The 138,031-nt window shown below is 39.2% G+C and overlaps 6 protein-coding genes and 1 long non-coding RNA gene across 26 annotated transcripts; 1 reads left to right on the top strand and 6 right to left on the bottom strand.

The window, feature by feature from the left end:
• Positions 1 to 7,568: 7,568 nt before the first annotated feature.
• Positions 7,569 to 18,386, bottom strand: LOC118215359 (membrane-spanning 4-domains subfamily A member 4A-like). Of its 5 annotated transcripts, XM_035396089.1 has the most exons (11): positions 17,849 to 18,386; positions 16,550 to 16,774; positions 16,352 to 16,448; positions 15,727 to 15,890; positions 15,408 to 15,518; positions 14,961 to 15,017; positions 10,730 to 10,885; positions 10,123 to 10,236; positions 9,431 to 9,505; positions 8,661 to 8,913; positions 7,569 to 8,204 (listed from the first exon to the last, which is right to left on the bottom strand). In XM_035396089.1, the coding sequence occupies exons 4-10, from the start codon at positions 15,871 to 15,873 to the stop codon at positions 8,695 to 8,697; spliced, it is 879 nt and encodes a 292-aa protein (XP_035251980.1). In that variant the 5' UTR covers positions 15,874 to 15,890; positions 16,352 to 16,448; positions 16,550 to 16,774; positions 17,849 to 18,386; the 3' UTR covers positions 7,569 to 8,204; positions 8,661 to 8,694. The 5 variants fall into 5 exon arrangements, with proteins under 5 accessions (XP_035251980.1, XP_035251972.1, XP_035251955.1 ...); XM_035396081.1 differs by lacking the exon at positions 16,352 to 16,448 and having other exon boundaries at positions 17,849 to 18,385; XM_035396064.1 differs by lacking the exons at positions 16,352 to 16,448; positions 16,550 to 16,774 and having other exon boundaries at positions 17,849 to 18,378.
• Positions 18,387 to 22,763: 4,377 nt separating this feature from the next.
• On the bottom strand, positions 22,764 to 48,763 carry LOC118215379 (membrane-spanning 4-domains subfamily A member 4A-like). Of its 7 annotated transcripts, none has more exons than XM_035396127.1 (8): positions 48,581 to 48,763; positions 46,511 to 46,674; positions 46,195 to 46,305; positions 45,721 to 45,777; positions 25,011 to 25,166; positions 24,668 to 24,781; positions 23,460 to 23,534; positions 22,764 to 22,933 (listed from the first exon to the last, which is right to left on the bottom strand). In XM_035396127.1, the coding sequence occupies exons 1-8, from the start codon at positions 48,675 to 48,677 to the stop codon at positions 22,850 to 22,852; spliced, it is 858 nt and encodes a 285-aa protein (XP_035252018.1). In that variant the 5' UTR covers positions 48,678 to 48,763; the 3' UTR covers positions 22,764 to 22,849. The 7 variants fall into 7 exon arrangements, with proteins under 7 accessions (XP_035252018.1, XP_035252009.1, XP_035252055.1 ...); XM_035396118.1 differs by lacking the exon at positions 25,011 to 25,166 and adding an exon at positions 41,478 to 41,639 and having other exon boundaries at positions 48,581 to 48,751; XM_035396164.1 differs by lacking the exons at positions 45,721 to 45,777; positions 46,195 to 46,305; positions 46,511 to 46,674; positions 48,581 to 48,763 and adding exons at positions 29,190 to 29,246; positions 29,686 to 29,796; positions 30,015 to 30,178; positions 37,518 to 38,045.
• Positions 48,764 to 55,575: 6,812 nt separating this feature from the next.
• On the bottom strand, positions 55,576 to 71,098 carry LOC118215476 (membrane-spanning 4-domains subfamily A member 4A-like). Its single transcript, XM_035396327.1, has 7 exons — positions 70,788 to 71,098; positions 60,835 to 60,908; positions 60,506 to 60,616; positions 60,013 to 60,069; positions 56,850 to 56,972; positions 56,419 to 56,540; positions 55,576 to 55,819 (listed from the first exon to the last, which is right to left on the bottom strand). The coding sequence occupies exons 2-7, from the start codon at positions 60,889 to 60,891 to the stop codon at positions 55,816 to 55,818; spliced, it is 474 nt and encodes a 157-aa protein (XP_035252218.1). The 5' UTR covers positions 60,892 to 60,908; positions 70,788 to 71,098; the 3' UTR covers positions 55,576 to 55,815.
• Positions 71,099 to 71,374: 276 nt separating this feature from the next.
• On the bottom strand, positions 71,375 to 90,834 carry LOC118215436 (membrane-spanning 4-domains subfamily A member 4A-like). Of its 3 annotated transcripts, XM_035396241.1 has the most exons (8): positions 81,620 to 81,775; positions 79,502 to 79,665; positions 79,183 to 79,293; positions 78,713 to 78,769; positions 74,466 to 74,621; positions 74,123 to 74,236; positions 73,444 to 73,521; positions 71,378 to 72,918 (listed from the first exon to the last, which is right to left on the bottom strand). In XM_035396241.1, exons 1-8 carry the CDS (start codon positions 81,714 to 81,716, stop codon positions 72,832 to 72,834), a joined length of 864 nt encoding a protein of 287 aa, XP_035252132.1. In that variant the 5' UTR covers positions 81,717 to 81,775; the 3' UTR covers positions 71,378 to 72,831. The 3 variants fall into 3 exon arrangements, with proteins under 3 accessions (XP_035252142.1, XP_035252132.1, XP_035252150.1); XM_035396251.1 differs by lacking the exon at positions 73,444 to 73,521 and having other exon boundaries at positions 71,375 to 72,918; positions 81,620 to 81,892; XM_035396259.1 differs by lacking the exons at positions 78,713 to 78,769; positions 79,183 to 79,293; positions 79,502 to 79,665; positions 81,620 to 81,775 and adding exons at positions 89,946 to 90,002; positions 90,434 to 90,544; positions 90,763 to 90,834 and having other exon boundaries at positions 71,379 to 72,918.
• Positions 72,377 to 94,998, top strand: LOC118215494. The gene is made up of 2 exons (XR_004762830.1): positions 72,377 to 72,442; positions 94,875 to 94,998. It is a non-coding gene; the product is annotated as an uncharacterized LOC118215494 (long non-coding RNA).
• LOC118215408 (membrane-spanning 4-domains subfamily A member 4A-like) lies at positions 85,311 to 135,990 on the bottom strand. Of its 7 annotated transcripts, none has more exons than XM_035396202.1 (9): positions 135,764 to 135,990; positions 133,672 to 133,835; positions 133,353 to 133,463; positions 132,913 to 132,969; positions 128,659 to 128,820; positions 101,066 to 101,179; positions 100,387 to 100,464; positions 99,768 to 99,859; positions 85,311 to 85,712 (listed from the first exon to the last, which is right to left on the bottom strand). In XM_035396202.1, the coding sequence occupies exons 1-8, from the start codon at positions 135,858 to 135,860 to the stop codon at positions 99,773 to 99,775; spliced, it is 870 nt and encodes a 289-aa protein (XP_035252093.1). In that variant the 5' UTR covers positions 135,861 to 135,990; the 3' UTR covers positions 85,311 to 85,712; positions 99,768 to 99,772. The 7 variants fall into 7 exon arrangements, with proteins under 7 accessions (XP_035252093.1, XP_035252079.1, XP_035252111.1 ...); XM_035396194.1 differs by lacking the exons at positions 85,311 to 85,712; positions 99,768 to 99,859; positions 100,387 to 100,464; positions 101,066 to 101,179 and adding exons at positions 112,572 to 112,633; positions 126,682 to 126,773; positions 127,299 to 127,376; positions 127,979 to 128,092 and having other exon boundaries at positions 135,764 to 135,984; XM_035396188.1 differs by lacking the exon at positions 85,311 to 85,712 and having other exon boundaries at positions 99,461 to 99,859; positions 135,764 to 135,986.
• Positions 112,576 to 124,979, bottom strand: LOC118215481 (membrane-spanning 4-domains subfamily A member 4A-like). 2 transcript variants are annotated; one of them, XM_035396342.1, is made up of 7 exons: positions 124,646 to 124,979; positions 117,686 to 117,759; positions 117,358 to 117,468; positions 116,870 to 116,926; positions 113,743 to 113,874; positions 113,333 to 113,433; positions 112,576 to 112,728 (listed from the first exon to the last, which is right to left on the bottom strand). In XM_035396342.1, the coding sequence occupies exons 2-7, from the start codon at positions 117,740 to 117,742 to the stop codon at positions 112,725 to 112,727; spliced, it is 462 nt and encodes a 153-aa protein (XP_035252233.1). In that variant the 5' UTR covers positions 117,743 to 117,759; positions 124,646 to 124,979; the 3' UTR covers positions 112,576 to 112,724. The 2 variants fall into 2 exon arrangements, with proteins under 2 accessions (XP_035252233.1, XP_035252241.1); XM_035396350.1 differs by lacking the exon at positions 124,646 to 124,979 and adding an exon at positions 121,155 to 121,242 and having other exon boundaries at positions 117,686 to 117,761.
• Positions 135,991 to 138,031: the final 2,041 nt, after the last annotated feature.

Raw genomic sequence — 138,031 nt, 5'->3', positions numbered from 1 at the left:
GTGCCTTTCTTTCAGAGCCTTTCCACAGACAGTCTGGGTATTGCTGCTGCCTGCAGGTCCCTCTCCAAGAGTAGAGCAATGATCTTACCCCCAGTGCCTTTGGATCAACTTTCAGAAACTTTCCCAACGTAGAGGAAACATGTGGGGTAGTGCAGAAAGCTGGTGCAGTAGGACCACTTTGCTGAGGGTACATCGGGGTGACGACCACAAATCCACTCTCTGTTGAGCTGGCCATTTTGCAAATAGTGCCCTCTGTGGGAAGAGGTGGAGATACAGTTTTACATTACACGATTATATTCTTCTTTTTTCTGCCTGATTACATCAGCAATGCTCCTAGACCGCAAATAATATGTCTCCCCATTGGACACTCATGGTATATCAGCTACATTAGCTCATCAGGTAGTGTGTCTGCCTGTGATTTTTTTGTCTGACTGATAGACCAGATTCGAGCCCCCCCAGGACTCATTAAAACCACTCACTCATTGCAGTGCCTTGCTAGGCAAATAAAAACATTTCAAATATTGCTTTAGCATATGTATAATCTCTGTGGGAAACTCATTTCTATTTCTGAAATACAAATAAAATACATAAACACTTTAGACAGTTCCACTTTCGGCATTTTAGTTGAGTTTTACGTTAGCCGCTTTGCTATCGACATGACAGACTGCATAACCTTAGTACTGCAGACAGCTGTGAATTTAATATCCTATAATAATTTAATAATGAAATACACCCACACTTTCGAGAGTTCCGCTATCGGCATTTTGAACAAGTTTAGCGTATATCACTGGTTGCACACTGAGTGCAACACGTTTTATTTGTGACATGAAGTTTAGAAGCAGCCCTCAAACCATGAGCGTAAATTACGGGGGGGGGGGGGGGGGGGGGGGGGGGGGGTTGTAACGGCCAATACAACCCCCCCCCCCCTACCAAATTATCATATCTTCATGATGAATGAAAAAATATTAACTGTTATAAAACATGATAAAGTGTTTGGTTTTCTCGATTCATATAATTACCACATTGGCGTAGGAACCGGGTGGAACGTGACCCCCGCAATATTGAAAACAGTATACATGCGTCCACAACCATGCAACTGTGTTATTGAACTTTAATACATAAATAGCTAGTCTTTAACAAGACAAATAACAAATGCCTTCATAGCCATTATGTCCAGATAATCTTATTTCTTTCCATTCAACTTTTGGCCCTCAACAATAAAATAAAAACAAACAAACAAAAAAAAAAAGTTTAGCTTTTAACACCTTTTACATAACACTGTTTCTTTTCATGGCCATAGATTAAAATATTGAAAAAATCAGTTGCCATAAAAAGTCCACTATTTCACTAGACACTTTTCAGTCCTCCTGATGTGCTCTGGTATACTTTCCTGAAGATCGAGTCTTTCCCACGCCACCATTCTTCCAGTCAAAATACTGAATAAGCAGAGGGAATATTTTCACAGCACCGTGATTGCCCCATCAGCAGAAACACCACAGTAAGGTATGTCTTCTAGTGCTTTTAGGGCAGAATGTGCTATCACGGCGTTAACAATTGCTTTTAATTTAGTACGAGCGCTTGAAAATTTTCGCTCTGTCTCGGAATCAGGGAAAGCCTTTTTTAACAAGGCAGACGTGCAGTCCATTGATCTGTAGCTATTGTGATGCTTCGTGGTGTGGAATGCAACTCCCTCCGCAGCAGTAACAGCATCTTCTGTTTCACCTGGTCTCACAAAAATATTGAGGTTGTGACAGAAAATTTCAGTGCCGTTGACTATAATCGAATATATTCATTTACCGTTCGATTGAACAAATAGGCTACCATTCAAAGTACATTTTATGGGTTTGTGCTGTCCGATTATGCTAGCTACTTCACCTTAACCTTGTACGGCGATCATGGCATTCACCAGAGCAATTAGGGGTTAGGTGTCTTGCGCAGGGACACTTCGACATGCCCAGGGCAGGGGATCGAACTGGCAACCCTCTAACTACTAGACAACCGCTCTTACCTACTGTGCTATGTCGCCCCCATCAATAAAGCCTAACAGCACAGGACCACTTAATTCTAGTCACTTCTATCACCACTGTAATTAACTAAAAAAGGCGACAAACTACCTTTTCTGTGAGAAATGTATTGTCAAGCTCACGCGCACACTGCTGGCGACATTCTAAAGCTGTTTTGCCTTCCCTACTGATAGCATGATAAATAGCTAGCGGTACAATGTCTGAATGTGATGCTCACTTCACTTACAAAACTACCTGGCGATATGGCACTCGGTTGCTAAGCGGGGAATTAACGTGACTCCCCGTGTTGTAGTGTTTTAGCCTTAGCCAATGTTTTATGTGACGTTATGGACTTGTAAAATTACAAGTTTGTTTTAGCTATCAATATCTCTTTAACGTTAGCTCCCCCTCAATATTTAGAACACGTGCATTTGTCCCCCTGAATTTTGTTTTTCTTTAACATAAATAAAGACATTTACACCATAAATTGATGCAGAAAAGGCATAAATTGGCGCATACAAATTCAACAGAATGCAGGAAATGAAGCGTTTGACACTCAAAATGTCCTGGGGGAGGACGCCCAGAACCCCGCTTCAGACTCATGAAAACCTTTCACTCCTGCCTTGCTGCTTCACTCAAAATAACACATCCTACAAATGAAAATGCAAAGGTTTTAATCTCTTCGGGAAACACAATAAATACCCTCACTTTGGACAATTATGCTTTCGCTATTTTGACCAAGTTTTACGTTAGCTACCTTGCTAACTACACAACAGACTGGCTGTATTAGTAGTGCAGACGGCTGTGGAATTAATGAATAGCCTACCAAAATAAGCTTTGCACTTCGTTCCGGTAGGTAACGTTACTGGTCATATCTAAACTGGCACAAGATAATGACTTCCTCACGGCAGTTATGTCACGGGTTCTGGGGTTGTAGTGTTCCACAAAAATAAGACAAAAACGTAATGCACGAAATGTTATTTAGAACGGGAGTAAGTGATTAATTTACACACACGTCGCATATACACTACTTCATCGCGTGCAACATGTCTACAATCTTATTAAGCAAATCCAACTATTTATTTCTTCAGTCTACTTCATAATACTGCGTACAACCACTAGCCAATTGTAGGCTAGCTGTACTGGTATAAAGGGACGTTTGTTACGCCAGCATCATTTATTGACTCAGAAAATCCCAGTTTACATTTAAAACCCCATTGTTCATCGGATATTGAAAGCAAAACCTAAAATGGACCATTCAGACCAAAAAGGGGAGGTGCCTCCCGCGCACTCCATTTATTAATTAAATAGTAATTATAAATGTATATTATGCTCTGGTTATGCCACTTTTACATAGCTAATGTCGGCTACGCTAGGAAGAAAATGTTTTCTTAAGTAGGTATTGCCAGAGATAATACGCACGCCATGGAAGTTGCAGTCATACCTTTCGTCCTCATCAACAAAATCAAACCTTTTAATTACGCCCAGTTGAGTCTTCTTCATCATTATAATAATTTAAAAAAATAATACACACGATAGTGTCCACAAACCAAACGTCAAATTGAAAACAATTTCTCAGGTGTAAGCTTCTTGCTGTTAAAATTACCACAGAAACCTCACAGTAAACAGTTTGGACGCAGCCATAGACCCTCCTCTTCCAGGAAAACTTAGTTTCAGACCACCCTCTTGCATAGTTTCCTGTCTATTGTTGTTCCATGGTATTTTGTGGGAGACCGCAAAGTGTACATGCTGTTCACAAGACTGAGCCCCTCTCAGACAATTCTGGTCACTCTGCCCAGAAAACAACGCAAATCAATAGCCTAATTAAAGAGTAGTTTCACTTATTTGAGTTTCTGGCATTACAGAAAGGTGACAAAAGGAAAACCAACGTATAGTGTCTTTATAAGGTGTTGGGCCACCACAATCCACCAGAACAGCATCAGTGCACTCTTCCATAGATTCTACAAGTCTCTGGAACTCTACTGGAGGGATGGAACATCATTCCTCAAAAAAGATATTCGCTCATTTGATGTTTTGATGATGGTGGTGGAGAGTGCTGTCTAACACGTTGATCCAAAATCTCCCATTGGTGTTCAATTGGGTTGCAATCTGGTGACTGCGAAAGCCATAGCATATGATTCATATCATTTTCATAGCATTATTAGTGACTTCAGTCATTGTTTCTATTGAAACACTAGCCATTCGGGCAGTCTTTGTGCTTTTGATCACAATGGCCCTATTCAATGCTGCATAAGCACCTCTTCTTTCCATTTAATTGTTATCACACACACACACACACACGCAAGCACATTCACTGCCCAATTCGTGAATGGTCACCTCCACAACCACCACTAAGTGCTTATATCTTGATTCCAAATTCAAATACGAAGCCTACATAATCCTTGCCTATTAAATAATAGGTAAATGGCAAGGCAAAATATGAACAACCCCATGTGAGTTTCAGTCAGCAGGTTAACTATCAAATATGAGATGTAGCCACATAAGACGTTGATATTCTTTATTTGAAGAAATATGCCCAAACAACATTATTGGCACTACTAGTTACGCTCATTGTTAACAACCATAGTTTAAAAAGTTGTTAAATAGTTGCTCTTTGTCCTTTCGACAACCAGATGCCACTATCCTGCACTGTGTATAGAAGCTTTGAGTAATGAATCCTTTTTCCATACAGTTCAGAGGAACGGTTCAATGCTCTAGACAGCTTCGCTTTGCCATCACTATATGATGCTATCGAATCAGCATGTACCAAAATCTCTAGGGAATATTTCCTGTTGAATTCATGCCACAAAGAAGTCAAGCTGTTCTGGAGGGAGACGGGGGTCCTACCTAGTGCCAGATAGGTGTATGTAATAAAGCAGCCACTGCATATATGTACGCTGGCACACTTATAGACTACAGCTCACGAATAACAACCAAAGGAAGAGTACATAGTTCAGACAAATCTGAGAAAATTCACACCATCAAAAAATACATGAATAAATAAATGGCTGAACCATTATGTGTTGTAACTAGAAAAACATTGAAATTCTTACTACCTCATGTATATTTTGTATTGCGATTAGATGCCTGATATGACAATACTGATGAGTGTTTGGGTGTGGCATTGAAGTCTTTCCACCAACATTACAAGCAATAAACATAGCAGCAAGAACAGATTACAGACAAATACTCAAAGCCACTGCAAAGGAAATGTAAATTGTATCATTTTTTAATAAAGTTATGAAATTTTTCAAGGTACAGCACTCAGCTAAACCTACCTAATATTTATTTTTGTAGGTAGGTGCTATGAGCTTAAATATACACTCATATAAAATATCATGAATAGGTTCATAAAAACTACAAGCCAGTGAGCATTCAATGAAGTTGCACACATACTGACACATTCAAGATGTAAACTGTTCCATCCTTTACTAAACATAGCTTGCAAGAGATAAATATTACAAAGTTATTTCCTCCAAAATTATTTTTTCAGTCAATGCATAATTAATATTAATCAACTGGAAGTATTCAAACAGCATTTATCTGTTTATTTATTTATTATTCTAAATACCAAGGATGTGCAAATAGTCTGGGTTAAAGATGAAATTAAATCAAATCAAAACTGCTTCATTTATTTTGCTTTAAAATTAAATTAACTTCAATATTTGACTGATTTCCATTGTTCCCATTCAGTGAAACTCCCAATTCACTGGGCTTTAATAAAAGGCAGAGGAAAAGAAACAAAAAAACAGCAGAATACTTTCCAGCTAAGAACTGGGTCAGGAGATTACTCACCCCCCGGAAGTACCGGAAGACTCCTAACTGAGAAATGATAATGGCAAAGTTCTAGCCAATACTGGCAACATTTGACATTGAGAGAGCAGTGACAACATATTGCATTTGTCACGAGCATTCGTTTCAAGCATAAGTAACTTTCATTTTTATGGGTGGACACATAACCAAATAAATGCCTGATTTGTACATATAACTTTTAAAGAGTTTCCATTTAATTGATGCCAATGCTGATTGCAAACATACGTATGAATGAATTCAATTCACACAGCTTTTTCGTGGTAGGAGTGCTTTCTACCCCACTTTGATTGCTAGTTCCATTTTAACTTTCGTTTGATGGGCCAGATTTGCTTGTGACACATAAACCAATCTATTCATTGACAATTTCAAAGACAGAGAGACCTCATTGACTCCCCCAGATCATTAAAAAACATATGAAAAGTTCAGTCAGCGTACATAAGCATTTTGGGAACTATGTATTACCTAAAAAGTATAAATGCTTTTACTTCTTTTTATTGAGAGTATTTCCCCACTCCAGTAATTTGCTCCACTCCAAGTCCTAAACTGAGCAGTTTGCATGGATTAATCAGAAAACAATCCGAAATGAAAAACTGTGTACATTGACACTATTATTGACACGTCAAAAAAGGGAACACCCAATAAATAACTTGCACATTTGAGCTGGAAACGGCTCAAACAACTCCTCATCAGGATATTGACCGGACCGCCACTAAATACTAGAAAATAAATATGGTAACCCTCCCCCCCCCATTTATTAATTAAATAGTAATTATAAATATATATTATGCACTGGTTATGTCACTTTTACACCGCTAATGCCAGCTACACTATGATTCTTTTTTACAAGACAAAATGTAGAAAAACAGTTTTTTGACACGTTGCAACTAATATTATAAAAGCTATAAAAGCTACCATTTGCCTGGAGGCGTTGTGTAGTCCAAATAAACGAATACCACAGAATGTAAAAATTATAACATTTAGGAATACAAAAAAGGCGACAAATTTGGAATTCAGACTGCCGTTGGGAAGAAAATGTTTTCTAAAGTAGATACTTTCAGAGATAATATGCGCACCATGAAAGCTGCAGTCATACCTTTCGCCCTCATCAATAAAATCAAACCTTTTAATTATGCTCATTTGAGTCTTCTTCGTGATTATAATACAAAATCAACTTCTCAAAATAATACACACAATAGTTTCCACAAACCAAACGTCAAACTGAAAACAATGTGCAAGGAGTAAGCTTACCTTTCACAAACGAGCCTAGAAATGTTTCAGGTGTAAGCTTCTCACTGCTAAAATGAGCACAGAAACCACACAGTAAACGTTGTGGACGTAGCCATAGACCCTCCTCTTCCAGCAAAACTTAGTTTCAGACCACCATGATTTCCTGTCTATTGTCAGTCACATGGTATGTTGTGGGAGACCACAAAGTGTGCATGCTGATCAAGACTGTGCCCCTCTTAGACAAATCAGGTCACTCTGTCCAGAAAACAATGCGAGTGAATAGCCTAATTAGAGAGTAATTTCACTCACACACACACACAAACACACACACATTCACTACCCAATTCATGAAGCACTGTCAACCCCACAACCACCACTAAGCAATAGTATCTTGATTCCGAATTAAAATACAAAGCCTGCATAATCCTTGCCTGTTAAATAAGAGGCAAATGGCAAGGCAAAATATGAACAACCCCATGTGAGTTTCAGTCAGCAAGTGAACTATCAAATATGAGATGTAGCCACTTAAGACGTTGATATTCTTTATTTGAGCAGATGGAGATGATGAACTCCAGGTTGGAGAAAACCAACAACAGGGAAACAGAACAGATCAGCAGCAGTCAATCACTCACTCCTACATTTACATTCTGCAGACTTGGACTTTTGCATAATAAACACTTAAGACTTGTTAAAATATTTTCAGTATGATTGTCAGTAGCTAAATCTTTATTTCATTTATGGAGCCCATGTGATCAAGAATGCGTTCAATTACAAGTTAGAAGGGTTCTCTCCTAATGACATCAGCTGAGTCATAGTCATATAACACATTAACATTACATTACATTAGAGGCATTTAGCAGACGCTCTTATCCAGAGCGACTTACACAAGTTTTTACATAGCATTTTTTTTACATTGTATCCATTTATACAGCTGGATATATACTGAAGCAATGCAGGTTAAGTACCTTGCTCAAGGGTACAACGGCAGTGTCCTTACCCGGGAATTGAACCTGCGACCTTTCGGTTACAAGCACAGGCATATGAATTGTCACTGCCAGAGCAGGAATATCTCATTTCAACAACAAAGTCCAGGGAGAACAGGATTATCGCAAGGCCAGCAGTTATGCTGCTGATGATATTCATTCCAAGTGCTCCTCTCACCTGCAAAAAAGGCCAGGATGTCATATAATGCACATATATCATTTTAAACAGACGGGTGACAAATTAAAGGAAAAACCACAATAAAGTGTCTAAGTAAGGTGTTGGGCCACCATGAGCCGCCAGAGCAGCTTTAATGCGCCTTAGCATAGATTCTACGTTTAGCATAGCGAAGTCTCTGGAACTCCACTGGAGGGACAGAACACCATTCTTCCAATAGAAATTCCCTCATTTAGTGTTTTGATGATAGTGGTGGAGAGTGCTGTCTAACACATCGGTCCAAAATCTCCCATAGGTGTTTAATTAGTCTTGTGTTCCTGTAATATGCCACGATGCATTTCCCCTATATAACAAAACAGTTATAATTTAGAAATACAAACACTGAAATTTATTCAGTTGTGTCCTATTTCAAGAAAATCGTTTTTCAATTTGTGATTTCATAATCACTACTTCATGTACCTGCTCCAAGTGTTCCTGCCCAAGTCCTGGTTTCCTAGTGTTTTTGTATTTTCTGGATTTTCTTTGTTTCTGCGTTCTGTAGTTTTCCTTCGTTGTTGAAGGTCGCCCTGCGAGGCTCTTTGTTCCCTTTTGTTCCCTTTTGTTTCCCCCTTGTTAGTAAAGTCTTGTTCTCCTTCCATTTTGGACTTCTGCAATTTTTTTGGCTCTGCTCTTGGGTCCGAACCCCTTCGCACAACCTGACAGAAATTGTCATCTTTAGAAAGAAAAAAGAGAAGGAAAGAAAAAGGTTAATAAAGAAAAATCACTTTACACTAATGCCAGCAGGAAGTGTTTCTGCACGACAGCAGTTTGAGTTCAACAGTGGAGAGGACATACCTGACTGTTACAGTACATTGTACATTCAGTCTGTATTTTGTATTTAGTCTTGAGTCTGCATATGTTTTTTTATGTAGCATGACTGTTAACTTGGGTTCCCATCCAACAAGGGACCAGAAAATGAAATCAACCATCTTGCTGCCAACCTTTAACTTTGCTGTAACTTTAGCATAATTTTATACTGAAACACCATCTCTGTATTTTTCAAGCATCACCATTATATGCACATCTAGATATTATGTGAAATGCTTGGGGAAAACATCCAGAGGAAGAGCAGTAGAATAGTCTTAAACCAAGGATAAAACAAGATAAAAACTGAAAAGGCCAATCACCCAAGCACAAGGGTGAGATCCATTATCTGTAGTATACAGGTAATGAGATAACAGAGTTATTACCTCATAAGTATTTGGTGCTGTGCTGAGATTTTCTGATGCAACTTGATTGCTTGTGGGTGCCATATATAAAACTTGCTATAATAATAAAAAAAAACATGAAAAACTTTCATCAACAAATTTTCATCATATATAGAGTACTTAAGCAGCTGCAAAAGAAGTGTGATGCTCTCTATTTAGATAAAGCTCACAGTAGCAATGTCATACACTTCAGAATTAAGCTACAGGTAGTTGATGCATGGACATCACAATCCAGGAGTATGTGCTCCCAACCACTGTTGCCCTTTATTGATAATATCTTTCTCAGAGTTTGATGTGACATCACTTTAGACACGCTTACTCATGAAACACCTGCAAGTAGAGCTGTCATCATCACTGTAGCTCCTGCCAAACATACCCCAACAAACACCCCTCTTTCATAATCACTGAAGTCCTGTCTACTGGCCTGCCGAGCATTTTTGTACATGATCCTGAAACTGCTGGGATGTTAACTGTTTTATTAACTCAAGGCATACGTGGAAATAATATGGAGACACCTGCTTTCAATATATGTTGTGATTGCCATTTATCCATGTTTTTAGCCACTAACTGTATTTTCATTCTTGCAGTTGTAATGGTTATCTGGACCCATCATTCAACAGACCGATGCAGCACTCTGCTAAACAAGGCAGCCCAGATTGTAATGTAGATCTCACCTCTGTGGAGCAGTCACACACTGCTCTGCAGGCGAATGCTGACACACAGATGGAGATGATGAACTCCAGGATGGAGAAAACCAGCAGCACTCCTGTCATCCACTGTGACGCGGTCTGTGAAAAAAAAAATCGAGAACAGATCAGTGGCAGACAATCATTCATTCCTACATTTAGCTATTAGCATTTTGCATAATAAACACTTAAGATGTGTTAAAATATTTTCAGTAAGACTGTCAGGACCTACATCTTTATTTGTTTCACTGGGGACGACATAGCTCAGGAGGTAAGAGCGTTTGTCTGGCAGTCGGAGGGTTACCGGTTCGATCCCCCGCCCTGGGCGTGTCTGAGTGTCACTGTTGGTGTGAGAGTGTGTGTGTGTGTGTGTGTGAATGAGAGGCATCAATTGCAAAGCGCTTTGGATAAAAGCGCTATATAAATGTAGTCCATTTACTTACAGAGCCCATGTGGTCACCAGTGAGTTTAGCTACAAGTCATAAAGATTCCCTCCTAGTCTGAGTCATAATGATATATTACATTAGCTTGTTGGAAGTCCAGACTATTTAGATACGCATACTTGGATCATGCTTAAAAAAAGTGACTATTTTACCGTATGATGAACCCTTCGACAATTGTAGTAGGGATATGACTTCTCACTATCAGAGCAGTCATAACTCATCATAATACCAAAGTCCAGAGAGAAAATGATTATTGCAATGCCAGCAGTGATGGTGCTGATGATGTTCATCCCAAGTGCTCCTCTCACCTGAAAAAAAAATGTTGGAATTTAATATAATGCTCATTAAGTATATAGTATATATAATGATTGATTTACACACTATATAACAAAAATATCAGGACACCCCTTGGTTTGTCATGGTTTGGGCTAGGCCCCTTAGTTCCAATGAAGGCAAATCTTAATGCTACAGCATAAAATCACATTCTGGGGGGGAAGCACAGATGATTCTGTGCTTCCCCACCAGTTTGGGGAAGGCCCTTTCCTATTTCCGCATGAAAATGCCTCCAAGCACACTGCGATGTCCATATGTAAAAATGGTTGTTGAGAATGGTGTGGAAGAACTTGACTGGCCTGCACAGAGCCCTGACATTAACCCCCTGTGAGCCAGGCCTAAGTGCCCGACCTCACTAATGCTCTTCTGGCTGAATGGAAGCAAATGCCTGCAGCAATGCTTCAACATCTAGTACAAAGATGGGGGGTTATAACTTGAGAGGAAAGTTTAATCTAAAAAAACATTGTGTTCGTGCTACTCTGAAGAGTATGTGTATTTCGAATTGGGGGTGAATTTGCGGAATGGTTTAGATATTGAACTCAAGCAAAGTATAAATATAAACCAGTTCAAGAAGATGTACAAAAAATATTTTTGAAAGGTACAGGGAGGAGGAATGAGGAAGGGGCCTTGTTTCTCTCAGGACTGAGATGCTCGTTGTTGATGATGTTGTTGTTTTTTTTTTTTCTATGTGATTGTTGGGACATGCTGGATGGGCACCTGCACAATGATTATGTATGTGTAAATTTGATAAACATTAAGGTAATTATTTAAGTTGTATATGATGAACTTGAAGGTAATTATTTATGTGTATATATGATAAACATGTTCACCATTTAAGTTATAGAAAAGGGGTAGGATCTTAAAAGTGTATACTTCTACCTACTACTTTTCAGACATGTAATATTTATTTATTTTGTTTATTGTTTATTTATTATGGAGAATTGGCTTTACATGTTACTGTTCATTTTATTGGTCATTCTTTTTTTGTGTGTTTGTTTTCTTATTTATTATTTGTTACATGTTCAAAATAAAAAGAAGAGTGGAGATTGTTATAACAGCAAAGGGTGGACACCAACTGCATATTAATTCCCATAATTTTGAATTAAATGTTGGATGTTGGCGTCCACATACTCTTGACCATGTAATGTGTGTATACATATATCTCATAAAAAACACGTTTTCAACGTACAAAAATGCCAAGTTACTCACACATACAAGACATAAACCATCTATAACTCATTCATTCAGACTGCCAAAAGTGACTTGAGGAAGAATTGAGGAAATATTGGGTAGCATTGCTTTGGAATACATCGTATTTCATTTCGGTGAGGCAAGATAGCCTATATTGTTTGTAGTACTGTAACTTGGCGTCATTTTGATATCAATACTTTTAATGGCAAGCGTGGGTTTTGGCAGTCTGAATGAATGAGTTATAGACGGTGTATGTCTTGTATGTGTGAGTAACTTGCCATTTTGGTACGTTGAAAACGTGTTTTTTATGAGATATCATTTCTTTTTGCAAAGCGTTTTATTATGAGAGTGAGAAATGCGAAGTGACCCTGTAAGAAACGGTTGTGGATTATGGCTATCCTTGTGTGAATGTGTACAGTCTGATGAGCGTGTACCGTTTAGGAGTTTTGGTGTGCAATATATGTAAAACAGTGGCTGTGACAAAGGGTGCGGTGGCGTAAGTGTAAACGCATCGGAAACGCAGGTGAAATATGGCCAGTGTATGTACTCACGGATTTGACGGCCATCCAACAAGCCTTGATTGACAAAAGAATCAGCAAGCCCTTAGAATTAGAGCTCCTTAGGTCACAACTTGTGTACCCTTCTGTCCCGCTCCGTTGTCTGTTATTTCGTGGAGATGTGCTTTTAGTGTTTGTAAGGTTTATAAGGCATTTTGATGGGCTTATCTGCAGATAGGAATCCTCTTCGCTGTTTTGCTAAGCTAGAACGGAAAACTTGATTGTGGAGAATAGGAGCAGACGCATATGTCCCAGCAGGCTTTGCATATGAGAAAATAACAGCAGTGTGAGATAAATTAGGATTAGGAGAAATTATGAAATTGCATAATTGAAACAATATGTTTTTAGCAGAATGGGCATGTAGGTGAAGGTTGACATGATCACAGACTATAGTGCGAAGTAAATGAAGTGACCATGAGCGAGCTTAGTTTCCTTATCGAACGGTATATATAACAGTCTGTATAAAGTATTAGTTGTTAAAGCGGAGGGTTAAGTAACGTGTGAAGTCTATTGCACTGATGTGCTTTTCTCATGTTCAGTAGTAGTTATAATTATGAGTAAGTCATGATTTTAAATGTAATGTTTTAATGGGGAGTTGTAGAACGTACATATGTTGTAATTGTTTGTATGTGGCTAGATAGAGAACAAGGCGAGGTAACATGAATGTAGAAACGTGGCATTCGCTGATAAGAAGGTTTTGTATGGTAGCCAAGTGAAGAAATTATCTGCCTGAGGGCAAGGCGGGATTCAATCCTTGAACCGGAGGTTTACCAGTCTGTGACTTTGTTAATGCAGCGCCATGACATAGCTATGCAATGCGTGAAATATCATTAGCAAACCGGTCTGTGATTTTAAAGAAGAACACAGGCCAGTAAGCACAGAAGAGCTCCCGTTGAATCCATATGGCATTGCAATATTGTAGCTGGTTAATAACTGAATGTGCAAACGGTACCTCATGATGCAGTGTATACGTTCGGTGAACGGCGGGTAGATATGGTGCAAAAGCAATAACTGAGAAGTAGTTAGACAATTATTAGTGAGGGTAAAAGCAGGTTGAAGAAACATGTTCCTAGCTGGGCTTGAACCTAGGACCCCATGTTCCCAAGACTGTAACCTTGCCCACTAGGCCACAGGCAGACTAGCTGTTTAAACTGGAAATGTTTCAGAGTAAAAAGGTATGGGTATTTTTGATTGGGTTGAGTAGGTGAAGATTTGGTTGGTGTCGGTAAAATGTCCAACGGAGAGACATGTTGTTAGTGGGATAGGCAGCAGGAAAAATAAGCATGAGAAGAAGAAGAAGGAGAGAACACAAAATCCCCTTAGTTTGGGGCTTTATTGTGTGGACATGTGAAGTTGTTTATGAAATCTGTCTGTCTGTCTGAAATGGGGTCAGAATGTACAGAATTTAATGTTTTTAAGGGCTGAGTGTCTGTGGCTGTTGTGGTTATTTCTGTGGGGAACCCTGAAAAGTGCCAAACTCTCGGTGCTGTATAGGTATGGGGCATGCCCCCGCCAAAGCGTAACTTGGCAGGATGGCATACCTGCCATCCAAATAAATACAGAATGTGTACTTCAGAGAACTTCTGCTGGAAAACATTAGGGAAACTGACTACAGTTGAAAAGCTGTCATCATGAGAAACTGATGTAATTGGCCAAATTTGAATGACCATATTCTCTTCAGATTGTAAGATGAAAACACAGGGCCAAGTTACATAAAATAACTAGGAAACATTGGGTAGTATTGCTTTGGATTAGGGTTTGTTTAATTTGTGCAAGGTAAGATAGGCAGTATTGTTTGTTGTAACTTGGCCTCATTTTGATATCAGTACTTTTAATGGCAGGCCTAGATTTGTTTTAATTAATGACTTATAGACAGTGCTTTGTATGCCTGAGTAACCTGCCATTTTTGTACATTGAAAATATGTTTTTGTTGAGATTCTGGTTCACCTTGCACAGCAAGAGGACTAAACAAACAGGGCTCAAATTCCCGTTCATATAAATACACATGAAATGTAATGTCAACATCAAATATGAAAGTTTCTCGTCTGAAACAACACACACCCACACCCATAAGATGTCACAACTGGAAGTTTAGAATTGTTTTCCAGTGAGGTTGGTGTGACTGCTCTTAGGATTGATGTGTTTGAGGACATCTTGTGTATATAACATCACAGCATGTTCCATGACCACTTCCCAAAATAAATATTTACAGTCAGGCGGCTCTGGAAATGATAAATCAGGGCTAATGAAATCTGTCAGTAAATATCTGAATGGTCACATCCAGTCAGTGATCAGAACTCACCCGGCATTTGTTCAGTTTGTCGTTCGCAGCCATAGTCAGAGCTCCTGCGGACATGTACTGAGAGGAGATCAAAAAAAGGGAAATGAACTCACTTGAGTTGTGTCCTCAGTCCTCAAATTCACCCACTGCTTTAGTAAGCATATATGAAAAAGAAATATTCCGCAGAGAAGGACACTACTAACAGCGAAATAATACATTATTTGCATGTTTTAGAATGCATTTTAAGCCAGTAACAGGATAAAACTGGCAATCAATCCAGGCATAAAGTGTAAAATCGCACCTAAATCAAGCTGAGATCGAATTGTCACCTGATCAATGAACACCTGGGACTGAAGCACAATCATCTAATAGAGGATCAGTGTTTTGTCCACATTGTTTATACCTAATAACCCAATTCAGTTCAGCAAAGATTTTTTAAGCAGGACGATTGGTAATGAAAGAACTTACAATAAGCGCTCCCCAGAAAACAATCCCAGAGTAAAAACCAATGCTGTCAGCAATGACGGACATTACGATGCCAAATATTATGATCAGATCTCCAATCATTATTTGCACTGTCTGTAAAAGACAAAAAACAACAAAAATGTTACCAGCTTGTGTCTGCGTTTAGACAATTGCAAGGCACTGAATTTTACAGCAGTGTGTCCTAATGTCAGTGTCTTTCTTATAGAGCTTTTCCACAGACAGTCTGGGTATTGCTGCTGCTTGCAGGTCCCTCTCCAGAGGGAGAGAATGGCTAAATGCAAGAATAGAGCAATGATCTTACCCCCAGTGCCTTTGGATGTCCTTTCAGAAACTTTCCCAACGCAGAGGAAACATGTGAGGTAGTGCAGAAAGCTGGTGCAGTAGGACCACTTTGCTGAGGGTACACCTGGGTGACGACCACAAATCCACTAGCTGCTGAGCTGGCCATTTTACAAGTAGTGCCCTCTGTGGGAAGAGGTGGATAAAGGAAGTGGAGGTATAGTTTTACATTACATGATCATCACCAAGTTTGATTTCACAAGTAATATTTACATTTGGTAATTAAAAATTGTGGTCTGTCCATTTCTCTACACATCACTGTAAATGAGGTTATACCATTTCAAAAATGTACTAAGACAAATCTAATCTTCTACTCTAATCTTCTAATCTATCTACTCTTAGTCTGACGATAAATTATCAAGGGCAGAATTGAATATTTATAATAATAATAATAATAATAATAATAATAATAATAATAATAATACCTCTAATTTATATAGCACTTTTTTGAGTACTCAATGTTAACTCATTTAGTATAGCCACATGTATTCTTGCTTGAAACCAAAACTTTGCTCTGACTTGACTGCAGAGTTGATTTTATAGACTAACAATAATTATCCAAGAAATCTGATGAAATTTTTTTTTACTTTGAAACTGGAGTGGCTACCAGAAGAGGCTTAATCTATAACCATAGCAGTGCTGCAGGAAGTGGTGTTGCTGGGCCAGCAGGGGGCAATCTTCCCTCTGCTTGAATAAACCACAATGCTCCAGTGAAGTGATGGGGACACTATGCTGTAGGAGATGCTGTCTTTTTGATGAGATGAAAAACTGATGTCCTGACTCACCGTGGTCAATAAAGATCCCATGATACTTGTAAATTGCCTAAATTCTCGACTTGCCATCTAATAATTCCCTGATATAATTGGTTAAAAATTGTTATCTCCCTCTCAACCTTGGCTAATGTGTGGTGAGCGTTCTGGCGCACAATGGCTGCCGTGCGTCATGCAGGTGGGTGTTACACATTGGTGGTGGTTGAGTTCCCCCTCATCATTGTAAAGCACTTGGAGTGTCTGAAAAAGCGCAATATAAATGCAATGATTCATTCAATCATAACACTTTCAAGGTAAAAAATCCTGCATAGTGTTCCTTTAACACAGGGGTGTCAAACGGAATCCCAAGGGAGCAGCAATGTCTGCGGGTTTTTGAGTTTTCCTTTCAACCAGACCGCCAATCAAGGCCTTGAGAACCACGGTGTGTAGCCAACCAATGACTTGTGCCGAGAACACCCCAAAAACTAGCAGACACTGCGGCCCTCCAGGACTGGAGTTTTACACCTGTTAACAACATAGGAGATGTATTTAAGAACTATAAGATGAATTACATTTTACCCGCGCTTACCAGCAGGGAAAGCCTACCACTGACTCCAGTGGAAGGGAGTCGAAAGTAGAAATGTATTATGAACAATTCATAGTTTAATATGGCCGTCATTTAAGGGTGATTTAGCCGTGCCATTCGTTAAGTATTTTTCGAGTAAGAAGATAGGCAATTTTACATGTTTACATGCTACTTCAAGGTGTTGTTAGCTATTATGTAAAAGAAATATAATGTATTTCAGAGCGAATTTCTTTGGCAGTCGCTGGCTGGATTAACATTAATTGGAAATGTTTATTACGCTCTGGTGGTTATGCCACTTTCACATAGCTGGCTAAACCAAGGATATTTTTACAAGACAACATTATTCAAAACCGTCTTTTGACACATCTTACACCTCTCCTTATAACAGCTACCATTTCCCTAGGTGTTGTGGTGTCCAAATAAACGAATAACACAAAACGTTATACATCTACACAAATAACACGACAAAATCTTAACAGTTAGGCCAACAAAAAATGAATTGTTCGGAAGCAAGACTGCCGCTGGGGACAAAATGTTATGAAACACTGTCAGGGATAATGCGCATACCAAGTGGCAGTCATGGATTTCGTCTTCGTTAACAAAAGCCAACCTTACAATTACGCCCCATTACTTTAAGTGTTCATCACCGTTATAATGCAGAAACACCTTCTCAAAAATATACGCAATAGTGTAGCCTACATGAACCAAGCCTCAAATTGAAAACGATGTTTAAGGAGTAAGCTTCTTACCGTTCAAATGAGCCCAGAAAATTTTAATGAGCAAGCTTCTTACTGTTAAAATCACCCCAGGAACTACGCAGTAAATATCCAACGTGAACGCAACCATAGACCACCGAACTGTTCATTGCCTGGGACCATAGCCATACCCTCCTCTTCCAGGAAAGCGTAGCTCCAGACAGATCACCCCCATAGTGTAAGATTACTTCCTGTGGGAGACTAAGAAATATACAAACTGTTCGCACACAGCAGAGACATATGCATATCAAAGAAATCGACTCGCTCTGTCCAGAAAAAGACGCACATGAGTAATTAAACAGATATTTCACTTTCGGGGTTTCTAGTATTATTTCATTTTTACGGTGTTTTAGCTATATATGGCCCCAAACAGTTCTGTTTTGTGATAAAGGCTATTTAATCTACTTTATTTTAGATAAATGAATTACGACCTGTCGACATTACAGTGGTAGGTATTGCTACGGCATTCAGAGGTTCATGTCATCGAACGGGAAATTAAAGTAATTCCAAAGCAGCTGGTACAGCGACGGCAATGCCTCCGGGTGCACGCAAAATTTTTGAAGGGACACAATCTCACACAAGCAAAATGCGGGTGGTTTATGTGCATATTACAAATATATCTTTTTCCGTAATTTGTTTCTACTTTGTTCCTAAGAGTGACAGTATTACACTTCCAGCAGTAATAACAGGCCTACATGGTCAAGTGGGGAGGAGGGGGTGGTTGGTGGGGTGGCTGGAGTGATTGTGGACAAAGAGTGACAATAAATCTGTTTCAGTGGGAACGGAACATTCCCACAAACATAAAAACACTTTAAGCAAGAGTCAGTCCAAGGTGCTAGCCTGGCTGATGCACAGACCAACGTGGTACACTGCAAGTCAACACATCAGCAAAGCTATTAGGGTGCCTCTATGGTAGAAAACACACACTTCGTTTTTTGCCACAAGTGTCTTGTGACCTTTTTTGCCCAAATGCCACACCCACACGAGTGTTGATCAGATCAAATTCCGATCTGGTGTGACCTTAGGGAAAAAATGAAACATGATATTTGTACCATAGGGGTGTTACACCGAAATCTGTGACCGCAGAGGCCGCTGTTGCACATTTTCTGCATGGGTGCTGTCGAGAGTTTTGTGAATATATCTTTAAAGTAAAAATATTAAAATACATTTATGTTTTTTAACAGTTTAGTTTTGTGTGTTTTCTGTCACGTATTCTGATGACAGCCATCAGAAATGGTGACCTCTGTGTTGCTGGCTCTCTGCTGATCCCAGACATGAATACCTTTGTGCAAATGAATGTGAGAGGATGACACATCACCTGAAAACATTTTGTTTGGTGTTTGACTCATTTATTGTGAAGGTACAGTGGGGTCACATATTCTGACGACTGCACACGGGTACCCAATGTGCTGGTTCATCAATTAGTGTTTATTTTTATGTTTCCTTACAGTAAAATCTGTAAAACTGTTATTTAAATAGTATATGTGCTAGTCTTGTTTAACAGTGAAAAAACAAGTTAATGTAGGCCTATTTTACAGGAGTTTTAAGATTAGGTAATGCAAATGTCACACTGTGCATGCAGGCACAAATAAACACATTTTTAGAAACAGTTAATAGTTAATTTCATAAAATGTAGTAATAATAAAAATAAAACAGTTGTTTCTAAAACATTTTTTTAACTTAATTATTTACTTTCTACTGACAGATACCATGCCTGGGGTGGTTAGTATGATCCACCGGCACCAACGTTGCCTCTTTCTCCATAGGAAGCAATAACAACCAGCGATTACAGGCACTGGACAGGGAGCGATGGCTTAGGTGTTTAGGAGTAGCTTACGCCGTCTACGTACACACTCTTCTTCATGCCTGTTCTCGACAGCACACATGCAGAAATGTGCAACAGCGGCCTCTGCGGTCACAGATCACGGTGGGTCACAGATTGTTTGGTTGCACAAGAGACCATAACTTTTTATCATCGGAAGGGGCATCCTAATGAGGTACTTGCATGCTTACTTTTTGCCCTAGAAGTGCCCCTCCGGTTCCCCTATGGTTGAGAAAATATGCTTAGCCCCTAAGTTCCTTGCGACCTTAGTGCAAAAATAATGCATGGAAATGTCCTATTAGGATGCCCCTTTGCATGTAAAACTGAAGGTCTCAGGCGCTACTGGGGTGCTCCTATGGTAAAAAAAAATAACATACTTAATTTTTTCCGTGATGTCACACCAGAGGGGCACTTGAGCTGATCAAATGCCAGTCTGGTGTGACATTAGGGCAAAAATAAAACATAGAAGTGTCGATTTAGGGCACGGATCTACCGTGGATAAATAAAGGTTTTAAAAAAAGGGGGGCACTCAGATCAAAAAGGGCAAGGGCAGTCGCCCCCCCTGAACACCACCCATCTTTTGACACACGTTGCACCTCATATTATAAAAGCTACCATTTGCCTCGAGGCGTTCTGTTGTCAACATAAACAGATACCACAGTTGAAATCATAACATACAAGGCGTACAAAAAGGAGAAAAAATTTGAATTCAGCCTGAAGAAAATGTTTTCTAAAATAGATATTGTCAGGGATAATACTCACGCCATGAAAGTTGAAGTCATAGCTTTCTTCTTCATCAACAAAATCAAACATGTAAATTATGCTCCGTTACTTTGAGTGTTCTTCATCATTATAATACAAAAACAACTCATCCATTATTATGATAAAGTTGAGACCAAAGGTTTACATACACCTAGGCTAAAAATATCCAAACTCAATTTTTTACAACTCCGCACATTTCATGTTACCATACTTTTCTTTTGGCAAGTCAGGGCATCTACTTGGTTCACATCAGAAGTAATTTTAGAACAATTGATTAGAGACAGATTCATTTCAGCTTTAATTCACGATATCAGAATTCCAGTGGGTCAAAAGTTGACATACACTTTGTTACTATTTGGTGACATTGCCTTTTAATTACTTAACTTGAATCAAACACTTGGGGTAGCCTTCCACAAGATTCTCACAAGCCTCACCCTTTTCTCCTCCATACATAGCGCTGATCATTATGGCCAAACTGTTCATAAAATCATAAAAATGTGTGGTGTACACCAAAAGAACGGCACAGGCCTGAATGCTTGACCCCGACCGTGAGGGGGTCCATTGGCTCTATAATGCTGTGGGGGGCATTATCCTGCCATGGGTTGAGTCCACTAATCAATACAAAGTTATTCTGATTAATCACCTTTATCCTATGATAAAACATTCCTATCCTGATGGGAATGGTCTCTTCCAAAATGACAGTGCCCCCATCAACAGGGCACGAAGGTTCACTGGATGGTTTGATGAGTGTGTAAATGTTGTGAATAATATGCTATGGCCTTCGCAGTCACCAGATCTCAACCCAGTTGAACGCCTATGGGAGGTTTTGGACCGACGTGTTAGACAGCGCTCTTCACCACCATCATCTAAACACCAAATGAGGATTTATCTTTTGGAAGAATGGTGTTCCATCCCTCCATTACAGTTTCAGAGACTTGTAGAATCCAAGGCACATTAAAGCTGTTCTAGTGGCTAGTGGAGGCCCAACACTAAATTTACTGAGACACTTTATGTTGGTATTTCCTTTAATTTGTCATCTATCTGTATACAACATATACATATGTTGGAATTATTTTCTATGACGCATGCAACCTAAGACCCCTGTACCAAAGGAAAGAACCTTTATGATATACGTAGTGGAAATTATACTGTATTCATACATGGGGCACCAACCGTTCTTGGATAGACTATTTTGAGTCAAATTCTCATGTTCTGACAACATCAAAACAGACACGGGTTTAATAAAAATTATTTATTAAACAAACATACAAACACAGAGCATACATAGACTAATCGAACCAGGGAGAGCGATGCTAAATATGGGAAGGTTGGAGGGTTGGTGTGTGTGTGTGTGTGTGTGTGCGCGTACGTGTGCATGTGCGCATGTGTCTCTTTTGTCTCTGGACAAAAGATGAAGGGCAAACTGTGTTAGCCGCGTTTGTGTAAAGTAGTGGGACCAGCGTGTCTGATAACCTTACCTACATAAAAGTATTGCATCGCTCCCGGTAGCGCCGAAGAGGGAAGTGTGGATTCAGCTCTTTAGCGATACAGTACATGCAACCAAGCAAGTTATTCATCCACTTCCCACTACCGACTATACTAAGAGTGTGGATCATTAATTAAGGAGTTAGCAGAAGGAGAGGGAGAGAGAGGGAAACCACACGTTTGGCAGTACTTATCACCAGGGCAAATAACGTGAAAGGACAAATGGAACTAAAAAAGAAAGAAGCATCGCACACTCTACTTACTCCAATGCAGATTTTTATCTCCAACATTTCGGCAGCAAGCTGGGTCAGGGCTGACAAAGGCAGCTTGCTGCCGAAACATTGGAAATAAAAAATCTGCATTGGAGTAAACAGAGTGTGTGACTCTTCTTTCTTTTTAAGTTTCACTTGCATGTCCTTCTGGTCTGCACCTCACTAAATCAAGGTGTGTGTTTTCTTTTTCACTTTTGAAACGACAAATGGAAACACACCACATCCCATTAGTCGCAATAAATTCCTTTTAAATTGCAGCCCGTGGGTAAAAAAAACCGGAGAGGTCATTTGGAGCGACTTGAATAACAAAAAGCACATTTTAAAATTTTTACATTTTTTTTCTAGGTACAGTGTGTCCTTTATACTTCAATACAAATTGATTTTTATTCCATGGCTACAGAACAAATGCAACGAAAATACATATTAGCCATCCTAACTGTAAGGAGGCCCTGCTTTATATAATTGGTAATATACATAACAAGATATTTTGTAAAAAGAAATGTATAATGGAAAGTTTTGAAAGGTGATAAAGACAAAGTAGCTAATCTATGTCTGTTATTTATATGTAAAATCCGAATATTATTTATTGTCTTGAAGGTCTTGTAGGATTGAAAGAGAGACAAACATCTATACAAACATGCCCACTGATCTCTTTCAAGGAAGTTCATCATATATAGGAGGCATCTCTGTTTGCATGCTGCCCATCGCAGTTTGGTCCAAAATGGGTGAAATTGTCATCTTTAGAAAGGAAAAAGCGAAGGAAAGAAAAAGGTTAATAAAGAAATATCACTTTACACTAATGCCAGCAGGAAGTGTTTCTGCACGACAGCAGTTTGAGTTCAGCAGTGGAGAGGACATACCTGACTGATACAGTACATTGTACATTCAGTCTGTATTTAGTATTTAGTCTTGAGTCTGTATATTTTTTTAAATGTAGGTTGACTGTTAACTTAGGTTTCCATCCAACAAGAGACCAGAAAATGAAATCAACCATCTTGCTGCCAACCTTTAACTTTGCTGTAACTTTAGCATAATTTTATACTGAAACACTATCTCTGTATTTTTCAAGCATCACCATTATATGCACATCAGCACATCTAGATATTATGTGAAATGCTTGGGGAAAACACCCAGAGGAAGAGCAGTAGAATAGTCTTAAACCGAGGATAAAACAAGATAAAAACTGAAAAGGCCAATCACCCAAACATGAGTTGTGAGATCCATTATCTGTAGTATACAGGTAGTGAGATAACAGGATTATTACCTGATAAGTATTTGGTGTTGAGATGAGATTTTCTGATGTGACTTGACTGTTTGTGGCTGGTATATATACCACTTGCTATAATAAAAATGAAAAAACATTGATTTTCTGTCATGGTTCTGTGTTTCTGTCTCTGTTTTTCCCTGTTGGGCCGCCAGATGGCGGCACTTCTGTTTTGTGTGCTGCTCGTTCCCCTGTTGGTTAATTGTTTTATTGTTTTCAATTATTTTATTATTGTCTCGTTATTCAATCATCGTCCCCACCTGCCTCTCGTTTTCCCTTCCCTCTGGTTTGATTGTTCTTTGAGTTCACCTGTGTCTTGTTACCACTGTCTATTTAAGTTCTTTGTCCCCTTGATTCGGGTGCTGGTTCCTTGTGTTTGTTTCCAATTTGTGCTTGTTCCTGACCTGTATGTATCTTCTTGCGTTTCTTTTATGTGTTTGCCTGTGTGTTCCGCATGCCTGTACCCTGCCTGCCTGTGTTTTTTTGATCTTAAGAATTTTTTTGAGTTTGTTGTTTTTCCCTTCGTAGCCTTATCTGTTCCCTGTTTGTTTGCCTTATTTTGTTGGAGTAAAGTCCTTGTTTGTATCTATCCTTTTGAGTTTCGTGTGTGTTTTCACTCTGCACCTGGGTCCTAACCCCCCTGAACCGTGACATTTTCATCAATAAATTTTCAAAATTAATAGAGTACTTGGCAGCTGCAAAAGAAATGTGATGCTCTCTACTTAGATGAAGCTCACAATAGCAATGTCATACACTTCAGAATTAAGCTATAGGTAGTTGATGCATGGACATCACAATCCAGGAGTATGTGCTGCCAACCACTGTTGCCCTTTATTGATAATATCTTTCTCAGAGTTCGATGTGACATCACTTTAGACACGGTTACTCATGAAACACCAGCAAGCAGAGCTTTCGGCAAACATACCCCAACAATCACCACTCTTTCATAATCACTGAGGTGCCCAGCATTTTTGTACATGATCCTGAAACTGCTGGGATGTTAACTGTTTTATCAACTCAAGGCACACATGCGGAAATAATACGTAGACACCTGCTTTCAATATACGTTGTGATTCCCATTTATCCATTTTTTTAGCCACTAACTATTTTCATTCTTGCAGTTGTAATGGTTATCTGGACCCATCATTCAACAGACTGATGCAGCACTCTGCTGAACAAGGCAGCTCAGATTGTAATGTAGATCTCACCTCTGTGGAGCAGTCACACACTGCTCTGCAGGCGAATGCTGACACACAGATGGAGATGATGAACTCCAGGATGGAGAAAACCAGCAGCACTCCTGTCATCCCTTGTGACCTGGTCTGTGAAAAGAGAAATGGAGAACAGATCAGTGGCAGACAATCATTCATTCCTACATTTAGCTACATTCTGCAGATTTGGACTTGTGCATCTTTATTTGTTTTGCTTACAGAGCCCGTGTGGTCACCAGTGAGTTTAGTTACAAGTCAGAAAGATTCCCTCCTAATATCCAGACTATCCAGAAACGCATACTTAGATCATGTTAAAAATAAAAAAATGTGACTGTTTTACCTGAAGCGCACATCGAGTGTCGTCGTAGTAGGCAAATGACTTCTCAATGCCATAGCAGTCATATCTCATCATAATAACAATGAGCAGAGAGAAAAGGATTATTGCAATGCCAGCAGTGATGGTGCTGATGATATTCATCCCAAGCGCTCCTCTCACCTGCAGAAAAGGCTGTGATTTAATATAATGCTTATATATAGTATATATAATGATTGATATACACACAATATAACCGAAATATCCGGACACCCCTTGGTCTGGGGCTCTTTTTCATGGTTTCGGCTAGGCCCCTTAGTTCCAGTGAAGGCAAATCTTAATGCTACAGCATACAATCACATTCTAGATGATTCTGTGCTTCCCCAACAGTTTCGCGCTCAAAAGAATAATTGTATATTTGGTCGCCTAAAGTTGTCTTTCAAATAAATTATTGTAGTGAAGTAACGTCTGGACTGCGGCTGTGCTGCCAAGAGGGCGGCTTCACTCAATTAGGAGCTAATGACTCTCACCTGCGTGTGCTGTTGTGGACTCTGGCAAGTCTTTAAATAGAAGGCAGAGCCAGGCGCACGGGGTTGCGGGGGTCATATTCTTGTGTTTGCGACCTGTGTGCAGCAGACTTTCGACATACAGCCTTCGCCAATTGTTCTGGCCACACTGCTTGCGTGATGTGACACAGTGGACCAAACTGGTGTCGCCTCTTCCAGTGTTGGCCGGCACTCAAGCTCAGACCCCGAGGAGGGGTCTTGTCAACAGTGGCAGGGAAGTTTTAATCTGTTTAATTGTGTCTTTTTGTCCCGGGTATTTTACTTGTGCCTTTAATAAGTGGCAGTGCGGGAGGGAAGCTGCATGGGTCGGTCGGTGGTTGGGAAGAGAGTACTAGGCTAGCCTACCGATTATTTCCGACAGTGGGGTGGTAGCCTACTATAACAAGATTGTAGTGTGCATTCTCACATAATATTCTCACTTTGCTACGTGTGCCTATGATTACCATTCTTACAAGTTTAACAGTGCACTTGGCTGTGCGTAGCGACTGTAAATTGCTCCGTACCGTAGCCTATCCGGGCCACCCGGTGGGGTTTTCCCCCCGATTTGCCCTTGACAAACAATAAATAAAGCCTATTATATTTTTCCATATTCCGTGGAGTGTGTTCTCAACTTCCTATATATCTGGACCTTACCGGTAAAAAGGTGATGGCAGCCTACAAATTATTTCTGGTCCCTTCTAGTAGGGTTCATTACAATATAATGATTTACATATTTCAACAGATGGAGCTCTATATTGGGATGGCAGGTATGCCGTCCTGCCAAGTTATGCCTTGGCAAGGCAGCATGCTTGGTATGGCAGGTATGCCATCCCGCAAAGTTACGTCTTGGCGGGGTGGCATGCCCCATACCTATACAGCACCAAGAGTTTGGCACTTTTCAGGGTTTCCTACAGAAATAACCGCAATGACCACAGACTCTCAGCCTTTAAAAACATTCATTTCTACCTTCTGACCCCATTTCAACAGACAGAACTCACAAAAAGATTCACACATCCATACAATAACGCTCCAAATTTAGGGGATTTAGTGTTTTTTCCTTCTTCTTCTTTTTCTTCTTCCTGTCTCATTACGTCATCAATGTCCAAGACCACAAATGATATGTCTCCCCATTGGACATTTAAGGTACATTTAAAACACCGGATGCACACACAAGATGACATATATAGAAGTGCACTCATTTAAAACTGCTAAATTTAGCCATTCCTACATCTCTATCAGTGGTGGCACACTGAGTGGCACTTTTGCATGTGTGAAAGGAAAGGTTCGCATCTTCCCACGGACTCATGAAAACCTTTCACTCATTACACTGCCTTGCTAGGTCACTCAAAATAACACATTAAAACTTTTGCTTTTGCATCTTTATCATCTCTGCGGGAAACACATTTATATTTCTGAAATACACATAAAATACATCCACACTTTAGACGGGTCTGCTTTCGGCATTTTAACTGAGTTTAACGTTAGCTACCTTGCTAACAACATGACAGACCGACTGTATTAGTAGTGCAGACGGCTGTTCAAATTTATGAGCACCAAAATCAGGCAACGTTACTGGTCATACAGAAACTGGCGCAGGATAATGACTTCTTCACAGCAGGTATGTCACAGGGGACAGTGGCTGCAGCCAATGTTATGAAGAACGGTAGGACTAACTACTAGTCAATTATTAGTCAAAAGTCCTTTTAAGATATCTACGAAGAAGTTATAGATATCTTGAAACGATATTATTTGGGAGATATCTTCAATTATCATTCTGTCTAGTTGGAATACATTTATAGATATCTTCTATTATCATTTTGACTAGTCAAAATGCTGTTGTAGATATCAAAAACTGGCTCCGTGTACGCATTCCACATGCTACAAACGCAGCGACCACCATGTCAGACCAACTTGAACCAGAGTCAAGCATCTTTTTTTAAGGTTTTCAATGCTGCGGCCCGTGTGAGAAATGAAATGTTAACTTTACTTTTTTAAAACAAGACGAACTGTTTCGCCCCATCTCTTTCTACTTTGTGGCATTTTCTTACTTTTTTTTAGAGAACAGCAACCGCCATTTCTTAAACCATAATTGATCACATCAGGTTTGCAAAACATTACATTTACAAAATATTTATATATGGCAGACGCTTTTAACCAAAGCAACATGCAATAAGTGTATACCGAAGGTCGTTGGAAAAACTACAGCACATAGGTCCGACAAGGTCCAATTCTCATAAAGTATCAGTACCCCGAGCCATGAACTTAGCTCGTTCAAACAGTAAGCATAAAGACCAATATCTATTGCGAGGCCTTGCATCACAATCACGTCAGGCACAGCAGATTTGTATACCATTTGTATAAATACAGAATGTGTACTTCAGAGAACTTGTGCTGGAAAACATTAGGGAAACTGACTACAGTTGAAAAGCTGTCATGAGAAACTGATGTAATTGACCAAATTTGATTGACCACATTCTTTTCAGATGGTAAGATGAAAACACAGGGCCAAGTTACATTAAATAATTAGGAAACATTGGGCAGCATTGCTTTGGATTAGAATTTGGATTTGGATTTGTGCGAGGTAAAATAGGCACTATTGTTTGTTGTAACTTGGCCTCATTTTAATATCAGTACGTTTAATGGCAGGCCTAGATTTTGCATGTTTTAATTAATGACTTATAGACAGTGCTTTGTATGCCTGAGTAACTTGGTATTTTTGTATGTTGAAAACATGTTTTTGTTGAGATTCTGGTTCACCTTGCACAGCAAGAGGACTAAACAAACAGGGCTCAAATTCCTATTCACATAAATACACATGAAATGTAACATTAAATGTGCATGTTTCTGGTCTGAAACAACACACACATACACCCATAAGATGTCACAACTGGAAGTTTAGAATTGTCTGTCAGTGAGGTTGGTGTGACTGTGCTCTTAGGATTGATGTGTTTGAGGACAACTTGTGTCGATAACATCACAGTATATTCCATGACCACTTCCAAAAATAAATACACTGCCTGGCCAAAAAAAAAAGTCACCGTTTAGATTTTATTGGACAGTGCCCACTGTACAAGCCTCTGGAGGCAGTGTTATGATCTGGGGTTGCTTCAATTGGTCAGGGCTAGGCTCAGCAACGTTATGCGGCAATAAAATGAAGTCAACTGAGTACCTGAATGTACTGAATGACCAAGTTATCCCAAAAATGGATTTTTCTTCCCTGACGGCACGGGCACATTCCAGGACGACAGTGCTAAGATTCATCGGGCTCAAATTGTGAAAGAGTGATCTGGGAGCATGAGGAATCATTTTCACAAATGAATTGACCACCACACAGTCCTGACCTTAACCATTGAAAGTCTTTGGGATGTGCTGGAGAAGACTTTACGGATTGGTTCGACTCTCCCGTCGTCTATACAAGATAATGCAATTCTGGATGGAAATAAGTGTTGTGATGTTGCATAAGGTTGTCGAAACAATGCCATGATGAATGTGCACCGTAATCAAAGCTAAAGGCGGTCCAACGAAATATTAGAGCGTGCGATTGTTTTTATGGCCTGGCAGTGTATTTACAGGCAGCTGCTCTGGAAATGATAAATCAGAGCTACTGAAATCTGTCAGTAAATATCTGAATGGTCACATCCAGTCAGTGATCAGAACTCACCAGGCATTTGTTGAGTTTGTTGTTAGCAGCAACACTCAGAGCTCCTGAGGAAATGTACTGAGGGGGGATAAAAAAAAGGTAAATTAACTCATTTGAGTTTGGAACTTTGTATTTTCAGCCCTCAAATTCACCCAATACTCCAGTAAGCATATTTGAAAAAGAAAGTTTCAGTAAAGAAAGACACTACTAACAGCAAAATACTATATTCTTTTCATGTTTTAGTATGCATTTTAATCCAGTCACAGTTTCTAAACCCTGGATTAAATTGGCATTCAATCCAGACATAAAGTGAAATATTGCACCTAAATCATGCTGAAATCAAATTTTCACCCGATCAATGACACACCTGGGACTGAAGCACAATCATCTAATAGAGGATCAGTGTTTTGTCCACATCGTTTATACCTAATAACCCAATTCAGTTCAGCAAAGATATTTTAAGCAGCAGGATTGATTGAATGAATGAATGAATGAATGAATGAATGAATGAACTTACAATAAGTCCTCCACAGAAAAAAAGCAACATGAAAAAACCAAACATTTGACCAGAGATGACCATTGCGATGCCAAATACTATGTTCAGCACTCCAATCATTATTTGCACTGTCTGTAAAAACAAAAAAACAACAAAAATGTTACCAGTTTCTGTCTATGCTTGGATAATTGCAAGGCACTGAATTTTACAGCAGTGTGTCCTAATGTCAATGTCTTTCTTACAGAGCCTTTCCACTGACAGTCTGGGATTGCTGCAGCAATGACTTTGCTTGCAGGTCCCTCTCCAGAGGGAGAGAATGGTAAAATGCAAGAGTAGAGCAATTATCTTACCCCCAGTGCCTTTGGATCTCCTTTCAGAAACTTTCCCAACTCAGAGAAAACATGTGGGGTAGTGCAGAAAGCTGGTGCAGTAGGACCACTTTGCTGAGGGTACATTGGGGTGAAGACCACAAATTCACTCTGTGTTGAGCTGGCCATTTTACAAGCAGTGCCCTCTGTGGGAAGAGGTGGATAAAGGAAGTGGAGGTACAGTTTTACATTACATGATTACACCCATGATTATGTTCTTCTTTTCTTCTTCTTTTTTTCTGCCTGATTACATCATCAATGCTCCTAGACCACAAATAATATGTCTCTCCATTGGACATTTAAGGTACATCAGCTAATAAAAACATTGGATGCACATGCAAAATGACATATATATATAGAAGTGCCCTTTGATGTCATTTCACCAAGTAGTGTGTCTGCCTGTGATACTTTTGTCTGACTGACAGACTAGGTTCAACCTCGCGTTCAGTTGACCACTCTGTTTTCAGATTTCGCAACACCGTAAACATTCTTGCCCGAAGTTACCGGCTCATGATACAGAATTTTGAACTCGGCAATTAGATGTTTCATGTCGAAGTGCACCATGGGAGTCGTAGTTAACCTATAAATCTCCACACACATTTGCAAATTGCCAGACGCATTTGCAGATCTCTGCCACGGCAGAAATGTAGCAAAAATCACGTGTAAAAAGACAGCCAATTGAGAGGCCCGCTTGAGTTTTAACTGATGATATAGACATTAACAGATCTATGTACGCATTTACAGATCTGTGTACGCATTTACAGATTTATGTACGCATTTACAGAATGTGTACACATTTACAGATCTGTATACGCATTTACAGATTTATTTACACATTTACAGATCTGTGCACGCATTTACAGATTTATGTACGCATTTACAGATTTATGTACGCATTTACAGATCTGTGCACGCATTTACAGATCTGTATACGCATTAACAGATTTATGTACACATTTACAGATCTGTGTATGCATTTACAGATTTATTTACAGATTTATGTACGCATTTACAGATCTGTGTACGCATTTACAGATTTATGTATGCATTTACAGAATGTGTACACATTTATAGATCTGTGTACGCATTTACAGATCTGTATACGCATTTACAGATTTATGTACACATTTACAGATCTGTGCACACATTTACAGATCTGTATACGCATTAACAGATTTATGTACACATTTACAGATCTGTGTATGCATTTACAGATTTATTTACAGATTTATGTACACATTTACAGATCTGTGTACGCATTTACAGATTTATGTATGCATTTACAGAATGTGTACACATTTACAGATCTGTGTACGCATTTACAGATCTGTATACGCATTTACAGATTTATGTACACATTTACAGATCTGTGCACACATTTACAGATCTGTATACGCATTTACAGATTTATGAATGCATTTACAGATCTGTGCACGCATTTACAGATCTGTATACGCATTTACAGATTTATGTACACATTTACAGATCTGTGTATGCATTTACAGATTTATTTACAGATCTGTGTACACATTTAAAGATCTGTGTACGTATTTAAAGATTTATGTAAACATTTGCAAATAATTCTGCTACAATAATAGCCCCATGGTAGTGTAACCACAAAAAAAAGACAAAAACGTTGGACAGTGGCTGCACACAATGTTATTTAGAACGGTAGGACTAACTAATTAACTTGCACACACATCACATATAGGCTACTTCATCACGTGCAACATGTCGACAATCTTATTAAGCAAATCCAACTATTTATTTCTTCAGACTACTTCATAATACTGCGTACAACCACTTGCCAACATTTTCTGTGTGTGTGTGTGTGTGTGCGCGTGTGTGTGTGTGTACTACAGTTCTATATGTTGGCTAGTGTTGGGCAGAGCTACTAGCTTAATTAGCCTATGTTTTCTATTACCATGTGTGTACTTTCTATTTCTAAAGCAAGCTACAATTGTAGGCTAGCTGTATTGGCATAAAAGTATGTTTGTTACACCAGCATCATTTATTGACTCAGAAAATCCCAGTTTACATTTAAAACCCCATTGTCCATCGGATATTGAAAGAAAAACCTAAAATGGACCATTCAGACCAAAAAGGGCAGGTGCCTCCCCTGCACCCCATTTATGAATTAAATAGTAAATATAAATGTATATTATGCTCTGGTTATGCCACTTTCACATAGCTAATGTCGGCTACGCTAGGAAGAAAATGTTTTCTAAAGTAGATACTGTCAGAGATAATATGCGCGCCATGGAAGCTGCAGCCATACCTTTCATCCTCATCAACAAAATCAAACCTTTAAAATTACGCCCAGTTGAGTCTTCTTCATCATTATAATAAAAAAAAACAAATTCTCAAAATAATACACAAAATAGTGTCCACAAACCAAACGTCAAATTGAAAACAATTTCTTAGGTGTAAGCTTCTTGCTGTTAAAATTACCACAGAAACCTCACAGTAAACAGTTTGGACGCAGCCATAGACCCTCCTCTTCCAGCAAAACTTAGTTTCAGACCACAATGATTTCCAATGATTTTTCAATGAAAATTCAATTCACTTCAATATTTGACTGATTTTCATTGTTCCCATTCAGTAAATACAGATCAATAGTGACTGGTTGGGTCCCCCTCTGCACACATGGATATTAAATACAGTATTTTACAATATGTACAATGTCCAACTGTTTTGTGGACTGGCTTGTTTAGGAGAAACAATTTATTTTGAAGTTCATTGATGAAAATAAAAACTATGTAACATACTGGTGAAATTTCAATATCTTTCATTAGTAACTTAACTTTGTAAATTCAGTGAAATGATAGGACCTTATTCCACTCAGCTCCGCATAACTTCAACTAATAATGCTCCACATAACTTCAACTAATAAAGAAAAATAACATCAGCAAGACAAAAAATGTAGCCATAAAATCCAGAAATAAATGCAAAAAGAAAACTTCCAATTCACTGGGCTTTAATACAAGGCAGAGGGAAAGAATGAAAGAAAAAAAACAGCAGAATACTTTCCAGCCAAGAACTGGGTCAAGAGTTCAAATCTAATAACGGAACACTCCTAACTGAAAAATGATAATGGAAAAGTTCTAGCCAATAGTGGCTACATTTGACATCGAGTATATATGTCAGGCAGTGACAACATATCACATTTGCCATGGCCATTCTTTTTAAAGGTAAGTAACTTTCTTTTATAGGTGCACACATTAGCAAATAAAAGCCTTATTTGTACATATAACTTTTAAAGAGTTTCCATTGAATTGATTTCAGTGCTGATTGCAAACATGCATATAAATGAATTCAATTCACGTCTTTTAATTTTCATTTGATTGGCTAGATTTGCTTGTGACACATAAACCAATCTATTCATTGACAATTTCAATAACTCATTTACGCCCCCAGATCATTAAAAACGTGAGAAGTTCAGTCAGCTTACATAAGCATTTGGGAACTATGCATAACCTAAAAAGTATAAATGCTTTTACTTCCCCAGTATTTCCCCACTCCAGTCATTTGCTCCACTCCAAGTCCTAAACTGAGCAGTTTGCATGGATTAATTAGAAAACAATCCGAAATTAATAACTGTGTACATTGACACTATTATTTACACATCAAAAAAAGGGAACACCCAATAACTTGCACATTTGAGCTGGAAACGGCTCAAACAACTCCTCATCGGGATATTGACCAGACTGCCACTAAATACTAGAAACAAATACAGTAACCCCCCACCCCCCACCCCCCATTTATTAATTAAATAGTATATATAAATATATATTATGCACTCGTTATGTCACTTTTACACAGCTAATCCTGGCTACAATACGATTTTATTTTTACAAGACAAAAAGCAGAAAAACCGTCTTTTGACACGTTGCAACTAATATTATAAAAGCTACCATTTGTCTGGAGGCATAGTGTAGTCCAAACAAACGAATACCATAGAATGTTAAAATTATAACATTTAGGCGTACAAAAAAGCATAAAATTTGGAATTCAGACTGCCATCGGGAAGAAAATGTTTTCTAAAGTAGATACTGTCAGAGATAATACGCACGCCATGAAAGTTGCAGTCATACCTTTCATCCTCATCAACAAAATCAAACCTTTAAATTACGCCCAGTTGAGTCGTCTTCGTCATTATAATACAAAAACAACTTCTCAAAATAATACACGCAATAGTGTTCACACACCAAATGTCAAACTGAAAACAATGTCTGAAGAGTAAGCTTCTTACCTTCCACAAACAAACCTAGAAATGTTTAAGGTGTAACTCTCTTACTGCTAAAATGAGCACAGAAATCGCACAGTAAACATTGTGGACGCAACCACAGACCCTCCCTTCCAGCAAAACTTAGTTTCCGACCACCATGATTTCCTCTCTATTGTCAGTCACATGGTATCTTGTGGGAGAACGCAAAGTGAACGTGCTGTTCAAGACAGTAGCCACATAAGACGTTGATATTCTTTATTTGAAGAAATACACCCAAACAACATTATTGGCACTACTAGTTACGCTCATTGTTGAAAACCATAGTTTAAAAAAGCTGTTAAATAGTTGCTCTTTGTCCTTTCGACTACCAGATGCCACTATCCTGCGCTGTGTATAAAAGCTTTGAGTAATGAATCCTTTTTCCATACAGTTCAGAGGAACGGTTCAATGCTCTAGACAGCTTCGCTTTGCCATCACTACATGATGCTATCGAGTCAGCATGTACCAAAATCTCTAAGGAATATTTCCTGTTGAATTCATGCCACAAAGAAGTCAAGCTGTTCTGGAGGGAGAAGGGGGTCCTACCTGGTGCCAGATAGATGTGCGTAATAAAGCAGCCACTGCATATATGTACGCTAGCACACTTAGAGACTACAGCTCACAAATCACAACCAAAGGAAGAGTACATAGTTCAGACAAAACTGAGAAAATTCACACAACCAAAAAAATACATAAATAAATAAATGGCTGAACCATTCCTTGTATCAAGAGCTTGTCAGAGCTAAAAGATAGATTTAGATATTTTAAAAAAAGACCTTTAAGAAGTCTCAAGAGGTTATGTTTTCATAGTCTTAAACTTTTTCACCTTTGCTACACCCTCCACCCCCCCCCCCTCTTCAGACACCCACCACCACACCAAAAGATCAAATCCACAGGAAACACTGGTATGTATTTTGAGGAGTAGGCACCGGCACGTATTTTGGTCCAGTTCAAACACTGGTTAACACTATGGTATTTTTGAAATGTTTGAAGCTTCACTACCTGCCTTTTCGTAGTCTTTCGGTCGCTGAAGAAAAAAAAGAAAGGAAGCACCTCAGAAAGGAGCAAGCACGGAGTGCGCGGCCTAGGCTCTTTTTGAAAATAAATATGTGGACGCGACAGTATGGATTTGAAAGCGCATTTAGGCAGAAATATTTATAAAGTTTAACGTTTTAAATTTATGAATTTAATATATAGGCCATATACAGTATATATATAATTTTTTATTTTATAATTTTTTATTTTATAATTTTTTATTTCATTTTAATTATTATTTTTTATTATGGTGTGGCGGCAAGGATTTTGCCATGGTGCCACGCCACGGCAATACCTTACCAGTGGAAATGTTGGAATGTGCAAATAGTTTGGATTAAAGATGAAATTAAATCAAATAAAAACTGCTTTATTTATTTTGCTTAAAAATTTAAATAACTTCAATATATGACTGATTTCGATTGTTCCCATTCAGTGAATACAGATCAATAGTGACTGGTTGGCTCCCCCCTGCACACATTGATATTTAATACAGTATTTTACAATAATGTCTAACTGTTTTGTGGAGTGGCTTGCTTAGGAGAAACAATTCATTTTTCAGTTCATTGATGAAAATAAAAAGTATATAACATACTAGTCACATTTCAGTATCTTTCATTGATAACTTAAGTTTGTAAATCCACTGAAATGATAGGACCTTATTCTACTTAACTGTACATAACTCCAGCTAATAATGCTAAGAAAACTATCATCAGCAAGATGAAAAATATACCCATAAAATCTAGAAACAAATGAAAAAACAAACAAAAAGAAAACACCCAATTCACTGGGCTTTAGTAAAAGGCAGAGGAAAAGAAACAAAAAAAAAAAAAAAAAAACAGCAGAATACTTTCCAGCTAAGAATTGGGTCAGGAGATTACTCCCCCGCCCCCCCCCCCCCCCCCCCCCCCCCACCCCCCCCCACCCCCCCCACCCCCCCGGAGTACCGGAAGACTCCTAACTGAGAAATGATAATGGCAAAGTTCTAGCCAATACTGGCAACATTTCACATTGAGTGAGCAGTAACAACATATTGCATTTGTCACAAGCATTCGTTTCAAGCATAAGTAACTTTCATTTTTATGGGTGGACACATAACCAAATAAAAGCCTGATTTGTACATATAACTTTTAAAGAGTTTCCATTGAATTGATGCCAATGCTGATTGAAAACATACGTATGAATGAATTCAATTCACACAGCTTTTTTGGGATAGGAGTGCTTTCTACCCCACTTAGATTGCTAGTTCCATTCGTTTGATGGGCCAGATTTGCTTGTGACACATAAACCAATCTATTCATTGACCATTTCAATGACAGAGAGACCTCATTGACTCCCCCAGATCATTAAAAAACATATAAAAAGTTCAGTTAGCTTACATAAGCATTTGGGTACTATGTATTACCTAAAAATGATAAATGCTTTTACTTCTTTTTATTGAGAGTATTTCCCCACTCCAGTCATTTGCTCCACTCCAAGTCCTAAACTGAGCAGTTTGCATGGATTAATCAGAATACAATCCGAAATGAAAAACTGTGCATTGACACTATTATTGACACATCAAAAAAGGGAACACCCAATAACTTGCACATTTGAGCTGGAAACGGATCAAACAACTCCTCATCAGGATATTGACCGGACTGCCACTAAATACTAGAAAAGAAATACGGTAACCTCCCCCCCCCCCATTTATTAATTAAATAGTAATTATAAATATATATTATGCACTGGTTATGTCACTTTTACACAGCTAATGCCAGCTACACTAGGATTCTTTTTTACAAGACAAAATGCAGAAAAACTGTTTTTGGACACGTTGCAACTAATATTATAAAAGCTATAAAAGCTACCATTTGCCTGGAGGCGTTGTGTAGTCCAAATAAACAAATACCACAGAATGTAAAAATTATAATATTTAGGAATACAAAAAAGGCGACAAATTTGGAATTCAGACTGCCGTTGGGAAGAAAATGTTTTCTAAAGTAGATACTTTCAGAGATAATATGCGCACCATGAAAGTTGCAGTCATACCTTTCGCCCTCATCAATAAAATCAAACTTTTTAATTATGCTGAGTTGAGTCTTCTTCATCATTATAATACAAAATCAACTTCTCAAAATAATACACACAATAGTGTCCACAAACCAAACGTCAAACTGAAAACAATGTGCAAGGAGTAAGCTTACCTTTCACAAACGAGCCTAGAAATGTTTCAGGTGTAAGCTTCTCACTGCTAAAATGAGCACAGAAACCACACAGTAAACGTTGTGGACGTAGCCATAGACCCTCCTCTTCCAGCAAAACTTAGTTTCAGACCACCATGATTTCCTGTCTATTGTCAGTCACATGGTATGTTGTGGGAGACGACAAAATGTGCATGCTGTTCAAGACTGTGCCCCTCTTAGACAAATCAGGTCGCTCTGTCCAGAAAACAATGCGAGTGAATAGCCTAATTAGAGATTTAGAGATTTCACTCACACACACACACACATAAACACACACACAGATTCACTACCCAATTCATGAAGCACTGTCAACCCCACAACCACCACTAAGCAATAGTATCTTGATTCCGAATTAAAATACAAAGCCTGCATAATCCTTGCCTGTTAAATAATAGGCAAATGGCAAAGCAAAATATGAACAACCCCATGTGAGTTTCAGTCAGCAGGTTAACTATCAAATATGAGATGTAGCCACATAAGACGTTGATATTCTTTATTTGAGCGAATGGAGATGATGAACTCCAGGTTGGAGAAAACCAACAACAGGGAAACAGAACAGATCAGTAGCAGTCAATCACTCACTCCTACATTTGCATTCTGCAGACTTGGACTTTTGCATAATAAACACTTAAGACTTGTTAAAATATTTTCTGTATGATTGTCAGTAGCTAAATCTTTATTTCATTTATGGAACCCATGTGATCAAGAATGAGTTCAATTACAAGTTAGAAGGGTTATCTCCTAATGACATCAGCTGAGTCATAGTCATATAACACATTAAGTTGTTGGATGTCCAGACTATTCAGATACACCTACTTAGATCATGTTAAAAAATAAACAATGTGACTGTTTTACCTCAAGAATATGCCAAAGCCTTTGGCAAGAGTAGGAGGCATATGAATTGAGAACAGGATTATCGCAAGGCCAGCAGTTATGCTGCTGATGATATTCATTCCAAGTGCTCCTTTTACCTGCAGAAAAGGCCAGGATGTCATATAATGCACATATATCATTTTAAACAGACGGGTGACAAATTAAAGGAAAAACCACAATAAAGTGTCTAAGTAAGGTGTTGGGCCACCATGAGCCGCCAGAGCAGCTTTAATGCGCCTTAGCATAGATTCTACGTTTAGCATAGCGAAGTCTCTGGAACTCCACTGGAGGGACAGAACACCATTCTTCCAATAGAAATTCCCTCATTTAGTGTTTTGATGATAGTGGTGGAGAGTGCTGTCTAACACGTCCGTCCAAAATCTCCCATTGGTGTTCAATTAGTCTTGTGTTCCTGTAATATGCCACGATGCATTTTCCCTCAGCTTATATAACAAAACAGTTATAATTTAGAAATACAAACACTGAAATTTATTCAGTTGTGTCCTATTTCAAGAAAATCGTTTTGCAATCTGTGATTTCATAATCTTTATGAAATTAGGTTGCTGCTGGTACAGAAATCAATGCTGTTATGCTGGATACGTCGCCGCTGGCCAACAGCGTAGCAGTAGTACATAGTAAAAACACGGCCATTCAAGAGTTAGAACATTACAGACACAGGTGGTTGGCTAATGACACACCCAGCGCTGGCTCATGTGGCTCTAAAATATCTGACCTGTAACCCAAACAGCTGTTTCCTCCAAGCAGCTTTTCAGTATAGGAACAGATGTTGTGTCGAAAATACGAAAATACAAAAATACATATTAGCCACTGCAAGGAGGCCCTGCTTTATATAATTGGTAATATACATAACAAGATTTTTTGTAAAATACATGATGCCGCTGATAAAAAAAAATGTATAATGGAATGTTATGAAAGGTGATAAAGACAAAGTAGCTAATCTATGTCTGTTATTTATATGGAAAATAGGAAGATTATTTATTGTCTTGAAGGTCTTGTAGGATTGAAAGAGAGACAAACATCTATACAAACATGCCCACTGATCTCTTTCAAGGAAGGACTTCATCATATTGAGGAGGCTTCTCTGTTTGCATGCTGCCCATCACAGTTTGGCCCAAAATGGGTGAAATTGTCGTCTATAGAAAGGAAAAAGAGAAGGAAAGAAAAAGGTTAATAAAGAAAAATCACTTTACACTAATGCCAGCAGGAAGTGTTTCTGCACGACAGCAGTTCGAGTTCAGCAGTGGAGAGGACATACCTGACTGATACAGTACATTGTACATTCAGTCTGTATTTTGTATTTAGTCTTGAGTCTGCATATGTTTTTTTATGTAGCATGACTGTTAACTTAGGTTTCCATCCAAAAAGAGACCAGAAAATGAAATCAACCATTTTGCTGCCAACCTTTAACTTTGCTGTAACTTTAGAATAATTTTATACTGAAACACCATCTCTGTATTTTTCAAGCATCACCATTATATGCACATCTAGATATTATGTGAAATGCTTGGGGAAAACATCCAGAGGACGAGCAGTAGAATAGTCTTAAACCAAGGATAAAACAAGATAAAAACTGAAAAGGCCAATCACCCAAGCATAAGAGTGAGATCCATTATCTGTGGTATACAGGTAGTGAGATAACAGAGTTATTACCTGATAAGTATTTGGTGCTGTGCTGAGAAGATTTTCTGATGCAATTTGATTGCTTGTGGGTGCCATATATACCACTTGCTATAATAATAAAAAAAACATGAAAAACTTTCATCAACAAATTTTCATCATATATAGAGTACTTAAGCAGCTGCAAAAGAAGTGTGATGCTCTCTCTATTTAGATAAAGCTCACAATAGCAATGTCATACACTTCAGAATTAAGCTACAGGTAGTTGATGCATGGACATCACAATCCAGGAGTATGTGCTCCCAACCACTGTTACCCTTTATTGATAATATCTTTCTCAGAGTTCAATGTCACATCACTTTAGACACGCTTACTCATGAAACACCTGCAAGTAGAGCTTTCATCATCACTGTAGCTCCTGCCAAACATACCCCAACAAACACCTCTCTTTCATAATCACTGAGGTCCTGTCTACTGGCCTGCCCAGCATTTTTGTACATGATCCTGAAACTGCTGGGATGTTAACTGTTTTATTAACTCAAGGCATACATGCGGTAATAATACGGAGACACCTGCTTTCAATATATGTTGTGATTCCCATTTATCAATGTTTTTAGCCACTAACTGTATTTTCATTCTTGCAGTTGTAATGGTTATCTGGACCCATCATTCAACAGACCGATGCAGCACTCTGCTCAACAAGGCAGCCCAGATTGTAATGTAGATCTCACCTCTGTGGAGCAGTCACACACTGCTCTGCAGGCGAATGCTGACACACAGATGGAGATGATGAACTCCAGGATGGAGAAAACCAGCAGCACTCCTGTCATCCCCTGTGACCTGGTCTGTGAAAAGAGAAATGGAGAACAGATCAGTGGCAGACAATCATTCATTCCAACATTTAGCTACATTCTGCAGACTTGGACTTTTGCATAATAAACACTTAAGACGTGTTAAAATATTTTCAGTAAGACTGTCAGGACCTACATCTTTATTTGTTTCACTGGGGATGACATAGCTCAGGAGGTAAGAGCGTTTGTCTGGCAGTCGGAGGGTTGCCGGTTCGATCCCTCGCCCTGGGCGTGTCGAAGTGTCCCTGAGCAAGACACCTAACCCCTAATTGCTTCCAACGAGCTGATTGGTACCTTGCATGGCAGCCTTTCACCGTTGGTGTGTGAGTGTGTGTGTGTGAATGAGAGGCATCAATTGTAAAGCGCTTTGGATAAAAGCGCTATATAAATGCAGTCCATTTACTTACAGAGCCCATGTGGTCACCAGTGAGTTTAGCTACAAGTCATAAAGATTCCCTCCTAGTCTGAGTCATAATCATATATTACATTAGCTTGTTGGAAGTCCAGACTATTTAGATACGCATACTTGGATCATGTTTAAAAAAAGTGACTATTTTACCTCAAGCGTACGTTGAAGCCTTCGACAATTGTAGTAGGAATATGACTCCTCATTGTCAGAGCAGTAATATCTCATCATAATAACAAAGTCCAGAGAGAAAAGGATTATTGCAATGCCAGCAGTGATGGTGCTGATGATGTTCATCCCAAGTGCTCCTCTCACCTGCAAAAAAAAGTCGGGATTTAATATAATGCTCATTAAGTATATAGTATGTATAATGATTGATTTACACACTATATAACCAAAATATCTGGACACCCCTTAGTCTGGGGCTGTTTGTCATGGTTTGGGCTAGGCCCCTTAGTTCCAATGAAGGCAAATCTTAATGCTACAGCATAAAATCACATTCTAGATGATTCTGTGCTTCCCCAACAGTTTGGGGAAGGCCTTTTCCTGTTTCCGCATGAAAATGCCTCCAAGCACACTGCGATGTCCATATGTAAAAATGGTTGTTGAGAATGGTGTGGAAGAACTTGACTGGCCTGCACAGAGCCCTGACCTCAACCCCCTGTGAGCCAGGCCTAAGTGCCCGACCTCACTAATGCTCTTCTGGCTGAATGGAAGCAAATCTGCAATAGATGCAGCAATGCTTCAACATCTAGTACAAAGATGGGGAGTTATAACTTAAGAGGAAAGTTTAATCTAAAAAACCATTGTGTTCGTACTACTCTGAATAGTATGTGTATTTCGATTTGTGGGGTGAATTTGCGGAATGGTTTAGATATTGAACCCAAGCAAAGTATAAATATAAACCAGTTCAAGAAGATGTACAAAAAATATTTTTGAGAGGTACAGGGAGGAGGAATGAGGAAGGGGCCTTGTTTCTCTCAGGACTGAGATGCTCGTTGTTGATGATGTTTTTTTTTTCTATGTGATTGTTGGGACATGCTGGATGGGCACCTGCACGATGATTATGTATGTGTAAATTTGACAAACATTAAGGTAATTATTTAAGTTGTATATGATGAACTTGAAGGTAATTATTTATGTGTATATATGATAAACATGTTCACCATTTAAGTTATAGAAAAGGGGTAGGATCTTAAAAGTGTATACTTCTACCTACTACTTTTCGGACATGTAATATTTATTTATTTTGTTTATGGAGAATTGGCTTTACATGTTTACTGTTCATTTTATTGGTCATTCTTTTTTTTGTGTGCTTGTTTTCTTATTTATTATTTGTTACATGTTCAAAATAAAAAGAAGAGTGGAGGTTGTTATAACAGCAAAGGGTGGACACCAACTGCATATTAATTCCCATAATTTTGAATTAAATGTTGGATGTCGGCGTCCACATACTCTTGACCATGTAATGTGTGTATACATATATCTCATAAAAAACACGTTTTCAACGTACAAAAATGCCAAGTTACTCACACATACAAGACATACACCGTCTATAACTCATTCATTCAGAATGCCAAGAGTGACTTGAAAGAACTGAGGAAATATTGGGTAGCATTGCTTTGGAATACATCGTATTTCATTTCGGTGAGGCAAGATAGCCTATATTGTTTGTAGTACTGTAACTTGGCGTCATTTTGATATCAATACTTTTAATGGCAGGCATGGGTTTTGGCAGTCTGAATGAATGAGTTATAGACGGTGTATATCTTGTATGTGTGAGTAACTTGCCATTTTGGTACGTTGAAAACGTGTTTTTTATGAGATATCATTTCTTTTTGCAAAGCGTTTTATTATGAGAGTGAGAAATGCGAAGTGACCCTGTAAGAAACGGTTGTGGATTATGGCTATCCTTGTGTGAATTTGTACAGTCTGATGAGCGTGTACCGTTTAGGAGTTTCGGTGTGCAATATATGTAAAACAGTGGCTGTGACAAAGGGTGCGATGGCGTAAGTGTAAACGCATCGGAAACGCAGGTGAAATATGGCCAGTGTATGTACTCATGGATTTGACGGCCATCCAACGAGCCTTGATTGACAAAAGAATCAGCAAGCCCATAGAATTAGAGCTCCTTAGGTCGCAACTTGTGTATCCTTCTGTCCTGCTCCGTTGTCTGTTATTTCGTGGAGATGCGCTTTTAGTGTTTGTAAGGTTTATAAGGCATTTTGATGGGCTTATCTGCAGGTAGGAATCCTCTTCGCTGTTTTGCTAAGCTAGAACGGAAAACTTGATAGTGGAGAATAGGAGCAGACGCATATGTCCCAGCAGGCTTTGCATATGAGAAAATAACAGCAGTGTGAGAGAAATTAGGATTAGGAGAAATGATGAAATTGCATAGTTGAAACAATATGTTTTTAGCAGAATGGGCATGTAGGTGAAGGTTGACATGATCACAGACTATAGTGCGAAGTAAATGAAGTGACCATGAGCGAGCTTAGTTTCCTTATCGAACGGTATATATAACAGTCTGTATAAAGTATTAGTTGTTAAAGCGGAGGGTTAAGTAACGTGTGAAGTCTATTGCACTGATGTGCTTTTCTCATGTTCAGTAGTAGTTATAATTATGAGTGAGTCATGATTTTAAATGTAATGTTTCAATGGGGAGTTGTAGAAGGTACATATGTAGTAATTGTTTGTATGTGGCTAGATAGAGAACAGGGCGAGGTAACATGAATGTAGAAACGTGGCATTTGCTGATAAGAAGGTTTTGTACGGTAGCCAAGTGAAGAAATTATCTGCCTGAGGGCGAGGCGGGATTCAATCCTTGAACCGGAGGCTTACCAGTCTGTGACTTTGTTAATGCAGCACCATGACATAGCTACGCAATGCGTGAAATATCATTAGCAAACCTGTCCGTGATTTTAAAGAAGAACACAGGCCAGTAAGCACAGAAGAGCTCCCGTTGAATCCATATGGCTTTGCAATATTGTAGCCGGTTAATAACTGAACGTGCAGACGGTACGTCATAATGCAGTGTATACGTTCAGTGAACGGCGGGTAGATATGGTGCAAAAGCAATAACTGAGAAGTAGTTAGACAATTATTAGTGAGGGTAAAAGCAGGTTAAAGAAACATGTTCCTAGCTGGGCTTGAACCTAGGACCCCATGTTCCCAAAACTGTAACCTTGCCCACTAGGCCACAGGCAGACTAGCTGTTTAAACTGGAAATGTTTCAGAGTAAAAAGGTATGGGTATTTTGCGTGTGTATGCAAGTTTTTGATTGGGTTGTGTAGATGAATATTTGGTTGGTGTCGGTAAAATGTCCAATGGGGAGACATGTTGTTAGTGGGATAGGCAGCAGGAAAAATAAGCATGAGAAGAAGAAGAAGAAGGAGAGAACACAAAATCCCCTTAGTTTGGGGCTTTATTGTGTGGACATGTGAAGTTGTTTATGAAATCTGTCTGTTGAAATGGGGTCAGAATGTATAGAATTTAATGTTTTTAAGGGCTGAGTGTCTGTGGCTGTTGTGGTTATTTCTGTGGGGAACCCTGAAGAGTGCCAAACTCTCGGTGCTGTATAGGTATGGGGCATGCCCCCGCCAAGGCGTAACTTGGCAGGATGGCATACCTGCCATCCAAATAAATACAGAATGTGTACTTCAGAGAACTTCTGCTGGAAAACATTAGGGAAACTGACTACAGTTGAAAAGCTGTCATCATGAGAAACTGATGTAATTGGCCAAATTTGAATGACCATATTCTCTTCAGATTGTAAGATGAAAACACAGGGCCAAGTTACATCAAATAACTAGGAAACATTGGGTAGTATTGCTTTGGATTAGGGTTTGTTTAATTTGTGCAAGCTAAGATAGGCAGTATTGTTTGTTGTAACTTGGCCTCATTTTGATATCAGTACTTTTAATGGCAGGCCTAGATTTTGCATGTTTTAATTAATGACTTATAGACAGTGCTTTGTATGCCTGAGTAACCTAGCATTTTTGTACATTGAAAATATGTTTTTGTTGAGATTCTGGTTGACCTTGCACAGCAAGAGGACTAAACAATCAGGGCTCAAATTCCTGTTCATATAAATACACATGAAATGTAATGTCAACATCAAATATGAAAGTTTCTCGTCTGAAACAACATACACCCACACCCATAAGATGTCACAACTGGAAGTTTAGAATTGTTTGCCAGTGAAGTTGGTGTGACTGTGCTCTTAGGATTGATGTGTTTGGGGACATCTTGTGTAGATAACATCACAGCATGTTCCATGACCACTTCCCAAAATAAATATTTACAGTCAGGCGGCTCTGGAAATGATAAATCAGGGCTAATGAAATCTGTCAGTAAATATCTGAATGGTCACATCCAGTCAGTGATCAGAACTCACCAGGCATTTGTTCAGTTTGTTGTTCGCAGCAACACTCAGAGCTCCTGAGGAAATGTACTGAGGGGAGATCAAAAAAAGGGAAATGAACTCACTTGAGTTGGGAACTTTGTGTCCTCAGTCCTCAAATTCACCCACTGCTTTAGTAAGCATAGGCTATATGAAAAAGAAATATTCCGCAGAGAAAGACACTACTAACAGCGAAATAATACATTATTTGCATGTTTTAGAATGCATTTTATTCCAGTCACAATTTCTGAACCCAGGATAAAATTGGCAATTAATCCAGGCATGAAGTGTAAAATCGCACCTAAATCAAGCTGAGATCGAATTGTCACCTGATCAATGAACACCTGGGACTGAAGCACAATCATCTAATAGAGGATCAGTGTTTTGTCCACATTGTTTATACCTAATAATCCAATTCAGTTCAGCAAAAGATTTTTAAGCAGGACGATTGGTAATGGAAGAACTTACAATAAGTGCTCCCCAGAAAACAATCCCAGAGTAAACACCAATGCTGTCAGCATGGACGGCCATTACGATGCCAAATAATATGTTCAGCACTCCAATCATTATTTGCACTGTCTGTAAAAGACAAAAAACAACAAAAATGTTACCAGCTTGTGTCTGCGTTTAGACAATTGCAAGGCACTGAATTTTACAGCAGTGTGTCCTAATGTCAGTGTCTTTCTTATAGAGCTTTTCCACAGACAGTCTGGGTATTGCTGCTTGCAGGTCCCTCTCCAGAGGGAGAGAATGGCTAAATGCAAGAGTAGGACAATGATCTTACCCCCAGTGCCTTTGGATCTCCTTTCAGAAACTTTCCCAACACAGAGGAAACATGTGAGGTAGTGCAGAAAGCTGGTGCAGTAGGACCACTTTGCTGAGGGTACACCTGGGTGACGACCACAAATCCACTAGCTGCTGAGCTGGCCATTTTACAAGTAGTGCCCTCTGTGGGAAGAGGTGGATAAAGGAAGTGGAGGTATAGTTTTACATTACATGATCATCACCAAGTTTGATTTCACAAGTAATATTTACATTTGGTAATTAAAAATTGTGGTCTGTCCATTTCTCTACACATCATTGTAAATGAGGTTATACCATTTCAAAAATGTACTGAGACAGATCGAATCTTCTACTCTAATCTTCTAATCTATCTACTCTTAGTCTGACGATAGATTATCAAGGGCAGAACTGAATATTTATAATAATAATAATAATAATAATAATAATACCTCAGATTTATATAGCGCTTTTTTGAGTACTCAATGTTAACTCATTTAGTATAGCCAACATGTATTCTTGCTCGAAACCAAAACTTTGCTCTGACTTGACTGCAGAGTTGATTTTATAGACTAACAATAATTATCCAAGAAATCTGATGAAATTTTTTTTTACTTTGAAACTGGAGTGGCTACCAGAAGAGGCTTAATCTATAACCATAGCAGTGCTGCAGGAAGTGGTGTTGCTGGGCCAGCAGGGGGCAATCTTCCCTCTGCTTGAATAAACCACAATGCTCCAGTGAAGTGATGGGGACACTATGCTGTAGGAGATGCTGTCTTTTTGATGAGACGAAAAACTGATGTCCTGACTCACCGTGGTCATTAAAGATCCCATGATACTTGTAAAGAGTAAATTGCCTAAATTCTCAACTTGCCATCTAATAATTCCCTGATATAATTGGTTGAGTTCCCCCTCATCATTGTAAAGCACTTTGAGTGTCTGAAAAAGCGCAATATAAATGCAATGATTCATTCAATCATAACACTTTCAAGGTAAAAATCCTGCATAGTGTTCCTTTAACACAGGGGTGTCAAACTGAATCCCAAGGGAGCATCAATGTCTGAGGGTTTTTGAGTTTTCCTTTCAACCAGACCGCCAATTAAGGCCTTGAGAACCACGGTGTGTAGCCAACCAATGACTTGTGCCGAGAACACCCCAAAAACTAGCAGACACTGCGGCCCTCCAGGACTGGAGTTTTACACCTGTTAACAACATAGGAGATGTATTTAAGAACTATAAGATGAATTACATTTTACCCGCGCTTACCAGCAGGGAAAGCCTACCACTGACTCCGGTGGAAGGGAGTCGAAAGTAGAAATGTATTATGAACAATTCATAGTTTAATATGGCCGTCATTTAAGGGAGTCGAAAGTAGAAATGTATTATGAACAATTCATAGTTTAATATGCCCGTCATTTAAGGGTGATTTAGCCGTGTCATTCGGTTACGTATTTTGCGAGTAAGAAGATAGGCAATTTTACACGTTTACATGCTACTTCAAGGTGTTGTTAGCTATTACGTCAAAGAAATATAATGTATTTCAGAGCGAATTTCTTTGGCAGTCGCTGGCTGGATTAACATTAATTGTAAATGTTTATTACGCTCTGGTGGTTATGCCACTTTCACATAGCTGGCTAAACCAAGGATATTTTTACAAGACAAAATTATTTAAAACCGTCTTTTGACACATCTTGCACCTCTCCTTATAACATCTACCATTTCCCTAGGTGTTGTGGTGTCCAAATAAACGAATAACACAAAACATTATACATCTACATAAATAACACGACAAAATCTTAACAGTTAGGCCAACAAAAAATGAATTGTTCGGAAGCAAGACTGCCGCTGGGGACAAAATGTTATGAAACTGTCAGGGATAATGCGCATACCAAGTGGCAGTCATGGATTTCGTCTTCGTTAACAAAAGCCAACCTTACAATTACGCCCCATTACTTTAAGTGTTCATCACCGTTATAATGCAGAAACACCTTCTCAAAAATATACGCAATAGTGTAGCCTACATAAACCAAGCCTCAAATTGAAAATGTTTATGTTTAAGGAGTAAGCTTCTTACCGTTCAAATGAGCCCAGAAATTTTTAATGAGCAAGCTTCTTACTGTTAAAATCAGCCCAGGAACTACGCAGTAAATATCCAACCTGAACTCAACCATAGACCACTGAACTGTTCATTGCCTGGGACCCTAGCCATAGACCCTCCTCTTCCAGGAAAGCGTAGCTCCAGACAGATCACCCCCATAGTTCCCGTGTATTCTTGGTCGCGTGGTATCTTGTGCAAGATTACTTCCTGTGGGAGACTAAGAAATATACAACCTGTTCGCACACAGCTGATACATATGCATATCAAAGAAATCGACTCGCTCTGTCCAGAAAAAGACGCACATGAGTAATTAAACAGACATTTCACTTTTCGGGTTTCTAGTATTATTTCATTTTTACCGTGTTTTAGCTATATATGGCCCCAAACCGTTCTGTTTTGTGATAAAGGCTATTTAATCTACTTTATTTTAGATAAATGAATTACGACCTGTCGACATTACAGTGGTAGGTATTGCTACGGCATTCAGAGGTTCATGTCATCGAACGGGAAATTAAAGTAATTCCAAAGCAGCTGGTACAGCGACGGCAATGCCTCCAGGTGCACGCAAAATTTTTGAAGGGACACAATCTCACACAAGCAAAATGCGGGTGGTTTATGTGCATATTACAAATATATCTTCTTCCGTAATTTGTTTCTACTTTGTTCCTAAGAGTGACAGTATTACAGTATTACAGCGACAAGAGCGACATAGCTCAGGAGGTAAGACCGATTGTCTGGCAGTTGGAGGGTTGTCGGTTCAAACCCTGCCCTGGGCATGTCGAAGTGTCCTTGAGCAACACACCTAACCCCTAACCCCTAACTGCTCTGGCGAATGAGAGGCATCAATTGTAAAGCGCTTTGGATAAAAGCGCTATATAAATGCAGTCCATTTACCATTTACACTTCCAGCAGTAATAATAGGCCTACATGGTCAAGTGGGGAGGGGTTGGTGGGGTGGCTGGAGTGATTGTGGACAAAGAGTGACAATAAATCTGTTTCAGTGGGAACGGAACATTCCCACAAACATAAAAACACTTTAAGCAAGAGTCAGTCCAGGGTGCTAGCCTGGCTGATGCACAGACCAACGTGGTACACTGCAAATCAACACATCAGCAAAGCTATTAGGGTGCCCCTATGGTAGAAAACACACACTTAGTTTTTTGCCACAAGTGTCTTGTGACCTTTTTTGCCCAAATGCCACACCCACACGAGTGTTACTTGATCAGATCAAATTCTGATCTGGTGTGACCTTAGGGAAAAAATGAAACATGTTATTTGTACCATAGGGGTGTTACACCGAAATCTGTGACCCACTGATATCTGTGACCGCAGAGGCCGCTGTTGCACATTTTCTGCATGGGTGCTGTCGAGAGTTTTGTGAATATATCTTTAAAGTAAAAATATTAAAATACATTTATGTATTTTAACAATTTAGTTTTGTGTGTTTTCTGTCACGTATTCTGATGACAGCCATCAGAAATGGTGACCTCTGTGTTGCTGGCTCTCTGCTGATCCCAGACATGAATACCTTTGTGCAAATGAATGTGAGAGGATGACACATCACCTGAAAACATTTTGTTTGGTGTTTGACTCATTTATTGTGAAGGTACAGTGGGGTCACATATTCTGACGACTGCACACGGGTACCCAATGTGCTGGTTCATCAATTAGTGTTTATTTTTATGTTTCCTTAAAGTAAAATCTGTAAAACTGTTATTTAAATAGTATATGTGCTAGTCTTGTTTAACAGTGAAAAAACAAGTAAATGTAGGCCTATTTTACAGGAGTTTTAAGATTAGGTAATGCAAATGTCACACTGTGCATGCAGGCACAAATAAACACATTTTTAGAAACAGTTTATAGTTCATTTCATAAAATGTAGTAATAATAAAAATAAAACAGATTCTAAAACATTTTTTTAACTTAATTTATTTTATTTACTTTCTACTGACAGATACCATGCATGGGGTGGTCAGTATGACCCGCTGGCACCAACGTTGCCTCTTTCTCCATAGGAAGCAATAACAACCAGCGATTACAGGCACTGGACAGGGAGCGATGGCAATCCAATGTTTAGGAGTAGCTTACGCCGTCTACGTACACGCTCTTCTTCATGCCCGTTCTCGACAGCACACATGCTGAAATGTGCAACAGCGGCCTCTGCGGTCACAGATCACGGTGGGTCACAGATTGTTTAGTTGCACAAGAGACCATAACTTTTTATCATCGGAAGGGGCATCCTAATGAGGTACTTGCATGCTTACTTTTTGCCCTAGAAGTGCCCCTCCGGTTCCCCTATGGTTGAGAAAATACGCTTAGCCCCTAAGTTCCTTGCGACCTTAGTGCAAAAATAATGCATGGAAATGTCCTATTAGGATGCCCCTTTGCATGTAAAACTGAAGGTCTCAGGCGCTACTGGGGTGCTCCTATGGTAAAAAAAAATAACATACTTAATTTTTTCCGTGATATCACACCAGAGGGCCACTTGAGCTGATCAAATGCCACTCTGGTGTGACATTAGGGCAAAAATAAAACATAGAAGTGTCGATTTAGGGCACGGATCTACCGTGGATAAATAAAGGTTTTAAAAAAAGGGGGGCACTCAGATGAAAAAGGGCAAGGGCAGTCGCCCCCCCTGAACACCACCACCATCTTTTGACACACATTGCACCTCATATTATAAAAGCTACCATTTGCCTCGAGGCGTTCTGTTGTCAACATAAACAAATACCACAGACTGTTAAAATCATAGCATACAAGGCGTACAAAAAGGAGAAAAAATTTGAATTCAGACCGCCTGGAAGGAAATGTTTTCTAAAATAGATATCGTCGGGGATAATACTCATGCCATGAAAGCTGCAGTCATAGCTTTATTCTTCATCAACACAATCAAACGTGTAAATTACGCTCCTTTACTTTGAGTGTTCTTCATCATTATAATACAACAACAACTCATCCATTATTATAATAAAGTTGAGGCCAAAGGTTTACATACACCCAGGCTAAAAATATTCTAAATCAATTTTTCACAACTTTGCACATGTCATGTTACCATACTTTTCTTTTGGCAAGTCAGGGCATCTACTTTGTTCACATCGGAAGTAATTTTAAAACAATCGATTAGAGACAGATTTATTTCAGCTTTAATTCACTATATCAGAATTCCAGTGGGTCAAAAGTTGGCATACACTTTGTTACTATTTGGTAACATTGCCTTTTAATTACTTAACTTGAATCAAATGCTTGGGGTAGCCTTCCACAAGATTCTCACAAGCCTCACCCTTTTTCCTCCATACATAGCGCTGATCATTATGGTCAAACTGTTCATAAAATCATAAAAATGTGTGGTGTACACCAAAAGAACGGCACAGGCCTCACTGCTTGACCCCGACAGTGAGGGGGTCCATTGGCTCTATAATGCTGTGGGGGGCATTATCCTGCCATGGTTTGAGTCCACTAATCAATACAAAGTTATTCTGATTAATCACCTTTATCCTATGATAAAACATTTCTATCCTGATGGGAATGGTCTCTTCCAAAATGACAATGCCCCAATCAACAGGGCACGAGGGGTCACTGGATGGTTGGTGAGTGTGTAAATGATGTGAATAATATGCTATGGCCTTCGCAGTCACCAGATCTCAACCCAGTTGAACGCCTATGGGAGATTTTGGGCCGACGTGTTAGACAGCGCTCTTCACCACCATCATCTAAACACCAAATGAGGATTTATCTTTTGGAAGAATGGTGTTCCATCCCTCCATTACAGTTCCAGAGACGAGTAGAATCCAATGCACATTAAAGCTGTCCTGGTGGCTCTGGAGGCCCAACACTAAATTTACTGAGATACTTTATGTTGTTTTTTCCTTTGTCACCTATCTGTATACAACATATACATTACATTACATTACATTACATTACATTACAGGCATTTGGCAGACGCTCTTATCCAGAGCGACGTACAACAAAGTGTATAACCATAACCAGGAACAAGTATGACAAAACCCCTAGAGAGAAGTACCGGTCCAAGTACAGGGAACAACCGCATAGTTCAACTTGGACCCTGATGGTTAAACTGATTAACACTAACAACGAGAACGGCAACAACGCAATCTATGGAAAAATAAAAATAAATAAAAATACAAGTAGTCGTTAAGACAGGCGCATCAACTAAGTCACCTATGAAACAGCTGCCTAGTTACAACCCTAAGTTTAGTCATTTACAGGGGGGAAGGGAGGGATGGGGAGAGGTGCAGCCTGAATAGGTGGGTCTTCAGTCGTCGTTTGAAATGGGTCACAGTCTCAGCTGTTCTGACCTCCACAGGGAGGTCATTCCACCATCGTGGGGCCAGAACAGACAGGAGACATGTTCTGGAAGTGCAGGTGCGAAGAGGGGGAGGTGCTAGGCGTCCTGAGGTAGCAGAACGGAGGGATCTGGCTGGCATGTAGGGTTTGAATATCTTGTGGAGGTATGCTGGGGCTGATCCCTTGACTGCCTGGTATGCTAGGACCAATGTTTTAAATTTGATGCGAGCTATAACAGGCAGCCAGTGGAGGGTAGTGAGCAGGGGAGTTACGTGGGAGTGTCTGGGGAGGTTGAAGACCAGACGAGCCGCAGCATTCTGAATGAGCTGCAGGGGTCTGGTGGCAGATGCCGGTAGTCCAGCCAGAAGAGAGTTGCAGTAGTCCAGGCGGGATAGAACCATTGCTTGGACCAGCAGCTGGGTTGAGTAGGTGGTGAGAAAAGGGCGGATTCTGCGGATGTTGTATAGGAAAAATCTGCATGCCCGGGTTACTGCTGCAATGTTGTTGGAGAGGGACAGCCTGTTGTCCATCATCACTCCGAGATTCTTGGCGCAGGGTGATGATGTCACTACGGTGTCCCCTAAGGAAATGGAAAAGTCGGGGAGGGGAGAGGATAGAGCAGGAATAAAGATTAGCTCCGTCTTTCCCGGGTTGAGCTTCAGGTGGTGATTGTCCATCCAGCTCTGTATGTCCCTCAGGCAAGCGGAGATGCGGGCAGGGATCTGTGTGTCCGATGGGGAGAAGGAGAGAAAGAGTTGCGTGTCGTCGGCATAGGAGTGATAGGACAAGCCATGGGCAGATATTACAGGGCCAAGGGATCTGGTGTACATGGAGAAGAGAAGGGGACCAAGGACTGAGCCCTGGGGAACTCCGGTGGTGAGGGGACGGGGTGGTGATACCTTACCCGCCCAGGCAACCTGGAAGGAACGGTCAGAGAGGTAAGACTCAATCCAGTCAAGGACTGTGCCGCGGATCCCTGTTGCTGCCAGGGAGGACAGGAGGGTAGAGTGGTCCACTGTCAAATGCAGCAGAGAGGTCTAGAAGAATCAGGACAGAGGAGAGGGAGGCTGCTCGTGCGGCATGGAGTGACTCACTGACCGAGAGGAGTGCAGTCTCGGTAGAGTGGCCAGCCCTGAAGCCAGACTGGTGGGGATCAAGCAGGTTGTTCTCAGAGAAGAAAGTAGAGAGCTGGTTAGATGCAGCACGTTCAAGTGTTTTGGATAGGAAAGGGAGGAGAGATACCGGGCGGTAGTTCTGAATGACTGAAGGATCTAGTGTGGGTTTCTTCAGCAGCGGGGTGATGTGGGCCTTCTTAAAGGATGAGGGGAAACATCCAGAAGATAGGGAGGAGTTCACAAGGGAGGCGACAAAAGGGAGGATGTCTGGTGTGATTGCTTGAAGGAGAGATGAGGGGATAGGGTCGAGGGCGCAGGTGGTAGGGCGGTGAGTGAGCAGAAGCTGGGAGACTTCAGTGTCTGAGAGGAATTATTATACATATGTTGGTATTATTTTCTATGACGCATGCAACCTAAGACCCCTGTAAAAAAAGGAAAGAACGTTATGATATACGTAGGGGAAATTATACTGTATTCATACATGGGGCACCAACCATTCTTGGATAAACTATTTTGAGTCAGATTCTCATGTTCTGACAACATCAAAACAGACACGGGTCTAATAAAAATTATTTATTAAACAAAAGTACAAACACAGAGCATACATAGACTAATCGAACCAGGGAGAGCTATGCTAAATATGGGAAGGTTGGAGGGTTGGTGTGTGTGTGTGTGTGTGTGTATATGTGCGCGTACGTGTGCATGTGCGCATATGTCTCTTTTGTCTCTGGACAAAAGATGAAGGGCAAACCGTGTTAGCTGTGTTTGTGTAAAGTAGTGGGATCAGCGTGTCTGATAACCTTACCTACATGAAAGTATTGCATCGCTCCCGGTAGCGCTGAAGAGGGAAGCGTGGCTTCAGCTCTTTAGCGATACAGTACATGCAACCAAGCAAGTTATTCATCCACTTCCCACTACCGACTATACTAAGAGTGTGGATCATTAATTAAGGAGTTAGCAGAAGGAGGGGGAGAGAGAGGGAGACCACACGTTTGGCAGTACTTATCACCAGCGCAAATAACGTGAAAGGACAAATGGAACTTAAAAAGAAAGAAGGGTCGCACACTCTGTTTACTCCAATGCAGATTTTTATCTCCAACATTTCGGCAGCAAGCTGGGTCAGGGCTGACAAAGGCAGCTTGCTGCCAAAACGTTGGAGATAAAAAAAAAATCTGCATTGGAGTAAACAGAGTGTGCGACCCTTCTTTCTTTTTAAGTTTCACTTGCATGTCCTTCTGGTCTGTACCTCGCTAAAACAAGGTGTGCGTTTTCTTTTTCACTTTTGAAAGGACAAATGGAAACACACCGCATCCCATTAGTCGCAATAAATTCCTTTTAAATTGCAGCCCGTGGGTAAAAAAAAACGGAGAGGTCATTTGGATCGGTTGTCAAACAGACTGGTCCGCTGTTTCTGAGAAAGATTTGAATAACAAAAAGCACATTTTAAAATTTTTACATTTTTTTTCTAGGTACAGTGTGTCCTTTATACGTCAATACAAATTGATTTTTATTCCATGGCTACAGAACAAATGCAACGAAAAAACATATTAGCCATCCTAACTGTAAGGAGGCCCTGCTTTATATAATTGGTAATATACATAACAAGATATTTTGTAAAAAAGAAATGTAAAAAAATGTATAATGGAAAGTTATGAAAGGTGATAAAGACAAAGTAGCTAATCTATGTCTGTTATTTATATTGAAAATCCGAATATAATTTTTTGTCTTGAAGGTCTTGCATCTCTGTTTGCATGCTGCCCATCACAGTTTGGTCCAAAATGGGTGAAATTGTCATCTTTAGAAAGGAAAAAGAGAAGGAAAGAAAAAGGTTAATAAAGAAAAATCACTTTACACTAATGCCAGCAGGAAGTGTTTCTGCATGGCAGCAGTTTGAGTTCAGCAGTGGAGAGGACATACCTGACTGTTACAGTACATTGTACATTCAGTCTGTATTTAGTATTTAGTCTTGAGTCTGTATATTTTTTTTATGTAGCATGACTGTTAACTTTCCATCCAACAAGGGACCAGAAAATCAAATCAACCATCTTGCTGCCAACCTTTAACACCAGCAAGTAGAGCTGTCGGCAAACATACCCCAACAATCACCACTCTTTCATAATCACTGAGGTCCTGTCTACTGGCCTGCCCAGCATTTTTGTACATGATCCTGAAACTGCTGGGATGTTAACTGTTTTATTATCTCAAGGCACACATGTGGAAACAATACGGAAACACCTGCTTTCAATATATGTTGTGATTCCCATTTATCCATGTTTTTAGCCACTAACTGTATTTTCATTCTTGCAGTTGTAATGGTTTTCTGGACCCATCATTCAACAGACCGATGCAGCACTCTGCTGAACAAGGCAGCCCAGATTGTAATGTAGAGCTCACCTCTGTGGGCAGCTACACACTGCTCTGCAGGCAAATGCTGACACACAGATGGAGATGATGAACTCCAGGATGGAGAAAACCAGCAGCACTCCTATTATCTCCTGTGACCCTGCCTGTGACAACTGTGAAAAGAGAAATGGAGAACAGATCAGTGGCTGACAATCATTCATTCCTACATTTACATTCTGCAGACTTGCATAATAAACACTTCAGACTTGTTAATATATTTTCAGTAAGATTGTCAGGACCTACATCTTTATTTGTTTCACTTACAGAGCCTGTGTGGTCACCAGTGAGTTTTGTTGACAGAAAGATTCCCTCCTAATGACATCAGCTGAGTCATAGTCATGTAATACATTAGCTTGTTGGATGTCCAGACTATCCAGATCATGCTTAGATCATGTTAAAAATAAAAAATGTGACTGTGTTACCTGAAAGATATTGAAAACTGAGTGGCGAATGCTCAATAGATATGCAGTGAAGTGAGAGAAACAGATTACTGCAATGCCAGCAGTGATGGTGCTGATGATATTCATCCCGAGCGCTCCTCTCACCTGCAGAAAAGGCCGGGATTTAATATAATGCTTATATATAGTATATATAATGATTGATATACACACAATAAAACCGAAATATCCGGACACCCCTTGGTCTGGGGCTCTTTTTTATGGTTTGGGCTAGGCCCCTTAGTTCCAGTGAAGGCAAATCTTAATGCTACAGCATACAATCACTTTCTAGATGATTCTGTGCTTCCCCAACAGTTTAGCGCTAAAAAGAATAATTGTATATTTAGTCGCCTAAAGTTATCTTTCAGAGATAATGTTATTTCTCTTTCGAAGAAAATATTGTAGTGAAGTAATGCCTGGACTGCGGCTGTGCTGCCAAGCGGGCGGCTTCACTCAATCAGGAGCTAATGACTCTCACCTGCGTGTGCTGTTGTGGACTCTGGCAAGTCTTTAAATAGAAGGCAGAGCCAGGCGCTTGGGGTTTTGGGGGTCATATTCTTGTGTTTGCGACCTGTGTGCAGCAGACTTTCGACATACGGCCATCGCCAGTTGTTCTGGCCACACTGCGTGCGTGGTGTGACACATCTGGAGTGCCGTGGACCAAACTGGTGTCGCCTCTTCCAGTGTTGGCCGGCACTCAAGCTCAGACCCCGAGGAGGGGTCTTGTCGACAGTGGCAGGGAAGTTTTAATCTGTTTAATTGTGTCTTTTTGTCCCGGGTATTTTACTTGTGTTTGTGCCTTTAATAAGTGGCAGTGCGGGAGGGAAGCTGCATGGGGCGGTCGGTGGTTGGGAAGAGAGTACTAGGCTAGCCTACCGATTCTTTCCGACAGCGGGGTGGTAGCCTACTATAACAAGACTGTAGTGTGCATTCTCACTTAATATTCTCACTTTGCTACGTGTGACTATGATTATCATTCTTACAAGTTTAACAGTGCACTTGGCTGTGCGTAGTGACTGTAAATTGCTCCGTACCGTAGCCTATCCGGGCTGCCCGGTGGGGTTTTCACCCCGATTTGCCCTTGACCAGCAATAAATAAAGCCTATTATACTTTTCCATATTCCGTGGGGTGTGTTCTCAACTTCCTATATATCTGGACCTTACCGGTAAAAAGGTGGTGGCAGCCTACCATTATTTCTGGTCCCTTCTAGTAGGGTTTATTACAATATAATGATTTACATACTCCAACAGATGGAGCTTTATATTGGGATGGCAGGTATGCCATCCTGCCAAGTTTTGCCTTGGCGAGGCAGCATGCTTGGTATGGCAGATATGCCATCCCGTGAAGTTACGTCTTGGTGGGGTGGCATGCCCCAAACCTATACAGCACCAAGGTTTCCTACAGAAATAACCGCAGTTACCACAGACTCTCAGCCCTTAAAAACATTCATTTCTACCTTCTGACCCCATTTCAACAGACAGAACTCACAAAAAAATTCACACGTCCACACAATAACGCTCCAAATTTCGGGGATTTAGTGTTTTTTCCTTCTTCTTTTTCTTCTTCCTGCCTGATTACATCATCAATGTCCAAGACCACAAATAATATGTCTCCCCATTGGACATTTAAGGTACATCAGTCAATAAAAACATTGGATGCACACACAAAATGACATATATAGAAGTGCACTCATTTAAAACTGCTAAATTTTGCCATTCCTACATCTCTATCAGTGGTGGCACACTGAGTGGCACTTTTGCATGTGTGAAAGGAAAGGTTTGCATCTCCCCACGGACTCATGACAACCTTTCACTCATTACACTGCCCTGCTAGGTCACTCAAAATATCACATCATCTTTGCAGGAAACACATTTATATTTCTGAAATACACATAAAATACATCCACACTTTAGACAGGTCTGCTTTCGGCATTTTAACTGAGTTTAACGTTAGCTACCTTGCTAACAACATGACAGACCGACTGTATTAGTTGTGCAGACTGCTGTGAAATTCATGAGCACTAAAATCAGGCAACGTTACTAGTTGTACAGAAACTAGCGCAAGATAATGACTTCTTCACAGCAGGTATGTCACAGGGGACAGTTGCTGCAGCCAATGTTATGAAGAACGGTAGGAGTAACTACTAGTCAATTATTAGTCAAAAGTCCTTTTAAGATATCTACAAAGAAGTTATGGATATCTTGAAACGATATTATTTTGGAGATATCTTCAATTATCATTCTGTCTAGTCAGAATACATTTATAGATTTCTTCTATTATCATTTTGACTAGTCAAAATGCTGTTGTAGATATCAAAAACTGGCTCCCTGTATGCATTCCACATGCTACAAATGCAGCGACCACCATGTCAGACCAACTTGAACCAGAGTCAAGCATCTTTGTCAGGGTTTTCAATGCTGCGGCCCGTGCGAGAAATGAAATGCTAACTTTATTTTTTAAAAACAAGACGAACTGTTTCACCCCATCTCTTTCTACTTTGTGGCATTTTCTTACTTTTTTTAGAGAACAGCAACTGCCATTTCTTAAACCATAATTGATCACACCAGGTTTGCAAAACATTACCTTTACAAAATATTTATATATGGCAGACCCTTTTAACCAAAGCAACGTGCAATAAGTGTATACTGAAGGTTGTTGGAAAAACTACAGCACATATGACCAAGTTATCCCATCAATGGATTTTTTCTTCCCTGACGGCACGGGCACATTCCAGGACGACAATGCCGAGATTCATCGGGCTCAAATTGTGAAAGAGTGATTCTGGAATCATTTTCACAAATGAATTGGCCACCACAGAGTCCTGACCTTAACCCCATTGAAAGTCTTTGGGATGTGCTGGAGAAGACTTTACGGATTGGTTCGACTCTCCCGTCGTCTATACACGATAATGCAATTCTGGATGGAAATAAGTGTTGTGATGTTGCATAAGGTTGTCGAAACAATGCCATGATGAATGTGCACCGTAATCAAATCTAAAGGCGGTCCAACGAAATATTAGAGCGTACGATTGTTTTTTGGCCTGGCAGTGTATTTACAGGCAGCTGCTCTGGAAATGATAAATCAGGGCTACTGAAATCTACCAGTAAATATCTGAATGGTCACATCCAGTCAGTGATCAGAACTCACCAGGCATTTGTTGAGATTGTTGTTAGCAGCAACACTCAAAGCTCCCGAGGAAGTGTACTGAGGGGGGATTTAAAAAAAGGTAAATTAACTCATTTGAGTTTGGAACTTTGAATTTTCAGTCCTCAAATTCACCCAATGCTCCAGTAAGCATGTTTGAAAAAGAAAGTTTCAGTAAAGAAAGACACTACTAACAGCAAAATACTATATTCTTTTCATGTTTTAGTATGCATTTTAATCCAGTCACAGTTTCTAAACCCTGGATTAAATTGGCATTCAATCCAAACATAAGGTGAAATATTGCACCTAAATCACGCTGAAATCGAATTTTCATCTGATCAATGACACACCTGGGACTGAAGCACAATCATCTATTAGAGGATCAGTGTTTTGTCCACATCGTTTATACCTAATAACCCAGTTCAGTTCAGCAAAGATTTTTTAAGCAGCAGGACTGAACGAATGAATGAATGAATGAATGAATGAATGAACTTACAATAAGTCCTCCAAAGAAAACAAGCACAAGGTAACCATCAGGGCATCCAGCAGAGATGGCCATTGCGATGCCAGATAACACGTACAGCACTCCAATCATTATTTGCACTGTCTGTAAAAACAAAAAAACAACAAAAATGTTACCAGTTCGTGTCTATGCTTGGATAATTGCAAGGCACTGAATTTTACAGCAGTGTGTCCTAATGTCAATGTCTTTCTTACAGAGCCTTTCCACTGACAGTCTGGGATTGCTGCAGCAATGACTTTGCTTGCAGGTCCCTCTCCAGAGGGAGAGAATGGTAAAATGCAAGAGTTGAGCAATTATCTTACCCCCAGTGCCTTTGTATCTCCTTTCAGAAAGTTTCCCAATGCAGAGGATCTGGTCATTTTACAAGCAGTGCCCTCTGTGGGAAAAGGTGGATAAAGTGGAGGTACAGTTTTACATTACATGATTATACCCATGACTATATTCTTCTTTTCTTCTTCGTTTTTCTGCCTGATTACATCATCAATGCCCATAGACCACAAATAATATGTCTCCCCATTGGACATTTAAGGTACATCAGCTAATAAAAACATTGGATGCACATGCAAAATGACATATATATAGAAGTGCCCTTTGATGTCATCTCACCGAGTAGTGTGTCTGCCTGTGATACTTTTGTCTGACTGACTGACAGACTAAGTTCAACCTCGCGTTCATTTGACCACTCTGTTTTCAGTTTTCGCAACACCGTAAACTTTCTTGCCCGCAGTTACCGGCTCATGTTACAGAATTTTAAACTCGGCAATTGGATGTTTCATGTTGAAGTGCACCACGGGAGTGGTAGTTAACCTATAAATCTCCACACACATTTGCAAATCGCCAGAGGCATTTGCAGATCTCTGCCAGGGCAGAAATGTAGCAAAAATCACGTGTAAAAAGACAGCCAACTGAGAGGCCAGCTTGAGTTGTAACTGATGATATAGACATTAACAAATCTGTGTACGCATTTACAGATCTGTGTACGCATTTACAGATTTATGTATGCATTTACAGAATGTGTACACATTTACAGATCTGTGTACGCATTTACTGATCTGTATACGCATTTACAGATTTATGTACGCATTTACAGATCTGTGCACGCATTTACAGATCTGTATACGCATTTACAGATTTATGTACACATTTACAGATCTGTGTACGCATTTACAGATTTATTTACAGATCTGTGTACACATTTACAGATCTGTGTATGCATTTAAAGATTTATGTAAACATTTGCAAATAATTCTGCTACAATAATAGCCCCATAGTAGTGTAACCACAAAAATAAGACAAAAACGTTGGACAGTGGCTGCACACAATGTTATTTAGAACGGAAGGACTAACTAATTAACTTGCACACACATCACATATAGGCTACTTCATCACGTGCAACATGTCGACAATCTTATTAAGCAAATCCAACTATTCATTTCTTCAGTCTACTTCATAATACTGCGTACAACCACTTGCCAACATTTTGTGTGTGTGTGTGTGTGTGTGTGCGCGTCCGTGCGTGCATGTGTACTACAGTTCTATATGTTGGCTAGTGTTGGGCATAGCTACTAGATTAACTAGCCTATGTTTTCTATTACCATGTGTGTACTTTCTATTTCTAAAATCAAGTAGCTACAATTGTAGGCTAGCTGTACTGGCATGAAAGTACGTTTGTTACACCAGCATCATTTATTGACTCAGAAAATCCCAGTTTACATTTAAAACCCCATTGTCCATCGGATATTGAAAGAAAAACCTAAAATGGACAATTCAGACCAAAAAGGGCAGGTGCCTCCCCTGCACCCCATTTATGAATTAAATAGTAATTATAAATGTATATTATGCTCTGGTTATGCCACTTTCACATAGCTAATGTCGGCTACGCTAAGAAGAAAATGTTTTCTAAAGTAGATACTGTCAGAGATAATATGCGCGCCATGGAAGCTGCAGCCATACCTTTCATCCTCATCAACAAAATCAAACCTTTAAAATTACGCCCAGTTGAGTCTTCTTCATCATTATAATAAAAAAAAAACAAATTCTCAAAATAATACACGCAATAGTGTCCACACACCAAATGTCAAACTGAAAACAATGTCTGAAGAGTAAGCTTCTTACCTTCCACAAACAAACCTAGAAATGTTTAAGGTGTAACTCTCTTACTGCTAAAATGAGCACAGAAACTGCACAGTAAACATTGTGGACGCAACCACAGACCCTCCCTTCCAGCAAAACTTAGTTTCAGACCACCATGATTTCCTGTCTATTGTCAGTCACATGGTGTCTTGTGGGAGAACGCAAAGTGAACGTGCTGTTCAAGACTGTAGCCACATAAGACATTGATATTTTTTATTTGAAGAAATACGCCCAAACAACATTATTGGCACTACTAGTTACGCTCATTGTTGAAAACCATAGTTTAAAAAAGCTGTTAAATAGTTGCTCTTTGTCCTTTCGACTACCAGATGCCACTATCCTGCGCTGTGTATAAAAGCTTTGAGTAATGAATCCTTGTTCCATACAGTTCAGAGGAACGGTTCAATGCTCTAGACAGCTTCGCTTTGCCATCACTACATGATGCTATCGAGTCAGCATGTACCAAAATCTCTAAGGAATATTTCCTGTTGAATTCATGCCACAAAGAAGTCAAGCTGTTCTGGAGGGAGAAGGGGGTCCTACCTGGTGCCAGATAGGTGTACGTAATAAAGCAGCCACTGCATATATGTACGCTAGCACACTTAGAGACTACAGCTCACAAATCACAACCAAAGGAAGAGTACATAGTTCAGACAAAACTGAGAAAATTCACACAACCAAAAAAATACATAAATAAATAAATGGCTGAACCATTCCTTGTATCAAGAGCTTGTCAGAGCTAAAAGATAGATTTAGATATTTAAAAAAAAAAACCTTTAAGAAGTCTCAAGAGGTTATGTTTTCATAGTCTTAAACTTTTTCGCCTTTGCTACACCCTCCCCTCCCCCCCCCCCCGCCCCCTTCAGACACCCACCAGCACACCAAGAGATCAATTCCACAGGAAACACTGATATGTATTTTGAAGAGTAGGCACCGGCAGGTGTTTTGGTCCAAACACTGGTTAACACTATGGTATTTTTGTAATGTTTGAAGCGTCACTACCCGCCTTTTCGTAGTCTTTCGGTCGCTGAAGAAAAAAAAGTGACACTTTTGACAGTGTGACCTTCGCGCACTGCAAGTCATCCAACCACCTCAGAAAGGAGCAAGCACGGAGCGCGCGGCCTAGGCTCTTTTTGAAAATAAATATGTGGACGCGACAGTATGGTTTTGAAAGCGCATTTAGGCAGAAATATTTAGAAAGTTTAACATTTTAAATTTATGGATTTAATATATAGGCCATATACAGTATATATATAATTTTTTATTTCATTTTAATTATTATTTTTTATTATGGTGTGGCGGCAAGGATTTTGCCATGGCGTCACGCCACGGCAATACCTTACCAATGGAAATGTTGGGATGTGCAAATAGTTTGGATTAAAGATGAAATTAAATCAAATAAAAACTGCTTTATTTATTTTGCTTAAAAATTTAAATAACTTCAATATATGACTGATTTCGATTGTTCCCATTCAGTGAATACAGATCAATAGTGACTGGTTGGCTCCCCCCTGCACACATTGATATTTAATACAGTATTTTACAATAATGTCTAACTGTTTTGTGGAGTGGCTTGCTTTGGAGAAACAATTCATTTTGAAGTTCATTGATGAAAATAAAAAGTATATAACATACTAGTCACATTTCAGTATCTTTCATTGATAACTTAAGTTTGTAAATCCACTGAAATGATAGGACCTTATTCTACTTAGCATTATTAGCTGGAGTTATGTACAATTAAGAAAACTATCATCAGCAAGATGAAAAATATACCCATAAAATCTAGAAACAAATGAAAAAACAAACAAAAAGAAAACACCCAATTCACTGGGCTTTAGTAAAAGGCAGAGGAAAAGAAACAAAAAACAAAAAAAAAAAAACAGCAGAATACTTTCCAGCTAAGAACTGGGTCAGGAGATTACTCGCCCCCCCCCGGAGTACCAGAAGACTCCTAACTGAGAAATGATAATGGAATGGCAAATAAAAGCCATATTTGTATATATAACTTTTAAAGAGTTTCCATTGAATTGATTTCAGTGCTGATTGCAAACATGCGTATAAATGAATTCAATTCACGTCTTTTAATTTTCATTTGATTGGCTAGATTTGCTTGTGACACATAAACCAATCTATTCATTGACAATTTCAATAACTGAGAGACCTCATTTATGCCCCCAGATCATTAAAAACGTGAGAAGTTCAGTCAGCTTACATAAGCATTTGGGAACTATGCATAACCTAAAAAGTATAAATGGTTTTACTTCTTTTTATTGAGAGTATTTCCCCACTCCAGTCATTTGCTCCACTCCAAGTCCTAAACTGAGCAGTTTGCATGGATTAATCAGAAAACAATCCGAAATTAATAACTGTGTACATTAACACTATTATTTACACATCAAAAAAAGGGAAAACCCAATAACTTGCACATTTGAGCTGGAAACGGCTCAAACAACTCCTCATCGAGATATTGACCAGACTGCCACTAAATACTAGAAAAGAAATACAGTAACCCCCCACCCCCCATTTATTAATTAAATAGTATATATAAATATATATTATGCACTCGTTATGTCACTTTTACACAGCTAATGCTGGCTACAATACAATTTTATTTTTACAAGACAGAAAAACCGTCTTTTGACACATGTTGCAACAAATATTATAAAAGCTACCATTTGTCTGGAGGCATTGTGTAGTCCAAACAAACGAATACCATAAAATGTTAAAATTATAACATTTAGGCATACAAAAAAGCGTAAAATTTGGAATTCAGTCTGCCATCGGGAAGAAAATGTTTTCTAAAGTAGATACTGTCAGAGATAATATGCACGCCAAGGAAGTTGCAGTCATACTTTTCATCCTCATCAACAAAATCAAACCTTTAAATTACGCTCAGTTGAGTCGTCTTCGTCATTATAATACAAAAACAACTTCTCAAAATAATACACGCAATAGTGTCCACACACCAAATGTCAAACTGAAAAGAATGTCTGAAAAGTAAGCTTCTTACCTTCCACAAACAAACCTAGAAATGTTTAAGGTGTACGTCAAACGTCAAATTTCAGGTGTACGTCAAACAATTTCTTAGGTGTAAGCTTCTTGCTGTTAAAATTACCACAGAAACCTCACAGTAAACAGTTTGGACGCAGCCACAGACCCTCCTCTTCCAGCAAAACTTAGTTTCAGACCACAATGATTTCCAATGATTTTTCAATGAAAATTCAATTCACTTCAATATTTGACTGATTTTCATTGTTCCCATTCAATAAATACAGATCAACAGTGACTGGTTGGATCCCCCTCTGCACACATGGATATTAAATACAGTATTTTACAATATGTACAATGTCTAACTGTTTTGTGGAGTGGCATGTTTAGGAGAAACAATTTATTTTGAAGTTCATTGATGAAAATAAAAAGTATGTAAAATACTGGTGAAATTTCAATATCTTTCATTAGTAACTTAACTTTGTAAATTCAGTGAAATGATAGGACCTTATTCCACTCAGCTCCGCATAACTTCAACTAATAAAGAAAAATAACATCAGCAAGACAAAAAATGTAGCCATAAAATCCAGAAATAAATGCAAAAAGAAAACTTCCAATTCACTGGGCTTTAATACAAGGCAGAGGGAAAGAACAAAAGAAAAAAAACAGCAGAATACATTCCAGCCAAGAACTGGGTAAAGAGTTCACCCCCCCCCCCCCCCCCCCCCGCCCAAACAAAAAAAATTTAAAAAATCTAATAACGGAACACTCCTAACTGAGAAATGATAATGGAAAAGTTCTAGCCAATAGTGGCTACATTTGACATCGAGTATATATGTCAGGCAGTGTATACCCTAACATATCACATTTGCCATGGCCATTCTTTTTAAAGGTAAGTAACTTTCTTTTATAGGTGCACACATTAGCAAATAAAAGCCTGATTTGTACATATAACTTTTAAAGAGTTTCCATTGAATTGATTTCAGTGCTGATTGCAAACATGCGTATAAATGAATTCAATTCACGTCTTTTAATTTTCATTTGATTGGCTAGATTTGCTTGTGACACATAAACCAATCTATTCATTGGCAATTTCAATAACTGAGAGACCTCATTTACGCCCCCAGATCATTAAAAATGTGAGAAGTTCAGTCAGCTTACATAAGCATTTGGGAACTATGCATAACCTAAAAAGTATAAATGGTTTTACTTCTTTTTATTGAGAGTATTTCCCCACTCCAGTCATTTTCTCCACTCCAAGTCCTAAACTGAGCAGTTTGCATGGATTAATCAGAAAACAATCCGAAATGAAAAACTGTGTGCATTGACACTTACTGATACATCAAAACGAGGGAACACACAATAACTTGCACATTTGAGCTGGAAACGGCTCAAACAACTCCTCATCGGGATGTTGATAGGACCGCCACTAAATACTAGAAAAGAAATACAGTAACACTCCCCCACATTTATTCACATTTTACCTTTTAATTATGCTCATTTGAGTCTTCTTCATCATTATAATACAAAATCAACTTCTCAAAATAATACACACAATAGTATCCACAAACCAAACGTCAAACTGAAAACAATGTCTAAGGAGTAAGTTTCTTACCTTTCACAAACGAGCCTAGAAATGTTTAAGGTGTAAGCTCCTCACTGCTAAAATGAGCACAGAAACCACACAGTAAACGTTGTGGACGCAGCCATAGACCCTCCTCTTCCAGCAAAACTTAATTTCAGACCACCATGATTTCCTGTCTATCGTCAGTCACATGGTATCTTATCGGAGAACGCAAAGTGTACGTGCTGTTCAAGACTGTGCCCCTCTTAGACAAATCAGGTCGCTCTGTCCAGAAAACAATGCGAGTGAATAGCCTAATTAGAGAGTAATTTCACTCACACACACACACCACACACCACACACCACACACCACACACACACACACACACACACACACATTCACTACTCAATTCATGAAGCACTGTCAACCCCACAACCACCACTAAGCAATAGTATCTTGATTCCAAATTAAAATACAAAGCCTACATAATCCTTGCCTATTAAATAATAGGCAAATGGCAAGGCAAAATATGAACAACCCCATGTGAGTTTCAGTCAGCAGGTTAACTATAAAATATGAGATGTAGCCACTTAAGACGTTGATATTCTTTATTTGAGCAGATGGAGATGATAAACTCCAGGTTGGAGAAAACCAACAACAGGGAAACAGAACAGATCAGTAGCAGTCAATCACTCACTCCTACTTACAGACACAGGTGGTTGGCTAATGACACACCCAGCGCTGGCTCATGTGGCTCTAAAATATCTGACCTGTAACCCAAACATGTGTTTTCTCCAAGCAGCTTTTCAGTATAGGAACAGATGTTGTGTCGAAAATACAAAAATAGCAAAACTTAGTTTCAGACCACCATGATTTCCTCTCTATTGTCAGTCACATGGTGTCTTGTGGGAGAATGCAAAGTGAACGTGCTGTTCAAGACTGTAGCCAAATAAGACATTGATATTTTTTATTTGAAGAAATACGCCCAAACAACATTATTGGCACTACTAGTTACGCTCATTGTTGAAAACCATAGTTTAAAAAAGCTGTTAAATAGTTGCTCTTTGTCCTTTCGACTACCAGATGCCACTATCCTGCGCTGTGTATAAAAGCTTTGAGTAATGAATCCTTGTTCCATACAGTTCAGAGGAACGGTTCAATGCTCTAGACAGCTTCGCTTTGCCATCACTACATGATGCTATCGAGTCAGCATGTACCAAAATCTCTAAGGAATATTTCCTGTTGAATTCATGCCACAAAGAAGTCAAGCTGTTCTGGAGGGAGAAGGGGGTCCTACCTGGTGCCAGATAGGTGTACGTAATAAAGCAGCCACTGCATATATGTACGCTAGCACACTTAGAGACTACAGCTCACAAATCACAACCAAAGGAAGAGTACATAGTTCAGACAAAACTGAGAAAATTCACACAACCAAAAAAATACATAAATAAATAAATGGCTGAACCATTCCTTGTATCAAGAGCTTGTCAGAGCTAAAAGATAGATTTAGATATTTTAAAAAAAAACCTTTAAGAAGTCTCAAGAGGTTATGTTTTCATAGTCTTAAACTTTTTCGCCTTTGCTACACCCTCCCCTCCCCCCCCCCCCGCCCCCTTCAGACACCCACCAGCACACCAAGAGATCAATTCCACAGGAAACACTGATATGTATTTTGAAGAGTAGGCACCGGCAGGTGTTTTGGTCCAAACACTGGTTAACACTATGGTATTTTTGTAATGTTTGAAGCGTCACTACCCGCCTTTTCGTAGTCTTTCGGTCGCTGAAGAAAAAAAAGTGACACTTTTGACAGTGTGACCTTCGCGCACTGCAAGTCATCCAACCACCTCAGAAAGGAGCAAGCACGGAGCGCGCGGCCTAGGCTCTTTTTGAAAATAAATATGTGGACGCGACAGTATGGTTTTGAAAGCGCATTTAGGCAGAAATATTTAGAAAGTTTAACATTTTAAATTTATGGATTTAATATATAGGCCATATACAGTATATATATAATTTTTTATTTCATTTTAATTATTATTTTTTATTATGGTGTGGCGGCAAGGATTTTGCCATGGCGTCACGCCACGGCAATACCTTACCAATGGAAATGTTGGGATGTGCAAATAGTTTGGATTAAAGATGAAATTAAATCAAATAAAAACTGCTTTATTTATTTTGCTTAAAAATTTAAATAACTTCAATATATGACTGATTTCGATTGTTCCCATTCAGTGAATACAGATCAATAGTGACTGGTTGGCTCCCCCCTGCACACATTGATATTTAATACAGTATTTTACAATAATGTCTAACTGTTTTGTGGAGTGGCTTGCTTTGGAGAAACAATTCATTTTGAAGTTCATTGATGAAAATAAAAAGTATATAACATACTAGTCACATTTCAGTATCTTTCATTGATAACTTAAGTTTGTAAATCCACTGAAATGATAGGACCTTATTCTACTTAGCATTATTAGCTGGAGTTATGTACAGTTAAGAAAACTATTATCAGCAAGATGAAAAATATACCCATAAAATCTAGAAACAAATGAAAAAACAAACAAAAAGAAAACACCCAATTCACTGGGCTTTAGTAAAAGGCAGAGGAAAAGAAACAAAAAAACAGCAGAATACTTTCCAGCTAAGAACTGGGTCAGGAGATTACTCACCCCCCCGGAGTACCGGAAGACTCCTAACAGAGAAATGATAATGGCAAAGTTCTAGCCAATACTGGCAACATTTGACATTGAGTGAGCAGTGACAACATATTGCATATATCACAAGCATTCGTTTCAAGCATAAGTAACTTTCATTTTTATGGGTGGACACATAACCAAATAAAAGCCTGATTTGTACATATAGCTTTTAAAGAGTTTCCATTGAATTGACGCCAATGCTGATTGCAAACATACGTATGAATGAATTCAATTCACACAGCTTTTTCGTGGTAGGAGTGCTTTCTACCCCACTTTGATTGCTAGTTCCATTTTAACTTTCGTTTGATGGGCCAGATTTGCTTGTGACACATAAACCAATCTATTCATTGACAATTTTAATGACTGAGAGACCTCATTGACTCCCCCAGATCATTACAAAACATATGAAAAGTTCAGTCAGCATACATAAGCATTTGGGTACTAAGCATTACCCAAAAAGTATAAATGCTATTCTTTTTATTGAGAGTATTTCCCCACTCCAGTCATTTGCTCCACTCCAAGTCCTAAACTGAGCAGTTTGCATGGATTAATCAGAAAACAATCCAAAATGAAAAACTGTGTGCATTGACACTTACTGATACATCAAAACGAGGGAACACACAATAACTTGCACATTTGAGCTGGAAACGGCTCAAACAACTCCTCATCGGGATGTTGATAGGACCGCCACTAAATACTAGAAAAGAAATACAGTAACACTCCCCCACATTTATTCACATTTTACCTTATAATTATGCTCATTTGAGTCTTCTTCGTCATTATAATACAAAATCAACTTCTCAAAATAATACACACAATAGTGTCCACAAACCAAACGTCAAACTGAAAACAATGTCTAAGGAGTAAGTTTCTTACCTTTCACAAACGAGCCTAGAAATGTTTAAGGTGTAAGCTTCTCACTGCTAAAATGAGCACAGAAACCACACAGTAAACGTTGTGGAGGCAGCCATAGACCCTCCTCTTCCAGCAAAACTTAGTTTCAGACCACCATGATTTCCTGTCTATCGTCAGTCACATGGTATCTTGTGGGAGAACGCAAAGTGTACGTGCTGTTCAAGACTGTGCCCCTCTTAGACAAATCAGGTCGCTCTGTCCAGAAAACAATGCGAGTGAATAGCCTAATTAGAGAGTAATTTCACTCACACACACACACCACACACCACACACCACACATCACACACCACACACCACACACCACACACACACACACACACACACACACACACACACACACAAACACACACACACATTCACTACTCAATTCATGAAGCACTGTCAACCCCACAACCACCACTAAGCAATAGTATCTTGATTCCAAATTAAAATACAAAGCTTACATAATCCTTGCCTATTAAATAATAGGCAAATGGCAAGGCAAAATATGAACAACCCCATGTGAGTTTCAGTCAGCAGGTTAACTATCAAATATGAGATGTAGCCACTTAAGACGTTGATATTCTTTATTTGAGCAGATGGAGATGATGAACTCAAGGTTGGAGAAAACCAACAACAGGGAAACAGAACAGATCAGTAGCAGTCAATCACTCACTCCTACATTTACATTCTGCAGACTTGGACTTTTGCATAATAAACACTTAAGACTTGTTAAAATATTTTCAGTATGATTGTCAGTAGCTAAATCTTTATTTCATTTATGCAGCCCATGTGATCAAGAATGAGTTCAATTAGAAGGGTTCTCTCCTAATGACATCAGCTGAGTCATAGTCATATAACACATTAAGTTGTTGGATGTCCAGACTATTCAGATACACCTACTTAGATCACGTAAAAAATTAACAATGTGACTGTTTTACCTCAAGAATATGCCAAAGCCTTTGGCAAGAGTAGGAGGCATATGAATTGAGAACAGGATTATCGCAAGGCCAGCAGTTATGCTGCTGATGATATTCATTCCAAGTGCTCCTTTTACCTGCAGAAAAGGCCAGGATGTCATATAATGCACATATATAATTTTAAACAGACGGGTGACAAATTAAAGGAAAAACCACAATAAAGTGTCTAAGTAAGGTGTTGGGCCACCATGAGCCGCCAGAGCAGCTTTAATGCGCCTTAGCATAGATTCTACGTTTAGCATAGCGAAGTCTCTGGAACTCCACTGGAGGGACAGAAAACCATTCTTTCAATAGAAATTCCCTCATTTAGTGTTTTGATGATAGTGGTGGAGAGTGCTGTCTAACACATCGGTCCAAAATCTCCCATAGGTGTTCAATTAGTCTTGTGTTCCTGTAATATGCCACGATGCATTTCCCCTCAGCCTATATAACAAAACAGTTATAATTTAGAAATACAAACACTGAAATTTATTCAGTTGTGTCCTATTTCAAGAAAATCGTTTTGCAATTTGTGATTTCATAATCTTTATGAGATTAGGTTGCTGCTGGTACAGAAATCAATGCTGTTATGCTGGATACGTCGCCGCTGGCCAACAGTGTAGCAGTAGTACATAGTAAAAACACGGCCATTCAAGAGTTAGAACAATACAGACACAGGTGGTTGGCTAATGACACACCCAGCGCTGGCTCATGTGGCTCTAAAATATTTGACCCGCAACCCAAACATGTGTTTTCTCCAAGCAGCTTTTCAGTATAGGAACAAATGTTGTGTCGAAAATACGAAAATACATATTAGCCATCCTAACTGTAAGGAGGCCCTGCTTTATATAATTGGTAATATACATAACAAGATTTTTTGTAAAATACATGATGCCGCTGATAAAAAAAAAAATGTATAATGGAATGTTATGAAAGGTGATAAAGACAAAGTAGCTAATCTATGTCTGCTATTTATATGGAAAATAGGAAGATTATTTATTGTCTTGAAGGTCTTGTAGGATTGAAAGAGAGACAAACATCTATACAAACATGCCCTCTGATCTCTTTCAAGGAAGGACTTCATCATATTGAGGAGGCTTCTCTGTTTGCATGCTGCCCATCACAGTTTGGCCCAAAATGGGTGAAATTGTCGTCTTTAGAAAGGAAAAAGAGAAGGAACGATAAAGGTTAATAAAGAAAAATCACTTTACACTAATGCCAGCAGGAAGTGTTTCTGCACGACAGCAGTTTGAGTTCAACAGTGGAGAGGACATACCTGTCTGATACAGTACATTGAACATTCAGTCTGTATTTAGTATTTAGTCTTGAGTCTGCGTATGTTTTTTTATGTAGTATGACTGTTAACTTAGGTTTCCATCCAACAAGAGACCAGAAAATGAAATCAACCATCTTGCTGCCAGCCTTTAACTTTGCTGTAACTTTAGAATAATTTTATACTGAAACACCATCTCTGTATTTTTCAAGCATCACCATTATATTCACATCAGCACATCTAGATATTATGTGAAATGCTTGGGGAAAACATCCAGAGGAAGAGCAGTAGAATAGTCTTAAACCAAGGATAAAACAAGATAAAAACTGAAAAGGCCAATCACCCAAGCATAAGAGTGAGATCCATTATCTGTGGTATACAGGTAGTGAGATAACAGAGTTATTACCTGATAAGTATTTGGTGCTGTGCTGAGAAGATTTTCTGATGCAATTTGATTGCTTGTGGGTGCCATATATACCACTTGCTATAATAATAAAAAAAACATGAAAAACTTTCATCAACAAATTTTCATCATATATAGAGTACTTAAGCAGCTGCAAAAGAAGTGTGATGCTCTCTCTATTTAGATAAAGCTCACAATAGCAATGTCATACACTTCAGAATTAAGTGAAGGTAGTTGATGCATGGACATCACAATCCAGGAGTATGTGCTCCCAACCACTGTTGCCCTTTATTGATAATATCTTTCTCAGAGTTCAATGTGACATCACTTTAGACACGGTTACTCATGAAACACCAGCAAGCAGAGCTTTCAGCGAACATACCCCAACAATCACCACTCTTTCATAATCACTGAGGTCCTGTCTACTGGCCTGCCCAGCATTTTTGTACATGATCCTGAAACTGCTGGGATGTTAACTGTTTTATTAACTCAAGGCACACATGCGGAAATAATACGGAGACACCTGCTTTCAGTATATGTTGTGATTGCCATTTATCCATGTTTTTAGCCACTAACTGTATTTTCATTCTTGCAGTTGTAATGGTTCTCTGGACCCATCATTCAACAGACCGATGCAGCACTCTGCTCAACAAGGCAGCCCAGATTGTAATGTAGATCTCACCTCTGTGGAGCAGTCACACACTGCTCTGCAGGCGAATGCTGACACACAGATGGAGATGATGAACTCCAGGATGGAGAAAACCAGCAGCACTCCTGTCATCCCCTGTGACCTGGTCTGTGAAAAGAGAAATGGAGAACAGATCAGTGGCAGACAATCATTCATTCCTACATTTAGCTACATTCTGCAGATTTGGACTTGTGCATCTTTATTTGTTTTGCTTACAGAGCCCGTGTGGTCACCAGTGAGTTTAGTTACAAGTCAGAAAGATTCCCTCCTAATATCCAGACTATCCAGAAACGCATACTTAGATCATGTTAAAAATAAAAAAATGTGACTGTTTTACCTGAAGCGCACATCGAGTGTCATCGTAGTAGGGAAATGACTCCTCACTGCCATAGCAGTAATATCTCTTCATAATAACAAAGTCCAGAGAGAAAAGGATTATTGCAATGCCAGCAGTGATGGTGCTGATGATGTTCATCCCAAGTGCTCCTCTCACCTGCAAAAAAAGTCGGGATTTAATATAATGCTCATTAAGTATATAGTATATATAATGATTGATTTACACACTATATAACCAAAATATCTGGACACCCCTTGGTCTGGGGCTGTTTGTCATGGTTTGGGCTAGGCCCCTTAGTTCCAATGAAGGCAAATCTTAATGCTACAGCATAAAATCACATTCTAGATGATTCTGTGCTTCACCACCAGTTTGGGGAAGGCCCTGTTTCCGCATGAAAATGCCTCCAAGCACACTGCGATGTCCATATGTAAAAATGGTTGTTGAGAATGATGTGGAAGAACTTGACTGGCCTGCACAGAGCCCTGACCTCAACCCCCTGTGAGCCAGGCCTAAGTGCCCGACCTCACTAATGCTCTTCTGGCTGAATGGACGCAAATCTGCAATAGATGCAGCAATGCTTCAACATCCAGTACAAAGATGGGGGGTTATAACTTAAGAGGAAAGTTTAATCTAAAAAAAACGTGTTCGTACTAGTCTGAAGAGTATGTGTATTTCGATTTGTGGGGTGAATTTGCGGAATGGTTTAGATATTGAACCCAAGCAAAGTATAAATATAAACCAGTTCAAGAAGATGTACAAAAAATATTTTTGAGAGGTACAGGGAGGAGGAATGAGGAAGGGGCCTTGTTTCTCTCAGGACTAAGATGCTCGTTGTTGATGATGTTGTTGTTTTTTTTTTTTTCTATGAGATTGTTGGGACATGCTGGATGGGCACCTGCACGATGATTATGAATGTGTACATTTGATAAACATTAAGGTAATTATTTAAGTTGTATATGATGAACTTGAAGGTAATTATTTATGCGTATATATGATAAACAAGAAGTTCACCATTTAAGTTATAGAAAAGGGGTAGGATCTTAAAAGTGTATACTTCTACCTACTACTTTTCGGACATGTAATATTTATTTATTTTGTTTATGGAGAATTGGCTTTACATGTTTACTGTTCATTTTATTGGTCATTCTTTTTTTTGTGTGTTTGTTTTCTTATTTATTATTTGTTACATGTTCAAAATAAAAAGAAGAGTGGAGGTTGTTATAACAGCAAAGGGTGGACACCAACTGCATATTAATTCCCATAATTTTGAATTAAATGTTGGATGTCGGCGTCCACATACTCTTGACCATGTAATGTGTGTATACATATATCTCATAAGAAACACGTTTTCAACGTACAAAAATGCCAAGTTACTCACACATACAAGACATACACCGTCTATAACTCATTCATTCAGACTGCCAAAATTGACTTGAAAGAATTGAGGAAATATTGGGTAGCATTGCTTTGGAATACATCGTATTTCATTTCGGTGAGGCAAGATAGCCTATATTGTTTGTAGTACTGTAACTTGGCGTCATTTTGATATCAATACTTTTAATGGCAGGCATGGGTTTTGGCAGTCTGAATGAATGAGTTATAGACGGTGTATGTGTATGTCTTGTATGTGTGAGTAACTTGGCATTTTTGTACGTTGAAAACGTGTTTTTTATGAGATATCATTTCTTTTTGCAAAGCGTTTTATTTTGAGAGTGAGAAATGCGAAGTGACCCTGTAAGAAACAGTTGTGGATTATGGCTATCCTTGTGTGAATTTGTACAGTCTGATGAGCGTGTACCGTTTAGGAGTTTCGGTGTGCAATACATGTAAAACAGTGGCTGTGACAAAGGGTGCGATGGCGTAAGTGTAAACGCATCGGAAACGCAGGTGAAATATGGCCAGTGTATGTACTCATGGATTTGACGGCCATCCAACGAGCCTTGATTGACGAAATAATCAGCAAGCCCATATAATTAGAGCTCCTTAGGTCGCAACTTGTGTATCCTTCTGTCCAGCTCTGTTGTCTGTTATTTCGTGGAGATGCGCTTTTAGTGTTTGTAAGGTTTATAAGGCATTTTTATGGGCTTATCTGCAGGTAGGAATCCTCTTCGCTGTTTTGCTAAGCTAGAACGGAAAACTTGATAGTGGAGAATAGGAGCAGACGCATATGTCCCAGCAGGCTTTGCATATGAGAAAATAACAGCAGTGTGAGAGAAATTAGGATTAGGAGAAATGATGAAATTTCATAATTGAAACAATATGTTTTTAGCAGAATGGGCATGTAGGTGAAGGTTGACATGATCACAGACTATAGTGCGAAGTAAATGAAGTGACCATGAGCGAGCTTAGTTTCCTTATCGAACGGTATATATAACAGTCTGTATAAAGTATTAGTTGTTAAAGCGGAGGGTTAAGTAACGTGTGAAGTCTATTGCACTGATGTGCTTTTCTCATGTTCAGTAGTAGTTATAATTATGAGTGAGTCATGATTTTAAATGTAATGTTTCAATGGGGAGTTGTAGAAGGTACATATGTAGTAATTGTTTGTATGTGGCTAGATAGAGAACAGGGCGAGGTAACATGAATGTAGAAACGTGGCATTTGCTGATAAGAAGGTTTTGTACGGTAGCCAAGTGAAGAAATTATCTGCCTGAGGGCGAGGCGGGATTCAATCCTTGAACCGGAGGCTTACCAGTCTGTGACTTTGTTAATGCAGCACCATGACATAGCTACGCAATGCGTGAAATATCATTAGCAAACCTGTCCGTGATTTTAAAGAAGAACACAGGCCAGTAAGCACAGAAGAGCTCCCGTTGAATCCATATGGCTTTGCAATATTGTAGCCGGTTAATAACTGAACGTGCAGACGGTACGTCATAATGCAGTGTATACGTTCAGTGAACGGCGGGTAGATATGGTGCAAAAGCAATAACTGAGAAGTAGTTAGACAATTATTAGTGAGGGTAAAAGCAGGTTAAAGAAACATGTTCCTAGCTGGGCTTGAACCTAGGACCCCATGTTCCCAAAACTGTAACCTTGCCCACTAGGCCACAGGCAGACTAGCTGTTTAAACTGGAAATGTTTCAGAGTAAAAAGGTATGGGTATTTTGCGTGTGTATGCAAGTTTTTGATTGGGTTGTGTAGATGAATATTTGGTTGGTGTCGGTAAAATGTCCAATGGGGAGACATGTTGTTAGTGGGATAGGCAGCAGGAAAAATAAGCATGAGAAGAAGAAGAAGAAGGAGAGAACACAAAATCCCCTTAGTTTGGGGCTTTATTGTGTGGACATGTGAAGTTGTTTATGAAATCTGTCTGTTGAAATGGGGTCAGAATGTATAGAATTTAATGTTTTTAAGGGCTGAGTGTCTGTGGCTGTTGTGGTTATTTCTGTGGGGAACCCTGAAGAGTGCCAAACTCTCGGTGCTGTATAGGTATGGGGCATGCCCCCGCCAAGGCGTAACTTGGCAGGATGGCATACCTGCCATCCAAATAAATACAGAATGTGTACTTCAGAGAACTTCTGCTGGAAAACATTAGGGAAACTGACTACAGTTGAAAAGCTGTCATCATGAGAAACTGATGTAATTGGCCAAATTTGAATGACCATATTCTCTTCAGATTGTAAGATGAAAACACAGGGCCAAGTTACATCAAATAACTAGGAAACATTGGGTAGTATTGCTTTGGATTAGGGTTTGTTTAATTTGTGCAAGGTAAGATAGGCAGTATTGTTTGTTGTAACTTGGCCTCATTTTGATATCAGTACTTTTAATGGCAGGCCTAGATTTTGCATGTTTTAATTAATGACTTATAGACAGTGCTTTGTATGCCTGAGTAACCTGCCATTTTTGTACATTGAAAATATGTTTTTGTTGAGATTCTGGTCGACCTTGCACAGCAAGAGGACTAAACAATCAGGGCTCAAATTCCTGTTCATATAAATACACATGAAATGTAATGTCAACATCAAATATGAAAGTTTCTCGTCTGAAACAACACACACCCACACCCATAAGATGTCACAACTGGAAGTTTAGAATTGTTTGCCAGTGAAGTTGGTGTGACTGTGCTCTTAGGATTGATGTGTTTGAGGACATCTTGTGTAGATAACATCACAGCATGTTCCATGACCACTTCCCAAAATAAATATTTACAGTCAGGCGGCTCTTGAAATGATAAATCAGGGCTAATTAAATCTGTCAGTAAATATCTGAATGGTCACATCCAGTCAGTGATCAGAACTCACCCGGCATTTGTTCAGTTTGTTGTTCGCAGCAACACTCAGAGCTCCTGAGGAAATGTACTGAGGGGAGATCAAAAAAAGGGAAATGAACTCACTTGAGTTGGGAACTTTGTGTCCTCAGTCCTCAAATTCACCCACTGCTTTAGTAAGCATATATGAAAAAGAAATATTCTGCAGAGAAAGACACTACTAACAGCGAAATACGACATTATTTGCATGTTTTAGAATGCATTTTATTCCAGTCACAATTTCTGAACCCAGGATAAAATTGGCAATCAATCCAGGCATGAAGTGTAAAATCGCACTTAAATCAAGCTGAGATCGAATTGTCACCTGACTAATGAACACCTGGGACTGAAGCACAATCATCTAATAGAGGATCAGTGTTTTGTCCACATTGTTTATACCTAATAACCCAATACAGTTCAGCAAAAAAAATTTTAAGCAGGACGATTGTTAATGAAAGAACTTACAATAAGCGCTCCCCAGAAAACAATCCCAGAGTAAACACCAATGCTGTCAGCATAGACGGCCATTGTGATGCCAAATAATATGTTCAGCACTCCAATCATTATTTGCACTGTCTGTAAAAGACAAAAAACAACAAAAATGTTACCAGCTTGTGTCTGCGTTTAGATAATTGCAAGACACTGAATTTTACAGCAGTGTCTCCTAATGTCAGTGTCTTTCTTATAGAGCTTTTCCACAGACAGTCTGGGAATTGCTGCTGCTTGCAGGTCCCTCTCCAGAGGGAGAGAATGGCTAAATGCAAGAGTAGAGCAATGATCTTACCCCCAGTGCCTTTGGATCTCCTTTCAGAAACTTTCCCAATGCAGAGGAAACATGTGAGGTAGTGCAGAAAGCTGGTGCAGTAGGACCACTTTGCTGAGGGTACACCTGGGTGACGACCACAAATCCACTAGCTGCTGAGCTGGCCATTTTACAAGTAGTGCCCTCTGTGGGAAGAGGTGGATAAAGGAAGTGGAGGTATAGTTTTACATTACATGATCATCACCAAGTTTGATTTCGCAAGTAATATTTACATTTGGTAATTAAAAATTGTGGTCTGTCCATTTCTCTACACATCATTGTAAATGAGGTTATACCATTTCAAAAATGTACTGAGACAAATCTAATCTTCTAATCTATCTACTCTTAGTCTGACGATAAATTATCAAGGGCAGAATTGAATATTTATAATAATAATAATAATAATAATAATAATAATAATAATAATAATACCTCAGATTTATATAGCGCTTTTTTGAGTACTCAATGTTAACTCATTTAGTATAGCCAACATGTATTCTTGCTCGAAACCAAAACTTTGCTCTGACTTGACTGCAGATTTGATTTTATAGACTAACAATAATTATCCAAGAAATCTGATGAAACTTTTTTTTTTTTTTACTTTGAAACTGGAGTGGCTACCAGAAGAGGCTTAATCTATAACCATAGCAGTGCTGCAGGAAGTGGTGTTGGTGGGCCAGCAGGGGGCAATCTTCCCTCTGCTTGAATAAATGCTCCAGTGAAGTGATGGGGACACTATGCTGTAGGAGATGCTGTCTTTTTGATGAGACGAAAAACTGATGTCCTGACTCACCGTGGTCATTAAAGATCCCATGATACTTGTAAAGAGTAAATTGCCTAAATTCTCAACTTGCCATCTAATAATTCCCTGATATAATTGGTTAAAAAAATGTTATCTCCCTCTCAACCTCGGCTAATGTGTGGTGAGCGTTCTGGCGCACAATGGCTGCCGTGCGTCACGCAGGTGGGTGCTACACATTGGTGGTGGTTGAGTTCCCCCTCATCATTGTAAAGCACTTTGAGTGTCTGAAAAAGCGCAATATAAATGCAATGATTCATTCAATCATAACATTTTCAAGGTAAAAATCCTGCATAGTGTTCCTTTAACACAGGGGTGTCAAACTGAATCGCAAGGGAGCAGCAATGTCTGCGGGTTTTTGAGTTTTCCTTTCAACCAGACCGCCAATTAAGGCCTTGAGAACCACGGTGTGTAGCCAACCAATGACTTGTGCCGAGAACACCCCAAAAACTAGCAGACACTGCGGCCCTCCAGGACTGGAGTTTTACACCTGTTAACAACATAGGAGATGTATTTAAGAACTATAAGATGAATTACATTTTACCCGCGCTTACCAGCAGGGAAAGCCTACCACTGACTCCGGTGAAAGAGAGTCGAAAGTAGAAATGTATTATGAACAATTCATAGTTTAATATGGCCGTCATTTAAGGGTGATTTAGTCGTGCCATTCGTTTACGTATTTTGCGAGTAAGAAGATAGGCAGTTTTACATGTTTACATGCTACTTCAAGGTGTTGTTAGCTATTATGTCAAAGAAATATAATGTATTTCAGAGCGAATTTCTTTGGCAGTCGCTGGCTGGATTAACATTAATTGTAAATGTTTATTACGCTCTGGTGGTTATGCCACTTTCACATAGCTGGCTAAACCAAGGATATTTTTACAAGACAAAATTATTTAAAACCATCTTTTGACACATCTTGCACCTCTCCTTATAACATCTACCATTTCCCTAGGTGTTGTGGTGTCCAAATAAACGAATAACACAAAACGTTATACATCTACATAAATAACACGACAAAATCTTAACAGTTAGGCCAACGAAAAATGAATTGTTCGGAAGCAAGACTGTCGCTGGGGACAAAATGTTATGAAACACTGTCAGGGATAATGCGCATACCAAGTGGCAGTCATGGATTTCGTCTTCGTTAACAAAAGCCAACCTTAAAATTACGCCCCATCACTTTAAGTGTTCATCACCGTTATAATGCAGAAACACCTTCTCAAAAATATACGCAATAGTGTAGCCTACATGAACCAAGCCTCAAATTGAAAACGATGTTTAAGGAGTAAGCTTCTTACCGTTCAAATGAGCCCAGAAATTTTTAATGAGCAAGCTTCTTACTGTTAAAATCAGCCCAGGAACTACGCAGTAAATATCCAACGTGAACGCAACCATAGACCACTGAACTGTTCATTGCCCGGGACCCTAGCCATAGACCCTCCTCTTCCAGGAAAGCGTTGCTCCAGACAGATCACCCCCATAGTTCCCGTTTATTCTTGGTCGCATGGTATCTTGTGCAAGATTACTTCCTGTGGGAGACTAAGAAATATACAAACTGTTCGCACACAGCAGAGACATATGCATATGAAAGAAATCGACTCGCTCTGTCCAGAAAAAGACGCACATGAGTAATTAAACAGACATTTCACTTTTCGGGGTTTCTAGTATTATTTCATTTTTACCGTGTTTTAGCTATATATGGCCCCAAACAGTTCCGTTTTGTGATAAAGGCTATTTAATCTACTTTATCTTAGATAAATGAATTACGACCTGTCGACATTACAGTGGTAGGTATTGCTACGGCATTCAGAGGTTCATGTCATCGAACGGGAAATTAAAGTAATTCCAAAGCAGCTGGTACAGCGACGGCAATGCCTCCAGGTGCACGCAAAATTTTTGAAGGGACACAATCTCACACAAGCAAAATGCGGGTGGTTTATGTGCATATTACAAATATATCTTCTTCCGTAATTTTTTTCTACTTTGTTCCTAAGAGTGACAGTATTACACTTCCAGCAGTAATAACAGGCCTACAAGGTCAAGTGGGAAGGAGGGGGTGGTTGGTGGGGTGGCTGGAGTGATTGTGGACAAAGAGTGACAATAAATCTGTTTCAGTGGGAACGGAACATACCCACAAACATAAAAACACTTTAAGCAAGAGTCAGTCCAGGGTGCTAGCCTGGCTGATGCACAGACCAACGTGGTACACTGCAAATCAACACATCAGCGAAGCTATTAGGGTGCCCCTATGGTAGAAAACACACACTTAGTTTTTTGCCACAAGTGTCTTGTGACCTTTTTTGCCCAAATGCCACACCCACACGAGTGTTGATCAGATCAAATTCCGATCTGGTGTGACCTTAGGGAACAAATGAAACATGTTATTTGTACCATAGGGGTGTTACACCGAAATCTGTGACCCACCGAAATCTGTGACCGCAGAGGCCGCTGTTGCACATTTTCTGCATGGGTGCTGTCGAGAGTTTTGTGAATATATCTTTAAAGTAAAAATATTAAAATACATTTATGTTTTTTAACAGTTTAGTTTTGTGTGTTTTCTGTCACTTACTCTGATGACAGCCGTCAGAAATGGTGACCTCTGTGTTGCTGGCTCTCTGCTGATCCCAGACATGAATACCTTTGTGCAAATGAATGTGAGAGGATGACACATCACCTGAAAACATTTTGTTTGGTGTTTGACTCATTTATTGTGAAGGTACAGTGGGGTCACACATTCTGACGACTACTGATTTTAAGATTAGGTAATGCAAATGTCACACTGTGCATGCAGGCACAAATAAACACATTTTTAGAAACAGTTTATAGTTCATTTCATAAATTGTAGTAATAATAAAAATAAAACAGATTCTAAAACATTTTTTTAACTTAATTTATTTTATTTACTTTCTACTGACAGATACCATGCATGGGGTGGTCAGTATGACCCGCTGGCACCAACGTTGCCTCTTTCTCCACAAGAAGCAATAACAACCAGCGATTACAGGCACTGGACAGGGAGCGATGGCAATCCAATGTTTAGGAGTAGCTTACGCCGTCTACGTACACGCTCTTCTTCATGCCTGTTCTCGACAGCACACATGCAGAAATGTGCAACAGCGGCCTCTGCGGTCACAGATCACGGTGAGTCACAGATTGTTTGGTTGCACAAGAGACCATAACTTTTTATCATCGGAAGGGGCATCCTAATGAGGTACTTGCATGCTTACTTTTTGCCCTAGAAGTGCCCCTCCGGTTCCCCTATGGTTGAGTAAATACGCTTAGCCCCTAAGTTCCTTGTGACCTTAGTGCAAAAATAATGCATGGAAATGTCCTATTAGGATGCCCCTTTGCATGTAAAACTGAAGGTCTCATGCGCTACTGGGGTGCTCCTATGGTAAAAAAAAATAACATACTTAATTTTTTCCGTGATGTCACACCAGAGGGGCACTTGAGCTGATCAAATGCCACTCTGGTGTGACATTAGGGCAAAAATAAAACATAGAAGTGTCGATTTAGGGCACGGATCTACCGTGGATAAATAAAGGTTTTAAAAAAAGGGGGGCACTCAGATCAAAAAGGGCAAGGGCAGTCACCCCCCCTGAACACCGCCCATCTTTTTATACACGTCGCACCTCATATTATAAAAGCTACCATTTGCCTCGAGGCGTTCTGTTGTCAACATAAACAAATACCACAGACTGTTAAAATCATAGCATACAAGGCGTACAAAAAGGAGAAAAAATTTGAATTCAGACCGCCTGGAAGGAAATGTTTTCTAAAATAGATATTGTCGGGGATAATACTCACGCCATGAAAGCTGCAGTCATAGCTTTCTTCTTCATCAACAAAATCAAACGTGTAAATTACGCTCCATTACTTTGAGTGTTCTTCATCATTATAATACAAAAACAACTCATCCATTATTATAATAAAGTTGAGGCCAAAGGTTTACATACACCCAAGCTAAAAATATTCTAAATCAATTTTTCACAACTTTGCACATTTCATGTTACCATACTTTTCTTTTGGCAAGTCTACTTTGTTCACATCGGAAGTAATTTTAAAACAATCGATTAGAGACAGATTTATTTCAGCTTTAATTCACTATATCAGAATTCCAATGGGTCAAAAGTTGGCATACACTTTGTTACTATTTGGTAATATTGCCTTTTAATTACTTAACTTGAATCAAACGCTTGGGGTAGCCTTCCACAAGATTCTCACAAGCCTCACCCTTTTTCCTCCATACATAGCGCTGATCATTATGGTCAAACTGTTCATAAAATCATAAAAATGTGTGGTGTACACCAAAAGAACGGCACAGGCCTCACTGCTTGACCCCGACCGTGAGGGGGTCCATTGGCTCTATAATGCTGTGGGGGGCATTATCCTGCCATGGTTTGAGTCCACTAATCAATACAAAGTTATTCTGATTAATCACCTTTATCCTATGATAAAACATTTCTATCCTGATGGGAATGGTCTCTTCCAAAATGACAATGCCCCAATCAACAGGGCACGAGGGGTCACTAGATGGTTGGTGAGTGTGTAAATGATGTGAATAATATGCTATGGCCTTCGCAGTCACCAGATCTCAACCCAGCTGAACGCCTATGGGAGGTTTTGGACCTGAAGGACATGCAAGTGAAACTTAAAAAGAAAGAAGCATCGCACACTCTGTTTACTCCAATGCAGATTTTTATCTCCAACATTTCGGCAGCAAGCTGGGTCAGGGCTGACAAAGGCAGCTTGCTGCCGAAACGTTGGAGATAAAAAAAATCTGCATTGGAGTAAACAGAGTGTGCGACCCTTCTTTCTTTTTAAGTTTCACTTGCATGTCCTTCTGGTCTGTACCTCACTAAAACAAGGTGTGCGTTTTCTTTTTCACTTTTGAAAGGACAAATGGAAACACACCACATCCCATTAGTCACAATAAATTCCTTTTAAATTGCAGCCCGTGGGTAAAAAAAAACGGAGAGGTCATTTGGATCGGTTGTCAAACAGACTGGTCCGCTGTTTCTGAGAAAGATTTGAATAACAAAAAGCACATTTTAAAATTTTTACATTTTTTTTCTAGGTACAGTGTGTCCTTTATACGTCAATACAAATGGATTTTTATTCCATGGCTACAGAACAAATGCAACGTAAAAACATATTAGCCATCCTAACTGTAAGGAGGCCCTGCTTTATATAATTGGTAATATACATAACAAGATATTTTGTAAAAAGAAATGTAAAAAAATGTATAATGGAAAGTTATGAAAGGTGATAAAGACAAAGTAGCTAATCTATGTCTGTTATTTATGTTGAAAATCCGAATATTATTTTTTGTCTTGAAGGTCTTGTAGGATTGAAAGAGAGACAAACATCTATACAAACATGCCCACTGATCTCTTTCAAGGAAGGATTTCTTCATATATAGGCATGTTTGCATATGTTTGCTTGCTGCCCATCACAGTTTGGTCCAAAATGGGTGAAATTGTCATCTTTAGAAAGGAAAAAGCGAAGGAAAAAAAAAGGTTAATAAAGAAAAATCACTTTACACTAATGCCAGCAGGAAGTGTTTCTGCATGGCAGCAGTTTGAGTTCAGCAGTGGAGAGGACATACCTGACTGTTACAGTACATTGTACATTCAGTCTGTATTTAGTATTTAGTCTTGAGTCTGTATATTTTTTTATGTAGCATGACTGTTAACTTAGGTTTCCATCCAACAAGGGACCAGAAAATCAAATCAACCATCTTGCTGCCAACCTTTAACACCAGCAAGCAGAGCTGTCGGCAAACATACCCCAAAAATCACCACTCTTTCATAATCACTGAGGTCCTGTCTACTGGCCTGCCCAGCATTTTTGTACATGATCCTGAAACTGCTGGGATGTTAACTGTTTTATTAACTCAAGGCACACATGTGGAAATAATATGGAGACACCTACTTTCAATATATGTTGTGATTCCCATTTATCCATGTTTTTAGCCACTAACTGTATTTTCATTCTTGCAGCTGTAATGGTTTTCTGGACCCATCATTCAACAGACCGATGCAGCACTCTGCAGAAAAAGGCAGCCCAGATTGTAATGTAGATCTCACCTCTGTGGGCAGTCACACACTGCTCTGCAGGCAAATGCTGACACACAGATGGAGATGATGAACTCCAGGATGGAGAAAACCAGCAGCACTCCAATCACCCCCTGTGAAAAGAGAAATGGAGAACAGATCAGTGGCAGACAATCATTCTTTCCTACATTTACATTCTGCAGACTTGCATAATAAACACTTCAGACTTGTTAATATATTTTCAGTAAGATTGTCAGGACCTACATCTTTATTTGTTTCACTTACAGAGCCCGTGTGGTCACCAGTGAGTTTTGTTGTCAGAAAGATTCCCTCCTAATGACATCAGCTGAGTCATAGTCATGTAATATATTAGCTTGTTGGATGTCCAGACTATCCAGATCATGCTAACATCATGTTAAAAATAAAAAATGTGACTGTTTTACCTGATGTATAATGTAAATATTGGAAAATGGGTGGTGAACGCCCAATTGAAATGGATTGCTCTTCGATATACAGATTACTGCAATGCCAGCAGTGATGGTGCTGATGATGTTCATCCCAAGCGTTCCGCTCACCTGCAGAAAAGGCCAGGATTTAATATAATGCTTATGTATAGTATATATAATGATTGATATACACACAATATAACTGAAATATCCAGACACCCCTTGGTCTGGGGCTGTATTACATGGTTTGGGCTTGGCCCCTCAGTTCCAGTGAAGGCAAATCTTAATGCCACAGCATACAATCACTTTCTAGATGATTCTGTGCTTCCCCAACAGTTCAGCGCTAAAAATAATAATTGTATATTTGGTCACCTAAAGTTATCTTTCAGAGATAATATGTTATTTCTCTTTCGAAGAAAATATTATAGTGAAGTAATGCCTGGACTGCGGCTGTGCTGCCAAGCGGGCGGCTTCACTCAATTAGGAGCTAATGACTCTCACCTGCGTGGACTCTGGCAAGTCTTTAAATAGAAGTCAGAGCCAGGCGCATGGGGTTGTGGGGGTCATATTCTAGTGTTTACGACCTGTGTGCAGCAGACTTTCGACATACAGCCCTCGCCAATTATTCTGGCCACACTGCTTGTGTGGTGTGAAAAATCTGGAGTGCTGTGGACCAAACTGGTGACGCCTCTTCCAGTGTTGGCCGGCACTCAAGCTCAGACCCCGAGGAGGGTTCTTGTCAACAGTGGCAGGGAAGTTTTAATCTGTTTAATTGTGTCTTTTTGTCCCGGGTTTTTACTTGTGTTTGTGCCTTTAATAAATGGCAGTGCAGGAGGGAAACTGCATGGGGCGGTCGGTGGTTGGGAAGAGAGTACTAGGCTAGCCTACCGATTATTTCCGACAGTGGGGTGGTAGCCTACTATAACAAGATTGTAGTGTGCATTCTCACTTAATATTCTCACTTTGCTACGTGTGCCTATGATTATCATTCTTACAAGTTCAACAGTGCACTTGGCTGTGCGTAGTGACTGCTCCGTACCACAGCCTATCCGGGCTGCCCGGTGGGGTTTTCACCCCGATTTGCCCTTGACCAGCAATAAATAAAGCCTATTATATTTTTCCATATTCCGTGAGGTGTGTTCTCAACTTCCTATATATCTGGACCTTACCGGTAAAAACGTGGTGGCAGCCTACCATTATTTCTGGTCCCTTCTAGTAGGGTTTATTACAATATAATGATTTACATACTCCAACAGATGGAGCTTTATATTGGGATGGTAGGTATGCCATCCTGCCAAGTTTTGCCTTGGCGAGGCAGCATGCTTGGTATGGCAGATATCCCATCCCACGAAGTTATGTCTTGGTGGGGTGGCATGCCCATACCTATACAGCACCAAGGTTTCCTACAGAAATAACCGCAGTTACCACAGACTCTCAGCCCTTAAAACATTCATTTCTACCTTCTGACCCCATTTCAACAGACAGAACTCACAAAAAAATTCACACGTCCACACAATAACGCTCCAAATTTAGGGGATTTAGTGTTTTTTCCTTCTTATTTTTCTTCTTCCTGCCTGATTACATCATCAATGTCCAAGACCACAAATAATATGTCTCCCCATTGGACATTTAAGGTACATCAGTCAATAAAAACATCGGATGCACACACAAAATGACATATATAGAAGTGCACTCATTTAAAACTGCTAAATTTTGCCATTCCCACATCTCTATCAGTGGTGGCACACTGAGTGGCACTTTTGCATGTGTGAAAGGAAAGGTTTGCATCTCCCCACGGACTCATGAAAACCTTTCACTCATTATACTACCTTGCTAGGTCACTCAAAATAACACATCATCTCTGCAGGAAACACATTTATATTTCTGAAATACACATAAAATACATCCACACTTTAGACAGGTCTGCTTTCGGCATTTTAACTGAGTTTAACGTTAGCTACCTTGCTAACAACATGACAGACCGACTGTATTAGTTGTGCAGACTGCTGTGAAATTCATGAGCACTAAAATCAGGCAACGTTACTAGTTACTTCACAGCAGGTATGTCACAGGGGACAGTTGCTGCAGCCAATGTTATGAAGAACGGTAGGACTAACTACTAGTCAATTATTAGTCAAAAGTCCTTTTAAGATATCTACAAAGAAGTTATGGATATCTTGAAACGATATTATTTTGGAGATATCTTCAATTATCATTCTGTCTAGTCAGAATACATTTATAGATATCTTCTATTATCATTTTGACTAGCCAAAATGCTGTTGTAGATATCAAAAACTGGCTCCGTGTACGCATTCCGCGTTCTACAAACGCAGCGACCACCATGTCAGACCAACTTGAACCAGAGTCAAGCATCTTTGTCAGGGTTTTCAATGCTGCGGCCCGTGCGAGAAATGAAATGTTAACTTTATTTTTTTAAAACAAGACGAACTGTTTCACCCCATCTCTTTCTACTTTGTGGAATTTTCTTACTTTTTTTTAGAGAACAGAAACCGCCATTTTTAAACCACAATTGATCACACCAGGTTTGCAAAACATTACATTTACAAAATATTTATATATGGCAGACGCTTTTAACCAAAGCAACGTGCAATAAATGTATACTGAAGGTTGTTGGAAAAACTACAGCACATATGACCAAGTTATCCCATCAATGGATTTTTTTCTTCCCTGACGGCACGGGCACATTCCAGGACGACAATGCCGAGATTCATCGGGCTCAAATTGTGAAAGAGTGATTCTGGAATCATTTTCACAAATGAATTTGCCACCACAGAGTCCTGACCTTAACCATTGAAAGTCTTTGGGATGTGCTGGAGAAGACTTTACGGATTGGTTCGACTCTCCCGTCGTCTATACACGATAATGCAATTCTGGACGGAAATAAGTGTTGTGATGTTGCATAAGGTTGTCGAAACAATGCCATGATGAATGTGCACCGTAATCAAAGCTAAAGGCGGTCCAACGAAATATTAGAGCGTGCGATTGTTTTTTGGCCTGGCAGTATATTTACAGGCAGCTGCTCTGGAAATGATAAATCAGGGCTACTGAAATCTACCAGTAAATATCTGAATGGTCACATCCAGTCAGTGATCAGAACTCACCAGGCATTTGTTGAGATTGTTGTTAGCAGCAACACTCAAAGCTCCCGAGGAAATGTACTGAGGGGGGATTAAAAAAAGGTAAATTAACTCATTTGAGTTTGGAACTTTGAATTTTCAGTCCTCAAATTCACCCAATACTCCAGTAAGCATATTTGAAAAAGAAAGTTTCAGTAAAGAAAGACACTACTAACAGCAAAATACTATATTCTTTTCATGTTTTAGTATGCATTTTAATCCAGTCACAGTTTCTAAACCCTGGATTAAATTGGCATTCAATCCAGACATAAGGTGAAATATTTCACCTAAATCATGCCGAAATCGAATTTTCATCTGATCAATGACACACCTGGGACTGAAGCACAATCATCTAATAGAGGATCAGTGTTTTGTCCACATCGTTTATACCTAATAACCCAGTTCAGTTCAGCAAAGATTTTTTAAGCAGCAGGATTGAACGAATGAATGAATGAATGAATGAATGAACTTACAATAAGTCCTCCACAGAAAAAAAGCACAAGGTAAACACCATTGCTTTCACCAGAGGTGGCCATTACGATGCCAAATAACACATGCAGCACTCCAATCATTATTTGCACTGTCTGTAAAAACAAAAAAACAACAAAAATGTTACCAGTTTGTGTCTATGCTTGGATAATTGCAAGGCACTGAATTTTACAGCAGTGTGTCCTAATGTCAATGTCTTTCTTACAGAGCCTTTCCACTGACAGTCTGGGATTGCTGCAGCAATGACTTTGCTTGCAGGTCCCTCTCCAGAGGGAGAGAATGGTAAAATGCAAGAGTTGAGCAATTATCTTACCCCCAGTGCCTTTGTATCTCCTTTCAGAAAGTTTCCCAAAGCAGAGGATCTGGCCATTTTACAAGCAGTGCCCTCTGTGGGAAAAGGTGGATAAAGTGGAGGTACAGTTTTACATTACATGATTATACCCATGACTATATTCTTCTTTTCTTCTTCGTTTTTCTGCCTGATTACATTATCAATGCCCATAGACCACAAATAATATGTCTCCCCATTGGACATTTAAGGTACATCAGCTAATAAAAACATTGGATGCATATGCAAAATGACATATATATAGAAGTGCCCTTTGATGTCATCTCACCGAGTAGTGTGTCTGCCTGTGATACTTTTGTCTGACTGACAGACTAGGTTCAACCTCGCGTTCAGTTGACCACTCTGTTTTCAGTTTTCGCAACACCGTAAACTTTCTTGCCCGCAGTTACCGGCTCATGTTACAGAATTTTAAACTCGGCGATTGGATGTTTCATGTCGAAGTGCACCATGGGAGTCGTAGTTAACCTATAAATCTCCACACACATTTGAAAATCGCCAGACGCATTTGCAGATCTCTGCAACGGCAGAAATGTAGCAAAAATCACGTGTAAAAAGACAGCCAATTGAGAGGCCAGCTTGAGTTGTAACTGATGATATAGACATTAACAGATCTGTGTACGCATTTACAGATCTGTGTACGCATTTACAGATTTATGTATGCATTTACAGAATGTGTACACATTTACAAATCTGTGTACGCATTTACAGATCTGTATACGCATTTACAGATTTATGTACGCATTTACAGATCTGTGTACGCATTTACAGATTTATGTATGCACTTACAGAATGTGTACACATTTACAGATCTGTGTACGCATTTACAGATCTGTATACGCATTTACAGATTTATGTACGCATTTACAGATCTGTGCACGCATTGACAGATCTGTATACGCATTTACAGATTTATGTACATATTTACAGATCTGTGTACGCATTTACAGATTTATTTACAGATCTGTGTACACATTTACAGATCTGTGTATGCATTTAAAGATTTATGTAAACATTTGCAAATAATTCTGCTACAATAATAGCCCCATAGTAGTGTAACCACAAAAATAAGACAAAAACGTTGGACAGTGGCTGCACACAATGTTATTTAGAACGGAAGGACTAACTAATTAACTTGCACACACATCACATATAGGCTACTTCATCACGTGCAACATGTCGACAATCTTATTAAGCAAATACAACTATTTATTTCTTCAGTCTACTTCATAATACTGCGTACAACCACTTGCCAACATTTTGTGTGTGTGTGTGTGTGTGTGTGTGTGCGCGTCTGTGCGTGCATGTGTACTACAGTTCTATATGTTGGCTAGTGTTGGGCAGAGCTACTAGATTAACTAGCCTATGTTTTCTATTACCATGTGTGTACTTTCTATTTCTAAAATCAAGTAGCTACAATTGTAGACTAGCTGTACTGGCATGAAAGTACGTTTGTTACACCAGCATCATTTATTGACTCAGAAAATCCCAGTTTACATTTAAAACCCCATTGTCCATCGGATATTAAAAGCAAAACCTAAAATGGACCATTCAGACCAAAAAGGGCAGGTGCCTCCCCTGCACCCCATTTATTAATTAAATAGTAATTATAAATGTATATTATGCTCTGGTTATGCCACTTTTACATAGCTAATGTCAGCTACGCTAGGAAGAAAATGTTTTCTTAAGTAGTTATTGTCAGAGATAATATGCACGCCGTGGAAGCTGCAGTCATACCTTTCATCCTCATCAACAAAATCAAACCTTTTAATTACGCCCAGTTGAGTCTTCTTCATCATTATAATACAAAAAAAAAACAAATTCTCAAAATAATACACAAAATAGTGTCCACAAACCAACGTCAAATTGAAAACAATTTCTTAGGTGTAAGCTTCTTGCTGTTAAAATTACCACAGAAACCTCACAGTGAACAGTTTGGACGCAGCCACAGACCCTCCTCTTCCAGCAAAACTCAGTTTCAGACCACAATGATTTCCAATGATTTTTCAATGAAAATTCAATTCACTTCAATATTTGACTGATTTTCATTGTTCACATTCAGTAAATACAGATCAATAGTGACTGGTTGGATCCCCCTCTGCACACATGGATATTAAATACAGTATTTTACAATATGTACAATGTCTAACTGTTTTGTGGAGTGGCATGTTTAGGAGAAACAATTTATTATGAAGTTCATTGATGAAAATAAAAAGTATGTAACATACTGGTGAAATTTCAATATCTTTCATTAGGAACTTAACTTTGTAAATTCAGTGAAATGATAGGACCTTATTCCACTCAGCTCCGCATAACTTCAACTAATAATGCTCCGCATAACTTCAACTAATAAAGAAAAATAACATCAGCAAGACAAAAAATGTAGCCATAAAATCCAGAAATAAATGCAAAAAGAAAACTTCCAATTCACTGGGCTTTAATACAAGGCAGAGGGAAAGAACGAAAGAAAAAAAACAGCAGAATACTTTCCAGCCAAGAACTGGGTAAAGAGTTCACCCCCCCCCCCCCCCCCCCCCCCCCCCCCCTAATAACGGAACACTCCTAACTGAGAAATGATAATGGAAAAGTTCTAGCCAATAGTGGCTACATTTAACATCGAGTATATATGTCAGGCAGTGACAACATATCACATTTGCCATGGCAATTCTTTTTAAAGGTAAGTAACTTTCTTTTATAGGTGCACACATTAGCAAATATAACTTTCATTTTTATGGGTGGACACATAACCAAATAAAAGCCTGATTTGTACATATAGCTTTTAAAGAGTTTCCATTGAATTGATGCCAATGCTGATTGCAAACATACGTATAAATGAATTCAATTCACACAGCTTTTTCGTGGTAGGAGTGCTTTCTACCCCACTTTGATTGCTAGTTCCATTTTAACTTTCATATGATGGGCCAGATTTGCTTGTGACACATAAACCAATCTATTCATTGACAATTGTAATGACTGAGAGACCTCATTGACTCCCCCAGATCATTACAAAACATATGAAAAGTTCAGTCAGCATACATAAGCATTTGGGTACTAAGCATTACCTAAAAAATATAAATGCTATTCCTTTTATTGAGAGTATTTCCCCACTCCAGTCATTTGCACCACCAATGAAAAACTGTGTGCATTGACACTTACTGATACATCAAAACGAGGGAACACACAATAACTTGCACATTTGAGCTGGAAACGGCTCAAACAACTCCTCATCGGGATGTTGATAGGACCGCCACTAAATACTAGAGAAGAAATACAGTAACACTCCCCCACATTTATTCACATTTTACCTTTTAATTATGCTCATTTGAGTCTTCTTCGTCATTATAATACAAAATCAACTTCTCAAAATAATACACACAATAGTATCCACAAACCAAACGTCAAACTGAAAACAATGTCTAAGGAGTAAGTTTCTTACCTTTCACAAACGAGCCTAGAAATGTTTAAGGTGTAAGCTCCTCACTGCTAAAATGAGCACAGAAACCACACAGTAAACATTGTGGACGCAGCCATAGACCCTCCTCTTCCAGCAAAACTTAGTTTCAGACCACCATGATTTCCTATCTATCGTCAGTCACATGGTATCTTATCGGAGAACGCAAAGTGTACGTGCTGTTCAAGACTGTGCCCCTCTTAGACAAATCAGGTCGCTCTGTCCAGAAAACAATGCGAGTGAATAGCCTAATTAGAGAGTAATTTCACTCACACACACACACCACACACCACACACACACACACACACATTCACTACTCAATTCATGAAGCACTGTCAACCCCACAACCACCACTAAGCAATAGTATCTTGATTCCAAATTAAAATACAAAGCCTACATAATCCTTGCCTATTAAATAATAGGCAAATGGCAAGGCAAAATATGAACAACCCCATGTGAGTTTCAGTCAGCAGGTTAACTATCAAATATGAGATGTAGCCACTTAAGACGTTGATATTCTTTATTTGAGCAGATGGAGATGATAAACTCCAGGTTGGAGAAAACCAACAACAGGGAAACAGAACAGATCAGTAGCAGTCAATCACTCACTCCTACTTACAGACACAGGTGGTTGGCTAATGACACACCCAGCGCTGGCTCATGTGGCTCTAAAATATCTGACCTGTAACCCAAACAGCTGTTTCCTCCAAGCAGCTTTTCAGTATAGGAACAGATGTTGTGTCGAAAATACAAAAATAGCAAAACTTAGTTTCAGACCACCATGATTTCCTGTCTATTGTCAGTCACATGGTATCTTGTGGGAGAACGCAAAGTGAACGTGCTGTTCAAGACTGTAGCCACATAAGACATTGATATTTTTATATGAAGAAATACGCCCAAACAACATTATTGGCACTACTAGTTACGCTCATTGTTGAAAACCATAGTTTAAAAAAAGCTGTTAAATAGTTGCTCTTTGTCCTTTCGACTACCAGATGCCACTATCCTGCGCTGTGTATAAAAGCTTTGAGTAATGAATCCTTTTTCCATACAGTTCAGAGGAACGGTTCAATGCTCTAGGACAGCTTCGCTTTGCCATCACTACATGATGCTATCGAGTCAGCATGTACCAAAATCTCTAAGGAATATTTCCTGTTGAATTCATGCCACAAAGAAGTCAAGCTGTTCTGGAGGGAGAAGGGGGTCCTACCTGGTGCCAGATAGGTGTACGTAATAAAGCAGCCACTGCATATATGTACGCTAGCACACTTAGAGACTACAGCTCACAAATAACAACCAAAGGAAGAGTACATAGTTCAGACAAAACTGAGAAAATTCACACAACCAAAAAAATACATACATAAATAAATGGTGGAACCATTCCTTGAATCAAGAGCTTGTCAGAGCTAAAAGATAGATTTAGATATTTTAAAAAAAAATCTTTAAGAAGTCTCAAGAGGTTATGTTTTCATAGTCTTAAACTTTTCCGCCTTTGCTACACCCTCCCCTCCCCCCCCCCCCCCCCCTTCAGACACCCACCAGCACACCAAGAGATCAATTCCACAGGAAACACTGATATGTATTTTGAAGAGTAGGCACCGGCAGGTGTTTTGGTCCAAACACTGGTTAACACTATGGTATTTTTGTAATGTTTGAAGCGTCACTACCCGCCTTTTCGTAGTCTTTCGGTCGCTGAAGAAAAAAAAAGTGACACTTTTGACAGTGTGACCTTCGCGCACTGCAAGTCATCCAACCACCTCAGAAAGGAGCAAGCACGGAGCGCGCGGCCTAGGCTCTTTTTGAAAATAAATATGTGGACGCGACAGTATGGTTTTGAAAGCGCATTTAGGCAGAAATATTTAGAAAGTTTAACATTTTAAATTTATGGATTTAATATATAGGCCATATACAGTATATATATAATTTTTTATTTCATTTTAATTATTATTTTTTATTATGGTGTGGCGGCAAGGATTTTGCCATGGCGTCACGCCACGGCAATACCTTACCAATGGAAATGTTGGGATGTGCAAATAGTTTGGATTAAAGATGAAATTAAATCAAATAAAAACTGCTTTATTTATTTTGCTTAAAAATTTAAATAACTTCAATATATGACTGATTTCGATTGTTCCCATTCAGTGAATACAGATCAATAGTGACTGGTTGGCTCCCCCTGCACACATTGATATTTAATACAGTATTTTACAATAATGTCTAACTGTTTTGTGGAGTGGCTTGCTTTGGAGAAACAATTCATTTTGAAGTTCATTGATGAAAATAAAAAGTATATAACATACTAGTCACATTTCAGTATCTTTCATTGATAACTTAAGTTTGTAAATCCACTGAAATGATAGGACCTTATTCTACTTAGCATTATTAGCTGGAGTTATGTACAGTTAAGAAAACTATTATCAGCAAGATGAAAAATATACCCATAAAATCTAGAAACAAATGAAAAAACAAACAAAAAGAAAACACCCAATTCACTGGGCTTTAGTAAAAGGCAGAGGAAAAGAAACAAAAAAACAGCAGAATACTTTCCAGCTTAGAACTGGGTCAGGAGATTACTCGCCCCCCCGGAGTACCGGAAGACTCCTAACTGAGAAATGATAATGGCAAAGTTCTAGCCAATACTGGCAACATTTGACATTGAGTGAGCAGTGACAACATATTGCATATATCACAAGCATTCGTTTCAAGCATAAGTAACTTTCATTTTTATGGGTGGACACATAACCAAATAAAAGCCTGATTTGTACATATAGCTTTGAAGGAGTTTCCATTGAATTGATGCCAATGCTGATTGCAAACATACGTATGAATGAATTCAATTCACACAGCTTTTTCGTGGTAGGAGTGCTTTCTACCCCACTTTGATTGCTAGTTCCATTTTAACTTTCGTTTGATGGGCCAGATTTGCTTGTGACACATAAACCAATCTATTCATTGACAATTTTAATGACTGAGAGACCTCATTGACTCCCCAGATCATTACAAAACATATGAAAAGTTCAGTCAGCATACATAAGCATTTGGGTACTAAGCATTACCTAAAAAGTATAAATGCTATTCCTTTTATTGAGAGTATTTCCCCACTCCAGTCATTTGCACCACTCCAAGTCCTAAACTGAGCAGTTTGCATGGATTAATCAGAAACAATCCGAAATGAAAACTGTGTGCATTGACACTTACTGATACATCAAAACGAGGGAACACACAATAACTTGCACATTTGAGCTGGAAACGGCTCAAACAACTCCTCATCAGGATATTGACCGGACCTGCCACTAAATACTAGAAAAGAAATACAGTATCACTCCCCCACATTTATTCACATTTTACCTTTATTATGCTCATTTGAGTCTTCTTCGTCATTATAATACAAAATCAACTTCTCAAAATAATACACACAATAGTGTCCACAAACCAAACGTCAAACTGAAAAACAATGTCTAAGGAGTAAGCTTCTTACCTTTCACAATCGAGCCTAGAAAGGTTTAAGGGTGTAAGCTTCTCACTGCTAGAAATGAGCACAGAAACCACACAGTAAACGTTGTGGACGCAGCCATAGACCCTCCTCTTCCAGCAAAACTTAGTTTCAGACCACCATGATTTCCTGTCTATCGTCAGTCACATGGTATCTTATCGGAGAACGCAAAGTGTACGTGCTGTTCAAGACTGTGCCCCTCTTAGACAAATCAGGTCGCTCTGTCCAGAAAACAATGCGAGTGAATAGCCTAATTAGAGAGTAATTTCACTCACACACACACACCACACACCACACACCACACATCACACACCACACACCACACACCACACACACACACACACACACACACACACACACACACACAAACACACACACACATTCACTACTCAATTCATGAAGCACTGTCAACCCCACAACCACCACTAAGCAATAGTATCTTGATTCCAAATTAAAATACAAAGCTTACATAATCCTTGCCTATTAAATAATAGGCAAATGGCAAGGCAAAATATGAACAACCCCATGTGAGTTTCAGTCAGCAGGTTAACTATCAAATATGAGATGTAGCCACTTAAGACGTTGATATTCTTTATTTGAGCAGATGGAGATGATGAACTCAAGGTTGGAGAAAAACCAACAACAGGGAAACAGAACAGATCAGTAGCAGTCAATCACTCACTCCTACATTTACATTCTGCAGACTTGGACTTTTGCATAATAAACACTTAAGACTTGTTAAAATATTTTCAGTATGATTGTCAGTAGCTAAATCTTTATTTCATTTATGCAGCCCATGTGATCAAGAATGAGTTCAATTAGAAGGGTTCTCTCCTAATGACATCAGCTGAGTCATAGTCATATAACACATTAAGTTGTTGGATGTCCAGACTATTCAGATACACCTACTTAGATCACGTAAAAAATTAACAATGTGACTGTTTTACCTCAAGAATATGCCAAAGCCTTTGGCAAGAGTAGGAGGCATATGAATTGAGAACAGGATTATCGCAAGGCCAGCAGTTATGCTGCTGATGATATTCATTCCAAGTGCTCCTTTTACCTGCAGAAAAGGCCAGGATGTCATATAATGCACATATATAATTTTAAACAGACGGGTGACAAATTAAAGGAAAAACCACAATAAAGTGTCTAAGTAAGGTGTTGGGCCACCATGAGCCGCCAGAGCAGCTTTAATGCGCCTTAGCATAGATTCTACGTTTAGCATAGCGAAGTCTCTGGAACTCCACTGGAGGGACAGAAAACCATTCTTTCAATAGAAATTCCCTCATTTAGTGTTTTGATGATAGTGGTGGAGAGTGCTGTCTAACACATCGGTCCAAAATCTCCATAGGTGTTCAATTAGTCTTGTGTTCCTGTAATATGCCACGATGCATTTCCCTCAGCCTATATAACAAAACAGTTATAATTTAGAAATACAAACACTGAAATTTATTCAGTTGTGTCCTATTTCAAGAAAATCGTTTTGCAATTTGTGATTTCATAATCTTTATGAGATTAGGTTGCTGCTGGTACAGAAATCAATGCTGTTATGCTGGATACGTCGCCGCTGGCCAACAGCGTAGCAGTAGTACATAGTAAAAACACGGCCATTCAAGAGTTAGAACAATACAGACACAGGTGGTTGGCTAATGACACACCCAGCGCTGGCCTCATGTGGCTCTAAAATATTGACCTGCTAACCCAAACAGCTGTTTTCCTCCAAGCAGCTTTTCAGTATAGGAACAGATGTTGTGTCGAAAATACAAAAATACATATTAGCCATCCTAACTGTAAGGAGGCCCTGCTTTATATAATTGGTAATATACATAACAAGATTTTTTGTAAAATACATGATGCCGCTGATAAAAAAAAAAATGTATAATGGAATGTTATGAAAGGTGATAAAGACAAAGTAGCTAATCTATGTCTGCTATTTATATGGAAAATAGGAAGATTATTTATTGTCTTGAAGGTCTTGTAGGATTGAAAGAGAGACAAACATCTATACAAACATGCCCACTGATCTCTTTCAAGGAAGGACTTCATCATATTGAGGAGGCTTCTCTGTTTGCATGCTGCCCATCACAGTTTGGCCCAAAATGGGTGAAATTGTCGTCTTTAGAAAGGAAAAAGAGAAGGAACGATAAAGGTTAATAAAGAAAAATCACTTTACACTAATGCCAGCAGGAAGTGTTTCTGCACGACAGCAGTTTGAGTTCAACAGTGGAGAGGACATACCTGTCTGATACAGTACATTGTACATTCAGTCTGTATTTTGTATTTAGTCTTGAGTCTGCGTATGTTTTTTTATGTAGTATGACTGTTAACTTAGGTTTCCATCCAACAAGAGACCAGAAAATGAAATCAACCATCTTGCTGCCAGCCTTTAACTTTGCTGTAACTTTAGAATAATTTTATACTGAAACACCATCTCTGTATTTTCAAGCATCACCATTATATTCACATCAGCACATCTAGATATTATGTGAAATGCTTGGGGAAAAACATCCAGAGGAAGAGCAGTAGAATAGTCTTAAAACCAAGGATAAAACAAGATAAAAACTGAAAAGGCCAATCACCCAAGCATAAGATGTGAGATCCATTATCTGTGGTATACAGGTAGTGAGATAACAGAGTTATTACCTGATAAGTATTTGGTGCTGTGCTGAGAAGATTTTCTGATGCAACTTGATTGCTTGTGGGTGCCATATATACCACTTGCTATAATAATAAAAAAAAAACATGAAAAACTTACATCAACAAATTTTCATCATATATAGAGTACTTAAGCAGCTGCAAAAGAAGTGTGATGCTCTCTCTATTAGATAAAGCTCACAATAGCAATGTCATACACTTCAGAATTAAGCTACAGGTAGTTGATGCATGGACATCACAATCCAGGAGTATGTGCTCCCAACCACTGTTGCCCTTTATTGATAATATCTTTCTCAGAGTTCAATGTGACATCACTTTAGACACGGTTACTCATGAAACACCAGCAAGCAGAGCTTTCAGCGAACATACCCCAACAATCACCACTCTTTCATAATCACTGAGGTCCTGTCTACTGGCCTGCCCAGCATTTTTGTACATGATCCTGAAACTGCTGGGATGTTAACTGTTTTATTAACTCAAGGCACACATGCGGAAATAATACGGAGACACCTGCTTTCAGTATATGTTGTGATTGCCATTTATCCATGTTTTTAGCCACTAACTGTATTTTCATTCTTGCAGTTGTAATGGTTCTCTGGACCCATCATTCACAGACCGATGCAGCACTCTGCTGAACAAGGCAGCCAGATTGTAATGTAGATCTCACCTCTGTGGAGCAGTCACACACTGCTCTGCAGGCGAATGCTGACACACAGATGGAGATGATGAACTCCAGGATGGAGAAAACCAGCAGCACTCCTGTCATCCCCTGTGACCTGGTCTGTGAAAAGAGAAATGGAGAACAGATCAGTGGCAGACATCATTCATTCCTACATTTAGCTACATTCTGCAGATTTGGACTTGTGCATCTTTATTTGTTTTGCTTACAGAGCCGTGTGGTCACCAGTGAGTTTAGTTACAATCAGAAAGATTCCCTCTAATATCCAGACTATCCAGAAACGCATACTTAGATCATTGTAAAAATAAAAAAATGTGACTGTTTTACCTGAAGCGCACATCGAGTGTCATCGGAGTAGGGAAATGACTCCTCAACTGCCATAGCAGTAATATCTCTTCATAATAACAAAGTCCAGAGAGAAAGGATTATTGCAATGCCAGCAGTGATGGTGCTGATGATGTTCATCCAAGTGCTCCTCTCACCTGCAAAAAAAGTCGGGATTTATATAATGCTCATTAAGTATATAGTATATATAATGTTGATTTACACACTATATAACCAAAATATCTGGACACCCCTTGGTCTGGGGCTGTTTGTCATGGTTTGGGCTAGGCCCCTTAGTTCCAATGAAGGCCAAATCTTAATGCTACAGCATAAAATCACATTCTAGATGATTCTGTGCTTCACCACCAGTTTGGGGAAGGCCCTGTTTCCGCATGAAAATGCCTCCAAGCACACTGCGATGTCCATATGTAAAAATGGTTGTTGAGAATGATGTGGAAGAACTTGACTGGCCTGCACAGAGCCCTGACCTCAACCCCCTGTGAGCCAGGCCTAAGTGCCCGACCTCACTAATGCTCTTCTGGCTGAATGGAAGCAAATCTGCAATAGATGCAGCAATGCTTCAACATCCAGTACAAAGATGGGGGGTTATAACTTAAGAGGAAAGTTTAATCTAAAAAAAAACGTGTTCGTACTAGTCTGAAGAGTATGTGTATTTCGATTTGTGGGGTGAATTTGCGGAATGGTTTAGATATTGAACCCAAGCAAAGTATAAATATAAACCAGTTCAAGAAGATGTACAAAAAAATATTTTGAGAGGTACAGGGAGGAGGAATGAGGAAGGGGCCTTGTTTCTCTCAGGACTAGAGATGCTCGTTATTGATGATGTTGTTGTTTTTTTTTTTCTATGAGATTGTTGGGACATGCTGGATGGGCACCTGCACGATGATTATGAATGTGTACATTTGATAAACATTAAGGTAATTATTTAAGTTGTATATGATGACTTGAAGGTAATTATTTATGCGTATATATGATAAACAAGAAGTTCACCATTTAAGTTATAGAAAAGGGGTAGGATCTTAAAAGTGTATACTTCTACCTACTACTTTTCGGACATGTAATATTTATTTATTTGTTTATGGAGAATTGGCTTTAACATGTTTACTGTTCATTTTATTGGTCCATTCTTTTTTTGTGTGTTTGTTTTCTTATTTATTATTTGTTACATGTTCAAAATAAAAAGAAGAGTGGAGGTTGTTATAACAGCAAAGGGTGGACACCAACTGCATATTAATTCCCATAATTTTGAATTAAATGTTGGATGTCGGCGTCCACATACTCTTGACCATGTAATGTGTGTATACATATATCTCATAAGAAACACGTTTCAACGTACAAAAAATGCCAAGTTACTCACACATACAAGACATACACCGTCTATAACTCATTCATTCAGACTGCCAAAAGTGACTTGAAAGAATTGAGGAAATATTGGGTAGCATTGCTTTGGAATACATCGTATTTCATTTCGGTGAGGCAAGATAGCCTATATTGTTTGTAGTACTGTAACTTGGTGTCATTTTGATATCAATACTTTTAATGGCAGACATGGGTTTTGGCAGTCTGAATGAATGATTTAGCAACCGGTGATAGACGGTGTATGTCTTGTATGTGTGAGTAACTTGGCATTTTGGTACGTTGAAAACGTGTTTTTTATGAGATATCATTTCTTTTTGCAAAGCGTTTATTTTGAGAGTGAGAAATGCGAAGTGACCCTGTAAGAAACAGTTGTGGATTATGGCTATCCTTGTGTGAATTTGTACAGTCTGATGAGCGTGTACCGTTTAGGAGTTTCGGTGTGCAATATATGTAAAACAGTGGCTGTGACAAAGGGTGCGATGGCGTAAGTGTAAACGCATCGGAAACGCAGGTGAATATGGCCAGTGTATGTACTCATGGATTTGACGGCCATCCAACAAGCCTTGATTGACGAAAAGAATCAGCAAGCCCATAGAATTAGAGCTCCTTAGGTCGCAACTTGTGTATCCTTCTGTCCAGCTCTGTTGTCTGTTATTTCGTGGAGATGCGCTTTTAGTGTTTGTAAGGTTTATAAGGCATTTTGATGGGCTTATCTGCAGGTAGGAATCCTCTTCGCTGTTTTGCTAAGCTAGAACGGAAAACTTGATAGTGGAGAATAGGAGCAGACGCATATGTCCCAGCAGGCTTTGCATATGAGAAAATAACAGCAGTGTGAGAGAAATTAGGATTAGGAGAAATTATGAAATTGCATAAGTTGAAACAATATGTTTTTAGCAGAATGGGCATGTAGGTGAAGGTTGACATGATCACAGACTATAGTGCGAAGTAAATGAAGTGACCATGAGCGAGCTTAGTTTCCTTATCGAACGTATATATAACAGTCTGTATAAAGTATTAGTTGTTAAAGCGGAGGGTTAAGTAGCGTGTGAAGTCTATTGCACTGATGTGCTTTTCTCATGTTCAGTAGTAGTTATAATTATGAGTGAGTCATGATTTTAAATGTAATGTTTCAATGGGGAGTTGTAGAACGTACATATGTAGTAATTGTTTGTATGTGGCTAGATAGAGAACAGGGCGAGGTAACATGAATGTAGAAACGTGGCATTTGCTGATAAGAAGGTTTTGTATCGGTAGCCAAGTGAAGAAATTATCTGCCTGAGGGCGAGGCGGGATTCAATCCTTGAACCGGAGGCTTTACCAGTCTGTGACTTTGTTATGCAGCACCATGACATAGCTACGCATGCGTGAAATATCATTAGCAAACCTGTCCGTGATTTTAAAGAAGAACACAGGCCAGTAAGCACAGAAGAGCTCCCGTTGAATCCATATGGCTTTGCAATATTGTAGCCGGTTAATAACTGAACGTGCAGACGGTACGTCATAATGCAGTGTATACAGTTCAGTGAACGGCGGGTAGATATGGTGCAAAAGCAAAAATTGAGAAGTAGTAGACAATTATTAGTGAGGGTAAAAGCAGGTTAAAGAAACATGTTCCTAGCTGGGTTTGAACCTAAGACCCCATGATCCCAAAACTGTAACCTTGCCCACAGGCAGACTAGCTGTTTAAACTGGAAATGTTTCAGAGTAAAAAGGTATGGGTATTTTGCGTGTGTATGCAAGTTTTTGATTGGGTCGTGTAGGTGAAGATTTGGTTGGTGTCGGTAAAATGTCCAATGGGGAGACATGTTGTTAGTGGGATAGGCAGCAGGAAAAATAAGCATGAGAAGAAGAAGAAGAAGGAGAGAACACAAAATCCCTTAGTTTGGGGCTTTATTGTGTGGACATGTGAAGTTGTTTATGAAATCTGTCTGTTGAAATGGGGTCAGAAATGTATAGAATTTAATGTTTTTAAGGGCTGAGTGTCTGTGGCTGTTGTGTTATTTCTGTGGGGAACCCTGAAGAGTGCCAAACTCTCGGTGCTGTATAGGTATGGGGCATGCCCCCGCCAAGGCGTAACTTGGCAGGATGGCATACCTGCCATCCAAATAATACAGAATGTGTACTTCAGAGAACTTCTGCTGAAAACATTAGGGAAACTGACTACAGTTGAAAAGCTGTCATCATGAGAAACTGATGTAATTGGCCAAATTTGAATGACCATATTCTCTTCAGATTGTAAGATGAAAACACAGGCCAAGTTACATCAAATAACTAGGAAACATTGGGTAGTATTGCTTTGGATTAGGGTTTGTTTAATTTTGTGCAAGGTAAGATAGGCAGTATTGTTTGTTGTACTTGGACCTCATTTGATATCAGTACTTTTAATGGCAGGGCCTAGATTTTGCATGTTTTAATTAATGACTTATAGACAGTGCTTTGTATGCCTGAGTAACCTGCCATTTTTGTACATTGAAAATATGTTTTTGTTGAGATTCTGGTCGACCTTGCACAGCAAGAGGACTAAACAATCAGGGCTCAAATTCCTGTTCATATAAATACACATGAAATGTAATGTCAACATCAAATATGAAAGTTTCTCGTCTGAAACAACACTACACCCACACCCATAAGATGTCACAACTGGAAGTTTAGAATTGTTTGCCAGTGAAGTTGGTGTGACTGTGCTCTTAGGATTGATGTGTTTGAGGACATCTTGTGTAGATAACATCACAGCATGTTCCATGACCACTTCCCAAAATAAATATTTACAGTCAGGCGGCTCTTGAAATGATAAATCAGGGCTAATTAAATCTGTCAGTAAATATCTGAATGGTCACATCCAGTCAGTGATCAGAACTCACCAGGCATTTGTTTCAGTTTGTTGTTCGCAGCAACACTCAGAGCTCCTGAGGAAATGTACTGAGGGGGAGATCAAAAAAAGGGAAATGAACTCACTTGAGTTGGGGAACTTTGTGTCCTCAGTCCTCAAATTCACCCACTGCTTTAGTAAGCATATATGAAAAAGAAATATTCTGCAGAGAAAGACACTACTAACAGCGAAATACGACATTATTTGCATGTTTTAGAATGCATTTTATTCCAGTCACAATTTCTGAACCAGGATAAATTGGCAATCAATCCAGGCATGAAGTGTAAAAATCGCACTTAAATCAAGCTGAAGATCGATTGTCACCTGACTAATGAACACCCTGGGACTGAAGCACAATCATCTAATAGAGGATCAGTGTTTTGTCCACATTGTTTATACCTAATAACCCAATACAGTTCAGCAAAAAAAATTTTAAGCAGGACGATTGTAATGAAAGAACTTACAATAAGCGCTCCCCAGAAAACAATCCCAGAGTAAACACCAATGCTGTCAGCATAGACGGCCATTGTGATGCCAATAATATGTTCAGCACTCCAATCATTATTTGCACTGTCTGTAAAAGACAAAAAACAACAAAAATGTTACCAGCTTGTGTCTGCGTTTAGATATTGCAAGACACTGAATTTTAACAGCAGTGTCTCCTAATGTCAGTGTCTTTCTTATAGAGCTTTTCCACAGACAGTCTGGGAATTGCTGCTGCTTGCAGGTCCCTCTCCAGAGGGAGAGAATGGCTAAATGCAAGAGTAGAGCAATGATCTTACCCCCAGTGCCTTTGGATCTCCTTTCAGAAACTTTCCCATGCAGAGGAAACATGTGAGGTAGTGCAGAAAGCTGGTGCAGTAGGACCACTTTGCTGAGGTACACCTGGGTGACGACCACAAATCCACTAGCTGCTGAGCTGGCCATTTTACAAGTAGTGCCTCTGTGGGAAAGAGGTGGATAAAGGAAGTGGAGGTATAGTTTTACATTACATGATCATCACCAAGTTTGATTTCGCAAGTAATATTTACATTTGGTAATTAAAAATTGTGGTCTGTCCATTTCTCTACACATCATTGTAAATGAGGTTATACCATTTCAAAAAATGTACTGAGACAAATCTAATCTTCTAAATCTATCTACTCTTAGTCTGACGATAATTATCAAGGGCAGAATTGAATATTTATAATAATAATAATAATAATAATAATAATAATAATAATAATAATACCTCAGATTTATATAGCGCTTTTTTGAGTACTCAATGTTAACTCATTTAGTATAGCCAACATGTATTCTTGCTCGAAACCAAAACTTTGCTCTGACTTGACTGCAGATTTGATTTTATAGACTAACATAATTATCCAAGAAATCTGATGAAACTTTTTTTTTTTTACTTTGAAACTGGAGTGGCTACCAGAAGAGGCTTAATCTATAACCATAGCAGTGCTGCAGGAAGTGGTGTTGGTGGGCCAGCAGGGGGCAATCTTCCCTCTGCTTGAATAAATGCTCCAGTGAAGTGATGGGACACTATGCTGTAGGAGATGCTGTCTTTTTGATGAGACGAAAAACTGATGTCCCTGACTCACCGGGTCATTAAAGATCCCATGATACTTGTAAAGAGTAAATTGGCCTAAATTCTCCAACTTGCCATCTAATAATTCCCTGATATAATTGGTTAAAAAAATGTTATCTCCCTCTCAACCTCGGCTAATGTGTGGTGAGCGTTCTGGCGCACAATGGCTGCCGTGCGTCACGCAGGTGGGTGCTACACATTGGTGGTGGTTGAGTTCCCCCTCATCATTGTAAAGCACTTTGAGTGTCTGAAAAAAGCGCAATATAAATGCAATGATTCATTCAATCATAACATTTTCAAGGTAAAAATCCTGCATAGTGTTCCTTTAAAACACAGGGGTGTCAAACTGAATCGCAAGGGAGCAGCAATGTCTGCGGTTTTTGAGTTTTCCTTTCAACCAGACCGCCAATTAAGGCTTGAGAACCACGGTGTGTAGCCAACCAATGACTTGTGCCGAGAACACCCCAAAAACTAGCAGACACTGCGGCCCTCCAGACTGGAGTTTTACACCTGTTAACAACATAGGAGATGTATTTAAGAACTATAGATGAATTACATTTACCCGCGCTACCAGCAGGGAAAGCCTACCACTGACTCCGGTGAAAGAGAGTCGAAAGTAGAAATGTATTATGAACAATTCATAGTTTAATATGGCCGTCATTTAAGGGTGATTTAGTCGTGGCACATTCGTTACCGTATTTTGCGAGTAAGAAGATAGGCAGTTTACATGTTTACATGCTACTTCAAGGTGTTGTTAGCTATTATGTCAAAGAAATATAATGTATTTCAGAGCGAATTTCTTTGGCAGTCGCTGGCTGGATTAACATTAATTGTAAATGTTTATTACGCTCTGGTGGTTATGCCACTTCACATAGCTGGCTAAACCAAGGATATGTTTACAAGACAAAATTATTTAAAACCATCTTTTGACACATCTTGCACCTCTCCTTATAACATCTACCATTTCCCTAGGTGTTGTGGTGTCCAAATAAACGAATAACACAAAACGTTATACATCTACATAAATAACACGACAAAATCTTAACAGTTAGGCCAACGAAAAAATGAATTGTTCGGAAGCAAGACTGTCCGCTGGGGACAAAATGTTATGAAACACTGTCAGGGATAATGCGCATACCAAGTGGCAGTCATGGATTTCGTCTTCGTTAACAAAAGCAACCTTAAAATTACGCCCCATCACTTTAAGTGTTCATCAACCGTTATAATGCAGAAACACCTTCTCAAAAATTACGCAATAGTGTAGCCTACATGAACCAGCCTCAAATTGAAAACGATGTTTAAGGAGTAAGCTTCTTACCGTTCAAATGAGCCCAGAAATTTTTAATGAGCAAGCTTCTTACTGTTAAAATCAGCCCAGGAACTACGCAGTAAATATCCAACGTGAACGCACCATAGACCACTGAACTGTTCATTGCCCGGGACCCTAGCCATAGACCCTCCTCTTCCAGGAAAGCGTTGCTCCAGACAGATCACCCCCATAGTTCCCCGTTTATTCTTGGTCGCATGGTATCTTGTGCAAGATTACTTCCTGTGGGAGACTAAGAAATATACAAAACTGTTCGCACACAGCAGAGACATATGCATATGAAAGAAATATCGACTCGCTCTGTCCAGAAAAAGACGCACATGAGTAATTAACAGACATTCACTTTTCGGGGTTTCTAGTATTATTTCATTTTTACCGTGTTTTAGCTATATATGGCCCCAAACAGTTCCGTTTTGTGATAAAGGCTATTTAATCTACTTTATCTTAGATAAATGAATTACGACCTGTCGACATTACAGTGGTAGGTATTGCTACGGCATTCAGAGGTTCATGTCATCGAACGGGAAATTAAAGTAATTCCAAAGCAGCTGGTACAGCGACGGCAATGCCTCCAGGTGCACGCAAAATTTTTGAAGGGACACAATCTCACACAAGCAAAAATGCGGGTGGTTTATGTGGCATATTACAAATATATCTTTCTTCCGTAATTTTTTTCTACTTGTTCCTAAGAGTGACAGTATTACACTTCCAGCAGTAATAACAGGCCTACAAGGTCAAGTGGGAAGGGAGGGGGTGGTTGGTGGGGTGGCTGGAGTGATTGTGGACAAAGAGTGACAATAAATCTGTTTCAGTGGGAACGGAACATACCCACAAACATAAAAACACTTAAGCAAGAGTCAGTCCAGGGTGCTAGCCTGGCTGATGCACAGACCAACGTGGTACACTGCAAATCAACACATCAGCGAAGCTATTAGGGTGCCCCTATGGTAGAAAACACACACTTAGTTTTTTGCCACAAGTGTCTTGTGACCTTTTTGCCCAAATGCCACACCCACACGAGTGTTGATCAAGATCAAATTCCGATCGGGTGTGACCTTAGGGAACAAATGAAACATGTTATTTGTACCATAGGGGTGTTACACCGAAATCTGTGACCCACCGAAATCTGTGACCGCAGAGGGCCGCTGTTGCACATTTTCTGCATGGGTGCTGTCGAGAGTTTTGTGAATATATCTTTAAAGTAAAAATATTAAAATACATTTATGTTTTTTACAGTTTAGTTTTTGTGTGTTTTCTGTCACTTACTCTGATGACAGCCGTCAGAAATGGTGACCTCTGTGTTGCTGGCTCTCTGCTGATCCCAGACATGAATACCTTTGTGCAAATGAATGTGAGAGGATGACACATCACCTGAAAACATTTTGTTTGGTGTTTGACTCATTTATTGTGAAGGTACAGTGGGGTTCACACATTCTGACGACTTACTGATTTAAGATTAGGTAATGCAAATGTCACACTGTGCATGCAGGCACAAATAAACACATTTTTAGAAACAGTTTATAGTTCATTTCATAAATTGTAGTAATAATAAAATAAAACAGATTCTAAAACATTTTTTTAACTTAATTTATTTTATTTACTTTCTACTGACAGATACCATGCATGGGGTGGTCAGTATGACCCGCTGGCACCAACGTTGCCTCTTTCTCCACAAGAAGCAATAACAACCAGCGAGTACAGGCACTGGACAGGGAGCGATGGCAATCCAATGTTTAGGAGTAGCTTACGCCGTCTACGTACACGCTCTTCTTCATGCCTGTTTCTCGACAGCACACATGCAGAAATGTGCAACAGCGGCCTCTGCGGTCACAGATCACGGTGAGTCACAGATTGTTTGGTTGCACAAGAGACCATAACTTTTTATCATCGGAAGGGGCATCCTAATGAGGTACTTGCATGCTTACTTTTGCCCTAGAAGTGCCCCTCCGGTTCCCCTATGGTTGAGTAAATACGCTTAGCCCCTAAGTTCCTTGTGACCTTAGTGCAAAAATAATGCATGGAAATGTCCTATTAGGATGCCCCTTTGCATGTAAAACTGAAGGTCTCATGCGCTACTGGGGTGCTCCTATGGTAAAAAAAAATAACATACTTAATTTTTTCCGTGATGTCACACCAGAGGGGCACTTGAGCTGATCAAATGCCACTCTGGTGTGACATTAGGGCAAAATAAAACATAGAAGTGTCGATTTAGGGCACGGATCTACCGTGGATAAATAAAGGTTTTAAAAAAAAGGGGGGCACTCAGATCAAAAGGGCAAGGGCAGTCACCCCCCCTGAACACCGCCCATCTTTTTATACACGTCGCACCTCATATTATAAAAGCTACCATTTGCCTCGAGGCGTTCTGTTGTCACATAAACAAATACCACAGACTGTTAAAATCATAGCATACAAGGCGTACAAAAGGAGAAAAAATTTGAATTCAGACCGCCTGGAAGGAATGTTTTCTAAAATAGATATTGTCGGGGATAATACTCACGCCATGAAAGCTGCAGTCATAGCTTTCTTCTTCATCAACAAAATCAAACGTGTAAATTACGCTCCATTACTTTGAGTGTTCTTCATCATTATAATACAAAAACAACTCATCCATTATTATAATAAAGTTGAGGCCAAAGGTTTACATACACCCAAGCTAAAAATATTCTAAATCAATTTTTCACAACTTTGCACATTTCATGTTACCATACTTTTCTTTTGGCAAGTCTACTTTGTTCACATCGGAAGTAATTTTAAAACAATCGATTAGAGACAGATTTATTTCAGCTTAATTCACTATATCAGAATTCCAATGGGTCAAAAGTTGGCATACACTTTGTTACTATTTGGTAATATTGCCTTTAATTACTTAACTTGAATCAAACGCTTGGGGTAGCCTTCCACAAGATTCTCACAAGCCTCACCCTTTTTCCTCCATACATAGCGCTGATCATTATGGTCAAACTGTTCATAAAATCATAAAATGTGTGGTGTACACCAAAAGAACGGCACAGGCCTCACTGCTTGACCCCGACCGTGAGGGGGTCCATTGGCTCTATAATGCTGTGGGGGGCATTATCCTGCCATGGTTTGAGTCCACTAATCAATACAAAGTTATTCTGATTAATCACCTTTATCCTATGATAAAACATTTCTATCCTGATGGGAATGGTCTCTTCCAAAATGACAATGCCCCAATCAACAGGGCACGAGGGGTCACTAGATGGTTGGTGAGTGTGTAAATGATGTGAATAATATGCTATGGCCTTCGCAGTCACCAGATCTCAACCCAGCTGAACGCCTATGGGAGGTTTTGGACCTGAAGGACATGCAAGTGAAACTTAAAAAGAAAGAAGCATCGCACACTCTGTTTACTCCAATGCAGATTTTTATCTCCAACATTTCGGCAGCAAGCTGGGTCAGGGCTGACAAAGGCAGCTTGCTGCCGAAACGTTGGAGATAAAAAAAATCTGCATTGGAGTAAACAGAGTGTGCGACCCTTCTTTCTTTTTAAGTTTCACTTGCATGTCCTTCTGGTCTGTACCTCACTAAAACAAGGTGTGCGTTTTCTTTTTCACTTTTGAAAGGACAAATGGAAACACACCACATCCCATTAGTCACAATAAATTCCTTTTAAATTGCAGCCCGTGGGTAAAAAAAAACGGAGAGGTCATTTGGATCGGTTGTCAAACAGACTGGTCCGCTGTTTCTGAGAAAGATTTGAATAACAAAAAGCACATTTTAAAATTTTTACATTTTTTTTCTAGGTACAGTGTGTCCTTTATACGTCAATACAAATGGATTTTATTCCATGGCTACAGAACAAATGCAACGTAAAAACATATTAGCCATCCTAACTGTAAGGAGGGCCCTGCTTTATATAATTGGTAATATACATAACAAGATATTTTGTAAAAAGAAATGTAAAAAAATGTATAATGGAAAGTTATGAAAGGTGATAAAGACAAAGTAGCTAATCTATGTCTGTTATTTATGTTGAAAATCCGAATATTATTTTTGTCTTGAAGGTCTTGTAGGATTGAAAGAGAGACAAACATCTATACAAACATGCCCACTGATCTCTTTCAAGGAAGGATTTCTTCATATATAGGCATGTTTGCATATGTTTGCTTGCTGCCCATCACAGTTTGGTCCAAAATGGGTGAAATTGTCATCTTTAGAAAGGAAAAAGCGAAGGAAAAAAAAAAGGTTAATAAAGAAAAATCACTTTACACTAATGCCAGCAGGAAGTGTTTCTGCATGGCAGCAGTTTGAGTTCAGCAGTGGAGAGGACATACCTGACTGTTACAGTACATTGTACATTCAGTCTGTATTTAGTATTTAGTCTTGAGTCTGTATATTTTTTTATGTAGCATGACTGTTAACTTAGGTTTCCATCCAACAAGGGACCAGAAAATCAAATCAACCATCTTGCTGCCAACCTTTAACACCAGCAAGCAGAGCTGTCGGCAAACATACCCCAAAAATCACCACTCTTTCATAATCACTGAGGTCCTGTCTACTGGCCTGCCCAGCATTTTTGTACATGATCCTGAAACTGCTGGGATGTTAACTGTTTTATTAACTCAAGGCACACATGTGGAAATAATATGGAGACACCTACTTTCAATATATGTTGTGATTCCCATTTATCCATGTTTTTAGCCACTAACTGTATTTTCATTCTTGCAGCTGTAATGGTTTTCTGGACCCATCATTCAACAGACCGATGCAGCACTCTGCAGAAAAAGGCAGCCCAGATTGTAATGTAGATCTCACCTCTGTGGGCAGTCACACACTGCTCTGCAGGCAAATGCTGACACACAGATGGAGATGATGAACTCCAGGATGGAGAAAACCAGCAGCACTCCAATCACCCCCTGTGAAAAGAGAAATGGAGAACAGATCAGTGGCAGACAATCATTCTTTCCTACATTTACATTCTGCAGACTTGCATAATAAACACTTCAGACTTGTTAATATATTTTCAGTAAGATTGTCAGGACCTACATCTTTATTTGTTTCACTTACAGAGCCCGTGTGGTCACCAGTGAGTTTTGTTGTCAGAAAGATTCCCTCCTAATGACATCAGCTGAGTCATAGTCATGTAATATATTAGCTTGTTGGATGTCCAGACTATCCAGATCATGCTAACATCATGTTAAAAATAAAAAATGTGACTGTTTTACCTGATGTATAATGTAAATATTGGAAAATGGGTGGTGAACGCCCAATTGAAATGGATTGCTCTTCGATATACAGATTACTGCAATGCCAGCAGTGATGGTGCTGATGATGTTCATCCCAAGCGTTCCGCTCACCTGCAGAAAAGGCCAGGATTTAATATAATGCTTATGTATAGTATATATAATGATTGATATACACACAATATAACTGAAATATCCAGACACCCCTTGGTCTGGGGCTGTATTACATGGTTTGGGCTTGGCCCCTCAGTTCCAGTGAAGGCAAATCTTAATGCCACAGCATACAATCACTTTCTAGATGATTCTGTGCTTCCCCAACAGTTCAGCGCTAAAAATAATAATTGTATATTTGGTCACCTAAAGTTATCTTTCAGAGATAATATGTTATTTCTCTTTCGAAGAAAATATTATAGTGAAGTAATGCCTGGACTGCGGCTGTGCTGCCAAGCGGGCGGCTTCACTCAATTAGGAGCTAATGACTCTCACCTGCGTGGACTCTGGCAAGTCTTTAAATAGAAGTCAGAGCCAGGCGCATGGGGTTGTGGGGGTCATATTCTAGTGTTTACGACCTGTGTGCAGCAGACTTTCGACATACAGCCCTCGCCAATTATTCTGGCCACACTGCTTGTGTGGTGTGAAAAATCTGGAGTGCTGTGGACCAAACTGGTGACGCCTCTTCCAGTGTTGGCCGGCACTCAAGCTCAGACCCCGAGGAGGGTTCTTGTCAACAGTGGCAGGGAAGTTTTAATCTGTTTAATTGTGTCTTTTTGTCCCGGGTTTTTACTTGTGTTTGTGCCTTTAATAAATGGCAGTGCAGGAGGGAAACTGCATGGGGCGGTCGGTGGTTGGGAAGAGAGTACTAGGCTAGCCTACCGATTATTTCCGACAGTGGGGTGGTAGCCTACTATAACAAGATTGTAGTGTGCATTCTCACTTAATATTCTCACTTTGCTACGTGTGCCTATGATTATCATTCTTACAAGTTCAACAGTGCACTTGGCTGTGCGTAGTGACTGCTCCGTACCACAGCCTATCCGGGCTGCCCGGTGGGGTTTTCACCCCGATTTGCCCTTGACCAGCAATAAATAAAGCCTATTATATTTTTCCATATTCCGTGAGGTGTGTTCTCAACTTCCTATATATCTGGACCTTACCGGTAAAAAACGTGGTGGCAGCCTACCATTATTTCTGGTCCCTTCTAGTAGGGTTTATTACAATATAATGATTTACATACTCCAACAGATGGAGCTTTATATTGGGATGGTAGGTATGCCATCCTGCCAAGTTTTGCCTTGGCGAGGCAGCATGCTTGGTATGGCAGATATCCCATCCCACGAAGTTATGTCTTGGTGGGGTGGCATGCCCCATACCTATACAGCACCAAGGTTTCCTACAGAAATAACCGCAGTTACCACAGACTCTCAGCCCTTAAAACATTCATTTCTACCTTCTGACCCCATTTCAACAGACAGAACTCACAAAAAAATTCACACGTCCACACAATAACGCTCCAAATTTAGGGGATTTAGTGTTTTTTTCCTTCTTATTTTTCTTCTTCCTGCCTGATTACATCATCAATGTCCAAGACCACAAATAATATGTCTCCCCATTGGACATTTAAGGTACATCAGTCAATAAAAACATCGGATGCACACACAAAATGACATATATAGAAGTGCACTCATTTAAAACTGCTAAATTTTGCCATTCCCACATCTCTATCAGTGGTGGCACACTGAGTGGCACTTTTGCATGTGTGAAAGGAAAGGTTTGCATCTCCCCACGGACTCATGAAAAACCTTTCACTCATTATACTACCTTGCTAGGTCACTCAAAATAACACATCATCTCTGCAGGAAACACATTTATATTTCTGAAATACACATAAAATACATCCACACTTTAGACAGGTCTGCTTTCGGCATTTTAACTGAGTTTAACGTTAGCTACCTTGCTAACAACATGACAGACCGACTGTATTAGTTGTGCAGACTGCTGTGAAATTCATGAGCACTAAAATCAGGCAACGTTACTAGTTACTTCACAGCAGGTATGTCACAGGGGACAGTTGCTGCAGCCAATGTTATGAAGAACGGTAGGACTAACTACTAGTCAATTATTAGTCAAAAGTCCTTTTAAGATATCTACAAAGAAGTTATGGATATCTTGAAACGATATTATTTTGGAGATATCTTCAATTATCATTCTGTCTAGTCAGAATACATTTATAGATATCTTCTATTATCATTTTGACTAGCCAAAATGCTGTTGTAGATATCAAAAACTGGCTCGTGTACGCATTCCGCGTTCTACAAACGCAGCGACCACCATGTCAGACCAACTTGAACCAGAGTCAAGCATCTTTGTCAGGGTTTTCAATGCTGCGGCCCGTGCGAGAAATGAAATGTTAACTTTATTTTTTTAAAACAAGACGAACTGTTTCACCCCATCTCTTTCTACTTTGTGGAATTTTCTTACTTTTTTTAGAGAACAGAAACCGCCATTTTTAAACCACAATTGATCACACCAGGTTTGCAAAACATTACATTTACAAAATATTTATATATGGCAGACGCTTTTAACCAAAGCAACGTGCAATAAATGTATACTGAAGGTTGTTGGAAAAACTACAGCACATATGACCAAGTTATCCCATCAATGGATTTTTTTCTTCCCTGACGGCACGGGCACATTCCAGGACGACAATGCCGAGATTCATCGGGCTCAAATTGTGAAAGAGTGATTCTGGAATCATTTTCACAAATGAATTTGCCACCACAGAGTCCTGACCTTAACCATTGAAAGTCTTTGGGATGTGCTGGAGAAGACTTTACGGATTGGTTCGACTCTCCCGTCGTCTATACACGATAATGCAATTCTGGACGGAAATAAGTGTTGTGATGTTGCATAAGGTTGTCGAAACAATGCCATGATGAATGTGCACCGTAATCAAAGCTAAAGGCGGTCCAACGAAATATTAGAGCGTGCGATTGTTTTTTGGCCTGGCAGTATATTTACAGGCAGCTGCTCTGGAAATGATAAATCAGGGCTACTGAAATCTACCAGTAAATATCTGAATGGTCACATCCAGTCAGTGATCAGAACTCACCAGGCATTTGTTGAGATTGTTGTTAGCAGCAACACTCAAAGCTCCCGAGGAAATGTACTGAGGGGGGATTAAAAAAAGGTAAATTAACTCATTTGAGTTTGGAACTTTGAATTTTCAGTCCTCAAATTCACCCAATACTCCAGTAAGCATATTTGAAAAAGAAAGTTTCAGTAAAGAAAGACACTACTAACAGCAAAATACTATATTCTTTTCATGTTTTAGTATGCATTTTAATCCAGTCACAGTTTCTAAACCCTGGATTAAATTGGCATTCAATCCAGACATAAGGTGAAATATTTCACCTAAATCATGCCGAAATCGAATTTTCATCTGATCAATGACACACCTGGGACTGAAGCACAATCATCTAATAGAGGATCAGTGTTTTGTCCACATCGTTTATACCTAATAACCCAGTTCAGTTCAGCAAAGATTTTTTAAGCAGCAGGATTGAACGAATGAATGAATGAATGAATGAATGAACTTACAATAAGTCCTCCACAGAAAAAAAGCACAAGGTAAACACCATTGCTTTCACCAGAGGTGGCCATTACGATGCCAAATAACACATGCAGCACTCCAATCATTATTTGCACTGTCTGTAAAAACAAAAAAACAACAAAATGTTACCAGTTTGTGTCTATGCTTGGATAATTGCAAGGCACTGAATTTTACAGCAGTGTGTCCTAATGTCAATGTCTTTCTTACAGAGCCTTTCCACTGACAGTCTGGGATTGCTGCAGCAATGACTTTGCTTGCAGGTCCCTCTCCAGAGGGAGAGAATGGTAAAATGCAAGAGTTGAGCAATTATCTTACCCCCAGTGCCTTTGTATCTCCTTTCAGAAAGTTTCCCAAAGCAGAGGATCTGGCCATTTTACAAGCAGTGCCCTCTGTGGGAAAAGGTGGATAAAGTGGAGGTACAGTTTTACATTACATGATTATACCCATGACTATATTCTTCTTTTCTTCTTCGTTTTCTGCCTGATTACATTATCAATGCCCATAGACCACAAATAATATGTCTCCCCATTGGACATTTAAGGTACATCAGCTAATAAAAACATTGGATGCATATGCAAAATGACATATATATAGAAGTGCCCTTTGATGTCATCTCACCGAGTAGTGTGTCTGCCTGTGATACTTTTGTCTGACTGACAGACTAGGTTCAACCTCGCGTTCAGTTGACCACTCTGTTTCAGTTTTCGCAACACCGTAAACTTTCTTGCCCGCAGTTACCGGCTCATGTTACAGAATTTTAAACTCGGCGATTGGATGTTTCATGTCGAAGTGCACCATGGGAGTCGTAGTTAACCTATAAATCTCCACACACATTTGAAAATCGCCAGACGCATTTGCAGATCTCTGCAACGGCAGAAATGTAGCAAAAATCACGTGTAAAAAGACAGCCAATTGAGAGGCCAGCTTGAGTTGTAACTGATGATATAGACATTAACAGATCTGTGTACGCATTTACAGATCTGTGTACGCATTTACAGATTTATGTATGCATTTACAGAATGTGTACACATTTACAAATCTGTGTACGCATTTACAGATCTGTATACGCATTTACAGATTTATGTACGCATTTACAGATCTGTGTACGCATTTACAGATTTATGTATGCACTTACAGAATGTGTACACATTTACAGATCTGTGTACGCATTTACAGATCTGTATACGCATTTACAGATTTATGTACGCATTTACAGATCTGTGCACGCATTGACAGATCTGTATACGCATTTACAGATTTATGTACATATTTACAGATCTGTGTACGCATTTACAGATTTATTTACAGATCTGTGTACACATTTACAGATCTGTGTATGCATTTAAAGATTTATGTAAACATTTGCAAATAATTCTGCTACAATAATAGCCCCATAGTAGTGTAACCACAAAAATAAGACAAAAACGTTGGACAGTGGCTGCACACAATGTTATTTAGAACGGAAGGACTAACTAATTAACTTGCACACACATCACATATAGGCTACTTCATCACGTGCAACATGTCGACAATCTTATTAAGCAAATACAACTATTTATTTCTTCAGTCTACTTCATAATACTGCGTACAACCACTTGCCAACATTTTGTGTGTGTGTGTGTGTGTGTGTGTGTGCGCGTCTGTGCGTGCATGTGTACTACAGTTCTATATGTTGGCTAGTGTTGGGCAGAGCTACTAGATTAACTAGCCTATGTTTTCTATTACCATGTGTGTACTTTCTATTTCTAAAATCAAGTAGCTACAATTGTAGACTAGCTGTACTGGCATGAAAGTACGTTTGTTACACCAGCATCATTTATTGACTCAGAAAATCCCAGTTTACATTTAAAACCCCATTGTCCATCGGATATTAAAAGCAAAACCTAAAATGGACCATTCAGACCAAAAAGGGCAGGTGCCTCCCCTGCACCCCATTTATTAATTAAATAGTAATTATAAATGTATATTATGCTCTGGTTATGCCACTTTTACATAGCTAATGTCAGCTACGCTAGGAAGAAAATGTTTTCTTAAGTAGTTATTGTCAGAGATAATATGCACGCCGTGGAAGCTGCAGTCATACCTTTCATCCTCATCAACAAAATCAAACCTTTTAATTACGCCCAGTTGAGTCTTCTTCATCATTATAATACAAAAAAAAACAAATTCTCAAAATAATACACAAAATAGTGTCCACAAACCAAACGTCAAATTGAAAACAATTTCTTAGGTGTAAGCTTCTTGCTGTTAAAATTACCACAGAAACCTCACAGTGAACAGTTTGGACGCAGCCACAGACCCTCCTCTTCCAGCAAAACTCAGTTTCAGACCACAATGATTTCCAATGATTTTTCAATGAAAATTCAATTCACTTCAATATTTGACTGATTTTCATTGTTCACATTCAGTAAATACAGATCAATAGTGACTGGTTGGATCCCCCTCTGCACACATGGATATTAAATACAGTATTTTACAATATGTACAATGTCTAACTGTTTTGTGGAGTGGCATGTTTAGGAGAAACAATTTATTATGAAGTTCATTGATGAAAATAAAAAGTATGTAACATACTGGTGAAATTTCAATATCTTTCATTAGGAACTTAACTTTGTAAATTCAGTGAAATGATAGGACCTTATTCCACTCAGCTCCGCATAACTTCAACTAATAATGCTCCGCATAACTTCAACTAATAAAGAAAAATAACATCAGCAAGACAAAAAATGTAGCCATAAAATCCAGAAATAAATGCAAAAAGAAAACTTCCAATTCACTGGGCTTTAATACAAGGCAGAGGGAAAGAACGAAAGAAAAAAAAACAGCAGAATACTTTCCAGCCAAGAACTGGGTAAAGAGTTCACCCCCCCCCCCCCCCCCCCCCCCCCCCCCCCTACCATAACGGAACACTCCTAACTGAGAAATGATAATGGAAAAGTTCTAGCCATAGTGGCTACATTTAACATCGAGTATATATGTCAGGCAGTGACAACATATCACATTTGCCATGGCAATTCTTTTTAAAGGTAAGTAACTTTCTTTTATAGGTGCACACATTAGCAAATATAACTTTCATTTTTATGGGTGGACACATAACCAAATAAAAGCCTGATTTGTACATATAGCTTTTAAAGAGTTTCCATTGAATTGATGCCAATGCTGATTGCAAACATACGTATAAATGAATTCAATTCACACAGCTTTTTCGTGGTAGGAGTGCTTTCTACCCCACTTTGATTGCTAGTTCCATTTTAACTTTCATATGATGGGCCAGATTTGCTTGTGACACATAAACCAATCTATTCATTGACAATTGTAATGACTGAGAGACCTCATTGACTCCCCCAGATCATTACAAAACATATGAAAAGTTCAGTCAGCATACATAAGCATTTGGGTACTAAGCATTACCTAAAAATATAAATGCTATTCCTTTTATTGAGAGTATTTCCCCACTCCAGTCATTTGCACCACCAATGAAAAACTGTGTGCATTGACACTTACTGATACATCAAAACGAGGGAACACACAATAACTTGCACATTTGAGCTGGAAACGGCTCAAACAACTCCTCATCGGGATGTTGATAGGACCGCCACTAAATACTAGAGAAGAAATACAGTAACACTCCCCCACATTTATTCACATTTTACCTTTTAATTATGCTCATTTGAGTCTTCTTCGTCATTATAATACAAAATCAACTTCTCAAAATAATACACACAATAGTATCCACAAACCAAACGTCAAACTGAAAACAATGTCTAAGGAGTAAGTTTCTTACCTTTCACAAACGAGCCTAGAAATGTTTAAGGTGTAAGCTCCTCACTGCTAAAATGAGCACAGAAACCACACAGTAAACATTGTGGACGCAGCCATAGACCCTCCTCTTCCAGCAAAACTTAGTTTCAGACCACCATGATTTCCTATCTATCGTCAGTCACATGGTATCTTATCGGAGAACGCAAAGTGTACGTGCTGTTCAAGACTGTGCCCCTCTTAGACAAATCAGGTCGCTCTGTCCAGAAAACAATGCGAGTGAATAGCCTAATTAGAGAGTAATTTCACTCACACACACACACACACACACACACACATTCACTACTCAATTCATGAAGCACTGTCAACCCCACAACCACCACTAAGCAATAGTATCTTGATTCCAAATTAAAATACAAAGCCTACATAATCCTTGCCTATTAAATAATAGGCAAATGGCAAGGCAAAATATGAACAACCCCATGTGAGTTTCAGTCAGCAGGTTAACTATCAAATATGAGATGTAGCCACTTAAGACGTTGATATTCTTTATTTGAGCAGATGGAGATGATAAACTCCAGGTTGGAGAAAACCAACAACAGGGAAACAGAACAGATCAGTAGCAGTCAATCACTCACTCCTACTTACAGACACAGGTGGTTGGCTAATGACACACCCAGCGCTGGCTCATGTGGCTCTAAAATATCTGACCTGTAACCCAAACAGCTGTTTCCTCCAAGCAGCTTTTCAGTATAGGAACAGATGTTGTGTCGAAAATACAAAAATAGCAAAACTTAGTTTCAGACCACCATGATTTCCTGTCTATTGTCAGTCACATGGTATCTTGTGGGAGAACGCAAAGTGAACGTGCTGTTCAAGACTGTAGCCACATAAGACATTGATATTTTTTATATGAAGAAATACGCCCAAACAACATTATTGGCACTACTAGTTACGCTCATTGTTGAAAACCATAGTTTAAAAAAGCTGTTAAATAGTTGCTCTTTGTCCTTTCGACTACCAGATGCCACTATCCTGCGCTGTGTATAAAAGCTTTGAGTAATGAATCCTTTTTCCATACAGTTCAGAGGAACGGTTCAATGCTCTAGACAGCTTCGCTTTGCCATCACTACATGATGCTATCGAGTCAGCATGTACCAAAATCTCTAAGGAATATTTCCTGTTGAATTCATGCCACAAAGAAGTCAAGCTGTTCTGGAGGGAGAAGGGGGTCCTACCTGGTGCCAGATAGGTGTACGTAATAAAGCAGCCACTGCATATATGTACGCTAGCACACTTAGAGACTACAGCTCACAAATAACAACCAAAGGAAGAGTACATAGTTCAGACAAAACTGAGAAAATTCACACAACCAAAAAAATACATACATAAATAAATGGTGGAACCATTCCTTGAATCAAGAGCTTGTCAGAGCTAAAAGATAGATTTAGATATTTTAAAAAAAATCTTTAAGAAGTCTCAAGAGGTTATGTTTTCATAGTCTTAAACTTTTCCGCCTTTGCTACACCCTCCCCTCCCCCCCCCCCCCCCCCCCCCCCCCTTCAGACACCCACCAGCACACCAAGAGATCAATTCCACAGGAAACACTGATATGTATTTTGAAGAGTAGGCACCGGCAGGTGTTTTGGTCCAAACACTGGTTAACACTATGGTATTTTTGTAATGTTTGAAGCGTCACTACCCGCCTTTTCGTAGTCTTTCGGTCGCTGAAGAAAAAAAAGTGACACTTTTGACAGTGTGACCTTCGCGCACTGCAAGTCATCCAACCACCTCAGAAAGGAGCAAGCACGGAGCGCGCGGCCTAGGCTCTTTTTGAAAATAAATATGTGGACGCGACAGTATGGTTTTGAAAGCGCATTTAGGCAGAAATATTTAGAAAGTTTAACATTTTAAATTTATGGATTTAATATATAGGCCATATACAGTATATATATAATTTTTTATTTCATTTTAATTATTATTTTTTATTATGGTGTGGCGGCAAGGATTTTGCCATGGCGTCACGCCACGGCAATACCTTACCAATGGAAATGTTGGGATGTGCAAATAGTTTGGATTAAAGATGAAATTAAATCAAATAAAAACTGCTTTATTTATTTTGCTTAAAAATTTAAATAACTTCAATATATGACTGATTTCGATTGTTCCCATTCAGTGAATACAGATCAATAGTGACTGGTTGGCTCCCCCCTGCACACATTGATATTTAATACAGTATTTTACAATAATGTCTAACTGTTTTGTGGAGTGGCTTGCTTTGGAGAAACAATTCATTTTGAAGTTCATTGATGAAAATAAAAAGTATATAACATACTAGTCACATTTCAGTATCTTTCATTGATAACTTAAGTTTGTAAATCCACTGAAATGATAGGACCTTATTCTACTTAGCATTATTAGCTGGAGTTATGTACAGTTAAGAAAACTATTATCAGCAAGATGAAAAATATACCCATAAAATCTAGAAACAAATGAAAAAACAAACAAAAAGAAAACACCCAATTCACTGGGCTTTAGTAAAAGGCAGAGGAAAAGAAACAAAAAAACAGCAGAATACTTTCCAGCTTAGAACTGGGTCAGGAGATTACTCGCCCCCCCGGAGTACCGGAAGACTCCTAACTGAGAAATGATAATGGCAAAGTTCTAGCCAATACTGGCAACATTTGACATTGAGTGAGCAGTGACAACATATTGCATATATCACAAGCATTCGTTTCAAGCATAAGTAACTTTCATTTTTATGGGTGGACACATAACCAAATAAAAGCCTGATTTGTACATATAGCTTTGAAGGAGTTTCCATTGAATTGATGCCAATGCTGATTGCAAACATACGTATGAATGAATTCAATTCACACAGCTTTTTCGTGGTAGGAGTGCTTTCTACCCCACTTTGATTGCTAGTTCCATTTTAACTTTCGTTTGATGGGCCAGATTTGCTTGTGACACATAAACCAATCTATTCATTGACAATTTTAATGACTGAGAGACCTCATTGACTCCCCCAGATCATTACAAAACATATGAAAAGTTCAGTCAGCATACATAAGCATTTGGGTACTAAGCATTACCTAAAAAGTATAAATGCTATTCCTTTTATTGAGAGTATTTCCCCACTCCAGTCATTTGCACCACTCCAAGTCCTAAACTGAGCAGTTTGCATGGATTAATCAGAAAACAATCCGAAATGAAAAACTGTGTGCATTGACACTTACTGATACATCAAAACGAGGGAACACACAATAACTTGCACATTTGAGCTGGAAACGGCTCAAACAACTCCTCATCAGGATATTGACCGGACTGCCACTAAATACTAGAAAAGAAATACAGTATCACTCCCCCACATTTATTCACATTTTACCTTTTAATTATGCTCATTTGAGTCTTCTTCGTCATTATAATACAAAATCAACTTCTCAAAATAATACACACAATAGTGTCCACAAACCAAACGTCAAACTGAAAACAATGTCTAAGGAGTAAGCTTCTTACCTTTCACAATCGAGCCTAGAAAGGTTTAAGGTGTAAGCTTCTCACTGCTAGAATGAGCACAGAAACCACACAGTAAACGTTGTGGACGCAGCCATAGACCCTCCTCTTCCAGCAAAACTTAGTTTCAGACCACCATGATTTCCTGTCTATCGTCAGTCACATGGTATCTTATCGGAGAACGCAAAGTGTACGTGCTGTTCAAGACTGTGCCCCTCTTAGACAAATCAGGTCGCTCTGTCCAGAAAACAATGCGAGTGAATAGCCTAATTAGAGAGTAATTTCACTCACACACACACACCACACACCACACACCACACATCACACACCACACACCACACACACACACACACACACACACACACACACACACACACACAAACACACACACACATTCACTACTCAATTCATGAAGCACTGTCAACCCCACAACCACCACTAAGCAATAGTATCTTGATTCCAAATTAAAATACAAAGCTTACATAATCCTTGCCTATTAAATAATAGGCAAATGGCAAGGCAAAATATGAACAACCCCATGTGAGTTTCAGTCAGCAGGTTAACTATCAAATATGAGATGTAGCCACTTAAGACGTTGATATTCTTTATTTGAGCAGATGGAGATGATGAACTCAAGGTTGGAGAAAACCAACAACAGGGAAACAGAACAGATCAGTAGCAGTCAATCACTCACTCCTACATTTACATTCTGCAGACTTGGACTTTTGCATAATAAACACTTAAGACTTGTTAAAATATTTTCAGTATGATTGTCAGTAGCTAAATCTTTATTTCATTTATGCAGCCCATGTGATCAAGAATGAGTTCAATTAGAAGGGTTCTCTCCTAATGACATCAGCTGAGTCATAGTCATATAACACATTAAGTTGTTGGATGTCCAGACTATTCAGATACACCTACTTAGATCACGTAAAAAATTAACAATGTGACTGTTTTACCTCAAGAATATGCCAAAGCCTTTGGCAAGAGTAGGAGGCATATGAATTGAGAACAGGATTATCGCAAGGCCAGCAGTTATGCTGCTGATGATATTCATTCCAAGTGCTCCTTTTACCTGCAGAAAAGGCCAGGATGTCATATAATGCACATATATAATTTTAAACAGACGGGTGACAAATTAAAGGAAAAACCACAATAAAGTGTCTAAGTAAGGTGTTGGGCCACCATGAGCCGCCAGAGCAGCTTTAATGCGCCTTAGCATAGATTCTACGTTTAGCATAGCGAAGTCTCTGGAACTCCACTGGAGGGACAGAAAACCATTCTTTCAATAGAAATTCCCTCATTTAGTGTTTTGATGATAGTGGTGGAGAGTGCTGTCTAACACATCGGTCCAAAATCTCCCATAGGTGTTCAATTAGTCTTGTGTTCCTGTAATATGCCACGATGCATTTCCCCTCAGCCTATATAACAAAACAGTTATAATTTAGAAATACAAACACTGAAATTTATTCAGTTGTGTCCTATTTCAAGAAAATCGTTTTGCAATTTGTGATTTCATAATCTTTATGAGATTAGGTTGCTGCTGGTACAGAAATCAATGCTGTTATGCTGGATACGTCGCCGCTGGCCAACAGCGTAGCAGTAGTACATAGTAAAAACACGGCCATTCAAGAGTTAGAACAATACAGACACAGGTGGTTGGCTAATGACACACCCAGCGCTGGCTCATGTGGCTCTAAAATATCTGACCTGTAACCCAAACAGCTGTTTCCTCCAAGCAGCTTTTCAGTATAGGAACAGATGTTGTGTCGAAAATACAAAAATACATATTAGCCATCCTAACTGTAAGGAGGCCCTGCTTTATATAATTGGTAATATACATAACAAGATTTTTTGTAAAATACATGATGCCGCTGATAAAAAAAAAAATGTATAATGGAATGTTATGAAAGGTGATAAAGACAAAGTAGCTAATCTATGTCTGCTATTTATATGGAAAATAGGAAGATTATTTATTGTCTTGAAGGTCTTGTAGGATTGAAAGAGAGACAAACATCTATACAAACATGCCCACTGATCTCTTTCAAGGAAGGACTTCATCATATTGAGGAGGCTTCTCTGTTTGCATGCTGCCCATCACAGTTTGGCCCAAAATGGGTGAAATTGTCGTCTTTAGAAAGGAAAAAGAGAAGGAACGATAAAGGTTAATAAAGAAAAATCACTTTACACTAATGCCAGCAGGAAGTGTTTCTGCACGACAGCAGTTTGAGTTCAACAGTGGAGAGGACATACCTGTCTGATACAGTACATTGTACATTCAGTCTGTATTTTGTATTTAGTCTTGAGTCTGCGTATGTTTTTTTATGTAGTATGACTGTTAACTTAGGTTTCCATCCAACAAGAGACCAGAAAATGAAATCAACCATCTTGCTGCCAACCTTTAACTTTGCTGTAACTTTAGAATAATTTTATACTGAAACACCATCTCTGTATTTTTCAAGCATCACCATTATATTCACATCAGCACATCTAGATATTATGTGAAATGCTTGGGGAAAACATCCAGAGGAAGAGCAGTAGAATAGTCTTAAACCAAGGATAAAACAAGATAAAAACTGAAAAGGCCAATCACCCAAGCATAAGTGTGAGATCCATTATCTGTGGTATACAGGTAGTGAGATAACAGAGTTATTACCTGATAAGTATTTGGTGCTGTGCTGAGAAGATTTTCTGATGCAACTTGATTGCTTGTGGGTGCCATATATACCACTTGCTATAATAATAAAAAAAACATGAAAAACTTACATCAACAAATTTTCATCATATATAGAGTACTTAAGCAGCTGCAAAATAAGTGTGATGCTCTCTCTATCTAGATAAAGCTCACAATAGCAATGTCATACACTTCAGAATTAAGCTACAGGTAGTTGATGCATGGACATCACAATCCAGGAGTATGTGCTCCCAACCACTGTTGCCCTTTATTGATAATATCTTTCTCAGAGTTCGATGTGACATCACTTTAGACACGGTTACTCATGAAACACCAGCAAGCAGAGCTTTCAGCGAACATACCCCAACAATCACCACTCTTTCATAATCACTGAGGTCCTGTCTACTGGCCTGCCCAGCATTTTTGTACATGATCCTGAAACTGCTGGGATGTTAACTGTTTTATTAACTCAAGGCACACATGCGGAAATAATACGGAGACACATGCTTTCAGTATATGTTGTGATTCCCATTTATCCATGTTTTTAGCCACTAACTGTATTTTCATTCTTGCAGTTGTAATGGTTCTCTGGACCCATCATTCAACAGACCAATGCAGCACTCTGCTGAACAAGGCAGCCCAGATTGTAATGTAGATCTCACCTCTGTGGAGCAGTCACACACTGCTCTGCAGGCGAATGCTGAAACACAGATGGAGATGATGAACTCCAGGATGGAGAAAACCAGCAGCACTCCTGTCATCCCCTGTGACCTGGTCTGTGAAAAGAGAAATGGAGAACAGATCAGTGGCAGACAATCATTCATTCCTACATTTAGCTACATTCTGCAGACTTGGACTTTTGCATAATAAACACTTAAGATGTGTTAAAGTATTTTCAGTAAGACTGTCAGGACCTACATCTTTATTTGTTTCACTGGGGACGACATAGCTCAGGAGGTAAGAGTGTTTGTCTGGCAGTCGGAGGGTTGCCGATTCGACCCCCCCCCCCTGGGCATGTCGAAGTGTCCCTGAGCAAGACACCTAACCCCTAATTGCTTCCAATGAGCTGATTGGTACCTTGCATGGCAGCCTTTCACCGTTGGTGTGTGAGTGTGTGTGTGTGAATGAGAGGCATCAATTGTAAAGCGCTTTGGATAAAAGCGCTATATAAATGCAGTCCATTTACTTACAGAGCCCATGTGGTCACCAGTGAGTTTAGCTACAAGTCAGAAAGATTCCCTCCTAGTCTGAGTCATAATCATATATTACATTAGCTTGTTGGAAGTCCAGACTATTTAGATACGCATACTTGGATCATGTTTAAAAAAAGTGACTATTTTACCTCAAGCGTACGTTGAAGCCTTCGACAATTGTAGTAGGAATATGACTCCTCATTGTCAGAGCAGTAATATCTCATCATAATAACAAAGTCCAGAGAGAAAAGGATTATTGCAATGCCAGCAGTGATGGTGCTGATGATGTTCATCCCAAGTGCTCCTCTCACCTGCAAAAAAAAGTCGGGATTTAATATAATGCTCATTAAGTATATAGTATATATAATGATTGATTTACACACTATATAACCAAAATATCTGGACACCCCTTGGTCTGGGGCTGTTTGTCATGGTTTGGGCTAGGCCCCTTAGTTCCAATGAAGGCAAATCTTAATGCTACAGCATAAAATCACATTCTAGATGATTCTGTGCTTCCCCACCAGTTTGGGGAAGGCCCTGTTTCCGCATGAAAATGCCTCCAAGCACACTGCGATGTCCATATGTAAAAATGGTTGTTGAGAATGATGTGGAAGAACTTGACTGGCCTGCACAGAGCCCTGACCTCAACCCCCTGTGAGCCAGGCCTAAGTGCCCGACCTCACTAATGCTCTTCTGGCTGAATGGAAGCAAATCTGCAATAGATGCAGCAATGCTTCAACATCTAGTACAAAGATGGGGGGTTATAACTTAAGAGGAAAGTTTAATCTAAAAAAACATTGTGTTCGTACTACTCTGAAGAGTATGTGTATTTCGATTTGTGGGGTGAATTTGCGGAATGGTTTAGACATTGAACTCAAGCAAAGTATAAATATAAACCAGTTCAAGAAGATGTACAAAAAATATTTTTGAGAGGTACAGGGAGGAGGAATGAGGAAGGGGCCTTGTTTCTCTCAGGACTGAGATGCTCGTTATTGATGATGTTGTTGTTTTTTTTTTTTTCTATGAGATTGTTGGGACATGCTGGATGGGCACCTGCACGATGATTATGAATGTGTACATTTGATAAACATTAAGGTAATTATTTAAGTTGTATATGATGAACTTGAAGGTAATTATTTATGCGTATATATGATAAACAAGAAGTTCACCATTTAAGTTATAGAAAAGGGGTAGGATCTTAAAAGTGTATACTTCTACCTACTACTTTTCGGACATGTAATATTTATTTATTTTGTTTATGGAGAATTGGCTTTACATGTTTACTGTTCATTTTATTGGTCATTCTTTTTTTTGTGTGTTTGTTTTCTTATTTATTATTTGTTACATGTTCAAAATAAAAAGAAGAGTGGAGGTTGTTATAACAGCAAAGGGTGGACACCAACTGCATATTAATTCCCATAATTTTGAATTAAATGTTGGATGTCGGCGTCCACATACTCTTGACCATGTAATGTGTGTATACATATATCTCATAAGAAACACGTTTTCAACGTACAAAAATGCCAAGTTACTCACACATACAAGACATACACCGTCTATAACTCATTCATTCAGACTGCCAAAAGTGACTTGAAAGAATTGAGGAAATATTGGGTAGCATTGCTTTGGAATACATCGTATTTCATTTCGGTGAGGCAAGATAGCCTATATTGTTTGTAGTACTGTAACTTGGTGTCATTTTGATATCAATACTTTTAATGGCAGACATGGGTTTTGGCAGTCTGAATGAATATTTTCACACCGAGTTATAGACGGTGTATGTCTTGTATGTGTGAGTAACTTGCCATTTTGGTACGTTGAAAACGTGTTTTTTATGAGATATCATTTCTTTTTGCAAAGCGTTTTATTTTGAGAGTGAGAAATGCGAAGTGACCCTGTAAGAAACAGTTGTGGATTATGGCTATCCTTGTGTGAATTTGTACAGTCTGATGAGCGTGTACCGTTTAGGAGTTTCGGTGTGCAATATATGTAAAACAGTGGCTGTGACAAAGGGTGCGATGGCGTAAGTGTAAACGCATCGGAAACGCAGGTGAAATATGGCCAGTGTATGTACTCATGGATTTGACGGCCATCCAACAAGCCTTGATTGACAAAAGAATCAGCAAGCCCATAGAATTAGAGCTCCTTAGGTCGCAACTTGTGTATCCTTCTGTCCTGCTCCGTTGTCTGTTATTTCGTGGAGATGCGCTTTTAGTGTTTGTAAGGTTTATAAGGCATTTTGATGGGCTTATCTGCAGGTAGGAATCCTCTTCGCTGTTTTGCTAAGCTAGAACGGAAAACTTGATAGTGGAGAATAGGAGCAGACGCATATGTCCCAGCAGGCTTTGCATATGAGAAAATAACAGCAGTGTGAGAGAAATTAGGATTAGGAGAAATTATGAAATTGCATAGTTGAAACAATATGTTTTTAGCAGAATGGGCATGTAGGTGAAGGTTGACATGATCACAGACTATAGTGCGAAGTAAATGAAGTGACCATGAGCGAGCTTAGTTTCCTTATCGAACGGTATATATAACAGTCTGTATAAAGTATTAGTTGTTAAAGCGGAGGGTTAAGTAATGTGTGAAGTCTATTGCACTGATGTGCTTTTCTCATGTTCAGTAGTAGTTATAATTATGAGTGAGTCATGATTTTAAATGTAATGTTTCAATGGGGAGTTGTAGAACGTACATATGTAGTAATTGTTTGTATGTGGCTAGATAGAGAACAGGGCGAGGTAACATGAATGTAGAAACGTGGCATTTGCTGATAAGAAGGTTTTGTATGGTAGCCAAGTGAAGAAATTATCTGCCTGAGGGCGAGGCGGGATTCAATCCTTGAACCGGAGGTTTACCAGTCTGTGACTTTGTTAATGCAGCACCATGACATAGCTATGCAATGCGTGAAATATCATTAGCAAACCTGTCCGTGATTTTAAAGAAGAACACAGGCCAGTAAGCACAGAAGAGCTCCCGTTGAATCCATATGGCTTTGCAATATTGTAGCCGGTTAATAACTGAACGTGCAGACGGTACGTCATAATGCAGTGTATACGTTCAGTGAACGGCGGGTAGATATGGTGCAAAAGCAATAACTGAGAAGTAGTTAGACAATTATTAGTGAGGGTAAAAGCAGGTTAAAGAAACGTGTTCCTAGCTGGGCTTGAACCTAGGACCCCATGTTCCCAAGATTGTAACCTTGCCCACTAGGCCACAGGCAGACTAGCTGTTTAAACTGGAAATGTTTCAGAGTAAAAAGGTATGGGTATTTTGCGTTTGTATGCAAGTTTTTGATTGGGTTGAGTAGGTGAAGATTTGGTTGGTGTCGGTAAAATGTCCAATGGGGAGACATGTTGTTAGTGGGATAGGCAGCAGGAAAAATAAGAATGAGAAGAAGAAGAAGAAGGAGAGAACACAAAATCCTTTTAGTTTGGGGCTTTATTGTGTGGACATGTGAAGTTGTTTATGAAATCTGTCTGTTGAAATGGGGTCAGAATGTACAGAATTTAAGGTTTTTAAGGGCTGAGTGTCTGTGGCTGTTGTGGTTATTTCTGTGGGGAACCCTGAAGAGTGCCAAACTCTCGGTGCTGTATAGGTATGGGGCATGCCCCCGCCAAGGCGTAACTTGGCAGGATGGCATACCTGCCATCCAAATAAATACAGAATGTGTACTTCAGAGAACTTCTGCTGGAAAACATTAGGGAAACTGCCTACAGTTGAAAAGCTGTCATCATGAGAAACTGATGTAATTGGCCAAATTTGAATGACCATGAAAGATGTAAGATGAAAACACAGGGCCAAGTTACATCAAATAACTAGGAAACATTGGGTAGTATTGCTTTGGATTAGGGTTTGTTTAATTTGTGCAAGATAAGATAGGCAGTATTGTTTGTTGTAACTTGGCCTCATTTTGATATCAGTACTTTTAATGGCAGGCCTAGATTTTGCATGTTTTAATTAATGACTTATAGACAGTGCTTTGTATGCCTGAGTAACCTGGCATTTTTGTACATTGAAAATATGTTTTTCTTGAGATTCTGGTTCACCTTGCACAGCAAGAAGACTAAACAATCAGGGCTCAAATTCCTGTTCATATAAATACACATGAAATGTAATGTCAACATCAAATATGAAAGTTTCTCGTCTGAAACAACATACACCCACACCCATAAGATGTCACAACTGGAAGTTTAGAATTGTTTGCCAGTGAAGTTGGTGTGACTGTGCTCTTAGGATTGATGTGTTTGAGGACATCTTGTGTAGATAACATCACAGCATGTTCCATGACCACTTCCCAAAATAAATATTTACAGTCAGGCGGCTCTGAAAATGATAAATCAGGGCTAATGAAATCTGTCAGTAAATATCTGAATGGTCACATCCAGTCAGTGATCAGAACTCACCAGGCATTTGTTCAGTTTGTTGTTCGCAGCAACACTCAGAGCTCCTGAGGAAATGTACTGAGGGGAAATCAAAAAAAGGGAAATGAACTCACTTGAGTTGGGAACTTTGTGTCCTCAGTCCTCAAATTCACCCACTGCTTTAGTAAGCATATATGAAAAAGAAATATTCTGCAGAGAAAGACACTACTAACAGCAAAATACTACATTATTTGCATGTTTTAGAATGCATTTTATTCCAGTCACAATTCCAGGCATGAAGTGTAAAATCGCACTTAAATCAAGCTGAGATCGAATTGTCACCTGACTAATGAACACCTGGGACTGAAGCACAATCATCTAATAGAGGATCAGTGTTTTGTCCACATTGTTTATACCTAATAACCCAATACAGTTCAGCAAAAAAAATTTTAAGCAGGACGATTGGTAATGAAAGAACTTACAATAAGCGCTCCCCAGAAAACAATCCCAGAGTAAACACCAATGCTGTCAGCATAGACGGCCATTGTGATGCCAAATAATATGTTCAGCACTCCAATCATAATTTGCACTGTCTGTAAAAGACAAAAGACAACAAAAATGTTACCAGCTTGTGTCTGCGTTTAGATAATTGCAAGACATTGAATTTTAAAGCAGTGTGTCCTAATGTCAGTGTCTTTCTTATAGAGCTTTTCCACAGACAGTCTGGGTATTGCTGCTGCTTGCAGGTCCCTCTCCAGAGGGAGAGAATGGCTAAATGCAAGAGTAGGACAATGATCTTACCCCCAGTGCCTTTGGATCTCCTTTCAGAAACTTTCCCAACGCAGAGGAAACATGTGAGGTAGTGCAGAAAGCTGGTGCAGTAGGACCACTTTGCTGAGGGTACACCTGGGTGACGACCACAAATCCACTAGCTGCTGAGCTGGCCATTTTACAAGTAGTGCCCTCTGTGGGAAGAGGTGGATAAAGGAAGTGGAGGTATAGTTTTACATTACATGATCATCACCAAGTTTGATTTCGCAAGTAATATTTACATTTGGTAATTAAAAATTGTGGTCTGTCCATTTCTCTACACATCATTGTAAATGAGGTTATACCATTTCAAAAATGTACTGAGACAAATCTAATCTTCTACTCTAATCTTCTAATCTATCTACTCTTAGTCTGACGATAAATTATCAAGGGCAGAATTGAATATTTATAATAATAATAATAATAATAAAAATAATACCTCAGATTTATATAGCGCTTTTTTGAGTACTCAATGTTAACTCATTTAGTATAGCCAACATGTATTCTTGCTCGAAACCAAAACTTTGCTCTGACTTCACTGTAGAGTTGATTTTATAGACTAACAATAATTATCCAAGAAATCTGATGAAACTTTTTTTTTTTTACTTTGAAACTGGAGTGGCTACCAGAAGAGGCTTAATCTATAACCATAGCAGTGCTGCAGGAAGTGGTGTTGGTGGGCCAGCAGGGGGCAATCTTCCCTCTGCTTGAATAAACCACAATGCGCCAGTGAAGTGATGGGGACACTATGCTGTAGGAGATGCTGTCTTTTTGATGAGACGAAAAACTGATGTCCTGACTCACCGTGGTCATTAAAGATCCCATGATACTTGTAAAGAGTAAATTGCCTAAATTCTCAACTTGCCATCTAATAATTCTCAGATATAATTGGTTAAAAATTGTTATCTCCCTCTCAACCTTGGCTAATGTGTGCTGGCGCACAATGGCTGCCGTGCGTCACGCAGGTGGGTGGTTGAGTTCCCCCTCATCATTGTAAAGCACTTTGAGTGTCTGAAAAAGCGCAATATAAATGCAATGATTCATTCAATCATAACATTTTCAAGGTAAAAATCCTGCATAGTGTTCCTTTAACACAGGGGTGTCAAACTGAATCGCAAGGGAGCAGCAATGTCTGCGGGTTTTTGAGTTTTCCTTTCAACCAGACCGCCAATTAAGGCCTTGAGAACCACGGTGTGTAGCCAACCAGACTTGTGCCGAGAACACCCCAAAAACTAGCAGACACTGCGGCCCTCCAGGACTGGAGTTTTACACCTGTTAACAACATAGGAGATGTATTTAAGAACTATTAGATGAATTACATTTTACCCGCGCTTACCAGCAGGGAAAGCCTACCACTGACTCCGGTGAAAGGGAGTCGAAAGTAGAAATGTATTATGAACAATTCATAGTTTAATATGGCCGTCATTTAAGGGTGATTTATTCGTGCCATTCGTTTACGTATTTTGCGAGTAAGAAGATAGGCAGTTTTACATGTTTACATGCTACTTCAAGGTGTTGTTAGCTATTATGTCAAAGAAATATAATGTATTTCAGAGCGAATTTCTTTGGCAGTCGCTGGCTGGATTAACATTAATTGTAAATGTTTATTACGCTCTGGTGGTTATGCCACTTTCACATAGCTGGCTAAACCAAGGATATTTTTACAAGACAAAATTATTTAAAACCGTCTTTTGACACATCTTGCACCTCTCCTTATAACATCTACAATTTCCCTAGGTGTTGTGGTGTCCAAATAAACGAATAACACAAAACGTTATACATCTACATAAATAACACGGCAAGATCTTAACAGTTAGGCCAACGAAAAATGAATTGTTCGGAAGCAAGACTGCCGCTGGGGACAAAATGTTATGAAACACTGTCAGGGATAATGCGCATACCAAGTGGCAGTCATGGATTTCGTCTTCGTTAACAAAAGCCAACCTTAAAATTACGCCCCATTACTTTAAGTGTTCATCACCGTTATAATGCAGAAACACCTTCTCAAAAATATACGCAATAGTGTAGCCTACATAAACCAAGCCTCAAATTGAAAACGATGTTTAAGGAGTAAGCTTCTTACCGTTCAAATGAGCCCAGAAATTTTTAATGAGCAAGCTTCTTACTGTTAAAATCAGCCCAGGAACTACGCAGTAAATATCCAACGTGAACGCAACCATAGACCACTGAACTGTTCATTGCCCGGGACCCTAGCCATAGACCCTCCTCTTCCAGGAAAGCGTTGCTCCAGACAGATCACCCCCATAGTTCCCGTTTATTCTTGGTCGCATGGTATCTTGTGCAAGATTACTTCCTGTGGGAGACTAAGAAATATACAAAATGTTCGCACACAGAAGAGACATATGCATATCAAAGAAATCGACTCGCTCTGTCCAGAAAAAGACGCACATGAGTAATTAAACAGACATTTCACTTTTCGGGGTTTCTAGTATTATTTCATTTTTACCGTGTTTTAGCTATATATGGCCCCAAACAGTTCCGTTTTGTGATAAAGGCTATTTAATCTACTTTATCTTAGATAAATGAATTACGACCTGTCGACATTACAGTGGTAGGTATTGCTACGGCATTCAGAGGTTCATGTCATCGAACGGGAAATTAAAGTAATTCCAAAGCAGCTGGTACAGCGACGGCAATGCCTCCAGGTGCACGCAAAATTTTTGAAGGGACACAATCTCACACAAGCAAAATGCGGGTGGTTTATGTGCATATTACAAATATATCTTCTTCCGTAATTTTTTTCTACTTTGTTCCTAAGAGTGACAGTATTACACTTCCAGCAGTAATAACAGGCCTACATGGTCAAGTGGGGAGGAGGGGGTGGTTGGTGGGGTGGCTGGAGTGATTGTGGACAGAGTGACAATAAATCTGTTTCAGTGGGAACGGAACATACCCACAAACATAAAAACACTTTAAGCAAGAGTCAGTCCAGGGTGCTAGCCTGGCTGATGCACAGACCAACGTGGTACACTGCAAGTCAACACATCAGCAAAGCTATTAGGGTGCCCCTATGGTAGAAAACACACACTTAGTTTTTTGCCACAAGTGTCTTGTGACCTTTTTTGCCCAAATGCCACACCCACACGAGTGTTGATCAGATCAAATTCTGATCTGGTGTGACCTTAGGGAAAAAATGAAACATGCTATTTGTACCATAGGGGTGTAACACCGAAATCTGTGACCCACCGAAATCTGTGACCGCAGAGGCCGCTGTTGCACATTTTCTGCATGTGTGCTGTCGAGAGTTTTGTGAATATATCTTTAAAGTAAAAATATTAAAATACATTTATGTTTTTTAACAGTTTAGTTTTGTGTGTTTTCTGTCACTTATTCTGATGACAGCCGTCAGAAATGGTGACCTCTGTGTTGCTGGCTCTCTGCTGATCCCAGACATGAATACCTTTGTGCAAATGAATGTGAGAGGATGACACATCACCTGAAAACATTTTGTTTGGTGTTTGACTCATTTATTGTGAAGGTACAGTGGGGTCACACATTCTGACGACTGCACACGGGTACCCAATGTGCTGGTTCATCAATTAATGTTTATTTTGTTTCCTTAAAATAAAATCTGTAAAACTGTTATTTAAATAGTATATGTGCTAGTCTTGTTTAACAGTGAAAAAACAAGTTAATGTAGGCCTATTTTACAGGAGTTTTAAGATTAGGTAATGAAAATGTCACACTGTGCATGCAGGCACAAATAAACACATTTTTAGAAACAGTTTATAGTTAATTTCATAAAATGTAGTAATAATAAAAATAAAACAGTTGTTTCTAAAACATTTTTTTAACTTAATTATTTACTTTCTACTGACAGATACCATGCATGGGGTGGTCAGTATGACCCGCTGGCACCAACGTTGCCTCTTTCTCCATAGGAAGCAATAACAACCAGCGATTACAGGCAGTGGACAGGGAGCGATGGCAATCCAATGTTTAGGAGTAGCTTACGCCGTCTACGTACACGCTCTTCTTCATGCCTGTTCTCGACAGCACACATGCAGAAATGTGCAACAGCGGCCTCTGCGGTCACAGATCACGGTGGGTCACAGATTGTTTAGTTGCACAAGAGACCATAACTTTTTATCATCGGAAGGGGCATCCTAATGAGGTACTTGCATGCTTACTTTTTGCCCTAGAAACGCCCCTCCGGTTCCCCTATGGTTGAGAAAATACGCTTAGCCCCTAAGTTCCTAATAAAACATAGAAGTGTCGATTTAGGGCACGGATCTACCATGGATAAATAAAGGTTTTAAAAAAAGGAGGGCACTCAGATCAAAAAGGGCAAGGGCAGTCACCCCCCCTGAACACCACCCATCTTTTGACA

Source organism: Anguilla anguilla, chromosome 1 (genome assembly GCF_013347855.1).
Source record: "Anguilla anguilla isolate fAngAng1 chromosome 1, fAngAng1.pri, whole genome shotgun sequence".
Taxonomy (NCBI): domain Eukaryota; kingdom Metazoa; phylum Chordata; class Actinopteri; order Anguilliformes; family Anguillidae; genus Anguilla; species Anguilla anguilla.
Note: the sequence above shows the minus strand (reverse complement) of the source record. Positions and strands in the feature narration are given on the sequence as shown.

What these genes read in the sequence shown, in the direction of transcription:
- LOC118215359 (XM_035396064.1), bottom strand. Translation starts at nt 17,945, where the DNA reads ATGGTTGCGTTCACGTTGGATATTTACTGCGTAGTTCCTGGGGTGATT. An exon ending in TTTCTGGGCTCATTTGAACG is followed by an intron (nt 15,891 to 17,848) that starts GTAAGAAGCTTA and finishes CTCTTCCCACAG; the next exon opens with AGGGCACTACTTGTAAAATG. An exon ending in CAGCACCAAATACTTATGAG is followed by an intron (nt 8,914 to 9,430) that starts GTAATAACTCTG and finishes TTCTTTCTAAAG; the next exon opens with ATGACAATTTCTGTCAGGTT.
- LOC118215379 (XM_035396110.1), bottom strand. Translation starts at nt 48,677, where the DNA reads ATGGTTGAGTTCAGGTTGGATATTTACTGCGTAGTTCCTGGGCTGATT. An exon ending in GAGATCCAAAGGCACTGGGG is followed by an intron (nt 46,306 to 46,510) that starts GTAAGATCATTG and finishes TGTCTTTTACAG; the next exon opens with ACAGTGCAAATAATGATTGG. An exon ending in GGCTTCAACGTACGCTTGAG is followed by an intron (nt 40,913 to 41,477) that starts GTAAAATAGTCA and finishes CTCTTTTCACAG; the next exon opens with ACCAGGTCACAGGGGATGAC.
- LOC118215476 (XM_035396327.1), bottom strand. Translation starts at nt 60,891, where the DNA reads ATGACCAGATCCTCTGCATTGGGAAACTTTCTGAAAGGAGATACAAAG. An exon ending in GAGATACAAAGGCACTGGGG is followed by an intron (nt 60,617 to 60,834) that starts GTAAGATAATTG and finishes TTGTTTTTACAG; the next exon opens with ACAGTGCAAATAATGATTGG. An exon ending in TTTTCTTTGGAGGACTTATT is followed by an intron (nt 60,070 to 60,505) that starts GTAAGTTCATTC and finishes ATCCCCCCTCAG; the next exon opens with TACACTTCCTCGGGAGCTTT.
- LOC118215436 (XM_035396241.1), bottom strand. Translation starts at nt 81,716, where the DNA reads ATGGTTGCGTTCACGTTGGATATTTACTGCGTAGTTCCTGGGCTGATT. An exon ending in ACAAACTGAACAAATGCCGG is followed by an intron (nt 74,622 to 78,712) that starts GTGAGTTCTGAT and finishes CTTTTTTTGCAG; the next exon opens with GTGAGAGGAGCACTTGGGAT. An exon ending in CAGCACCAAATACTTATCAG is followed by an intron (nt 72,919 to 73,443) that starts GTAATAACTCTG and finishes TCCTTTCTAAAG; the next exon opens with ACGACAATTTCACCCATTTT.
- LOC118215481 (XM_035396342.1), bottom strand. Translation starts at nt 117,742, where the DNA reads ATGGCCAGATCCTCTGCTTTGGGAAACTTTCTGAAAGGAGATACAAAG. An exon ending in GAGATACAAAGGCACTGGGG is followed by an intron (nt 117,469 to 117,685) that starts GTAAGATAATTG and finishes TTGTTTTTACAG; the next exon opens with ACAGTGCAAATAATGATTGG. An exon ending in ACAATCTCAACAAATGCCTG is followed by an intron (nt 113,875 to 116,869) that starts GTGAGTTCTGAT and finishes CCTTTTCTGCAG; the next exon opens with GTGAGCGGAACGCTTGGGAT.
- LOC118215408 (XM_035396202.1), bottom strand. Translation starts at nt 135,860, where the DNA reads ATGGTTGCGTTCACGTTGGATATTTACTGCGTAGTTCCTGGGCTGATT. An exon ending in ACAAACTGAACAAATGCCTG is followed by an intron (nt 128,821 to 132,912) that starts GTGAGTTCTGAT and finishes TTTTTTTTGCAG; the next exon opens with GTGAGAGGAGCACTTGGGAT. An exon ending in CAGCACCAAATACTTATCAG is followed by an intron (nt 99,860 to 100,386) that starts GTAATAACTCTG and finishes TCCTTTCTAAAG; the next exon opens with ACGACAATTTCACCCATTTT.